A 144179-nucleotide genomic window follows, 5' to 3' on the forward strand; every position below is an offset into this window, starting at 1 on the left:
TGGGTGCTCCTTTCAGCACTTGCAGGGGGCGTGCAAATGGTGGAAAGAGCCACCTCTTCCCGTCCAGTGCTGGGAAGGTCAGGCATCGCAACCACCACCACACTTGGACTCTCCTTGGGGATTTGTGATATCTTCTTAGAAAGCACAGTTCTTCGCTGTGCTTTTGCCAGCTTAACTCTTTTGATTTTTTTAGTGGGAGGAGGGCTTCCATCGTCATGTGAAGCTGAACCACTAGTCATGAACATACTAGGGATCGACCTTAGCCGTTCCTTGCCACTCCGTGTCGTAAGTGGCATATTGGCAAGTTTACGTTTCTCTTCAGCTGATTTAAATGTTTTTTTCAAGGTCATTTTCCGGAACTTTGTCATTTGGGATTGTATGTGCCCTCTATTATGACATTGGGCATCGGCCTTGGCAGACGACGTTGATGGCATGTTATCGTCTATGTCATGACTAGTGGCAGCAGCTTCAGCACTAGGAGGAAGTGGTTCTTGATCTTTCTCTATTTTATTTTTATCGGAGAAAGTTTGGTCCTCCATTTATGTTATATCGATTTGATATATACGTGCGGCTAAACACAGAAAATACTTTGTTGATGCACGTGCGGCTACTGCGCACACAATTCACAAACACACAAAAAATATAATTTTTTTAGCACTTGGGGGGAGCACCCCTGATGGACAGAGCACCCCCTGGACAACACTACAGCACCCCTTTAGGACTGGGACACTGCACAGGACTTTGGAGTGGACACAGCCCCTATGGAGAACTGACTGCACAACACAGTCCAGCCAGCCCCTATGGACTTTGAAGTAGTGGACACAGCCCCTATTAACAACAGCAACACAGCACAACACAGCCAGCCCCTATGAACTTTGAAGTAGTGGACAACAGCAGCACAGCGCAGCACAGCACAGCACAGCACAACACTACTCTGCACTACACTACACTACACAGCCCAGCCAGCCCTAACTCCCACCCTCCCTCTTCACTGTCCACAGCCGAGTGAGAAAATGGCGCCGACGCGGGTACCTTATATAGGTTCCAAAACCCGCGAGACTCAGAAGGCGGGATGATGACGTTTTGCCTCGATTTCAGATCCGAGTCAGGCGGGAAAAGTCGAGCCTGACTCGGATCTGCCTCGGATCGGGGGGGCTCGGGGGGGTTCGGATTTCAGAAATCCGAACCCGCTCACCCCTAGTAAGGATATATCCCTGTTCTCGGACAACTAGTGATTCTGTGTTCTGTGGCTGGCTTTATTCCTACCCGAACTGCAAACTGAAATATGACATTGTGAAGACAAACAGCAAGAAGGCCTTTGTTATTTCGCTGCCAGGTTGCCAACCAATACTTCCCAGTCTACACCCATTGGGGGAGTCAGATCTTGATGATGACCTTCCCCATCTGTTGCTAGGCCACGTTCTTCCAAACCATCCATCCTGGACTTCATGCCCAAAAAGAGTGAGCAGAATACAGAAAGAGGAGATGGATGTCCCTGATTATATTTTTCATCTATACTAGATGATATGGAGGGAGAAGAGCATCAGAAGGTGGACAAGGGGCTCCCCTCCAGATAGCAGAGCTCAGGAGCTTAGGAAGTGGCAATGTCGGAGCTAATAGATGGTCTGTATCTGTTGGTAAACACCCTACAGGAGATGGCAACACAGAATAACAATAATTATAATAATTTACATACTGATAATCAGCCTGATCCCTGGCCCAATATGGCCAACTCATAATATGACACCCAGTTTGCATCCTCTTCTCTCTTTTGACACAATCCAGTTGCCAAGTTTGATCCATCAGCCCTGTGTGGTCTGCCAAGTTTTTACAAAGTAGTGGCCTTTTTTAAAGTAATGTGTGGTAAAGTTAAAAAAATTAACACTAAGGGGCATATCCAATTACAGGCATAACTTTCAAACACCCCGTTTTCAAATTAGGTGCGTGAATTAAATTTTTTCATGCGGTGCTTAATTCATTTAGCACCTCCTGACCAAGTCCAATTTTCCTCAATTAGTTATTTTAAGAAAAATACAGTATCCGGGACTTGCTTCAGGACCATTTGAACACCCCCTTAATTATGAAGTAAGCAATTGGAAGTTTCCAAGTAGCTTAATTAGATAATAATACTCACCTTCTGCAGCGCTGTTCTCATCCTCCACTTTCCCGACTGAAGTCTTCTGCCTCCATCTTCTCCAGCAGCGTGAGTGTGACTCCGTCAGTGTGTGTGTGACCCCTGCCAGTGTGTGTGTCCACTGTGTGTGTGAAGAGTGCTGCTGGTGTCTGTCAGTGTGTGAGGGGTACTGCTGGTGTCAGTGTGCTGCCATGTGTGTGGGCAGAGCCAGCCATAGCCAAATTAGTGCCCTAGGCAAGATTTTGGGAGGTGTCCCATCCCCATGGGATCCTGAAAAGGGGTGTGTCCTCATGGATGGGGCATGGTCCCACTGTGCTGTGGCTCTTTCTCTCATTGTGCTGTGCTCATAGCGCCCATCTCCCAGCACAGCACCCCTCACCCAGCACAGCACTGCACAGATCATGGCACCCCTCACCCAGCACAGCACCCATCTCACAGCACAGCACAGATTACAGCACCCATCGCCCCTCTCCCAGCACAGCGCTGTTCACAGCACCCTTCACCCCTATCCCAGCACAGAGTACACCCCCTCACCCACAGCAACCCCCTCCCAGCACAGTATGGTAGCACCCCTCACCTGACCCAGCACCCCTATCCCAGAACAGCAGCCTCCCTCACCCAGCTCTCACCCCCACGCAGCACCCCGGCCCATTGACAGAAGCTCGTTATGATCACTGTAGCGGGCTCCGTCAGCCTGGTGTTTGCCGCCCCAGATCTGGTGCTAACCACTAGTCGCCATCCAGGTGCCCAACTCCTGCAAGCTACCGTGGGCTGTTCCGCCGCTGCATGCTCAGTTTGCTGCTGCCATGCCCGATCGGAGCTGTCAGCTGAGCTCCAATCATGGACGCTGCACAGCAACATCTGCCAGAGTTTCCACCCAGTCAGCAGAAGGCCACCCAGCCGTGCCTGCCCCAAACCTCCACTCACCCTATGTGGGCTTGGATGCCCCTAGACATTTCAAATGCCCAAGGCATTTGCTTAGTTTGCCTATGCCTAGGGCTGGCTCTGTGTGTGTGAGGGTTCTGCCAGTGTCAGTGTGTGTGTTTGCCCTGTGTGTGAGACCCTCTGTTAGTAGTGTGTGTATCCCCTGTGTGTGTTTTTGTGTGTGAGGGGTGCTACCATTTTGTGTGTGTCCCCTGCGTGTGTGAGGTGTACTGCTGGTGTCTGTTAGTGTTTTAGGAAGCAGCCAATTGTCTGCGTGTGAGGGGTTATGCCATTGTCTGTGTGTGAGAGGTGCTGCCAGTGTCTGTGGGGGGTGTCAGTGTGTGTGTGTGAGGGGTTATGCCAGTGTCTGTGTGTGAGGGGCGCTGCCAGTGTCTGTGAGGGGTGTCAGTGTGTGTGTGTGTCCCCTGTATGTGAGAGACCCTCGGTTAGTAGTGTGTGAGTATCCCCTGCGTGTGTGAGATAGGTGCTACCGTTGTCTGTATGTGTTTGGTGCTGCCGATGTCTATGAGGGTGGTCATATGTGTGTTGTCCTGTGTGTCTGAGACCCGCTTCTCAGTAGTGTGCGTGTGTGAGCGGTGTGTGGTGCATGCGGCAGCCGGGAATGGAGTGCCGGAACACAGGTGAGTGTAGGGTGTAGACAGCTGCATCTCCCTCTGTGGGATTTTGCTTGCAAAAAATTTGTAAACATTTTTTTAAATTAAATACCGCGGGTATCAGGAGTGCGCATAACCACAGTAATTCAAAATTGGATGCGAGGTGCGCTAATTTTTTTGCATATAAAATCTCGCACCCAATTGAATATGCATCTGCAATGAAAGCGCACCAAATTTTGACAGTCATGTATTAAATAAAGCACCACTATGGAATGATCCGTTTGATGAGCAGGTTACAAATTCCTTGATAATTAAAAACTATCAATAACAACGCAATTACTGTACAAACAACAAGAATACTGTGCTGACAAGAGAATGTATAATTAATAAAAGGCTATTTATTGCTTACAAAAATAAAATAAAAATATGAACATTGTTAAAACAATTTTTGCATATGATTCTATAATAATGGTAAAAAATGGGGTATAAAAAAAAACAATAACAAACACTATTATAACCAAAAAGCGCTGGGTGGCTGTGCAATCAACTTTAGAAATGTCTCTGGACTTTTAGAGTTTCTTTGTTAAAGAAATTAGGTTATTTACCAGTTCCACATATACAGTCCATGAAATGGGGATGATAGAAATTCATCAGAAATGGAAAATGTCCCTGCAGCTATGTGCAGTCCCATGCAGGTATTGAAAGATTCCCAGGTAGATGACCATGCACTTGTATTACGGACGTTTATGGAGCCGGAGAAGTTCTTCAAGGATAAAATCAATGGTCTAATATTTTAGCTATGTAGAATATTCAAGCTCAATGGACACAAGCTTGTGACGATGGTCATTTTGGAAACATACCTCCAAGTTTATACAAACAAACACATAAAATGACCAACATGGAGAGGATTTGTCCTTGGGCCCACCAACACATCTGTTGTGACAGGGGATGGAATTTTTTTTCCGATTACAGACAGTATTTTTGTTTTTTTGGGGCCCCCACAAAAGAAACATAAAATAAGTTGACTTTTTGGGATTTTGTTGCAAGGTCGACTGAAATGAAGTTGACCAACATCCTGTAATTGTTTTAAAATTAGAATAAAAATCGCATATATATATATATATATATATTTTTTTTTTTTCAGTTTGGTCTAAGGCTCAGTGGACATCTTCATCACTGTTGAGATTGACAATTTTATTATCATTGCCATAGGCATCATTCTCCTCATTGCTGATGTTAAGGAAATCATCATCTTCTTCCCCCAATATTAGTTCATCCCCATTGGAATCTAGACTTGCATACAAATTTTTTGAATAATGACTATGGTGTTCCTCAAAAAATAGTTTTCATTTTGATGGACACCAATTTCTCTACATTTTTGTGTAGTAGCCTCCTGCATTGATCACTCACAATGTGCCCTGCTGTGCTGAATGCTCTTTTAGAGTCCACACTGGAGGGTGGGCAGCTTAAGTAGTTCATAGTTAGTGTTTACAAGCTGCTCCAAATTCCTTCTTTACCTCCAAAAATTCTCTGTGATTCTAATTTGTGTATTGCCATTAGATTATTCCCCCACCATTCCGCAAATTTACACTGCATCACAATAAGATGTGGTATAGTTGTCAAAATTGGATATTTCAGATGTTATAACAACCTTTTGATTCATCATCTGTGAATCTATGTGCAAAAAAATATTTTTTTTACTGGCATGATTATTATTTTTAATAATAATAATAATAATAATAATAATAATAATAATAAGACTTGGTCTGTCAACTTTCTCAGAGGACTTAAACCTAGGATCAAGTATGGTTGACAAATTATAATAATTTTTGCAAGATTATGCACACCCTTGGGTCACTGCAAAGGGAATGAAGTAATTGATTTCCAGGGCCAACATACTTTGCAGAATTGCTTGCTTTCATGATATCCTCCTTCAGCTGTTCTTAATGCTTTTTGAGTAGTATAATTAGGGGTATGACTTGACTCAGGCTGGCAGAACACCTCTTTCATATGGCTTTAGTAACTTGCATACAACTGAAAGGACTCTCCAGTTTGCTTCAGTAAGGTAACCTGTTCCTTCTCTCTATATATCATGGTGAGATGTGTAGCACTTGATGGCTTGCTATTGTTCCTCCAGTCACTCAAGTATATAAAGTGTGGAAGTCCACCTCGTTAATACTTCTGCTTTAGCTGATGACATGGCAGGTTATTTTTTTTTGCAGAAGATACAATTTTCTACAGGCCCTTGTGGGCAAACCATAGAATGTTTAAATTTACTCATTCAAATTGCATACTGTAGATAATGTTGGCTCCATTATCAGATATGAGAAATCCCGAGAATTAAGGGGTAAATTTACTAAAGTGAGTTTTTAGAAGTGGAGATGTTGCCCATGACAACCAATCAGATTCTAGCTATTATCTTCTAGAAGGTGCTAGTTAAATGTTAAGTAGAATCTGATTGGTTGCTATGGGCAACATCTCAATTTCTAAAAACTCTCACTTTAGTAAATATACCCCTTAGTGTGGTGAGCTATTTGTATATAACATCTCCATTTCTAAAAACTCTCACTTTAGTAAATATACCCCTTAGTGTGGTGAGCCATTTGTATATAACATTACAAAGCTTATGCAACAAGTATGTGTCTTTGTGAAGGCATGAATAAATAACTTGCCTTTAAATAATTCCTATTGTGTGCTAGCACTGCTGTGCTTATAGAATGAGGATGATATTGCTGTTATAGCTGGCACTGCTGCTGATGGCAATACACCTATCCAGTGGGCTGTCAAGGTCATGTAGTCTTTTGTTTGACCAATGCAGCTTATACACATATCTGTATTCGGGTGGATAGTGGGTTCACGGTTGTTTTCAAGTGGAGTAATAACTTTGGCTTTGCTCTCCCTGTATAACTGTGGGAATTGTGTTTGAGAGAAATTGAATCGAGATGGAATTTGGTAGCACAGGTACATGACCTCTACTTATCAGCTGAATCCTTTGCATTTATTGTAGATATTGGATGCAGATTGTCACGGATGGGCTGAATTGTGAATCCGACTAGACTATGCTGTAGGATTAAGGTCTGGAAAACTCAGGCAAAAGAATGGACTGATATACTGTAGTTCTTCCTCGTGCAGTAATTGGTGAGGGAAGAAGCACAGACCGGACAGCTCTGCATGTAGAGCAGATAGCTTATACATTATGTGTCAAGAGAAAAAGAAAGAAAGAACTCTCTTTTTTGGAGGCACTCTTATATAAGTAGAAGGTTGAAAATTAAAAATTAACTTTTATTGGTCTAGTAAAAGGATAGTAATCATTGGGTCTCAAACAGGTGAGCAAACTAATGGTAGTATAAGAACTACCTACACAAAACATCAATCAGACAACATATAATTTAAAAGTAATATTTACCAATATAAAGCAAAGTGAAATATTACACAATAATCATATATATAGGCATGGTAATATGAATTAATGTAAATATATCTGGATATAGATTGCAAAAAACCTGATTATATAGTCCCGTATATAACACGGATGAAAGATGAAATAATGACACAATGGTCAATCATAGGCGTTGCAACAAACCAGATAAAATATTCCCGTGTAGAAACACGGCCTAAATAAGAAATCAATACACAAAATAGGATGGATTGTGCTGTGAATATTTATAAAACATCAATCAGGTAATATGATGCAATGACTGGATGTCAAAAAAATAGTGACACAGTGACCAATCCAAAATTAGAGCAGACACACACAAAAGAACATAATTATGTAAATTTGATTATGCTGTATATGACAGAAATCTCTATATATATACACAGATATTAATAACACAGCATAATAAGCCAACAGTCATAGGTGGGTTACCTCCCCACTGTGTATGAAATCCAGGTAAAGAAGTATAAAGTAAGGGAAGAATTTGATAAATGAAAATACACTACTCCCTTATTGGACAACACAGCCGCAGCTGCTGCATCCCATTATAGTATATCATTGAATGGTACGTGAGCGTACTGCTGCATTGACCCAGGGTAGAGAAGGTAAATAAATTGGCATCTGCTTTTAGGTTAGGTTAATGGGTGGGTCCTGATGTACAAACATATATATGTATATATGGTATATATAGTGCAGGAGCCACTGATGACCTTTACCTAATGAGAGTGCCTATATAAGATGATAGTAGGTTGATAACACAGCACCAAATCGGGGTCTGCGTTGCTGCCACTCACATGCCAATAGGTTTTGGTAAGTGGTGGGAAGCGCAAATCGCGTGTGCAGTGATAGGAAAAAAGAGTAAGTAAGGCAATGTAGTGGCTAATACAGTGTAAGGGAGACTCTGTTACCCGGAGGCATTGCAGGATCACACAATCACCTCTGCAAATGATAGTCACTATACATGCCAGAATCGGAGGAACAGGTACCTGGGAGCTCGTATAGAGCCAGCATACACAGGGAGAGGGTCCACCAACGAGAGGGCTGAGTAGTGTGCTGCTTCTCTAAGTCCCGCTCGTGCACAGCGGGATCAGCGGGTCTGAGACGCGCGTTTCACATGTGCTTCATCAGTCAGATGCCGGCTAGTAGGAGTACACAGGTGCTCTATAACCTATGTAGCAGCCAATCACAGGGCGAGTTCCCTGTTTGATCAAATGTATTGGCCTTGTTCATAGCTGAAGAGAGAGCTCTCTCTCTATTGGCCCTTTGTGAAAGGAAAGATATGAGTCATCGGGAGGTGTGACTGTGTAATTGAAGCAGGGTTACGTACAGGGGATAACAGTGAGGAATGATAAGTTTAATGATGAGGTTGCATCTATCGCTGCATGGAGGCAGACTCAAAGAGGATAAGTAGTTAGTTACTAGTAAACCTAGTAAGATTATCTGGACATTGATTATATAAGATAAGATAGACTAGAACGAAACAAAATTATATATGCTGGATAAACTGACACAGTAAATTAATGCAGTCCTGTAGCCTCAGGGCAAGGTTACTGCATAGGGAAAGAGATCTAATATTGCTTAGATGGAAAAAATTTATTTGTGTTAGTATATTTGATATATTCCATAAGTGGCAAGAATAAAAAATATAAAATAAAATAAATAGTATTAGTGATGGCTAGTGTAGTGAAATCTGAAAATCAGTAAAATATACTGATCAAGTTAAGATAAAAATAAAAGTATGAAGTTTGTGATTAGTACTAAAGTGAACTAGATATATATATATATATATATATATATATAGGGATGTAACCATCCCTATGTGTAGAATACGATGAAAAAAGGATGTAAGGCGTGACATAGTGATAATATGTGACTAAGTGATAATAATAATAAAAAAATTAACAAGTGAAAAATGAAAATAATAATAATAAAAATAAAATAAAAATGTATAAAAAAAATGTAATAAATTAATAAATATAAAAAATAATAATAATATAAAAAAACAATAATAATAATAGTAAAAATTAATTATTAATTAATATAAGTATAAATGATAATAATAATAATAATAATATTGTAAATAATAAGAAGTAAGTATTTAATAATTGATAATAATAATGAATAATAATGTTATAAGTGACAAATATATGAATCGTATGATAATAGGTGAAATGAAATGTGAAGAGAAACAAGACTATTGTATTGAGTATGAAGGCTGTAAGTATGTGTAATAACAGTGAAAATCATTAGAGTTAATAGTAAAGGTCATGATAGAACCAAGTCTAAAGTCTAAACTTCCTAAGGTGTAACAGATTACACACTATACCTGCATCATTGTAATAAAGTTAAGTAAAAAACAAGGAATGAAGACAAGGAGACATATTCATCATGGTAGCTATATTTATAGAAATGCACTGTAGTTGATCATTTCATTGAGTCCATTAGGACTTACAGTGTTAAGTTTGAAAGTCCACTCACTTTCACGTTGCAGTAGTACCTTTGTTAAATTGCCGCCTCGAACACCTAATCTAACGTGTTCTAATCCGAACACTTTAAGGTCCTGGGTTGTCCCATTATGATGTTTCAAAAAATGTCTGGCGACAGAAGTCAATTTCCTCATTTTTACAGTGTCCTGTCTCGCATTTTTTATATTCCTTACATGTTCTAAAATCCTCTGTTTGAGAATGCGGCTCGTCATTCCTATATATTTGAGGTTACAACTGCACTCCAGGCAGTATATAACCCCCATGGCATCACAGTTGATAAACTGTCTTAGATCGATGTTCTGGCCATATCTGTCAGTAACCTTATCTTTTTTAGTGATGTATTTGCAGGCTTTACACCTGCCACAGGGGAAAGTCCCTCTGAGTGTGGTCTGTCTTCTTGGTTTGTTTACAAAATGGCTCTTAACCAATTTGTCCCTGAGATTGTAGGATCTCCGCCAACTGAAGATTGGTTTTTCTTCCAAGGATTTTTTCAAGTCACCATCATTTAGTAGAATGTGCCAGTGTCGTATCATTATTTTCTGGAGTTCTTGCCACTCATTGCAGTAGTTGGTGATGAAGCGTACTTGGCTTTTGGTCTCTTTGGGTTTGTTATCTGAAAAGATCAGGGATTGTCTATTTGTTTTCAATGCCTGATGTTTAGCTTTTTTAATCAATTTGTTACTATAGCCTCTATTGAGCAAGCGTATCGTTAAATCTTCACTTTTGAGTAGGTAAGCCTCATCAGTCATGCAGTTCCTTCTAAGTCTGAGAAACTCACCTTTAGGTAAATTTCTAATAGTAGGTGGAAAATGGGCACTGCTACTGTGAAGAAGACTGTTGGTGGCTGTCTCTTTTCTGAATAGCTCTGTAAATAGATGTCTATCTTTATCCAAGAATAAGTGATGGTCTAAGAAGGTGGCCTCCTCCTTGCTAATGGAGTATGTTAGTTTGAGATTGATTGAGTTTGCATTCAATCTTTCAATGAAGTCCAAGAGATCGTTTAAGTTTCCATGCCATATCATAAAGATATCATCTATATATCTAAGCCAGGTGGTTATATGGCTAGTGAGTTGTTCGTTGTCTTCAGTGAAGACAATTTCCCTTTCCCACCATCCGAGGAACAGGTTGGCATACGTGGGTGCACATGCTGCACCCATCGCTGTTCCTCGGATCTGCAGGAAGAACTTGTCATCGAATGTGAAGAAGTTTTTGTGAAGGATAAACTCCAATAGATCCAGTACAAATTCATTAAAATCATCTATTCCCTCCATTTGTAGCTTATACATTATAGCTGGGATGCAGAACCAGCTACAGTATACAGGATTACTGGGATAAGACCAGCTATGCAGATGCAAAGCAGAACCAGCTACACAGGTTTACTGGGATAAGACCAGCTATACAGGATCTCTGGGATGTAGAGCAGAACCAGCTAAACAGGACTGCTTAGAAGTGGAGCCAGGGAGTGCTATAGATAATTATAGCACAGAATCACACACTAGCAGTTACCTCTGGAGCTCACAGGAGAGTACTCAGCAGATCAGAATACAACAAAGCACTGGCTGCCAGTGAATGTTTAGGAAGCTTCCTTTATACCCCTGGCTGTTCAGGGATAGGCGGAGAGATTCATGTGACCACTGACCGACTCCTGATTAGAGGTCGATCAGTCAGTTGATCCACACTGTCATGGCTGCGCCCATAGCTGGTTTTGGAGGCAACTCCGGTGTTCTGCACACAGATGCCACACAGAGGAGCCACGGTCACCGTAGACAGTGGGTGGCCGTCACTGATAGCAGCATGGATGTCCATACATGAGAAAGCTTAATCTCTGGGCACTCTGGCTACTCGAATTCTACAAAACAGGTGAGACAGCACATGGCTGGGGAGACCTGGATGGGACCGTTTTGTGACACAGATCAAATTCCGACATGGCTGTCATGGCTTTGGTGATCCGCTGTGCAACAGGATAATGGCTGTCATACTTGCTTCATGTTTCAAAAGATTGTTTGACAGACAATTGATGGTAAGTAACTAGTCTTACTCTAGTTCCCCTTTTTAGATTATAATCTACCCCCAACAGCATCTGCCCTAGAGCCCATAGATTTTTTTTGCATTACAGAATTTAGATTGCATTTGATCCAATGATATTGGACTACTTAATTAGTACTGTTCCTGAGGCAGTCAATGATGAGGATGTTGGTGGTGAAGACTGCATGAGTAATTTAACCATGCTGCTAGTAGCTGTTACTGGACTACTTATTAAATGTGATTTCACTTTTAGGGATGAACCACTTGCACCTTTATGCTGCAAATGACGTATTAGTGATGAGGTGCCTAGATGGTTAACATTCCTTCCCCAGCTTATTTTGGTGTCACAAAGGCTACAGATGGCTTGACAAACATTGTGGGATAGAAATATTTCCACACCTGTGAGGTGGATTTTTTGGAGCAGATCTGTGCACTTGCAAGGTCGCTGCCCAGTCATCATCGCAGCTCCTGCTGGTGCCCCATCCCTCCCATCCTGCTCGCCTCAATGCAGTCCGAACTGCTGGGGGGAGCGCACACTGTAAGCTGTAAAATGTGTGTAATTTAGGGGGGGTGAGCTCACTGATCCCCCCCCCCGACCCACCACTGGATCTATCCGCATTGCCGCTCAGAATCAGCTTCTTTATGGTATGACCTGTTTGCAAATGTAGTATAGTCTGCTTTAAACTGCCACATTAGAGTTATCTGTCAGAGACGGGACTAGCATAATAGAGGTGGGATGATGGAGAGATTACCAGCGTGTATTGATGCTTCCAAGTATTGACCAGAACTGTGCATTTTAGATGATGGAGTTGCCCATCTTGCAATGGGATTATGTAGACCGTAATAGCACAGTGAAGGCCAGATTATAGCAAGTATGAGGTTACCTTACATTTACTGGCACAGAAGAAGTTGGCTGGCAGATTTCAGGCAGAGTGAGGTAAATGAGAGAAGTCAGTCAGTGAGGAGAGAGTAGAGGTTGCACAGCCGAGGTTGGGACCAGAGGCTTTCTCTGACTGTGCTACTAGGGTAGACAGATAAACCACTGCTTGAGAATAACCAGGCCAACAAATGTTCTGGGGGCTACAGGTAAAGGCTTAGGGGTATGTTTACCAAAGTAAGAGTCTTTAGATGTCTAGATGTTGCCTATAGAAAGCAATCAGATTCTAATAATTATCTGCTATAAAGTGCTAGTTAAATGTTAAGTAGAATCTGATTGGTTGCTATAGGCAACATCTCCACTTCTAAAAACCCTCACTTTAGTAAATATACCCTTTAGAGAGACTTATGTTGCCCTACAATAGAGCAATCACACAGAAACTCTCCATAGATAGTTCCCTGGTTTGAATAGATCCTAGTGCTGTGACTCAGCAACACTAACCACTGTACCACAATTCCCTGGTTAAGTTATCTTTCTCATTCATTCATTTATATATTTAATTCAGAAATGCATTAAATTATATTTTTGTAAGTTTAAAAATTATATAAACTAGGTGGTAACGTGCGTCCAAGACTGCAGCTCAGTACAACTCCTAGGAACACCAATCCTATACACAGATATAACCAAAAGGAGTACAGTAGTTCACAAGCGCCGTCTAGTCTATGTTCTAAGTCGGATATCTTCTAATCCAAAATGTGGCTCCCTTCACACATTAAATATGAAAATAACGAGAGATATTCATTCGCCTATAGTCTTTCCATCCAACCTGGAGGCATTAATCATGTACCATGGATAGCACTAACCAAAAATCAGTAAGTGCTGTTCCCTGAAAGGTTTCTATGTTATTCCATTCCACACTCTCACATTTCAGAATGGACGGACTCCTCCCACAGGTAACCCGACATATGAACAGGGACTCACCTAGAAGACACTTGTTTCATGCACATAAAGGTTTCTTTGTAATGAGACCATCTGAGGATAATGCCTTCAACCTCACAAACGTAGTACTCCCTTCTTGGTATACATAATGTTCATTCTAGCACCCTGCACCTGTCTCAACCAATGCAGTTCCTTGTTCCTGCCTGGCATGTTGCTCCCTGCTCTGGTGCTTCTAGCACACCCTGGTCTGTAATTCAGCAGTTAGTTGCTTCAGCTGAGTGTGCTAGAAGCACCAGAGCAGAGAGCGACACCCCATGCAGGAAAGAAGAACTGCACAGGTTGTGACAGGTACAGGGTGCTAGAATGAACACTAATATAAAAATACTTTATTTGATAAAAGCATAAAAAGATCCAAAATAAACAGCAGCAATAGATAGACTGGTTGGTGTGGCCCCAAAGGAGAATTCACCTTACACGGTGCCAGGGAAAGTAAGGTAAACTTTGCCAGGTGGAAATAGCAATCAGTCCAGATGGAAATCATAACTCAAACATGTATAGTCCACCACCATCAATACGTTTCAGACCAAACCTTTCTCAGGATGTGGCATGGACCAAACAGGAAATCCCTTTTATACTATTAAACTCCCTATGGTTGATATGTACACTATATCTTACAGACTTAACACAACTAAAGACTTATCTAAAATAAACACACGGACAACAGGAGTTGGATTTAAAATTAAAGGTCAAATTTATTTGACATTAGATTATAATTAATTAATAAAATATTGAATTTGGGCTATCGAATTAGATAATTAGATGCTGCCCATTGAACTTGATTGTGAGCTTAAAGTTAGTATGTTGGCGGACAACAAAGAACGGACACTCCCACAAAACACACGCAGACCAAACACATCACCGTTGGTGTTCAACTCTCCTGCAAAAAGCACGCCCAGATGGGCTGTGTCATTTCCCGGTAGGGACGGATTTGGCCTATCATTGAACCAGAAGAGCGCACCCATCTAATTTGTATAACTAAAAGCACACTACTGTTCTCTCCGCCACAACACACAAAACAAATAAACACACAACAAACAGGGAGGGAAGGTGGGATTTCCAGAAACAAAGAGGCTGAATCTTTGAATAACAGACCTAATATACCAGCAAGGCCCAACCACCAAAGAACCCTATAGGCTAAGACTAATGATTGACAACAACCTTAAAGTCCTTAAAGGTATACTGCTCCCACAACCATGGGGTTTAACTTGGCTCAGTCAGATTGCACCTGCCTAACGCTGTCCTAAACTCCCTATGGTTGATATGCGCACTATACCTTACAGACTTAGCACAATTAAAGACTTATCTAAAATAAACACATGGACAACAGGAGTTGGATTTAAAATTAAAGGTCAAATTTATTTGACATTAGATTAATAATTAATTAATAATTAATAAAATATTGAATTTGGGCTATCAAATTAGATAATTAGATGTTGCCCATTGAACTTGATTGTGAGCTTAAAGATAATATGGTGGCGGACAACAAAGAACGGACACTTCCACAGACACATACAGACCAAACACATCACCGTTGGTGTTCAACTCTCCTGCAAAAAGCACGCCCAGATGGGCTGTGTCATTTCCCGGTAGGGACGGATTTGGCCTATCATTGAACCAGGAGAGCGCACCCATCTAATTAGTATAACTAAAAGCACACTACTGTTCTTTCCACCAAAGCGAGGCAACTCAAGCCACAGCCCGCCACCAAACAAACCAAACCAACTCCACCATCACCTTAGCCAACGCCTCCACAAACATAATCCAACCTGCTTCCGACCAAAGACCACATCAGTCCCAAACGAATGCATGTCATTAAACCTAAGTGCACTATGAACCACAACTCCACCATCATCTCTACCCAAGTGCACGATCAACACCTCCACCATCACAAAACGCCTCCACAAACATAATCCAACCTGCATCCGACAAAGGACCACATCAGTCCTAAACGAATGCATATCATTGAACCTGCGTGCACTATGAACCACAACTCCGCCATCATCTCCACCCAAGTGCACGATCAACACCGTAGGCAGACCAAACATTCGCACCATAGACCTCAGATACCCCAATAAAAGTATTGAAGAACCCACAACTTTCAAACCACACCATGCACACTTGCAAACCGCAGACAGGACAACATAAAACAACAATAACGATGTTAGTGACAAACACAAGCATGCTAACCAGGCTGGAGGTGAAAACAAAACCTACTAGGATCTTTTCTGCTTATATGGGGAAACTATTTGTTGCCTCCGTAGGAAAAATAAAAATCCCTCCAAACCCCTAAAAGTGAGTAGTCTAAACCCCATGCCGAAGAAGCGCTAGCAAGCACCCTGCTCGAACGCACATAAAGATGGAATGCTCCGAATTTCCTCCCACCCAGAGCCTGAATCTCTGACATTGGAAAACCGGAAGCGACAGCACACGTGGCAGTCCCAATTCGGAATGAATGCATGCCATATTCGTGCGAAGGGAGACCGAGAGCTGTAATACATCGTTGCAAAAAGCTGACCAAATTGGTATTTACTAACTGGAACCCCATCCTGATGCACCAACCACGCTTCTCCACAATCTGGGCGCTGTCGTCCTGACATTTCTGCAAAGCTAGACAGCAACCCCGCCTAATCTGGTCAGTGCTAAAGCGACGCATCCTGCGCAACAGAGAATCCTCGCCGCGCAATACGTCCCGATAAAGCAGCGCAGCCGCCGAAACACGAAATGTGCCATGAAACGCCATTGCAAATGACAATTTGAACAAATTAAATTCAAATTGGTCCACCAAGCTAACATTGCCAATTTTAGCAACGCAACCAATCTATTCAGCAAACCACCGCACCGTCAATCTGGTCAGCAGAGGTCATAGCCACAGCAACACCTGCAGAGGAGGGAGAAGGGAGAACAGGCACAAAATCCATAGCCACATTCGCAGACGTAGAAGGAGAAACTATGGGCGCAGCACCAGTACTTAAAACCCCTTGCAAACCAAAAATGTGCAAAAGTTGACCCGTTGGGGAGGGGGGGCGAAAGTGTTCTGCAAGTGTGCAGATGACTGCGCCATCGCTGGGGGGTGGACGTGACCTGCGCTGCCAACAAATTAAATTTTCCATTCGCATGCTTACTGACTGTGATGGAATAGTTATGCCTCATGTTCTGCTGCTTATACCCATGCTAATAAGACCGGTGTTTGATTTTTTATTTTAATACATAACCTTGACATAGATTTTTATACGTATGTTTTTAATGTTTTTGTGTACTTAGAGCCGTATCTGTGCTTTACAGATATATCGTGGCAATAGGTCCTAAGAATTATTCCATCTGTGTATTTTGAGTAAATTAATAGGTCTTAATTGTGAAATGTGCAATAAATTATAATATTACTCAAACCAACAGCCATTTACAAGCGCCCCTATTTTCTATAGTTGTGAGGTAATGAAATCTGTTGCACTACAGGTACAGCATCACCTAGAAAAAGCGGCCGGGGAAGAAACACGTGAATTGCTTAAGCGCGCCCGCTGCACACATTGGGCTAATGACAGGGCGCAGCGTTAAGTTACCCCCACCAGTGGCAAACAAAGGATTTCTAGAGAGGGGGTGGGGGTTCACAATGCTTGATTTTAGAGTGAGTGTGGCCAATCGCTGAAGAAATAATAATTAGCACTTATCCAGCTTTAATATGTATCATACTAAATATATTCAGTGTGCATTAACTCCAGCATATACAGGACCAGCAATCTCAATAAGCCATTAGATTCGGCAGTAGTGCCATCCTGCCTGAGCTAAATGTTTTTATTTCAGATGTGGGCACCATTCCAGATCATTGGAGCAAGTTCAGGGTTCTGGGGGAACAGCATAACTATCTAACACTGCCTTGGACCTATATGTACATATTGAGCTCTATAGCAGCACATCCCCAACATTGCATGGTTTCCAGATCTCCCTGTTGGTGTACAGGTCACCCATCACTGGCTGACACATGTCAAAAGGTGGTGCTATGTAATCCGTGACACTGAGAAGAACATGCGATACTAGCAAACTTCCAGTATTACTATATTCTATTGTATTGGCATCATATCCCCTGTACAGCAGCCACACGCTGCACCTGATCTACAGGGACAGTCAAAGCCCCTCCCCTCCTCTCCCAGGCCTAGGGCCCCTGAGCATCTGCCAGCAATGGCCGTTGGCCGCACCCCCTGGCCGGAACGCCGCTGACCCTCGTCGGGGACAGCAGCGACCATGGACCCAGCATTATGCCCTTCAGCAGCAGCAGGAGGTAGGGGTGACAATACATTGGGGGCCGACGCCTGAACGTCAAGCAGATTCACAGGTGGGGGGGTAAGGGAAACCTACTCCCTCTAACAGGCCTAGCAACCCTGGACGCTGGAGCGGCAGTGCACGGGAGCCCCGCCCCCTGACCAGCAGCGACTACCAGCCCTGTCAGTATCCCCGCACCGTCAGCGGGGGGAAGCGGAGGCACCGCTAACCCCACGGCTGCTGCTATTTCCTATGTGGCTAAAGGACTTCTGTGACATATCCACCACGTGACCGCTGCAGGAGGCTGGACCGCTCCTGTGTTACCATTCACGTGGGCATAGAGGGGGAATAAATATTAGCCGAAGAGTGGCGAGCGCAGCGAGCCCGCGAGGTGACACTTTTGGTCCCCCGTTAGCATCCCCGCTGAGACATAGAGGGCGTCCTTACGCCACACAGTGCGCTCATTTCATTTAAATATCCGGCCCCTTTTTGCCAGCGAGCGGCCGCATCTTGCGAGCGGGTCTGAATGAGCTCCTCTGTGTCCACCACTGCATAAGGAATATTTTCATCACAGTTTATAATATTTCTATGGAACCTTTTTTGTGCTGAATAATTTACTTTTATATATTAGTCTTTTTCTATATGAGATCAATATAAGGTTCTTTTTGGTGTTTTAATTTGTGTCACAATTTGTATGATATGTAACAGATTTGTTATTTATTTCAGAAACTGCATTCTTTGTATTTTATATATTGTTGTTTTTGGATATTGTGATTAAAATAGCTAACAGCTGAACATTTACGGTTGTCACATTTTCTAGTGGTCTCAGGCGCAGACACATATATTTTCTATCTTCTTGTCCTGTTTTGGGGAAATTTAGGCAGCAATCCCCTTGTGTCAGCTGCCAGCGATCTACTAATAATCTCTGTTAGAATTAGCGCACCACTTTTTTGTTTTTTTTCCATAGGATACAATTTAAGCAACTATAGTGCATTGTCTGGTTGTTAAATTTGAAATCCTATTTGACTGGCCACCTCCCCACACTGAAAACACAACCCTCTTTTAATGAACCCCCCTCCCTCCATATTTGGCACATGCACTTCCCACTACTACAGGGCACACTTACCACTATCCCCACTACTGGCCACACTCATCCTTCACTGTGCATGTGTGCCAGGCACACTTGTACTCCATCCAGTGTCAAACGCAGGATTATGAAAGGGGGGTTCCCAAATCCTTGGTTACCGAACTAATGAAAAAACATCTAGCCACAAATAACTTGATAGATAGACAGATAGATAGATAGATAGATAGAAACAGCTTACATAGGATTTAGGAGCACTACAGTAAAATATACCACTCAGCTTATGACGGGGTACACACACACTGACTGACACAGACAGACACACACCCCTATCACATGAATGCAGCAGGCAATAAATACAGCCAGCATGATTTATTAAAGACCCCCCTCCCCCAGTAGTGGACCCCCTTTGCAGTGCCCCCAGTAGTAGTCCCTCTTATGCAATGGTCACAGTTGTGCCCCTTATATAGTGCTCCCAGTAGTAGTCCCCAAAATGCAGTAACCCCAATAGTGCACCTTATATAGTGCTCCCAGTAGTAGTCCCCACTATGCAGTAACCCCAGTAGTGCCCCTTATATAGTGCCCCTAGTAGAAGTAACCCAAGTAGTGCCCTCAGTAGTAGTCCCCCAGTAGTGCCCCTTATATAGTGTCCCAAGTAGTAGTCCCCCTATTCAGTGATCTCAAAATAGGCCCCCCCTATTCAGTGCCCCCAGTAGTGGCCCCCACTATACAGTGCCCCAGCAGTGGGCCCCCTGTATAGAGTGTCCCCTTAGTATCGGCCACCCCCCTATACAGTGCAACCAGTAGTGCTCCCCCATGCAGTGCCAGTGTCAGTGCTCATGCCCCTTACACACACACAATAAAAAAAACAACACAACTTACCTGAATCCCCGCTCCTGCCACTGTCCGCTCCTCCCGGCCCGCTCTGCACTATTGGGCAGTGCTCGAAGTGGGGCGGTATACGGCGGTATGATATACTGCCACTTCCTGCCACCACTTCGTTTTTTGCCACATTAAACAAGGTACCAGCATTGGGATCGTATATGGGATCCCAATGCTGGAATAGCAGCGGCATTGCATGGAGATGTGTCCCGCTGGGGACACATCTCGATGACGGCGCTGGGATGGAGGCAGCCAGGAGCTACACTGACATCAGTTAGCTCCAGCCGCCAGCCAATCCTGGTTCGCGGATTAAAAGAAGGGGCGGCCACAAGCCAATCATGGCTCGCGGCCCGCCAGCCAGTGAGAAGCTGCCAAGTGGCAGCTTCTCATTGGCTGCCAGCCAGCGCCGGCTTTAAAATGGCGCTCTGTCTGCGGAAACATCTCCCTCCACTCGGTTGGGAGTCGCCGAGTGCTGTTCCTTAGACGGCGTCAGCGCGCAGCTCACATAGGTAAGTCTGATTTTCAATCCCCCAGCGTGACATAAGGCTTCAGGGACAGTGCAAGGTGGGGTGAGTACGTGCACTGCTTACCGCTCACTGCCGACACATGGAGGGGGAGGGGGGGCTGAAGATTGAAAGTTCCATACCCCCACCTCCAAATTTCCACTTTGAGCACTGCTATTGGGGAGATGTCATGACACACTCCCATCAACAGTTGTGGGGGGAACCTGAAGGCGGGGCTCATGAGTGAGCTCCAGCCGGCTCCCTCCATGCATGCAGCAGCCAATGAGAGTCTGTCTGACTCTCTTTGGGTGCTAAAATAAACACATTGCTGCCGGGTAGTACGAGCGTACTACCCGATGCCGGTGGCGATGTGTTTGTTAGTGTATAGTGTGGACCGTAGTCACTGCGGTCTGCATTACAATTAGTCATCAGCAGGCAGGAGGGGGGGTTCTGGGTACTCAGAGACCCCCCTATGTGCGCGCCTGCCATCCCCCATGTATGTGCTGCAGCTTACCCTTCCCTCCACTGTGGTATGCCTACTAGACAGGCACCATTCCTTTACTAGGCATACTAACTCCAGTTCTCAACCACTGTGCATGCACTACACCTCCAACCTCCAGCCTCCCGCCAGCCACAGAGAGCATCCTTTCCAGTCACCTGTCCATCCGCTGCCTGTAATTCAAGCAGTGGTGATCCCATAGGGGAATGTCAGGTCAGAGACCTGGCAGGGAGAGGTTGGATGCAGCAGTAGGGAGAGGGACAAAGGCAGGATAGAGCAGAAGGGAGGAGGGACTAGACTGTATGAAGCAAAAGGGAGGAGGGGCAGAGGTGGATAGAGCAGAAGAGAGGAAGGACAGAGTCAGACAGGGAAACGGTCCATGGCGGTGCCCCGGTCCATAGCAGGCAGCTGGAGCATGAGCTCTGACCTCACTATGCCCCTGGTTACACAAGAATGTGTACAGTGGAGTCCTACACCAAAGTCTCCAAAAATAAGAAAATAATATCCATTGGAGTCTTTTTAATGTCTACCATCTAGAACCTCAGCAAATCCTTGGAAATCCTGATTTATTCGATGCTTGCTGCGTTATACTGTAATGGAATATATGTTCTCAGAGAAATAAGTGTCTAATATTGATGCTTTATTTTTATCACATATCTTTGAACAGAGTATTAACACAGAAATAATTTTGGAATATATAGATGGCAAGTCCCTTAGCGCTCCACACCAATTGAGCAGCTGGTAGTCACTTTCTAGGGTATCCCGTTTTACCCCAAACAATAGAAATGTGTACAAGAAATGAAAGTGATCTCAGCGCTAACGGTGTAACATAAAAGATTTAATATAAAACAAGAATTTAATATAAAAACAAATATACTTTCTTCATAAAAACATAGAGTGCATACATTACTTACAAAATGAGTAAGCATAAAGCATGTATAATTAGCTCAAGCAGGGAGCATAAAAAATAAAGATAGTTCCTACCATAAGGTAGCTGTGAGTGTCACTCCAGGTCTAAAAAGCAGGGGCTCCGGACAACACCCTGTTTTTGGACACTCACAGGCAGAGTCCATGTTAAGTCCTTGGCAGGATGAGTAGCTTTACCTCCAAATCGCCATATATTTGTTTTTATATTAAATTCTTGTTTTATATTAAGGGGTCTAGTTACTAAGCAGTGTTAGGAGACAGAGTGATAAGAAAGTGATAAGGTGCCAGCCAATCAGCTCCTAACTGGCTGTGTTTGAAAAATGACAGTTGGGAGCTGATTGGCTGGCACCTTATCACTTTTCACTCTGTCTCCTAACACTGCTTAGTAAATAGACCCCTTAATCTTTTATGTTACACTGTTAGCGCTGAGATCACTTACATTTCTTGTAAATATTAACACAGAAAGTCCACCGTGTACGGCCATCGACAAGGTTTTATATGAACTAAGGGCCTGATTCAGTAGCAAACGCAAGCGTGAATACGAACGCAGATAGAGCGATTGTTTGCCTTCGCACATGCGTATAAGCCACACTGTGCTTGCGCAGCATTCAAAGTGCGATTGCGGATGCACAGAGGAATCCATTACAGAGTGAGTGACGAGGGGGTTTCGAAAAATGCAGGCGTGCCTGTCCGTTAGATCATCGTTTCATGGACACGCATAAATTAGCCACTGCAATTGCATATATAGCATGAGAGCTCTCTGTGTATGACGAGAGGTATTCGAAGAAGTGCGAGGTTGGACGTTTATGAGAAAGCAGCAGTGGGCGTGTTTGTGTCGACTATACTTTGGCAGGCATTAGCATAATTTCGCTGCTGCATTCTGTGAGAAATCGTATCAGCGATCACTACTGAATCAGTTTCTAAAAGTAACATGTGTCCAATTAGTACATTCATAAAAGTGTTAGACAACTGTTGAATGAAATTGAATCATATACTTAAACCAATTCTTGTTAATAAAAAGCAAACACAGCGGAAAGATAATATAAGGGGTACAAGATGACCGTACTACTCTAAAGTTGGGTACACACTGACAGATATATATATTGGCCGATCAATTGATCGGCCAATATATCTGGTGCCCGTTGGCCAGTGTGTGCCCGCTATCACATCGTTCACAGACATATCCTGCTGGCTGTGCTGCAGAGCAGATGGACAGATATATCTGCAGACATATCTGATCATCGGCAAGTGTGTACGGGCGAAAACCTGACCACCCATACACATTCAGTGGCGGGAAGGGGGGCGGACGTGCCCCCACACCACACCCGACCAGCGGGTCCCATGGCTGCCTAGAAGATGATGGTTGTTCAGTGTATATGAACGACCATCATCTACAGATATATATATATATATATATATATATATATATATATATATATGCTAGTTGTGTACCAATCTTTACTAATATGTTGTAATAACCTTATCACAAATGTAACCACAACACCATTGTTGAAAAGAAAATCAAGGTTACGGAAAGCTTGCTGACAAATATATACAGTATATAGAAAAAAAGTTACTATTTAAGTAGATGTAAAAGCAGACATAAACAAATAACACATAATAAACAGATGCATAAAAAAGTGGGTAAAAAACAAAACAAAACAAACAAAGTAGATTATGAATAATACAAGGCATGGATTTTTTCCATTCTAATAATTTCCCATTTGACTTTTAGCCATGACTTTAGTGATTGCCATTTCCCCTAGAAAATAATGAATAATGCCTGGTCTGAGTAGGTGGAATGCCACTGGGGATGCTCCTCAAACAGGCTGAAGCATGTTAAAGTGTAACTGAAAATTGTACTCTGGTTGTAGTATGTGGTTGTAGCTATATATTGTGGTGTAACCCCTTCTGCCCTCCACGCCTGCGTTTTCTGACCACCCCCTGTCACCACCCCCAAACGCTGACTATCTGTCAATCAATGTATTCAGATGTGTGTCAGTAATCGCAATGCTATCTTTACGCATTCACAGTGCTGCTTATACGCATGCACACTGGCAATAAAATATCGCTCGATCTGCGTAAACATCGCATTGCGTCCTTCTCTGAATAAGGCCCAGAGTATGCACTCAGAAGTCAGGTCAGAGTAAGCACTCAGAGGTCACACTGTAAGTCCTTCTCTGACGCTTCACTCCGGTCAGTGGTTAGTAACAGTCTGCGCTGTGACTTTTGTATCTAGGTACACTTCAAAGATATATAAGGCTATTTCTAAAGTATATTGAATCCATATTTGTAATATTTCTATTAAAACACAATATTTTAAGAGACTATTTACAGATGTGTCCTCATACATGTAGCCTCAATACGTCACACAGTGCGACTTGCCTGGCATGAGTCGTGCTGTGTCCCGTGCAACTCTGCTAGCACCAGGTGTCTTTTTTACGTCTATTTTTTGGGCCGAAAATGCGTTTAAGTTGCAATCTGATGCAACTAGGATGCACCAGGAGACTGTAGTGATTAATTTGATATGCAACACTAGTATATCAGTGTGTGACTGATTCTGTATGTGAACCACCATGGAACTTGGAATGAAAAAAGCTGTAGCACTTCGTATACAGATTCAGAGATTCAGGGGCCTATTCATCATCGAAGGCCGTATGGCCTCCGATGATGACATTTAGAACTCGTTGGGAGGGAGACTTTAGTATCCAACTCGCAGCGGGGGAAGCCTGACACCGTAGCAATTCATCATTGCTCCGGTGAGGGGACAACTGCTCCGAAAAGCAGTTGTCCCCATGGAAAGTATCGCAGCTACTTCTGTAGCTGCATTACTTACCTGCTCAATGTCGTCCCGGCAATGCATGCGTGACCTTGGGGTTCCGAGAACAAGCGCCGTCTGAAGATGGCGCTTGTTCTCGGCAGCAAACTCCGAAAACTTTCATTTTTCGGAGCTTGCTGAATACCAGGGGTCCTAATGATGAATGGCCCGGTAACTTGAAAATGCGTTTCCGCATGGTTACCGGGTCATTTATCGTTTGATGAATAGGCCCCTCAGTCACACACAGATTTACAAGTGTTGCCTATCAAATTATTCAGCACAGATTGTTGGTGTGTCTTAGTCACATCACAATGCGATTTAGATACATTTCCAGCAAAAAAAGATGCAAAATAACCCCGCCAGTGGTGTAACTAAGGGGGGGTCGAGCAGGGCACCGTAGCAGGCCCAGCAGAGGGGGGCACCATGACCAGCATATCCTGAAGTTGCTGTTATACAAGAAACGTGCCTCAGCAATGTAGCTCCCTGCTGTGTGAGTCCCAGACCGACATCTCCTCTCAGAATTTGATCACATCTCCTCCCCTAAAGTCATAACTGGGAATCAAACTTGTATACTTAGGCTTTGCAGTCAGACAGCTTACCATTGAGCTATCTGCTGTTACAAGGGAATCCTGTGAATTCTAACTATATCAAGTTTCTTTACATTCTCCTTCATTTAAAATACAGTCATAGCTGGGATTGAACCTGTCACGTCATGCTTTGCAGTCAGTCACCTTACCTTACTTGAGCCACCTGCTACTATATAGAGAGCCTGTGAATTCTAACTATATCAAGATACTACACATTCTGATTAATCTAAAATACAGTCAGGTAGCAACGCCCATTTTTGATGTGCGCTGAAGGGTGGGGGGGTCACAATTTTTCATCTTGCCCTGAGCGCCAAATACCCTCGTTACGCCTCTGCCCGGTGCTTGCAGATTCTCATGGGACCTGATGTGCAAAGATATATAAGGACACATCTGAATTTTCATCACAACCTCAGTCAACTGATTCAACAGTCACACTGCAGTTTATAGGAGCACAACACTTGCTAAGCATTTCACTACTCTCTATACTGTAGCTGCAAGATGACCTTTATTGTGTCTGCAATGGATATAAGTGTCTTTCTATTCAGCCAGAATCACTGATGCTTTTAATTGAAAAGTTGTTTCATACAGTGATATATTTGTGAAACAGGGTCATAATGAAATTCAAAATCAGAGGCCATGAAATTGTATTTCTGTTATAGCAATCACTTGTTATTTACGCACAGTAGAGACAGCAGATTTGGGGCTGAACCATTGTGCATGAGGATGCAGCCAATCAAAACACAAGGATCCAGTGACATCATGGAAGCACTTCATGACCAATATACAGGTGACTGGTTCATAGACAACTGCATTGTCCTAAATATTAGCTCAACCCACATGATAGCCACTGTGATAAACAAAATAACGTAATACAAATATGAAGTAAAGACATTAAATAGCATTGATGTTGCCATATCTGGTAGTATCTGTTGGTAGTAACTGAGATGTTGCTGGGACTGTGGAAGGATTTATGGCTGTCACTCCATCTTTCTGCATCACAAACACCTGCAGTACAGCAAAACATTCTTAGTGAGAATTCTCCTAGTGCTGAGTTATTACAACTTACAAATATGCTACAATGTTTATGCAGCTTAGCGTCACCTACAGTAGTGCTATAACTCATCTGTCTCTTACCTGGGTAACGTTAATTGGTACACGCTGTAGGGAACGACATCCAAAGACGGAGACAGCAATGGAGACAGAAAACACCAGCAGATTTATCACAATGAGGAAGCCAATAAGAACAGTTTCAGCGACCTGCCAACACAAAGTAAAATACTCAGCTGTGGAAGATGTGTTTGGCCCTGGTGGGACTCTTTCTTTTCAGATTTTGAAGAACAAATTTAGACATGTACATAAACATTTTTATAAGTATTAAAATTTGTAATTTCCATAGGAAGGAGCAGGGCTCCGACAACAAGCGCCATCTGAAGATGGTGTTTGATCTCTCATGCAAACTCCGAAAACTTCAAGTTCCTAAAATATACAGTAACTAGTATTTCTGCAGGTGTAGCGGACCATTAAGTAATGATGAATGGATTCCATTGTCCTACATCACCTCATCTGTCTTTAAAACACAATATTTATATAAGGATCTTATCTGCCCATTCCTGGATAAGCTATGGTCTTGGTCTGCAACTACAGTATCTGGCCCAGGAATATTTCAACTGTTACTACCAGGGAAGAAATTTCCATTCAACTAGTGTTAATTACCTCACTCTCCATGGCTGATAACCCCAATTCAGAACTATGGTGTGACATGTTTCGCCAATAACAGTAGCCTTTCACGGAATCACACTGTTCACTAGTACTTAGCTACCACCTGGACTTGATCTCAGCAGTGCATAGTTGTTATCGTCTAAGAGTGAGGATGAGTCTGAGTCTTGCACAGTCTATAATATGCATGAAACAAAGTGCAGTGTATGTCATAATTCTGACATTTACAGGACCAGCAATCACAATAAGCCATTAGATGCGGCAGTAGGGCCACCTGCCTGAGTTGAATGTTTTATTTCAGATGTGGCCACAATTCCAGAGCATTGGAGCAAGTCTGGGAGTCTGGGGGAGCAGCAAAAGAACCTAGCAACATCCCTGGACATACAGTATATGTACACATGGGTCTCATTATGCACTGGATACTGTATGTTATACAGTATTAATAATTAACCCTATAGATGGTCTATAGCAGTTAACTCCTAACAGTGCATGTTTTCCAGACCTCCTAGTTGGTGCACATGTGTATTCATTACCTACTGACATTTTAAAAGATTCACAGGGGGTGCTAGTTATTTAATTTGTGATATTGAGCTCTTTAAAACATACAGTTCTAATAAAACTGTATTATATACTATTACTATTGGGGTCATGGTCTGAGCTGGGGAGGGGGTTTCCAGGCAACCGTAAACCCCCACTGTGTTTGCCTATGGCTTTGGACCCTATACTTTAACAGAAAGTCTACTCTTCCTGATGTGGGAAAACTTGTGATATGGGGCTTGTATATACAGTAGATTCCTTGGATACCCAATGTCAAAAGCGCATTTTTAAGATTGTTCCACTCTCTTGACTGAAAATATGCCCCCCCCACTTTCTCATAGTTAAGGTTATACTCTTATTCCTACTGTATTCCTCTGAATTTTGATATTCAAGAGACTTCTCATCTCCAGTGATAACCATATATATTAAGTTGTAAATATTAGGTGTATGTTGACCTTATAAACCCCATTTACTGGGTCCAAATGTAATTCTTCAGTCCCTTCTCCCATAACTAATGGGTTCCCCCTAGTCTGTGAAAGTCTTGGTTTTATATTTTTATGTTTATTTGCTATTTGTATACTTGTAATTATGTGGATGCTTTGAAGTTCAAGGTTTTCGTACAACTTTATCTTTGTGCTCAGTGCTCCCTATTTACTACAGTCCGCATTTCAAATGTGGATTGTAGAGTGATAATTTTGCTTGAATTCCCATTGGGTATTTAGTAATTATCACGAGAATGCACTAACACTCTCAAGCAGGGACAGAACTTGAGAGAAACCTGTGTCCCTACGAATCCCCCCCGCAGAAAATACAGCGACAATGCATCCGCGCATGCGCTGACACCGGCTAGCATTACCCCCATGGTGACGAATAAAAAGCTTAATTATCCTAATTGACTTCACTTTGAAAACCTAAATTATTCTTGTGATAGAGCACTACGGGATTGAGTTAGGAGACCAGTGGATGGGATGCCGCCTGTCTAAATCCCAACATCGCAAGCCCGACACGGGAATAAAGATAGGCGTCAAAATACCAGCTAGCGGTGTCACTGCGTTGAGTCAGGGTCAGAAGTATGGGAGACAATGGAGGCGCCTGCCGCCGGGTGCCAGCACTGAAGGGACACCTCCTCCATCACACACAATATATTCACCTCACTTATGGCTGTAAATATGGGGGATAGGGGGGTACTAAATGATTACTTGCCTCCGGGTTTCTAGGATTCTGCATTGAGTGCATTCGTATCCTGTTCTGCTGTGCAAATGATGTTGGGATGTGAGTCTATAAAGTGTCAGGTTCCCGGCATCTACGGGTATAAGTGTAGGAAGCCGGCAGACGCAATGGCGACCGCCGGCTTCCAGATTACTTAATCCAGGCGAGGGTTAAATGAGAGGAGTCTAAATCTAGACGCCTATCATTTTACTGACACAGAGAGACCGTCGCCCGGCATCCCAATCGAAGGGATGCCGGTCACCGGGCGCGGACAGCCGCGGGGAGGGAGGGATAGGTTTAGGGCTCCCGGGGGGGATTTAAGGTTAGGCACCCCCCCGGGAGGTTAGGCTAAGGGGAGGGAGGGTTAGGGTAAGGTTGAAGTGTCCCCATAATGAGGGGATCGCTGAATGCGCAACATGACTGTATGGAATCGGAAGCAACAGTGTGTGGAGGCTGTGGGGGTCCCCAGCTGTGGATCATATCTAATGCAGCTGCAATTAAGTGCTGTGCTGGAGAAGATGTCCTACTGTAGTATGATGTCACCAACATGATTAATTAGTACCCAATACCAGAAGGGTTTCACATCCCACATGCCAATATCATCTGCAATATTGGAAAAGTCATCCAGTATCAATATGTGTGTGGCCATGAAAGGAGAGCAATGGCTGTGAAAATTTTAAATGAAAATGGTTGGATGAACATACAGTAGGGTGTGTCCATTAATGAGGTCTGCAGATTACAACTGCCTGCTTGTGTATGTGGTCAGGCAGCCATGTGATCTGGATACCTTGTCCAATCACCTTGCCCTCCCATAAGGGCCGGATTGAGGGCCACATGGGCCTGGAGCTGAAAATGATTAAGGGCCTATTTTGAAAAGCAGATGAGGTGTGACCAGTGATGTGTGGTGTGGCCAGAGCCACATGGGCATATACACCCGCTATAATCTCAACACCAATGTCTCCGTAAATATGTAAAAGAATAAAAATTCTATTTTGTGAGGTATCTAGAAATTACAATTTTACTACTTATGATTTATGGCTGACCTTGTGGACAGCAGATGGTCAGTCAACATCATGCTGTCATGATGATGGGCATATTTTTATTTGGAGGCCTGGAGCTGTAGCTCCATCCGCCCCATTGTTAATCTGGCCCTGCCTCCCATACTGTACCTGTGGCCACATTGGGCATTAATCCTGTAGCTCAATGCTTGGTCTGTGTTTGACTGACTCAAAGATATCCAATTTTGCATGAAATATCCATACAAATACATAAATCGAACTTTCAAGCTACATTTACATCTAAGGAGATGCAAAAGAGGAGTAGCTTGGCCTCTGTCTTGGATTTCTGTGTGTGATGTGCCTGATATTTTGTCTGATGCATTAACTACGTCTTAGCCAAGACTGATAGCTATAATATTCCAGTAATGGAGCTCTTTGGCTTACAAGACCTGTATCTGATTTTACATCTGCCCTTTATATGCATAGAAGCTAAGTATATTGGCTTTTAATAAATTTTTGATACCTTTATTATACATGTCTGACATTTTTAGTTACTATGCAACAAAGGGTGTGTGACAGTACTGGCCTCCCACACAAGTTAATTACTCTGGACTATTATATATTAAAGGCTATAATATATTTTATTATGCAGTCAGTCTGACTGGTCTGGGGGCATGAAAGGCCCACCAGGGGAAGGCAGACATTGGGGCTTATGTAATTGCCAGTGAGATTGAGGCGCAGGTATATTTTTAACTTTCAACTTTGCACTTTTTTGCCCCTAAAATTAAAGTGCTTTTTAGGGTGTTCTAAAGATTTTTTTTTTTTTTTTTTGCAACAGTTTACCTTTGGGGGACTGTTCCAAGGGTGCAGGGGGATTTCCCGAAGTTTGCACCCCAAAACCGCAATTCTGCACTTATTTCCGCCTGCTATTCATAGGCGAAACTTTTCCGCCGATTACATTGCATTGACTTTTCATTCCGGTGAAAAGTCTCCAGAATTGAATACAGCGGAAACTTTCAAAATTACGTCACCCGCAATACTTTTTTGCGGATTCTGACTTTGTCTGGAATTGAATACGGCCCTTAGAGAGTGTTGTTGGTATCATCTGTAATAGTCACGGTTGACATAATATTAATGGGCCTGATTCATAGATGGATATACAGTAATGGTGATATTTACAGTACACAGTTGAGCGATGTTTTGCATGCACAAAAAGTCTCAAAAGCCCTCACTGCCCACTTGCGAACCAATGTGAGTGATGCTCCTCGCAACTGGGTATGGAATCGCTAACACTTGAGCAGTGGTTTGTGATCCCAGGTCGTTTCAGTGTGGAGACTGGGAGTTGACCCAAAGTGATTGCAAAATGGGGTCTTTTCATGGGCATGTTAGTGGATGTCATGGATGGACAAGTTTGGGAATGCTTTTGCGTTCCCAATCACAAATACAATGCTACAGAGACCATGTAAAGTTGGATTAGAGGAGAGTAGCTAGAGTAAGCCCTAGACTACCACAAATGTTTATGGTGCATCTGAAAGTGAATGTCTCACCACTAGTACACTCCATTGCACCATCCCGCACAAAAGGCAGGCTGAGATTAGTATTTGCATATTCCCGCAACCACTATTGTGAAAGTGCCTGCACCCACACAGGGGCGTGTTGAGAGAGGAGGGGGCCCATGTGCAGTCTTCGTCCAGGGTCTCCTCCTCTCTCCGGTGGCCGGCAGTGCCCTGAGCGCAGCGCCGCAGTAGACTTTGGGTGTTAGTCTGCAGCTAGAGTCTAGTGCGTGCCGGGTCACGATTTCCCTACTGTGCATGCGCAAAACACTGCGAAAATGGCCACAGCGCCCATTTTCCAGGTGATTTTTACAGCGCTGATACCGCCGGCGTGGGACTCAGGAGAGGTAGGTATTAAAAATATGGATCCAGAGTGTGTGATGTGGCCCTCCTTGATTAGGGGCCCGTGTACACCACACACCCTGCTCCCATGATAGATATGCCCCTGCACTCATGGTTGCATTGGTAACCATCTCTGAATCAGGTCCAATAAAAAAAATGGCCTATGGTTAAATCAATGCTATAACACTGGCATTTGTACTGATGACGTTCATGTTTGTGGCTACAGTGGACATTGATTCTGTAGTGTAATATATGGTCTGTGTGTGAGTAACTCAAGAATGGAAAATTGTGTACAAAATATTTAAAATGCAGAACTCTATATACTTTAAAGCTATATTTATACATTACTATACGGTAGATTATGCACAATTCTCTTCCATTGAAAATGACTGTGATCTATTATATTTTCAAGCATTTAATATATCATTATACAAAGTAGCAAGACATTGGGATATATTTACTAAGCGATGCCAGTAGTCTGCGGGATGCATTTGCATTTAATGTTATTACCGTTTTAAATCCAGCATGCAACTGTCGGATTTGATAGCTCACCACTTAGTTTATTTATCCCATTTTCTCTTAGTTTACATTACATAAACACTTGAGTACAACTTACTTTGCAGGTGTTAGACCTATAATAATAACAATTAAATGCTAGCTCTAAGCTATTTAGGATCACTGCGATAATGCTGACAGCTATGCTGATGATGTTCATGGAGAGGGAGCCTTTCACCTGTACAGAGGAAAGGGGACAAAACAATCAATATAAGTCATACTGTACAATGTATCAAAATGTTGGGCATTCAGTAGGGGTGTAGTAGGTATCACCGCCGGACGCATGGCTGGCGTCTCAAGACCGAAAGCGGCAGCCCGGCAAGGGTGAAAATCCCAGTCGTCCCTAAGGTAAGTATCGCTAACCTAATTCTACCCCCTAACCCTAACCCTCCCTTGGGGGGGGGGGGGTTAGGGTTAGGCACCCCCTAAGGGAGGGTTAGGTTTAGGCACTTAGAGGGGGGATTAGGGTTAGGCACTGTGCCTAACCCTAATCCCCCCTCTAAGTGCCTAAACCTAACCCCCCCTTCCCTGCTGCCTAAACCTAAATCCCCCGGGGGAGTGCCTAATCCTAATCTCCCCCCGGGGATGCCTAACCCTGACCCCCCCATTCCCCAGGCCTAAACCTAAACCTCCCGGGGGGGTGCCTAACCCTAAATCCCCTCGGGAGCCCTAAACCTAACCCTCCCCCACCGCAGCTGTCCGCACCTGGCGCCTGGCTTACCTTCGTTCGGTATGCCGGGCGTCGGTCTTCCGGCGTATGATTAATGACAGGTGTCGAAAACTCGACACCTGTCATCATTAGTACCACGCCGGGATTAGAGAGTCTGGAAGCCAGTGGTCGGCATTTAGACCATCGGTTTCCAGACTGCATCCCTTTAGTAGGACAGACCTAGTGTTGTCCCATAGTCTCAGATATTCCACAATTGTTCATTGATTGTTAGGATGATGCAGTACATCTAGTAGTAAATTAAACTAGTGAAATTTAGGATAGCCAGCCAGGCAAAGGGCAGATGGCTCTGAGGGGCACACAGATGTGTTCACATACATTTATCCTCCGTTTGCTACAAGTTGCGTTACACATAATGTGTGAGGGACGTGCGACTTGGTAGTACCTAGCATCTTTTCGAGCAACTTTTTTCTTCAAATGCGTCTTATTTGCAATTCGATGCGAATAAGATGCACAGGCAGCTTCTGCTGATTACAATTTATTAAAATGCAGCATGAATATGTTCTGTGTGCGATTGCGGTTTTACAGTATCTGCATGCAAAATACTAGGTTACAGTATGGATGGCTGTGACACTGTAACATAGCATTTTGCATGCAGATACAGCCGCAGTCGCATACAGAATATAGGCATGCCGCCAGGGACTGACTGGGACTGGCAGTCCTCCTAATGTGCAGAAAAGGGGTGTGGCCTTGTTGCAAAAGGGGGCATGTCGTGAGTAAATACTATGATAATATATATATATATATATATATATATATAGTCAATAAATATTGGGTGACACAAATAGTATTAGTCCTGATAAATTCAGGACCACTGATGTGGGTTAGATTGACTGAAGTTAGCTGCACTTATCAAATAACGTTATCACTTGACTAGAATTAATCTCCTCTTTAGGGATAATTAATTATGAGTAAAATATATTACGATATATATCTCTAATATCTCTTTAGAATGAATTTTCAGCCACCACTGCCTAGTTATTGATATCATATTATATGAGCATATTTAGATTCCTATCCCAAACACCAGCTTTTTAGTCTTACACAAGCTGATTAGATTTGATCAACTGCAGTTACATCAATAGAGCTGCATCGTTCAGGAATGTGCTACAAATGTATCAGTGTACAGTATGGCTTCTGTTGTCAAACAAACTTCCAAGCCTTACCATTATAATGCCAAACACAGTGCATTACAATTCAGTACACACTGGACAGAGTGTGCTGCAAAGGACTTGACATACATTTCGCTGTTAGCTTACTCATAGGAACAACCCGACCCCTGGGTTGTGAAGAGACTATGGACCTCATTCAGAGTCAGTCGTAAGCGGCTGCTCGGTCGTACGCCTAACAACCTACGCCTGAAAAAGGAAGCAATCGCACGGCTGGTCGGTCGCAACCAAAGTGACGACCATACATGAACAATACACCTCCTCTAGCTAGCGAGTAATAGCAGCTAGCGATCGAGTCAATCGTTGTCAGTCGTATGTTAATTTTCTTCTGATGGTTGCGGCCGCTTGTGTTGTGTTGATGCCCACAAAAACAGAAATAAAAAACGCATAGAATAAGCCATCCCCATGAAATTTATTTATTCTTATTATTCGCTAATGCAAACGCAGCTGAATCAATTACAAGCCAATTAGCAGTGTTATTAACTTCATCAATCAATTATTAGCAGCTTGTATTGTGTGGTTCAAAATAGAAACATCAATCCTAACATCAATAACATTCGATAGTTTCGATTGTACTGTGTGGCTTGCAGGATCTACTACCCAACCTCAAGCTGTACGATCAGCCAGGCCTCGAACTTGCTCGCAGAGTGACGTTTTACTACTTCCGGCCTTCTATGTCGGCCGTAGCAGGTAATTTATCTACGCTCCTAAAACTCCCTCAAAACGCTGAGGCACGCCTGCATTTTCAGACCACCACCCCGTCAACACCCACAAACGGCCTTTCATGTCAATCAACTCCCGGAAGCCACTTCCTGCTCGTAAGCCGTACGATCTACAGCATTTTGGATCGCAAAGCCTCGTACGCACATGGGCGCAACTAACCGTACGCATGCGTGGTTTGGAAACATCGGATGCGTACGACTGAGCGGCCGCTTACGACCGACTCTGAATGAGGTCCTATATCCTGGTTGGGCTCCAATCAGTAGTAAGATTGGAATTTACTTCACAAAGTCTCTCTAGTCACTATTTAGAGAAGCATAATAAAAATTTGTCTTGTATATAAGAGTTATTGAACATATTGGCCCTAAAATCATGAGGGGAAATGGGTACAGGAGACTGTCTTGGGGGTCTATGTACTAATAATCACGGCACTGACGCGATTATTATGTATCCATCTCGCCGGGAATATTTACATTTTTAATGAAAATATCCTAGCTATGTACCAAGGAGAACTCGCAGGGACAACGGTTGCGGTAACCGCTGTCCACGCGAATTATATCCCCAGCATTTTGGAGAAGTCTTTCACAGTGTCAGCTTCTGGGGTCGGGGGCTGCGGGGGAGAGATCAAAAGATCTCTCTCCTGCCCCTGGAGACCCCATAGACAAACAGTAGTTTACACCATCTGAAGATGGTGTAAACTACTGATACTAAACTCTGAAAACCTTAGCTTTTTGGAGATTAGTACATAGGGGACAGATCGTAGTCCTCATTGATAATAAACTTTGCCGGAGTTTTCTGTAAAATCTCCTGCATTGTGCTGTTAGTACATAGGCACAATACATAAAATTATACAGAAACTACAGTTTCTGTATAATTTTTTGTAAAAATCAGCTTGATACATAGGCCCCTTAGGGCTCTATTTATTAACATTATTTTTACTAAAATAAAGTGAAAAAGGGTGTTTTCACACCCTTTTCACATTATTTTAGTTTCACCTAAAGTTACTGCAGGGCAATTGGAGTAGAATTTGTAAAATTCTACTCCAACCCCTAAGTATCACTTATTTTTAGTAATCAGATCGCATTTCCCATAATTGTAATGGGAAATGTGATCCGACCAAAGTTACTAAAAATAAATTGTAAAAAAATACCAGAGAAAGCCCTGTGATAATAACGCCTGAAGGTGGCGTTATCCAGGGTCTCCCCCGGTTACTGGACTCCTGCCCTGCTCTAACGGGGAGAGCAGAGCCCGAAGCTGGCCCCAGTGATCAGCTGTGTGGTCTAAACAGACCACACGCTGACAGTGTAAAAAAAAAATAAAAAAAAAATTAACTTACCTGACTCCAGGGACCGGCGGCCGGAGCTCCGGTGATGTCTCCCCTCCGGCCAGCTGGTCTCCCATGCTGCACTGCGGCCCGGTCATCAGGTGATCGGGTCCCAGTGTAGTATGGGATATCACCTGACCGGAGGACATGGAAAACATCACCGGAGCCCGGGTCATGCAGGTAAGTGTTATTAAGAGAGAGGGGGGGTCGCAGGGTGATCCGCGATCATGGTGGTGGGGCTTAACAACAGGGACAGGGCTCAGTGCCAGGGAGGGTAGCAGCGGCGGCCAGTTGGCGCATGCGCGGGGCACTAGTCACGCTATTTTTTTGCGAAAATACCGTTACTAGTGTGCGGATGGGATTCGCAGGGGCAGAGCTTTCTCGCAAGCTCTGTCCCTGCAAGGGATTTGTAGTAAATCCCTGTGATATTGCCTGAATTCGCAATTCAGGCAAATTCGCAATTCAGTCAGTAATATCACACTACAATCTGCATTACCAATGCGGATTGTAGTAAATAGAGCCCCTCAGAGACAGTTTTTTGGATACATAAGATGTCTAGAGAGACTTAATAAATATATTGAAATTGAAGCAGATTAAGAAGATTCTCTATATTTATATTATTCTGTATTCATAGACTTTTATATACATAGTTTATTTTCCTTGCATTCATGATTCTCTTCCCCGTTACATTGCCTCTTTGTTCTTCCTCATTCTCTTATATCCTATATTGAATAGATACTGATTATAGGATTCCTAAGAAATGAATTGATATAACTAAGGGCCTGATTCAGGGATTGACAGTCTGCTGCCATTTGGGGGCGACGACAGCCTCTGTTACCCGAAACAGAGGCGTGTCTCTGCCTTTGGGGGGGAGGGTAGACGCCAGGATCTCCGTTGGCTCACAAAGGATTTCCTGGCCCCTTCCTCAAAACTTCGATGGCCGGCTGCGTGACCCTATGGGTCACCTTAGCCGTCCGATGGTCCGCAGAGTATTCGATGCAGCGTTGGACAACGCAGCTCGGATACGTAATGCAGCAGGAGGCGTGATGCTTCCTGCTGCATTAGCATATCTGCACAGACGGAATAGCTAAGCTGCTTGCAAGCAGTTTAGCTATTCCGTCTGAAACTGAATGAGGCCCTAATTCTTTCTTCATTTCCTAGTATATATAATAAGTTATTTTTATTTAGTATGAACCCTATGAAATTAATGGAGATTATTTCTATTGGTTCATAACAGGAGTTTAGCATGTGTAATCAGAATGATTAGGCATTTGTATTTACTGTAGGGCAAGCATTAGAATTCTGGACCCAGACTGTAAGATCAATGGGATTTTGTGTCCCCAGCAGGGGCGTTTCTAGAGAGGAGGGGGCCCGTGTGCAGTCTCCGAAATGGGCCCCCTCCTCTCTGTCCGGTGGCCGACAGCGCACTGAGCCGTGCACAGCCAGCGTCTGAGTTATAGACTCTGGGCACTAGAGTGCACCCAGAGTCTATAGAGTATGCACAGGTCACCGGGAATATGGCCGCGGCGGCCATTTTCCAGTCGTTTTTAGAGCGCCGGACCCCCGCTCCAACGTGGGACTTCGGAGAGGTAAGTATGCTATGGGTGCAGGGCACCCCTGGACCCACTGGCCCGTGTGTCCCGCACTCCCTGCACCCATTATAGATACGCCCCTGGTTCCCAGACTGGATTCTTGTTCTGGAGACAGTGAGGGTACTGAATGCCGGAAACTGGGTGGTCTGTTGAAATTCCTATGCATGGGGTTTAATAGTAATCAGGCACTGATAGGCAGGGATGAGACATAGGACATAAGCAGGATTAAAGCTACTGGACTGGGACCAAGTCATGTTTGGTGTAAGCGAGGGGCGAACCTTGTGCTCTACCTCCGCTATATAGAAAATATAGTGTTTATATGGAGAGGTCGGAGAGAGTTCTAGTTCCTTCTTGGATTCACCAAGGAGGCTGCACAAGCTGATGCACATGCTGGAGTGGCACTTTAAGAGCAAGGGTGCAGCAGTTAGGCCAGGCAAGACACAAACAGCATGATGGTGAGTTGGTGCATTGTTCCAATACGACGATCACTAGAGGTGTTAGGAGACAAATTAAAGATTACAAGGGTCGATATGTGGACTTTTTTACAATTATGGAGTTGGGTAGGAAGGGTTTAGCAACAGCAAAAGCCTCCAGGGGGATTGGCGAGGAAGTGTACCGTTCCTATAATAATCGGTTGAGTGGCATGCTGGTCTTTGCCATTTGTTATCTTGAGACTAGGCCAGCAGAATATATGGACGTGTTCAGGTACAATCATCTTATTCATGGCATGCAGGTTAAGGCCCGCGGTGCCGTCTGGCGTTCCTACGATGAGGATTTTCGCAGGAAGCAATATTGGTAAACATGTTATGGCATTGGGTTTCAAGGATGTCGAGGTATGGCTCGATGTTACACAGCAGCGCAAAGTCCCAGGTGACGGCGTGCCAATATGTAAGGTGGCAGTGCCCGGCAAAGTGCAGCCCATTCCATTTGCGAAAGGAAAGTGCTTTTCTTTCAATAGTGGGCAGTGTGATAGGAAAGCAAAATGTAGTTTTCGCCACTCCTGTGCCAGCTGTAGTGGACAGAGTCGTAACCTGACTTTTTGGTGTCCTGTGCCAGAAAGAGCATTGGCAACCCCCTCCCCTATTTTTCAAATAGGGACATAAGACGCGCATCCAAAAAAGGTCCATAGCCTCATGGGGAAGGACCACGGAAGAGATAGGAGATGCTGGGGATAAAAGAAGAGGAAGCTACAAGTGAGAATGATAGTAAACAGAAAATTAACAAGCCCGAACTGCGCCCCCTGCTCTGCGGTGCCCTGTGCCATGGCACAGGACGCACCACCCTAGTTACGGCCATGGTGGTGGAAGCCACTCCGCCAAGGATTGTGCAAAGACAGCCAGGTCTTCAGGTATGCCCTGCAGTGATGCCCCAAAGTAGTTTTGTTCTAGCCCTTTCCCCGATTTGTTTGCCAGCGTTGTTTAGATGGTTGGTTTATTACCCGGATAGGGCCTCCGACAAATTTTTGTTTCATGGTTTTTTGTGCGGTTTTTGCATCCTGGTCGTCGGGCCAGTTTCAGCAGTAGCTTACCGCAATTTACAATCCGCCAGAATATTTCCCGAGGTGATTAGAGCTAAAGTGGCTGTAGAGCTGCGGTTTAGCCAGATGATCGGTCCGCTTCCCAAACCTCCCATGCCCAATTTGTGCATATCTCCACTAGGCGTAGTCTCCAAAAAGGTCCCGGCTAAGTTCAGGCTCATACAGCACTAGTCATATCCGGCTGGCAGGTCAGTTAATGATGCCATTTTACCTAACGTTTACAGTGTGAGTCATCAGTTTTTTGATGATGCGCTAGGTCTGGTTAGGTGTTTTGGGCAAGGGGCATTAATAACGATGGTTGATACTGAATCATCCTTTTGTTTGTTGCCCTTACACCCTGGACAGGACAACAGCCAGCCAGCCCTTATATGAACAACAGCCAACCCCTATGGACAACAACCAGCCAGCCCCTATGGAGTGGACAGGACAACAGTCAGCCAGCCCCTATACTGTATATGGACAACAGCCAGTCCCTACTGTATATGGACATAATCAGCCTGAGTGACAACAGTAGCCAGCCCCTATGCACAGCGTCAGCAACAGCACAGCACAGCGATCACATTTACACACAGCCCCCCACCTCTTCACTCTCCACAGATGGAATGAAAATGGCGGGATCGCGGGACCTTTTATACAATCCAAAACCCGAGAGAATCAGACAGCGGGATGATGACTTTTGTCTCGTTTTGAGATCCGAGTCAGATGGGAAAACCCGAGCCGGCTTGGATCTGCAAAATTCGGGTGGGTTCGGATCTCTGGAATTCGAACCCGCTCATCTATCATTTTTACATAAAATTATACAGAAATTGCAGTTTTTGCATAATTTTATGTACTAATAGCACAATGTAGATTTCACAGAAATTATTGTCAATGGGGACTACGATTTCACCCCTATGTACTAAACCAAAAAGCTAAGCTCTTCGGAGTTTAGCACCAGTAGTTCACACATTTTCAGATGGAGTAAACAACTGTTTGCCTATGGGGTTCCAGGGGCAGGAGAGAGAGCTTTTGACCCCTCCCCTGCAGCCCCCATCCAGTCCCGAAAGCTGACACTGTGGGCATGTGCAGTGTCAGCTTCCCTGGGGAAATCTTTCACTTCTATGAAAAAATTATCCTAAATGCTGGGGATATAACTCGTGGGGACAGTGGTTACCGCAACCGCAGTCCCTGCGAGTACCCCTTGGTACATAGCTGGGGTATTTTCATAAAAAAGGAAATATTCCTGGCGAGATGGATACATAATCGTGGCAGTGCCATGATTATTAGTCCATAGACCCTTAAATCACACAATTACTAATACTTAAAAAATACAAATAAAAATAATTTTGTTAGTAATTGTGTAAACATAAATGTAAATACAAATTTGCTCAAATAAAGTCTTAAACCAAATGAATTATACTTTAAAAAAAATGATTGAAGCGTTGTAGAAAAGTTGTATTAATTATATTAATAATAGCAGAAATGTTCACTTTCAACCAAATTTTTTATCAGATATCTCACCAGACAGATGTTGGGTTTATTCTGAGCTGCAATTGAGAGAGATCCAGCAATAATATACTGCAAGAACAAAATGAATATCATACATCACATACAATAATTACATTAACAGACATTTTTAAAAGCAGTTAACATTTTTATCTAAATAGCACTGTAACATACTGTACAGGTATCTGTAAACATCATAGAAAAACAAGGAATAATCAAGTTGGAGATAGTCAGTCTCCAAAGAACAATAGAAAATAATATAAGGTAACAACGCTTCTGAGGAACAGATGACTCTTGTGTAACACAGTTTGTTAAAATATATGTATATATATATAATATATATATATATATATATATATACACATATATATTAAAAAGATTCCATAAATGCAATAAAGAATACAAGACGTTTCTAGCAAACTTCAGATACAGGAATAAATACTTAATAACATCACCACTGATCAATCCACTGTAGATTTGGAGAGTGGGCTTAATAAAATACAGTCCTGTTCCTATATTAACCTTCAAAAGATGTAAGATAGCCTTTGTAAAGGATGTCCAGCAAGTAGTGGTTACACTGTAACTACCGCTTGTTTTGCATAGGGTCCTGTATATTAGCAGAGGGCATCACGCATGAAGAAATAAAGGATTCCTTGAAGCCAGCAAACCTTTAGCTGTGGACACCTCATAAAATGTCCAGATTCGCTAGAGAAAGGGAACAGGGTATCCCACTAAGAAATAAATATGAAAGTCTACAAAATTTAGGGTCACCAAGTATAATCTCACACACACCAAAATGGAGAAATGAAAGACAAAAGAAATTATAATAAGAATAAGTGGGACGACATGGAAGATACACATAGGAGATCACAAAATGAGAATCTTTTTTTAGAGGGCAATTACAGAAATCAAAACCATCCCAATCAGAACCAGCTAAGATCAAACTGGTCAGTAAAAAAATTAAGAGATTGAGAACCAGAGAAAGGGAAGAAAATCCTCAAAAAAGTGTCCGATTCAATTAAAAGGTAAAGGAGTTTTTAATCTGTCTTCAAGGAGTTTAAGTGAGGAAGAGAGTAGATTTTTGGGGAGGGGCTTAAATTTTGCTCCATCATGTAAGCCAAATCTTTTTGACCTTTTTATAGATCTTAATAGATTTGTTCGTATTCTAAGTAGGAAGCGATATTTTGCCTTAAAATCTATCATCCTGGACAAAACAGATGATGAGGCATTGTCCATACTGAACTCTTTAGCCATGGAGTCTAGAGAGGAAAATACAACAGAATTGATCTATGACATGAAAGGAATGGAAAGTTAAATCTGACTTTTACCCATTACAATATAGAGGACCTTTCATTGAAAGTTTCTACAAAAGCACCATGGAAGAGTTCAGGAAAATAAGTGACACAGCTGAGAAAAACACACTGCAGAGTAATCTGGACAAAGGGAAAAGAACAGCCCTCCAGAATCTGTCTAATGATCTGAATATCACGATTAAACAAGCAAATAAGGGGGGGGGGCGGTCGTGATTCTGAATATCACTGATTATTTAAAGGAGACATACAGACAATTGGACAACGCAACATTCTATAAGAAATTGTCTGAGAATACAACCAATAGATTTCAAACTGAACTTAGACAGCATCTGGATACTGCGTTGGCAGTGGGCGTGATATCCAGGGAGACTTTTCAATTTTTATTTTCTTTACACCCAGTCTTTCCCACATTTTATTATTTACCGAAGATACATAAATCTTTAATTTATCCACCAGGGAGACCTATTATTTCGGGAGTGGGCTCTATGACAAATAATCTCTCATTCTTTGTTGATAGTTTCCTGCAGAAATATGTGGTAAATCTTAAATCGTATATTAGGAATACGACACATTTTTTAAAATTAATAGAGAATATAAAATGGAAACCAAGTTATCGATTCATAACATGCGACGTAGAATCACTATACTCGAATATTGATCACGAGATAGTATTACAAGCGATAAATTTCATTCTTCGGCACAATTATTTTGTTTTCAATTCACAATTTATTCTACAGACACGAGGGACTGCCATGGGGACCAGATTCACCCCAGCTATGTGATCCTTTTTATGGGCAGGTATGAGGAATTGCATGTGTGGGGAAGCGGGCTGGGGGCGGGTCTGGTCCTCTATGGCAGATATATTGATGATTTGTGTTTTATTTGGGACACTAAGAGTAATTGCATTGAATTTAGAGAGTTTGAATCACAATTCTTTTTGGCATAAGACTCACCAGCACTGTTCATTCTAATGAGATTAATTTCCTGGATATCGTGCTCACTGTCAAGGATGGAGCACTATATAAAAAAGGTCGATCAGAATAGATATATTAACTATGAAAGTAGCCATCATAAACAGTGGAAAGATAATATACTGGAAGGACAATTCCTGAAGCTTAAAAGGAATTGTTCTACTATAGAGGCTTACTCTAGACAAGCAATGCATTTATATCAATCATTTCTAGTACAGGTATTTCCTATGAATGTATTAGATAAAGCCTAGAGGAAGTTAGAGATATAAACAGAACATCTTTATTAACCGATAAAACCATAAAAAAAACCTGTTAGTCAGGATAGCTCCACGGTTTTTAATTTCAATACAGAAGCTTACAAGATCAAGAAAATCATCATAAATAATTTCTCCTTGTTAAAACTAGACAAAGTTTTAAACAATATGACAAGGTAGTGAATAGAGAAGCCGATAATTTGAAACTTAAGCTAGCCTCTAGTCTTTTTAAGCCCAAAGATAATAAGAAAAAGGAGAAAGGAAGCTCTTGGATACCCCAAAAACCGAAAGGTTTCCACAGATGTGGAAAAATGATTGTGACACCTGTAAACACACTAACAGAAAAACGACAGAGTTCGAATCTAAAGTATCCTCTGAAAAATGTCAGATCAACTCCTTTATAAACTGCAGTTCCACATTTGTTATCTACACTCTACAATGTGGATGTGGTAATGCAGTATATTGGTCGAACCACAAGAACCCTGCATGTAAGATATATGGATCATCAACGGAATATTAGAAAAAAGGTGATGAATCTATATAAGCATATTTCAGAGTGTTCAATGGGGAATTTAGAATTGATCAATATTAAAGCAATCGAACAAATCAAAACCACAGTTAGGGGAGGGGATCGTTTTGCAAGACTATGCAAGAGGGAAGCATATTGGATTTTTAGATTACATACTTTAGTACCTTTGGGTTTAAATGACACCATTGAATTTAATGTGATATAACTTCCCCCCCACCTTGTTTTTCCTCATATGAGCATGTGATGACATATACATATATATATATATATATATTCTGTTATAGATTTTTTTCCCCTCCTTCTTCTTTTCCCTCCCCCTCTTCCTTTTCCTATCTATTTAGATATAATTAATTGGATACACCTTCTTATGTAACCTCTTACAAATATTTATCTAAATTTGGAAGAGATAGTATAAACAAACTATCACTATGTAGATTAATGGTAGTAGCTCGGATTTATATATATATATATATATAATCCAAACAGTGATCGGCACTCTCCGTGATTTGATAACAGCTTACCGGGTGCCCTCCGTATGTAATTAGAATAAACCCAGGAATCGGCAGCACTCACGGTTTTTAAATAATGAGGACAACAGTCCAGTCTGATTCAACGTTTCGAAACGTTGAATCAGACTGGACTGTTGTCCTCATTATTTAAAAACCGTGAGTGCCGCCGATTCTTGGGTTTATTATATATATATATATATATATATATATATATATAGCAGCATAGTCCAGATAAGGACAAATCCAGCACACCATTTAAAAATATATTTAATGAAAAAAGCACCATCAGGGGTAAAAAAACAGCCATAGCACAATGAAAATACTTAGCACATTATGTCCAATACAGGTAGCCTCCAAAGGGCTCGGGGAGCCATGCTCATAACCAGATAAGTCCCGACAGCAGCCATTTCGTACCTCCTTCATCAGGGGAATGTACTGGATTTGTCCTTATCTGGACTATGCTGCTATCAATAGATGTTATCCGAGCACCTTGAATTGGGATATCTCAAGTGATGTGTGCGTCCTATATTTCTTTTTGCTATATATATATATATATATATATGCATATGTATGTGCTTATGTAAATATGTTCTTAAAAAGACGTTCACGTATCACCAATGGCAACATAGGAATGACAACTTTTTTAATATATATAGATATTTCACTTGTGACATATATATATATATATATATATATAAATTATCTGTGTATAAGATAGTTATTTATAAGGTAGTATTATTGATCCCCATAGTTTTTTAGAAAAATATAATTGATAGATTAATTACTTAAGGACCACAGTCTTAAATTGTGCTTTTAAAAATACGTGCAGAGATTCAAGTATTAAGCATTCTATTAAGATGTATTCCAATGAACCATTAAAACCCATGATAAAATCCTATACCTATACGAAGAAAGTATAGAGGATGCATAAATGATAAAAATAGTGTTGAACTACAATAAAATTGCTGCCGGAGAAATGTGCCCTTTTAACCCTCCCAAAATGGCCACCGGAACGATCTATTCTAAATGAGGTCACCAAAGGAGGAGGAACAACACGATGACTGTCGGAATGGCCTGCACTAGATCGAGGCTTGGAAGCAATATAAAACGGCTACCCGAAAGCATAAATACAAGCCAGCAAAAAGGAGTCTCAGGGGGACTCAGTTTTAGGTCTGAGGAAGTCGCTGACACCGATTGGAGGTGGAGAAACATGTTACCATAACCCCATAACCTGATCACTTTCCTTCACATGGTATAGCCGCTGAACATCGATCCAGCGTCTGAGAGGAGAAGCAGTATCATCGTCCTCTGGTCAATTCCACTACCAGGCAATATGAATAGGGGGGACTGGCAGCACATCTGACCTATTTCTGTATACCAGCTGATCGGGACTATGTCTAATATATGATTTGAGAAAATCTTAGTTTAATATAAAATTCTGAATGGTTGCTGGACTATCTGTGCTATAACCAATCCAGCAAACAGAAGGACATTTTTGTGACAGGATCTATCCGCCTGAAGGAACACCAGCTATATTAAAAGGGAATTCCCAATACAAAGTATCCAGGTGATGTGAGTGACTACATTTTTTATGCACATTTTATAAATACAGCTTATAAAGAGATACTAATCTCAATAACTCTGCTCATCTAATACGGCATATATAATTAAGCTGGATGAAAGGAGCATACTAACACCATCTATACTAAATCTGAAAGAGACGTATTAGATTCTCATGTCATGTACAATATTTCTTTAATATTTGTTCTTTGTTGTTGGTAATTTCATTTGTGACCATTCATTATCTTTTGTTGGTTACTTGGTTTTATGGGAATACAGGTACCTATTGGGTTAGGGAATATATACCAATGTGATCATTAGGAATACATTAGGTCAAATTATATTTCTCTTAATTTGTTTTTAATTATTGAAGTATAATATAATTATTTGTGTACGTGTACATTTTAATAAACGGATTAATTGTCATTCCTGTTAGCTGTACAGCGCTCTCTTCATATTTTGTAGGTTCTAGACTTCAATATTGATTTATTTTTGACTGAAGGTTGACAATTCCTTTTTGAGTGCAGCAGTACAGATAATTTTTTGTCACTGGGGAGACCAGCGCCCAATCTTCTCTTTGTATTTACTTGTAGGTAGATGACAAGTGCACTTGTAATTAGTAGTATAGATAGTCCGAAGGGTCTAGTTCTGGTTGTAAATAGTTATTTCAATGTCCCAGTCAGTATCAGGATTAAAGGGTGCAGTACACCTAAAGCGTATCACTGTGTTACCCAAAACTTTGTCAAAGGTGATTTGAAGTGTTCCAGGGCTAGATATTTATACCCTGATCAATATGGCTGCTAATTAGCACACCTGAGAAAAAAATGAATTCTCACCATTCTATAGTGCTTAATTATACATATAAACATTCATATAGGAGGCAAATCTATCTTATTAGTTCTAACTTCTAATATAACCAAAGGAAACATATTTCATATATGCACAAATATTTATTATTACCCATTGAAATGGTAATTCCACGATCTCCCCAGTCATGTGATGTAAACAAAGACACTACATGACCGCTGTAAATAGACTGAATAACCATTGCTCTGTTGTTATAAAAAATCAATGTGTCAGTCCATTAATTTTATAGTTCTTAAGTTTAATCTTACTTGTTTCTAAGAAGTGGAGTACACGTCAAGTGCTCCTTCCTATCTCGCAGCTGCATGCTCCTGACAGCGGGCCAGCGTGTCTCTTAGATACATGTGACCAGCGTCAGTGTCCGGGTAATGCGAAGCATAATCCCCTGGGAGAACCTATCATTACAGCATTCCTCCCGGTCACATGGGTACAGCAACCGAGAGGATTGGTTAGTGTAATAACAGTCTAGTATCATGGTAACAATATTTGTAATTTAGATTCCATTCATAAAAACATAGGAAACTTTTCTGTATAAGATGACTTCTTCATACACAGAGATGCATAGTATTACCTATATATATATATATATATATTAGGGGTGAGCGGGTTCGGATTTCTGAAATCCGAACCCCCCCGAGCCCCCCCGATCCGAGTCCGATCCGAGTCAGGCTCGACTTTTCCCGCCTGACTCGGATCTGAAATCGAGGCAAAACGTCATCATCCCGCCTTCCGAGTCTCGCGGGTTTTGGATCCTATATAAGGTACCCGCGTCGGCGCCATTTTCTCACTCGGCTGTGGACAGTGAAGAGGGAGGGTGGGAGTTAGGGCTGTGTAGTGTAGTGTAGTGTAGTGTAGTGTAGTGCTGCTGTTGTCCACTACTTCAAAGTCCATAGGGGCTGGCTGTGTTGTGCTGTGCTGCTGTTGTTAATAGGGGCTGTGTCCACTACTTCAAAGTCCATAGGGGCTGGCTTGACTGTGTTGTGCAGTCAGTTCTCCATAGGGGCTGTGTCCACTCCAAAGTCCTGTGCAGTGTCCCAGTCCTAAAGGAGTGCTGTAGTGTTGTCCAGGGGGTGCTCTGTCCATCAGGGGTGCTCCCCCCAAGTGCTAAAAAAATAATATATTTTCTGTGTTTGTGAATTGTGTGCGCAGTAGCCGCACGTGCATCAACAAAGTAGTGCCAAGCGTGCGCCTGTGTCATAAGTAAAGGGCCGGCTGGCTTGACCGTTAAAGGGTGCTGTAACCCCCAAAGTACACTCCAGTCCAAACCAAAAAAAAAATTATTTTCTGTGTTTGTGAATTGTGTGCGCAGTAGCCGCACGTGCATCAACAAAGTAGTGCCAAGCGTGCGCCTGTGTCATAAGTAAAGGGCCGGCTGGCTTGACCGTTAAGGGTGCTGTAACCCCCGAAAGTACACTCCAGTCCAAACCAAAAAAAAATTATTTTCTGTGTTTGTGAATTGTGTGCGCAGTAGCCGCACGTGCATCAACAAAGTAGTGCCAAGCGTGCGCCTGTGTCATAAGTAAAGGGCCGGCTGGCTTGACCGTTAAGGGTGCTGTAACCCCCGAAAGTACACTCCAGTCCAAACCAAAAAAAAAATTATTTTCTGTGTTTGTGAATTGTATGCGCAGTAGCCGCACGTGCATCAACAAAGTAGTGCCAAGCGTGCACCTGTGTCATAAGTAAAGGGCCGGCTGGCTTGACCGTTAAGGGTGCTGTAACCCCCGAAAGTACACTCCAGTCCAAACCAAAAAAAAATTTATTTTCTGTGTTTGTGAATTGTGTGCGCAGTAGCCGCACGTGCATCAACAAAGTAGTGCCAAGCGTGCGCCTGTGTCATAAGTAAAGGGCCGGCTGGCTTGACCGTTAAAGGGTGCTGTAACCCCCAAAGTACACTCCAGTCCAAACCCCCAAAAAAATTATTTTCTGTGTTTGTGAATTGTGTGCGCAGTAGCCGCACGTGCATCAACAAAGTAGTGCCAAGCGTGCGCCTGTGTCATAAGTAAAGGGCCGGCTGGCTTGACCGTTAAAGGGTGCTGTAACCCCCGAAAGTACACTCCAGTCCAAACCAAAAAAAAATTATTTTCTGTGTTTGTGAATTGTGTGCGCAGTAGCCGCACGTGCATCAAGAAAAAGTAGTGCCAAGCGTGCACCTGTGTCATAAGTAAAGGGCCGGCTGGCTTGACCGTTAAGGGTGCTGTAACCCCCGAAAGTACACTCCAGTCCAAACCAAAAAAAAAATTATTTTCTGTGTTTGTGAATTGTGTGCGCAGTAGCCGCACGTGCATCAACAAAGTAGTGCCAAGCGTGCGCCTGTGTCATAAGTAAAGGGCCGGCTGGCTTGACCGTTAAAGGGTGCTGTAACCCCCGAAAGTACACTCCAGTCCAAACCAAAAAAAAATTATTTTCTGTGTTTGTGAATTGTGTGCGCAGTAGCCGCACGTGCATCAACAAAGTAGTGCCAAGCGTGCGCCTGTGTCATAAGTAAAGGGCCGGCTGGCTTGACCGTTAAGGGTGCTGTAACCCCCGAAAGTACACTCCAGTCCAAACCAAAAAAAAAATTATTTTCTGTGTTTGTGAATTGTGTGCGCAGTAGCCGCACGTGCATCAACAAAGTAGTGCCAAGCGTGCGCCTGTGTCATAAGTAAAGGGCCGGCTGGCTTGACCGTTAAAGGGTGCTGTAACCCCCAAAGTACACTCCAGTCCAAACCAAAAAAAAATTATTTTCTGTGTTTGTGAATTGTGTGCGCAGTAGCCGCACGTGCATCAACAAAGTAGTGCCAAGCGTGCGCCTGTGTCATAAGTAAAGGGCCGGCTGGCTTGACCGTTAAAGGGTGCTGTAACCCCCGAAGTACACTCCAGTCCAAACCAAAAAAAAATTATTTTCTGTGTTTGTGAATTGTGTGCGCAGTAGCCGCACGTGCATCAACAAAGTAGTGCCAAGCGTGCGCCTGTGTCATAAGTAAAGGGCCGGCTGGCTTGACCGTTAAGGGTGCTGTAACCCCCGAAAGTACACTCCAGTCCAAACCAAAAAAAAAATTATTTTCTGTGTTTGTGAATTGTGTGCGCAGTAGCCGCACGTGCATCAACAAAGTAGTGCCAAGCGTGCGCCTGTGTCATAAGTAAAGGGCCGGCTGGCTTGACCGTTAAAGGGTGCTGTAACCCCCGAAAGTACACTCCAGTCCAAACCAAAAAAAAATTATTTTCTGTGTTTGTGAATTGTGTGCGCAGTAGCCGCACGTGCATCAACAAAGTAGTGCCAAGCGTGCGCCTGTGTCATAAGTAAAGGGCCGGCTGGCTTGACCGTTAAAGGGTGCTGTAACCCACAAAGTACACTCCAGTCCAAACCAAAAAAAAAATTATTTTCTGTGTTTAGCCGCACGTATATATCAAATCGATATAACATAAATGGAGGACCAAACTTTCTCCGATAAAAATAAAATAGAGAAAGATCAAGAACCACTTCCTCCTAGTGCTGAAGCTGCTGCCACTAGTCATGACATAGACGATAACATGCCATCAACGTCGTCTGCCAAGGCCGATGCCCAATGTCATAGTAGAGGGCACATACAATCCCAAATGGCAAAGTTCAGGAAAATGACCTTGAAAAAGACATTTAAATCAGCTGAAGAGAAACGTAAACTTGCCAATATGCCATTTACGACACGGAGTGGCAAGGAACGGCTAAGGTCGATCCCTAGTATGTTCATGACTAGTGGTTCAGCTTCACATGACGATGGAAGCCCTCCTCCCACTAAAAAAATCAAAAGAGTTAAGCTGGCAAAAGCACAGCGAAGAACTGTGCTTTCTAAGAAGATATCACAAATCCCCAAGGAGAGTCCAAGTGTGGTGGTGGTTGCGATGCCTGACCTTCCCAGCACTGGACGGGAAGAGGTGGCTCTTTCCACCATTTGCACGCCCCCTGCAAGTGCTGAAAGGAGCACCCACAGTCCACTTGCTGATATGCAAATTGAAGATGTCACTGTTGAAGTACAACAGGATGAGGATACTGGTGTAGCTGGCGCTGAGGAGGAAGTTGGCGAGGAGGATTCTGATGGTGATGTGGTTTGTTTAAATCAGGCTCCGGGGGAGACAGTTGTTGTCCGTGGGATGAAAAAGCCCATCACGGTCATGCCTGGGCAGAAGACCAAACATTCCACCTCTTTGGTCTGGCAATATTTCTATCCAAATCCGGACAACAACTGTCTTGCCATATGTACCATATGTAAAGGTGAAATAAGTAGGGGTAGGGACGTCAACCACCTAGGAACATCCTCCCTTATGCGGCACCTGCAGCGCGTTCATAAAAAGTTACTGTCAAGTTCAGAAACTTTGGCTAAGACCGTAAGCAGTCCAGGGACACCTAAATCCCGTTGTCCTGTTGTATCCAAGCGCCTGCAAACCACACCGTCAACTCCCTCCTCGTCAATTTCCTCCTTAGTTAGGATCGGAAGTAGTCCTGCAGGCCATGTCACTGGCATGACTGACTCTCCTATCCGGGATTCCTCCGGAGGATCCTGCATTGCTACGCCTACTGCTGCCGCTGCTGCTGTTGCTGCTGCTGGGAGTCGTTCATCATCCCAGAGAGGAAGTAGGAACACCACTACTTTTACTAAACAATTGACCCTCCAACAGTCCTTAGCGAGGAGGATGAAGTACGACAGCAGTCATCCTGAAGCAAAACGTATAACTGAGGCCTTGACTGCTATGTTGGTGTTAGACGTGAGTCCGGTATCCGCCATTAGTGCAGTGGGATTTAGACAATTGATGGAGGTAGTGTGTCCCCGGTTCCAAATCCCGTCTAGATTCCACTTCACTAGGCAGGCGATACCGAGACTGTACAGAAACGTCAGAAAAAGTGTCCTCAGTGTCCTGAAAAATGCCGTTGTACACAATGTCCACTTAACCACGGACATGTGGACAAGTGGAACAGGGCAGACTAAGGATTATATGACTGTGACAGCCCACTGGGTAGATGTATCACCTTACGCAGCAACAGCAGCAGCGTCACCAGTAGCAGCATCTCAGAAATGCCAGCTCGTTACAAGGCAGGCTACGCTGTGTATCACCGGTTTCAGTAAGAGGCACACCGCCGACAACCTCTTAGAGAAACTGAGGGAAATCATCGCCCAGTGGCTTACCCCACTTAGACTCTCCTGGGGATTTGTGATATCTGACAACGCCACCAATATTGTGCGGGCATTACATCTGGGCAAATTCCAGCACGTCCCATGTTTTGCTCACACAATAAACTTGGTGGTGCAGAATTTTCTGAAAAGCGACAGGGGCGTGCAGGAGACGCTTTGGGTGGCCCGAAAAATTTCTGGCCACTTTCGCCATTCAGCGACTGCGTGCCGAAGACTGGAGCGCCAGCAAACACTCTTGAACCTGCCCCGCCATCACCTGAAGCAAGAGGTTGTGACGCGGTGGAACTCAACCCTCTATATGCTTCAGAGGATGGAGGAGCAGCAAAAGGCCATACAAGCCTATACATCCACCTATGACATAGGCAAAGGAGGGGGTATGCACCTGACTCAAGCGCAGTGGAGAATGATTTCCGTGTTGTGCAAGGTTCTCCAGCCCTTCGAACTTGCCACACGTGAAGTCAGTTCAGACACTGCCAGCTTGAGTCAGGTCATTCCCCTCATCAGGCTTTTGCAGAAGCAGCTGGAGAAAGTGAAGGAGGAGCTAAGATGGAGCGATTCCGCTCGGCATGTGGGACTTGTGGATGAAGCCCTTCATTCGCTTTGCCAGGATTCCAGGGTGGTCAATCTGTTGAAATCAGACCACTACGTTTTGGCCACCGTGCTCGATCCTAGGTTTAAAGCCTATGTGGTGTCTCTCTTTCCGGCCGACACAAGCCTGCAGAGGTGCAAAGACCTGCTGGTGAACACACTGTCAGCTGAAGCGGAACGTGACACGTCAACAGCTCCTTCTTCATTTTCTCCTGCAACTGGGGCTGCCAGGAAAAAACTTAGGTATCCTAAGCAACCCGCTGGCGGTGATGCAGGGCAGGCAGGACCAAGTTTGGACATCTGGTCCGGACTGAAGGACCTGGCAACAATTTCTGACATGTCTACTGTCACTGCATATGATACTGTCACCATTGACAGAATGGTGGAGGATTACATCGGTGACAGCATCCAAGTAGGCATGGCAGACAGTCCATACCTGTACTGGCAGGAAAAAGAGGCAATTTGGAGGCCCCTGTACAAACTGGCTCTATTTTACCTGAGTTGCCCCCCCTCCAGTGTGTACTCCGAAAGAGTGTTTAGTGCAGCCGGGAACCTTGTCAGCGAAAGGCGTAGGAGGTTGCTTCCACAGAATGTGGAGAAGATGATGTTCATCAAAATGAATTATCAGCTCTTCCAGGGAGACCAGCCTCCAGAAGGTACAGAGGGACCTGTGGTGGTGGATTCAAGTGGGGACGAGTTAATACTTTGTGAGGATGAGGATGTACACACTGAAAAGGGTGAGGAATCGGTGGATGAGGAGGATGAGGATGACATCTTGCCTCCCAGAGCCAGTTTGTGCAGGGACACATTAATTGCCAGCTTGTTTTGTGGGGGCCCAAACGAACCAATCATTTCAGCCACAGTTGTGTGGCAGACCCTGGCGCTGAAATGATTGGTTTGTTAAAGTGTGCATGTCCTGTTTATACAACATAAGGGTGGGTGGGAGGGCCCAAGGACAATTCCATCTTGCACCTCTTTTTTTTCTTTGCATTATGTACAGTTTGGGGCCTAGTTTTTCAAACTGCCATCCTGTCTGCCACTGCAGTTTCACGCCTAGATGGGTCACGTGTTTGTGCCGCCCACTCGTGTCGCTTAGCATAGTCATCCAGCTACCTCGGTGCAACGTTTTGGACATAAAAACACTATTGTGAGGTGTGAGGTGTTCAGAATAGACTGGAAATGAGTGGAAATTAAGGTTATTGAGGTTAATAATAGCATAGGAGCAGAAAAACCTACAAATTCTGTGATTTTAGCTGTTTTTATGCTTTTTTAAAAAAAAATACAGATCCAAAACACAAAACCCAGAACCCAAATATATATATATATATATATATATATTAGGGGTGTGCACCGGCCACTTTTCGTGTTTTGTGTTTTGGTTTTGGATCTGGATCTTTCTTCGTGTTTTGGATCTGGATTGGTTTTGCCAAAACCACCCTTCCGTGTTTTGGGTTCTAGGTTTTGTGTTTTGGATCTGTATTTTTTTGAAAAAAAGCATAAAAACAGCTAAAATCACAGAATTTGTAGGTTTTTCTGCTCCTATGCTATTATTAACCTCAATAACCTTAATTTCCACTCATTTCCAGTCTATTCTGAACACCTCACACCTCACAATAGTGTTTTTATGTCCAAAAGGTTGCACCGAGGTAGCTGGATGACTATGCTAAGTGACACGAGTGGGCGGCACAAACACGTGACCCATCTAGGAGTGACACTGCAGTGGCAGACAGGATGGCAGTTAGAAAAACTAGGCCCCAAACTGTACATAATGCAAAGAAAAAAAAGAGGTGCAAGATGGAATTGTCCTTGGGCCCCCCCCACCCACCCTTATGTTGTATAAACAGGACATGCACACTTTAACAAATCAATCATTTCAGCGCCAGGGTCTGCCACACAACTGTGGCTGAAATGATTGGTTCGTTTGGGCCCCCACAAAACAAGCTGGCAATTAATGTGTCCCTGCACAAACTGGCTCTACGGAGGCAAGATGTCATCCTCATCCTCCTCATCCACCGATTCCTCACCCTCTTCAGTGTGTACATCCTCATCCTCACAAAGTATTAACTCGTCCCCACTTGAATCCACCACCACAGGTCCCTCTGTACCTTCTGGAGGCTGGTCTCCCTGGAAGAGCTGATAATTCATTTTGATGAACATCATCTTCTCCACATTCTGTGGAAGCAACCTCCTACGCCTTTCGCTGACAAGGTTCCCGGCTGCACTAAACACTCTTTCGGAGTACACACTGGAGGGGGGGCAACTCAGGTAAAATAGAGCCAGTTTGTACAGGGGCCTCCAAATTGCCTCTTTTTCCTGCCAGTACAGGTATGGACTGTCTGACATGCCTACTTGGAGCTGTCACCGATGTAATCCTCCACCATTCTGTCAATGGTGACAGTATCATATGCAGTGACAGTAGATATGTCAGAAATTGTTGCCAGGTCCTTCAGTCCGGACCAGATGTCCAAACTTGGTCCTGCCTGCCCTGCATCACCGCCAGCGGGTTGCTTAGGATACCTAAGTTTTTTCCTGGCAGCCCCAGTTGCGGGAGAAAATGAAGAAGGAGCCGTTGACGTGTCACGTTCCGCTTCAGCTGACAGTGTGTTCACCAGCAGGTCTTTGCACCTCTGCAGGCTTGTGTCGGCCGGAAAGAGAGACACCACATAGGCTTTAAACCTAGGATCGAGCACGGTGGCCAAAATGTAGTGGTCTGATTTCAACAGATTGACCACCCTGGAATCCTGGCAAAGCGAATGAAGGGCTTCATCCACAAGTCCCACATGCCGAGCGGAATCGCTCTGTCTTAGCTCCTCCTTCACTTTCTCCAGCTGCTTCTGCAAAAGCCTGATGAGGGGAATGACCTTACTCAAGCTGGCAGTGTCTGAACTGACTTCACGTGTGGCAAGTTCGAAGGGCTGGAGAACCTTGCACAACACGGAAATCATTCTCCACTGCGCTTGAGTCAGGTGCATACCCCCTCCTTTGCCTATGTCATAGGTGGATGTATAGGCTTGTATGGCCTTTTGCTGCTCCTCCATCCTCTGAAGCATATAGAGGGTTGAGTTCCACCGCGTCACAACCTCTTGCTTCAGGTGATGGCGGGGCAGGTTCAAGAGTGTTTGCTGGCGCTCCAGTCTTCGGCACGCAGTCGCTGAATGGCGAAAGTGGCCAGAAATTTTTCGGGCCACCCAAAGCGTCTCCTGCACGCCCCTGTCGCTTTTCAGAAAATTCTGCACCACCAAGTTTATTGTGTGAGCAAAACATGGGATGTGCTGGAATTTGCCCACATGTAATGCCCGCACAATATTGGTGGCGTTGTCAGATATCACAAATCCCCAGGAGAGTCTAAGTGGGGTAAGCCACTGGGCGATGATTTCCCTCAGTTTCTCTAAGAGGTTGTCGGCGGTGTGCCTCTTACTGAAACCGGTGATACACAGCGTAGCCTGCCTTGGAACGAGCTGGCGTTTCTGAGATGCTGCTACTGGTGACGCTGCTGCTGTTGCTGCATAAGGTGATACATCTACCCAGTGGGCTGTCACAGTCATATAGTCCTTAGTCTGCCCTGTTCCACTTGTCCACATGTCCGTGGTTAAGTGGACATTGTGTACAACGGCATTTTTCAGGACACTGAGGACACTTTTTCTGACGTTTCTGTACAGTCTCGGTATCGCCTGCCTAGTGAAGTGGAATCTAGACGGGATTTGGAACCGGGGACACACTACCTCCATCAATTGTCTAAATCCCACTGCACTAATGGCAGATACCGGACGCACGTCTAACACCAACATAGCAGTCAAGGCCTCAGTTATACGTTTTGCTTCAGGATGACTGCTGTCGTACTTCATCCTCATCGCTAGGGACTGTTGGAGGGTCAATTGTTTAGTAAAAGTAGTGATGTTCCTACTTCCTCTCTGGGATGATGAACAACTCCCAGCAGCAGCAACAGCACTAGGAGGAAGTGGTTCTTGATCTTTCCCTATTTTATTTTTATCGGAGAAAGTTTGGTCCTCCATTTATGTTATATTGATATATACGTGCGGCTAAAGCGCACACATACACAGAAAATATTTTTTTATTTTTGCTGGAGAGTAGTGCACTTTGTGGGTTACACCACCCTTTAAGAAATGAGCCAGCCGGCTCTTTACTTATGGGACACAGGCGCACGCTTGGCGCTGCTCTTTTGTTGATGCACGTGCAGCCACAGTGCACACAAGTCACAAATACAGAAAATATAATTTTTTTTTGGTTTGGACTGGAGTGTACTTTGGGGGTTACAGCACCCTTTAACGGTCAAGCCAGCCGGCCCTTTACTTATGACACAGGCGCACGCTTGGCACTACTTTGTTGATGCACGTCCGGCTACTGCGCACACAATTCACAAACACAGAAAATAATTTTATTTTTGGTTTGGACTGGAGTGTACTTTCGGGGGTTACAGCACCCTTAACGGTCAAGCCAGCCGGCCCTTTACTTATGACACAGGCGCACGCTTGGCACTACTTTGTTGATGCACGTGCGGCTACTGCGCACACAATTCACAAACACAGAAAATAATTTTTTTTTGGTTTGGACTGGAGTGTACTTTCGGGGGTTACAGCACCCTTTAACGGTCAAGCCAGCCGGCCCTTTACTTATGACACAGGCGCACGCTTGGCACTACTTTGTTGATGCACGTGCGGCTACTGCGCACACAATTCACAAACACAGAAAATAATTTTTTTTTGGTTTGGACTGGAGTGTACTTTCGGGGGTTACAGCACCCTTTAACGGTCAAGCCAGTCGGCCCTTTACTTATGACACAGGCGCACGCTTGGCACTACTTTGTTGATGCACGTGCGGCTACTGCGCACACAATTCACAAACACAGAAAATAATTTTTTTTTTGGTTTGGACTGGAGTGTACTTTGGGGGTTACAGCACCCTTTAACGGTCAAGCCAGCCGGCCCTTTACTTATGACACAGGCGCACGCTTGGCACTACTTTGTTGATGCACGTGCGGCTACTGCGCACACAATTCACAAACACAGAAAATATTTTTTTTTTGGTTTGGACTGGAGTGTACTTTCGGGGGTTACAGCACCCTTAACGGTCAAGCCAGCCGGCCCTTTACTTATGACACAGGCGCACGCTTGGCACTACTTTGTTGATGCACGTGCGGCTACTGCGCACACAATTCACAAACACAGAAAATAATTTTTTTTTTGGTTTGGACTGGAGTGTACTTTCGGGGGTTACAGCACCCTTTAACGGTCAAGCCAGCCGGCCCTTTACTTATGACACAGGCGCACGCTTGGCACTACTTTGTTGATGCACGTGCGGCTACTGCGCACACAATTCACAAACACAGAAAATAATTTTTTTTTTGGTTTGGACTGGAGTGTACTTTCGGGGGTTACAGCACCCTTTAACGGTCAAGCAAGCCGGCCCTTTACTTATGACACAGGCGCACGCTTGGCACTACTTTGTTGATGCACGTGCGGCTACTGCGCACACAATTCACAAACACAGAAAATAATTTTTTTTTTGGTTTGGACTGGAGTGTACTTTGGGGGTTACAGCACCCTTTAACGGTCAAGCCAGCCGGCCCTTTACTTATGACACAGGCGCACGCTTGGCACTACTTTGTTGATGCACGTGCGGCTACTGCGCACACAATTCACAAACACAGAAAATAATTTTTTTTTTGGTTTGGACTGGAGTGTACTTTCGGGGGTTACAGCACCCTTAACGGTCAAGCCAGCCGGCCCTTTACTTATGACACAGGCGCACGCTTGGCACTACTTTGTTGATGCACGTGCGGCTACTGCGCACACAATTCACAAACACAGAAAATAATTTTTTTTTGGTTTGGACTGGAGTGTACTTTCGGGGGTTACAGCACCCTTAACGGTCAAGCCAGCCGGCCCTTTACTTATGACACAGGCGCACGCTTGGCACTACTTTGTTGATGCACGTGCGGCTACTGCGCACACAATTCACAAACACAGAAAATAATTTTTTTTTTGGTTTGGACTGGAGTGTACTTTCGGGGGTTACAGCACCCTTAAGCGGTCAAGCCAGCCGGCCCTTTACTTATGACACAGGCGCACGCTTGGCACTACTTTGTTGATGCACGTGCGGCTACTGCGCACACAATTCACATACACAGAAAATAATTTTTTTTTGGTTTGGATTGGAGTGTACTTTCGGGGGTTACAGCACCCTTAACGGTCAAGCCAGCCGGCCCTTTACTTATGACACAGGCGCACGCTTGGCACTACTTTGTTGATGCACGTGCGGCTACTGCGCACACAATTCACAAACACAGAAAATAATTTTTTTTTTGGTTTGGACTGGAGTGTACTTTCGGGGGTTACAGCACCCTTAACGGTCAAGCCAGCCGGCCCTTTACTTATGACACAGGCGCACGCTTGGCACTACTTTGTTGATGCACGTGCGGCTACTGCGCACACAATTCACAAACACAGAAAATAATTTTTTTTTGGTTTGGACTGGAGTGTACTTTCGGGGGTTACAGCACCCTTTAACGGTCAAGCCAGTCGGCCCTTTACTTATGACACAGGCGCACGCTTGGCACTACTTTGTTGATGCACGTGCGGCTACTGCGCACACAATTCACAAACACAGAAAATAATTTTTTTTTTGGTTTGGACTGGAGTGTACTTTGGGGGTTACAGCACCCTTTAACGGTCAAGCCAGCCGGCCCTTTACTTATGACACAGGCGCACGCTTGGCACTACTTTGTTGATGCACGTGCGGCTACTGCGCACACAATTCACAAACACAGAAAATATTTTTTTTTTGGTTTGGACTGGAGTGTACTTTCGGGGGTTACAGCACCCTTAACGGTCAAGCCAGCCGGCCCTTTACTTATGACACAGGCGCACGCTTGGCACTACTTTGTTGATGCACGTGCGGCTACTGCGCACACAATTCACAAACACAGAAAATAATTTTTTTTTTGGTTTGGACTGGAGTGTACTTTCGGGGGTTACAGCACCCTTTAACGGTCAAGCCAGCCGGCCCTTTACTTATGACACAGGCGCACGCTTGGCACTACTTTGTTGATGCACGTGCGGCTACTGCGCACACAATTCACAAACACAGAAAATAATTTTTTTTTTGGTTTGGACTGGAGTGTACTTTCGGGGGTTACAGCACCCTTTAACGGTCAAGCCAGCCGGCCCTTTACTTATGACACAGGCGCACGCTTGGCACTACTTTGTTGATGCACGTGCGGCTACTGCGCACACAATTCACAAACACAGAAAATAATTTTTTTTTTGGTTTGGACTGGAGTGTACTTTGGGGGTTACAGCACCCTTTAACGGTCAAGCCAGCCGGCCCTTTACTTATGACACAGGCGCACGCTTGGCACTACTTTGTTGATGCACGTGCGGCTACTGCGCACACAATTCACAAACACAGAAAATAATTTTTTTTTGGTTTGGACTGGAGTGTACTTTCGGGGGTTACAGCACCCTTAACGGTCAAGCCAGCCGGCCCTTTACTTATGACACAGGCGCACGCTTGGCACTACTTTGTTGATGCACGTGCGGCTACTGCGCACACAATTCACAAACACAGAAAATAATTTTTTTTTGGTTTGGACTGGAGTGTACTTTCGGGGGTTACAGCACCCTTAACGGTCAAGCCAGCCGGCCCTTTACTTATGACACAGGCGCACGCTTGGCACTACTTTGTTGATGCACGTGCGGCTACTGCGCACACAATTCACAAACACAGAAAATAATTTTTTTTTGGTTTGGACTGGAGTGTACTTTCGGGGGTTACAGCACCCTTAAGCGGTCAAGCCAGCCGGCCCTTTACTTATGACACAGGCGCACGCTTGGCACTACTTTGTTGATGCACGTGCGGCTACTGCGCACACAATTCACATACACAGAAAATAATTTTTTTTTGGTTTGGATTGGAGTGTACTTTCGGGGGTTACAGCACCCTTAACGGTCAAGCCAGCCGGCCCTTTACTTATGACACAGGCGCACGCTTGGCACTACTTTGTTGATGCACGTGCGGCTACTGCGCACACAATTCACAAACACAGAAAATAATTTTTTTTTTGGTTTGGACTGGAGTGTACTTTCGGGGGTTACAGCACCCTTAACGGTCAAGCCAGCCGGCCCTTTACTTATGACACAGGCGCACGCTTGGCACTACTTTGTTGATGCACGTGCGGCTACTGCGCACACAATTCACAAACACAGAAATTAATTTTTTTTTTGGTTTGGATTGGAGTGTACTTTCGGGGGTTACAGCACCCTTAACGGTCAAGCCAGCCGGCCCTTTACTTATGACACAGGCGCACGCTTGGCACTACTTTGTTGATGCACGTGCGGCTACTGCGCACACAATTCACAAACACAGAAAATATATTATTTTTTTAGCACTTGGGGGGAGCACCCCTGATGGACAGAGCACCCCCTGGACAACACTACAGCACCCCTTTAGGACTGGGACACTGCACAGGACTTTGGAGTGGACACAGCCCCTATGGAGAACTGACTGCACAACACAGTCCAGCCAGCCCCTATGGACTTTGAAGTAGTGGACACAGCCCCTATTAACAACAGCAGCACAGCACAACACAGCCAGCCCCTATGGACTTTGAAGTAGTGGACAACAGCAGCACTACACTACACTACACTACACAGCCCTAACTCCCACCCTCCCTCTTCACTGTCCACAGCCGAGTGAGAAAATGGCGCCGAGGCGGGTACCTTATATAGGATCCAAAACCCGCGAGACTCGGAAGGCGGGATGATGACGTTTTGCCTCGATTTCAGATCCGAGTCAGGCGGGAAAAGTCGAGCCTGACTCGGATCGGACTCGGATCGGGGGAGCTCGGGGGGGTTCGGATTTCAGAAATCCGAACCCGCTCACCCCTAATATACACATATATATATACTGTATATTTTTAGGTTAACAGTGGTTGGCTAGTCACATGAAATCTTTTGTCTGTGTAAACTAGTATAGTAAACAAAGATCATTATCATACATATTGATCCACGCTGATTCATTGGAATGTTTTCACTCTTGGGGGTCATTGCGAGTAGCGAGTTTGTTTCTTGATACTCGCATACTTTGCAGCAAAGCGCGCTCCCAAGAATTCTCCAATCCAATTAAAAATGTCTATTTGCACTACTCGCAGCTGAGGGGTGCGAATTGACTGCCAAATGAGATTTGCGAGAAATGCATGAAAATGTGGGGAGACCATCCTGGACCACCCAAAATGGATAATTTTGTTAGCAGGAATGTATAGACGGCTGTTTGTGGCTATTAGGAAGTTACTGTAGGTTTTGAAATGGTGTCAAATGGCAGATTTGTGCTTTTTTAAGAAAATTATAAAAGATAAACTTTTTTCATTTATACGCATACAAATGAAATGAAAAATGCAAAAAAACAAATGTAGGAAAAATGGTGATTTTATGGTACTTTGAGGGCACTTTGAAAAATTAGAAAAAAATGATAAAAACAATTATTTTTCAACTAAAAAATTATTGAAATTAATATGGGATGCCTAAACTAACAAAAAAGTTGATTTTGGGGTGATTTGAGGACTATTTTTTTTACCCCCCAAAATGACATGTTATTATTTTACTAATTAAGCTAATTGGAAACTTCCAAATGCATAATTGGTCATTAGGAGGGGGTGTCCAAGGGGTTCAGCACAGTGTCCCGACATTTTAACCTTAAAATAAAGATTTTCCTTTCCTCCCTCAGGGAGGTGCGAGTGGAAAGTTGTGAATTCAGTCTGATTGATTCAGTGCGAGTTGAATTCGCTATGCAAATTCGAAGTGAAAATAGCAACTCGCACCACGTAATTCGCACCTAATTGTATTGACCCCTTGGAGTACCATATTTATACACACAAAGAAGGGTAAGGCTGTATAAATTAATATCATCTTATTCTTTAAGGCAGAACATTATATTGTTTCATGCAATGTGTTTTGCATAATTAAATGGGATACGAATACAATTTAATATTATAGTAAAATAAAAACATATTAAGAAATATAAATAATAATAATAATAATAATAATAATAATATATATGTAAAAATAATGAAATATTAATAAAATAATATATTAATATAGTAAAAATAAAGTACTAAAAAATAATAACATTAAATTAAACAAAATAAACATATGGAGCTTCATAGAATGTATTGTCGTCTGCTCCAATACGGTGTTGGTTGTCATAAATATTGAACCAATAGTGCACTACATGTATCTCTATTCCTTGTGGATACCAGGGTGATTTTGGAGGATATGTGTAATTCACCTCACTCCATTTCATATACTTCTAGATATAAATCGCTTTATAGAAAGTATCTAACTGCATCCTATTTTATATTTTATAGGGCTACATTTAATTCCACGATTTCAATCCAATCGTTTGGGTGGGGTAAATTTAGCTTAAACATACAAACCCATTCACTTGCCCCCAATTCATATGCTCCTAGATGTCAATAACTTTATAAAAATAATCTGATTACATCATATTTTGTAGAGCCACGTTGAATTCCACGGATTCATTCACGCCATTTTGGTGGAGTGAATTGAACTTGAGCATATGCTAAATATCTTGTTTACATAATGTCTTAAATCGATCCCCACCTCTTTTTGTGGCGGGGATATGTTCCAAACCTATCATAAGGGTGAGATGTACTAAGCTCTGGAAAGTGATAAAATGGAGAGTGATAAGCTACCAGCCACTCAGCTTTTAACTGTCATGTTACGGGCTGTGTTTGAAAAATGAGTTTGGAGCTGATTGGCTGGTAGCTCATAGGCAAACGCAGAGCGGGTTTCTGGGTGCCTGGAAACCCCCCTTCCCCAGCCCACACCATGATGACCACAATAGAAATAGCATATAAAACTAATGTTGCATGTTTTTAAGAGCCCTTCAGTGTCACAAATTAAATAATTAGCACCACCTATTGATCTTTTAAAATGTGTGAGCCAGTAATGAATACATTTGTGCACCAACTGGAAGATCTGGAAAACATGCACTGTTAGTGGGTGCGCTGATATAGACCACCTATTGGGTTAATTAGTAATACTGTATAATAATAAACTAGACAGTACATAAATAGACCAATCTGTACATATATGTCCAGGGCAGGGCAAGGTTCTTTTTCTGCCCCCCGGATACCTGAACTTGCTGAAATGATCTGGAATGGAGCCCACATCTAAAATAAAAACATTCATCTCAGGCAGGATGGCCCTAGTGCCACATATTATGGAATACTGTGATTGTTGGTCCTATATATGTTAGAATTATTACATACACTATACTTCGTATGATTTATATTATAGCTGGGTAATTGCTTATTATGCTCTTTTCATGGATTGGCCACACTTGCTTTAAAATCAAGCATTTGGAAACCCCCTCTAGAAATCCTGCGTTTGCCATTGTAGCTTATCACTCTCCATTTTATCACTTTCCAGAGCTTAGTATGTCTGGCCCTAAGTGAACTTGGGTCACCTCTGTGGTAATCGTTAAAGTGTTTAGAAACACTAAGGGTATATTTACAAAAGTAAGTGTTTTTAGAAGTGGAGATGTTGCCCATAGCAACCAATCAGATTCTACTTAAAATTTATCTAGCACCTTTTAGAAGATAATAGCTAGAATCTGATTGGTTGCTATGGGCAACATCTCCACTTCTAAAAACTCTCACTTTAGTAAATATACCCCTATGTGTTTGTATTTTTTTAAGGATATTTCTCCTATACTCCATAAAACGTGTTTTGACCATTCGAGTCGTCCTTCCCACAGAAGGTGGTATTACAAGTAATACAATATTTTATTTCATATGATTGTCCTTCATTGAATCTAGGAGTAGTGGTTCATTTTAGAACATGATCACAAGTAGTACATCTACTACCGCCACGTTTATAGAAGCCGTTCAAAGTTCATATTTAGAATTCATTGTGGGGGGTAGAAATCTTTAAATAGCTGGGGTTCCAGACTAATATAATATATATATATATATATATATATATATATATATATATGTATAATATTTTAATTTATATAGTGTCAGTTTATTTGGGGTGAGCGTTTGGGCGTGGGTCCCCCGAGCTGTTCTGGCTGGGCCACTTCAGGGCATCACAACTTAATGCAAATAGTCACTTTTTATATCACTCTTTACATTTGCCTATTATTCATGTATTTTTTCACACATTTTTTACTTTAGTAACTATTTCAACACTCGTTAGCTACCTTCACACACCTGATACTTTATAACACTTCACTGTCACCCCTTTTTTTTCGTGTAATGCCCTGGGGTGGTCCTAGGCTGTGGAAGGTCCCAGATGTGAACCTCAGAGTGTTAGGGACCTGCTCGACGAGGTGACCTTAACGTTGGTGGGCAGGCCCGTATCATTGGCCAACGATATGCTAACTGTCTCTGATATGATATATAGCAATGCACGTTTAGATTGAAACAGAAATGATCGCATAGTGCATCTGCAATTTCTTTTCCTGTGCATATTACTTTAAAATCTCAGCATGATAGCACCTTTCATTACCATTTGGGTGAGCAGTCTAGAGCCACTCCCCAGGATCTATTTACAACCTGAACCAGACCTCCGGTCTATCTACTGTATACTACTAATTACAAGTGCACTTGTCATCTGCCTGCAAAATCTGATGTGTCCACAGCTAAAGGTTTGCCGGCTTCAAGGGATCCTTTATTTCTTCATGCGTGATGCCCTCTGCTAATATACAGGACCCTATGCAAAACAAGCGGTAATTATAACCACTACTTGCTGGACATCCTTTACAAAGGCTATCTTACATCTTTTGAAGGTTAATATAGGAACAGGACTGTACTTTATTAAGCCCACTCTCTACAAATCTACAGTGGTTTGATCATCGGTGATGTTATTAAGTATTTATTATTGTATCTGAAGTTTGCTAGAAAAGTCTAGGATTCATTATTGCTTTATGGAATCTTTTTAATAAATATATATATTTTAACAAACTGTGTTTACACAAGATTCATCCTTTCCTCAGAAGCGCTGTTACCTTATACTATTATCTGTAAACATCATGACCTCCTTATTCCATGGGACATATCCAATTGTCTGCAAGATTTTTGCAGAGGAAATGAACACTTCGATTTACGATTACCACGGCTATGCATACTCCCGATTCTCACGCTATCCAATTAAAAAAAATAATAAATTGGCGCTATAATTTGTTTCTCTAAAAACCTGCATTATATGTAAGAAAAAAACAGGGAAATCAGCCTGTGCCCTAAAAATCTGGTAATTTAATATTAGTTAACCTTATGGATATCTATTGCTCCCAAATGCTTTGAAATGGCTGATTTTCCCATTTTTTTTTATCAGTTAAAAATAGTAGAAAGCAAAATAATTTTTAACTAATAAATGCTCTAGCTATTTTAGGGGTGGACAAAAATACCTGTTAGCATTTTTTTTTAGAAATTTTAAGCAACTTTAAAAAAACAAAAATACCTGGCACTCCCACCTGCAAGGTTAAAAACAAATGCCCCTTCCTTGCAACAGTTAAGGGGAGGTGAGTTCTCCACAACTGAGATTGCATTGTGGTCAGGGCCGTAGAGAGCCCGGCCGGGCCCAGGTACAGGGGGCGTGGCCTAATCGCGGGAGGTGTGGCCACGCTCCCCTTGACATTTTTCTTTTAAATAAATCGCGCACTCGGGAGGGAGGCACTGTAACCCCCCCAGCCCGGCGCTAAGCGGGGGGTGGTGGTGCGATCAGTGTGATCGCTCCCCCCTACAGCCATAGGAGACTGCTCCGGCTGCTGCAGCAGCCACGAGCAGTCTCGCACTGCAGCCCAGCACAAGCTGTGTGCTGAGCTGCTGTGAGGGAGGGGGGGGGCGACGCCAGACCCGCCGGGCTGGACCCGCTGGGCCCCTCTAGCAAGCCTGGGTCTGGGTAAACTGTACCCGCTCCTCCCCCTCTTGGCGGCCATGATTGTGGCTGCACCTATGCTCTCAATTGTTATATACTGTAGTGTTTGGACTGTAGCTGATTGTCTGCAGCGCTTTCTGCACATACTGTATCTTTTTATTATTATTTTAAATTGTTAAAAGCTTTGACATTTTACTGCCAATCGTATGTCTGTGTTTTTATTGTAGTGAGTTTAAGTTGTTTTTTAGGTTATTTAGTGGGTAGTTTCATTATGCCTTTTTAAAGCCATCAACAGCTGATGGTCTAATTCCTAGTCGCATGCAATGGCGATGTTCATGTAAATTGTACATTTTTTGCTACTGCGCATGAGTAAAAATCGCTAAATCCTCACACGGTGCATGCATTTCATGCTGTGTAAACACAAAGGGCCTGATTTTCATTTGTACACAAACCCAATGGTTCATGAACAAATCCGATGTTTGTGGATCTGCGCCGAATCACAATACCGATTGAGATGCATGGTCTCTGACATATATTGGAAATGAATTTGGCGTTCCTGGGTGGTGACTGAGATGTGGGTATTTAGATGTATGGAGAAGCACTGTCTGGTGGTTGCGAACACAGACACGTATTCACATATATTGGAGGCTACTCTCTGATGAATATTCTACACACAGCATCGAGCTTGTGCACATTTTGATGGTGCATCCGAAGGTTGCAACTAAAAACGTCCCAAGCCCAATTATTGCCTCTAAAGATTCCCAATCCTTGCATATTGAGACACACAGTTGTATACCATTACCCACATGACTGACATTGTCATATGGCATACCTGCCTACTCTCCTGCTTCGGCCGGGAGACTCCCAAAAATTGGGTAGTGCTCCCGGCCCCTTGGAAAAGCAGGCAAGCCCAGGGCCGACGAGAGCCGCGCCGACCCAAGTGACAGGAGGCGTGGCCTAATTGCGGGAGGCGTGGTCACGCCACCTTAGAAAAAAAAATAATAATAATTTTTTCAGCTCGCGGCGCTGCGAGCTGGGGAGGAGGGTGATCATAGGCATTGGAGACTACTTTGGCTGCTGCTTTAGCAGCCACGAGCAGTCTCCCAGTGCAGCCCAGCACACAGCAGCGAGTGCTGGGCTGCTGTGACTTAAGAGGGAGGGGGAGCGGTGCCGGACCCAGGCCTCCATCCGGGCCACTGCAGCAAGCCCGGGGTCGGGTAATTTGTACCTGCTCGCCCCCTCTCGGCGCCTCTGGGCAAGCCTCCTGGCTGCCCCCCAGACCCCCTTGAAATAACAACACAAACTGAATTGCGTCATCATGACCCCACCCCCTGCTTCACAGTGCCAGTAATCTCAGCATTGTGTAGTGGGGGTGGGCCCAAAATGATGTAATTGCCTGGCCATGACCCTGTTTTGCCCCTAATGCTGGGTGATATTCCCAGCCATGCCCCCCTATTCCGGCCATGATCCCCCGCTTTGCCGACCGGGCTCCTCCCTCCTGGAGGGGGCAGCCATGATATTGGAAAGCATGTCGTATGGGATGTAATTTCTGACCGGTTTTGCTGGGAAAATCATCAGTTAAGTGATTACCATAATTCACCTCAACCTAACTTCATTGTTCTTCTGTATTCATAATGTGAAGTAAACGCTGTCAAAAACTGTGTATGCACAGGTCCAGATACTAAATTATTTTCTAGATCAGGGTCAAAGCTGTTAGAGGAGAGTGCTCAGCGTTGTCTCCTGTCTTCCATTGCTACTGGGACCTCATAGTGCCAGAGACGCATCACAGAGTGAACTCCGACCTCAATACGCTAATGCACATGACTGCTCATTCTTAGCTCCGTTTCCATAGAGGAAGGACGTGCTCCTCAGAGCCTCCAGGCAGAGACGGCTGAACCCTGCAAATTCAACTGTGTTACCACCACTGTATGTAAGTGGGTACATACTGCACTATCACCACACTTTCTGTATGTACAGGTGTGTACTTCCTGTTTCCCGCACACCATCTATTGTATGCCTGCATTGTGTGCCTGTTATAAATATCAGCATTAACCCTGCGGAAACCGAGATGTGGGGGCCCCTGCCAATTAAATTGAGAACCCATCTGCCACCATTATTAGATGCCCTTGGGCCTTTACTTTGACTGCAGCTGCGCTGATTGGCAGCGCTGCAGCTTATTACATCATGTCTTTGACGCTGCCAGTCACCTGCCACCACTACTGCTCCTTGCCTTGACTGCACTGCCTGGCAGAGTTGCATCATATTACATCATGTCTATGATGTTGTCGGTCAGCGGAACTAGCTCCCGGCAGCAGACATAATGCATGTCTTTGCCGGGAGCCGGCCAGGTTAGGACAAAATTTGCGGCAGTGTGGGGGCCCAGTTCATCTCCCCCATATTCCAGACCTGTGTTCTGCCTGGTTAATAAACCAAAACCTGGTTAACTTGTTCATCGTGTGGCATCGCTGGCACTTATAGCATCATCAATTTAAGTTAACACATGCGTGTATGAGATGTTAGAGCCAGGCAAAGCAATGTTGCAAAATGTTACTGAACTATTTTGAAATACAGTATCTACAGTAACTAAAACATCATTTTAACATTTAGCTCTACTTTAAAATAATTATAGTATCAGTGATTCACAGTCAAAGCATTCAGGAACAATAATTGTAAATGATTTTAGTACTTACAAACACTGAACCCCAAAATGGTACGCCAGATACAACAGGTATCCTTGGGTAAAACATGATGACAGCCATTACAATTCCCAGAATGATCTGCAAGCTGCCAGCAACGATCTGCACAATCTAAGGAAAAACAAGATAAATGTCACAGTTTCTTTATAGTAGGCGAAGGCTGATTAAGCGTGAGAATATTGTAAGATTACTGGTGTTTTGCTGTATGGCTGTCTATGACAGCCTTGTTGCTGGGCAGATTATAGTGCTGGCTGGTCAGATGTCTGGTAGAGCCAATGACACTGCTTGAGGGAGTGGTCGGTCTATCAGTATATATTGGCTCGTTTGCATGATGACAGCCTCATTGGTGAGGGATCTGTGAAACCCACCATCCCACCCGTTAATGAATTTTGTTGTGTCACACTAACCTTTTCTTTCCCAAATAGGGGAGGCGCAGCATGGCGGGAGTACACTGCAGTTCAGTGGCTTTATGTGGCGTAAGATAACTTTGTGGGGGCACTTGCCCTCGATGAACCTGGCAAATTTGTCCTTCTCTGTGCGGGGGGACCCGGGCGCTTTTCAGTGCGTAAGCGCCTCGGATTGGCCCAGAGTGGAAGTGAGACCCTCACATCGTTAGTGCGTCTTGAGGGGGGTGTGTCAGTCGTTCCCCGAGTATTTGAGTGAGGTGAAAGCTGGAACTGAGTCTGCAGCGTCTCTTGCCACCCTGGTTAGGTTAATTAATTAATTATAAATAAAAGCTGTGACCTTTTAGCCAAGCTCTTGTTGTCTGTGTCGTTATATATTAGTTTAATTAAGTAAGCTATACAAGGTTGTTAAGGGTTTGAAGCAATAAACCAATGTATTATCTTATTGAAATTCTATAATCAGTGTCATGTGTCCACTTTTTACAGTAGTACAAGTCTACAAGCATGGGAATCAGGGGAGTATCATATATTGACATGGGACGCTGCTTGGACCTGTAGATTGGGTGCAATACATTGCCTGATGGCATCACAGTGGAAGAAGTATGTTATACTGGGTATCAGTGAGTGACTGTGGTTGGTATAATGGGCACCAGTGGTGGACTGTGAATTGTATAATAGACATGGGAGGAGACTTTACACTGTAAAAAAGGGGCTATTACCAGGCATTAGTCATCAGCAGATGAAAGGGCACTAGGTGCATATACATAAAATAGGTGATTATTATTTATTCAGAGAGAGAGTACTACATCGGACTTCAGGTAAACTGCTGTGTGCTTTGCAATGGATTTCATAGGGGCAGGGGTGGATTGGGACAGAAAACTAGCCCGGGAAATTTATGGAAGCAGCCATAATGGAGGCAGAGTCTGTTGAGGAGGTGAGGTCTGTCAATGGGGGTGGGATCCCTTCTCTTAGGGCCTGATTCTGAGTTGGACACAGTTGCAGCCATCTTTGTGTCTTCTGCTGCTGTCTGTGACTTTAGGCTAATGAGCCTACAATGCCCTTCCCTGGTGTACAGCCCTGCGCCCGAATATGCAAGGACTGAGACCCCCACTGTCAGTGTCTAAAGATGCTGCAATCGTGCTTTGTGCGTCTTTAGACATCACAATCAGTCGCACCATTGGAACTATGGAATATGGCCTCCAATGCGGGTAATTCAGCATCTCTATAGCCAACCTTGAACACCCAACACATTTCTAATACACTTCTTGGTGCATGCGACTGAATCCGCACTGCAACTCAGACACATGCGCAGATGAAAAACAATACATAAGAAAAAAATAAAAACACATTTCTCCTCACAGGAATAAACACATAATTTGGCCCCTACAGAAAAAACAAACACATTGAACCCCAACAGGGAAAAAAAATAAAACAATTGCCCCCACAGGACACAATAAAATACACTGGATCCTACCGGAAAAAAATCAAAACACATTATCCTCAACAAAAAATAAAATAAAACACACACTGGCCCCCACAAAAAAAACCAGAAAAACACATTGGCCCCTACATAAAATAAAACACATTGACCCCTAAAGGAAAAGAAAACAAAGCACATTGGCCCCCACAAAAAAAATAAAACACATTGATCCCCACAGGAAAAAAAAAGTACATTGACACCTGACAGAAAAAAAAAAACACATTTGCCTTCACAAGGAAAAAATAAAACACACTCTGGCCCCCCAAAAAACACATTGGCCCACACAGAAAAAAATTAAACACATTGGTCCCCACTGGAAAAATAAACACAATGGGCTAGATTAAATTAAACGCGAAGTGATTAGCGCTGAGAATGAGCTCCCGGAGCTATTCAATTTTGCGTGCTGTTAGGTCGGGGAATGCCTGTTCTCCCGCCCCTTGCGCCTTAAACAGGGTGTTTAGTCGCAAGAATAGGCATTCTCCGACTAAATTTCCCGGCGTGATGCTGTTTCTGCCGCGCTAAGGGCAGAAAACAGCATCACGCCTAGACTTTTGTCAGATTTCTGCTCGCATCCCATGAGGGATGAGAGAAGAAATCGTTAGTCAGGCTTAACAGCGCAATGAATTGAATAGCTCCGAGAGCTCATTCCCGGCGCTATTCACTTCGCATTTGATAGAATCGAGCCCACTGGCTCCTACAGAAATCAATAAAACACAAGGAGAAAAAAAACACATTTACCTCCGTCAGGTAAAAAAAAACACACTGTTCCCCCACAGGAAAAAAAACACATTGGCCCCTGGAGGAAAAATAATAAAAACACATTGACCTCCACAACAAAAGCAGTGTAAGTCCCTGCAGGGGGCAGAGTGGGAGTAGTAGTCAGAAGTGGGGCAAGATGGGAGTAGTAGTCAGAAGTGGGAAACAGGGGGTTGGATGGAAGAAGTAGTAGCGCAGATGAGGAGTCAGGATTGGAGTTGTCGTAGCGCAGATCAGGGATCAGGATTGGAGTTGTCGTAGTGCGGATCAGGGGGCAGGATGGTAGCAGTAGTAATGGCAGAGCAGGGGCAAGCTTGGAGTAGTAGTAATGTGGGACAGGCTGGGAGTAGTAGTAGTAATTCAGAGCAAGGGGCAGGATTGGAGTAATAGTGGCAGGGGCAGGATGGGAGTAGTAGCGTGGAGCAGGGTAGCTGCAGTGCTGGGAATAAGGGGGCAGGATGGGAGTGGAAGAAGCTGAACAGGAATTACCTCCACACTCCACTGTCACCTCGGCTCATGGGTCCCGGCTGCCGCCCCTCAGCGCTGAGAGCCAGAGTAAGTATGTTGAGCCCCTACCACCTTGTCCCGCTCCTGCGGCTCCTACTCAGTTCCAGGCACAGCTGCACTGCACACCAGTCTCCACCTCCCTGCATGGTCTACGTCATCTCCCCAGCCCCAGGATAAGGAATGGCCTGACCCGGCTCCGACCATGCGACACAGAGGGGAGCTGACGGTGGGCAGCAGAGGCAGAGTGAGGGGACACTGCAGACTGATGGTGGAGCCGGGAGCTTCCGGTTTGCAATCCATAGCAGAATGCAAATACCAGAAGCGCGGCTGCCGGCAGACAGTGTTTGCCCAGCCCGGCCGGCAGTTGTCAGCCAGCCCAGCAAAGGGGTTAATGGGGCCGGCCCAGCGGGAACTTTCCCGCTTTCCCGGTGGCCCAATCCGCCCCTGCATAGGGGTCAGTGGTGGCTCCAGAGGTGGGGCTGCAGCACAGTCCAAAAATAGGAGCCACACCAACTGCCACCCCAAATGCTGCCAAACATCGCCAGCTGGGACCTTATGGCAGTTGGTGTGGCTTCCCTATTTGAATTTTGGACATCACTGCAGCCGCCACTGATAGTGGTTCCTATGTTGCAGAATGGGAATCAGTTGGAGTTGTGTACTGTACAATAGACAAGAATGTGACGGTATATTTATACATTGGGTTTCAGTTAGGCTGTTTTATTTGAACAATGGAACATTAGAAAAGGCTGTACACGCATTATAAATATAAAAATAAGGGGTCTGGTTTGTATAAAAGATACTACTACTACTACTATTACTACTACTACTACTTTACAACTACTGCTATGCTACTATTACTACTACTACTACTGCAATGTATTCAATAATACACATATACAAATAATTCTGCACAATGTGCCAACAGCGCGTTATTATGCAGACAAAACACAAGGGGTGGAACCATACCTTGATAGCACCAAGGCTAGGAGCAATGGTATGAGCATAAACATGGGAGCTCCGGGTATCTCCCTTTCATTTCCAAGGTGGAAAAATGGGATATGCATCCACTATTCCTAATACTGAACAGCTTTTGGGGTTCCACTGTCACAATGAGTACAGGTAAAGCACATACGCCTGTACACATTGTGAATGGTGGAACCCTTCCGGGGAGGTGCCTAACCCTAATCTCCCCCAGGTGGTGCCTGACCCTAACCCCTCTTCCCCTAGTCTAACCCTAACTCTCCCGGGGGGGTGCCTAACCTTAAGTCCCCCCCGGGGAATCCCTAAACTTAACACCTCCCCCCGCTGCTATCAGCTCCCGATGCCCGGCTTACCTACGTACGGTATGCTGGACGTCAGGATTTTGCCGTGGGGCTAATGATAGACATCAGGATTTAGATGCCTATCATTAGTCCCATGCCGGGCTTTCACTCGGGATGCTGGCGGTCAGCATATCGACCGTCGGCTTCCTGACTACATCCCATGTGTGTGAGTGTGTGTGTGGGGGGGGGGAATGACCATAGGAGTGGGCATGACTACACCCTCTTGTGTCTTAGATCTCTTAAATCTATACCTTGTTTGTGCTCTATAAGCGTGGCCACAGCAGGAGTGTGGCTATGCCTCCCTACAATCCCAGGAACATACAGAGTCCCTTGCCCATGTAACCACTACCTGCTCCCCAACTCTTTCTGCCCCATATATTGTGATTTACCCCACAGCCCAGAGCATACTTTTGACTTTCTGTCTGTCCAAGCTAGAGAGAGTTGCAGCCAGTTTGGGGGTGCATGGGGGATGCACAGATATTTGGGTGGTGCAGGGGCGTGATGGCACAAATGTGTCATTGTGGCACTGCCCCTGCTATACAATGTCTGCATCGAAAAGCAGGGGGCAGGACCAAGATGACACTCTTCAGCACGAATTACGCTGCCAATCCGCCCTGAATGGCCACTTCACTCGCGAAGACACTATTGAGCTTCCTGATGTTCTGGGAGAGTAGTCAATTAAGCCAAGTGTTCTAGACTTCAGCAGTGTGCCGTGCACTATTTGCGCCTGGCTATGTGCGTGACCCAGCTTGTTTCTGACCTACTTCTTTGGCTTTATTCCAGTGAGACCTGTGTTTGACCTCATCTTGTGACTCATACATTCTAGTGCTTATTTCCTTTGTCTTTGAAGGTCTGCTCCATGTACCTAACCCTGCATATTGTCAGTTGGCCACAACTTCCGTCCCAGTTGCAGCTAAGCATCAACCTACTTGCGGGGATCCCAGAGAACACCACCAGAATGTTACACACTGTACTTCTGTTTGTGGTAATGATAGGATGTATTCTCATACAGAAAACCTCCTCCCTTTCTACCTGGTATATTCTCTGCACAAATGCTGTATGCATTCAAATGTATTCGTTAGATCCATTTGATTACATACCATCCTTTTTACGGTTTCATCCTCATTATAATGACAATTTTGGTCTGTGTTTTAGGAACATACTAAGTATATATCGGCAGAGCAATGCGATAAGCACGGAATAATACTGCTGCAAATTACATCGAAAAAAACTAAAATGAGACCTGAATGTATGAAGAAAGATTTGCAGGGACAGAAGTTACAAAAAAGAGTTGTCCCAGAGATAAATACCTTCTTCCACAATATCCATTCTGGGTTGGGTACAGGATACTGGCGCTCGGATTCCCAGCGGTCAAAATCCAGACACTGGCACCCCGACAGGTTTAAGATACAGACATCTGTTGGTAGGTATCCTAACCCTTCCACTACCATTAACTCTCCCTCCCCACAGCCTATACCTACCCTCCCCCTCCCCCAATACTTAACTTGGGGAGACCGGCAGTCAGGATTCCGGCGCTGGTATTCTAAGCACTGGCATCCCTTGGGCTGGTATTGTGACTACATCCCTCCATGCGAGGATCAGAACCAATATATACACCAGACAATATATTACAATACTCCATGAATGCTATAACAAATGAAGCGGTACATATATAGGTATCTCCAGAATCGTTACACATCTGCTATGCCCAAATCACAATGCACAGGATATTTCATGGAGATGAAGGTAACATTTTTGCTTGACAAGACAACCTGACATTGGAATCACTTTACAAACAAACTAACACTGAAGCTACACCCGTGGGGATATAATTGTTACTATGGGCCTATTCAGAGATGTACACTAATGCCATTGCTGCTGCGTCTGTCGCTGTGTGACAATATGCAAACCTGCTGGGATTTGTATTAGATGGCAGCTTTGCAAACCCATGCAACTGTGTATAAAGCAGAGATCATACTGTACTTGCCTACTATGCTGCGCCATCGCCCCCCCACCAGACCGCTTACTTCTGCTCCATATGTGGGTTATATGGGTGGCCACGGGGGGTTATGAGTGGATGGAGGCAGTCTACGGGGGGTTGCAAGCAGGTGAAGAGGGGGCCGCGGGGGGGGAGGGGGTTGCTGGTGATGGAGGGTGGTGCAGGGGTCTTGCCTACTTTTCCGGTGGTTGGGAACACCAATGACGGAATGGTCAGCAATGACCATCCCGGGAGTGTAGGCAAGTATGGTAGAGATGTGCATTGACCCCCCCGTGTTTTGGTTTAGGTAAAACCACCCTCAAGTGTTTTGGTACGGTTTAAGTTTTTTTTTTTTTTATTTCTTTAAAAAATTTATAAAAACAGCTCAAATCATGTAACTTGGACCAGTTTTTATTCCTATAGTATTATTATCATCAATAACATTCATTTCCAGTAAATGGTGGCTAGTTTTGGCACCTGAAAACACGAGGGAGGGACTTACGCATGATCAGAAAAACGGGAGATCCGGTTTTAACATTTGAGATCTGACTTGCGGGAAGACTCGGGGCTGTGTTTGGTCTTCAGCAAGATAGGGAAAGTCTCCTGGACTGGCTGCCCCGCCCCCCCCCTGCACCCGCATCCACCCACTTCCCTCCCCCACTTACCTGGCAAAAGTGGGCGGTCAGGAGGGGCCGAATACCTGCTTCGCGCTGATTCGCATTGTAGCACCGCCCCCTGCATTACAATGCCGAAAATCTACAAATGCTAGAAGCATTGTATAGAGGTGGGCGGGACGATGATGCAGCCATGCACCGCCCACCATTGCCATAATAATAGTTATTATTAGTAGTAGTACTGTAGTATTATTTTTATTGTTTATTTATAAAGCACCACAAGAGTTCTGTAGTGCCGAACAGTGGGGATAATACAACAGATTTATTTGAGCACAAACTTGTATACCCAAGTTGACAGTTTTACATAGATACACTTGAGTCCATGTACTAAGTGGAGATTAGGGGGCTAAACGAAAAAGGCAGAGAAAATCTCTGTACATATCACTTCTCAATATGGTACTAAAGGGTTTTCTCTCCTTTCAGCCTGCTAGCACTAAGAGAAGTCTACAATGTCACCTGCCATAGCACCTATGGCAGTGCTAAGTGACCCAGCTATTACTAACAAGAAATGTCACTTACCATCAACCATCTTCTCCAGCACCGGCTTCGTCACCTCTAGCTGGAGAAGCAGGAAAAGAGCTCTTTGTCATTTTGTGCACTTGTCAATAAAGTAAAAAAAAACCCTCACTGCTGCAGCCTCACGCCAGGAGAGAGGTGAGTGAGAGAGTGCACACAGGGCAGTCAGGAGGAGCCGGAATAGGTCTCTGCTCTCAGGGGGGTGACAAAGCTTTCTCTGCTCGGCAGGATATTTCAAGTGCACATCGCTGTAGCCACCTCTTGCTTGGTAGCAATAAGAGGCAAAGCAGAAGTAGCTTTTTTCCATTGTAAGTGGAGTATTCGCACATGGACCCCATAACTACAGTGTTCATAGTTCTGAACAGAAGGGACAAGGGAGCTTGGGATCCCGGCAGTCAAAATCCATACACCAGCATCCCGACAGGGTTAGGATACCTACTCCTGGCAGTAGGGATCCTAACCCTCTCCCTCTCCCTACCCTAACCCTCCCTGCCTAGTGCCTAAACCTAACCTTTCCCCTAGTGCCTAAACCTTACCTCCCCCTCCCTGCACCCTAAACCTAACCCTCCCCCCTTAGTGCTTAACCCTAACCCTCCCCATAGTGCCTAACCCTAACTCTTAACCCTCCCCCTAATCCTGCTACTTACCTTCAGGATGCCGGTGGTCGGCATGCCGGTGCCGGGATTCTAAGTGCCAGCATCCCCTGTGCCGGGATACTGTACATATCCCGAACAGAAGACAAAGGGGAGAGGTCTTGCACAAGTTTATAATCTGAAGGGCATATGGACTCGTACACAATTGGAAGAAACAAGTAGATTAAAAGAGGGCAGAAACGGCAGAGAAATAGTAGCCTAGAATGAAAAAAAAATGTAAGGCTTCATTTGATGGCTGACCTGGGATGGAAGTCAGACAGGAGGGTTTTCTGAAGCAAGTGAGCAGCCCAGGAAATATCCTGAATGCGGGAGTGGGAAGAACAATCTCGGAGGACGTGATCATTAGCAGACCGAAGAGGGCATGAGGAAGTATGTCAGGAATGTAGGGAGGAGAGATGTAATTGGAGCTTAGCTTAGTAAGTGTGAGAGAAGAGGTGGATTTGATTCAGAGTGGGATAGTGAGCCAGTGGAGTGCATAGGAGAGAGGGGCAGGAGACATTTTGTATTCATACTGTTTCATTAAACACTTACCCCCAGAATTTTTGGTTTGCCTTTCAGAAAAGTTCTGATATAAGCAGTCAGTACGTCCATATTTTGTGGCACAACAGCAGCAACACTCCACTGTGGTACCTCAGGAGGGGCATTACATATATGTGTAGCAGGATAATCCCTGTATGTTGGAGGCCAGGGGCTGACATTCTGGTGAGCCATTGGTACTGATGCATTCATACTGGGAATAGATGAGGGAGCGTCTTGCAGTAATGTGTTACAGGCGCATGTTTTGGTTTCACTGACAGTGTTCATTTGCATGATGGAAACTATAACAGAGAAGAAAGCGTTACATACAATTCTGCAACACACAAACAATAACACCAACATTCATGGAGCAGTCCCTGTGTGACCGGGACACTCTAATGAGAGGTGCCCGTAAAGAATATATTAGTGAATTGACACGGCATATGCCAGGCAACTTCAGACAGCTGACTGCCCAATGCCCGCACTGCCCCCACGACCGGCAACTCTGCCCCCACCACACTGTCACCCTGATTTGGGCTAGGGAGGGGGGTTTCAAGGCAACCAGAACTCCCCTGCGTTTGCCTATGAAATGGCTAAACAACTGTCTTCTAACATCAATAATTCCTTATTTTCAGAGTTTGGTTAAACTGGTGGGCAAGAACTTTAGGCTGGATCTTCGAGCAGTGTAGGTATTCTCTATGTTATTGCAGTCATGTGTCGTGCATTGCGGATAACTCTGTTTCTGGTGGGCAAAAACTTTAGGCAGACTGCCCACCAGTTTAAAGTAGGGGTGTGCACCGGACACTTTTCGTGTTTTGTGTTTTGGTTTTGGATCTGGATCTTTCTTCGTGTTTTGGATCTGGATTGGTTTTGCCAAAACCACCCTTCCGTGTTTTGGGTTCTGGGTTTTGTGTTTTGGATCTGGATTTTTTCTTAAAAAATAAAAAAAAACGCTAAAATCACATAAATGGGCCTTTTTTTGTTCCTACGCTATTAATAACCCCAATAACATTAATTTCCACTCATTTCCACTCTATTCTGAACACCTCACACCTCACAATATTGTTTTTAGGCCAAAAGGTTGTACCGAGGAAGCTGGATGACTATGCTAAGCGACACAAGGGGGCGGCACAAACACGTGGCCCATCTAGGAGTGGCACTGCAGTGGCAGACAGGAAGACAATCAGCGTTATGGTGCCCATTTGCATGTAGCACGAACCCGGGAGATCCGTGCTACATGCATCTGTGTGATTGGCACAGAGCAATGACAGGTCCGTGAGACCCGTCTGTGCTGCTGTGGTAAAAAAAAAAAAAAAAAACCTGTGTAAAAAAAGAAAAAAATGGCGTGCACCCCCCCAAAAAAGAGCAACCAGCCCCGGGCATTAGTAACCCAGTGCTGGGTGTGCTTAAATACAGGGGACAAACGACGTAGGGGTCCCCTGTACTTAAGCACAACCAGCACCGGGCTAGTCAGAACCAGCGCTGGTTGCCAAAATACGGGGGACAAACGACGTAGGGGTCCCCTGTATTCTGCGCAACCAGCTCTGGGCTCTGATCCGGTCCTGGTTCTGGAAATATAGGGGACAAAAAATGAGTAGGGTTCCCCTGTATGTTCCAGAACCAGCACTGGACTTTTTCTAGCGGGGGGCTGATGCCACAGCCAGGGGAGCCCTTTCACCGGGCCCCCCAGCCGCAGCATCAACCCTGACCGCTAGTCAGCCCAGGCCGGGTATCCCTGGAGAGCTGGGGACCCCCCCAATAAAGGGGTCACCCTCTCCAGGGCACCCCAGGCCCAGGCTGATAGCCCGGGGCTATCCCCGCCACCCCTGGTGGTGGTGGGTGGCGGGTTGATTGTGTGGTGTGGTGTAAATAAAGAATATCAAACATTGTCTTTACAAGTAGAACTGCAAGTCCCAGCTAGCCTGCCCCGCATGCTGGTACTTGGAGAACCACAAGTACCAGCATGCAGGGCATTAAGGGCCCACTAGTACCTGTAGTTCACCTGTAAAAAAAATGTTTAAAAAAACACAGGACACACACACCGTGACAGTATAAGTTTATTAAACATACATACACACACACACATGTACACATACTCACCTATGTAACCTGTAGCATCGGTCCACTTGTCCGGTAAAGTATCCCTAGGGGACCTGTGAAAAAAAACATACTCACCATCTCCTATGCGAGGTTCTGTCCTCTTCGTTCCAAAGTAGGCATCCCCGGACTTGGCAAAAAAAAAAACGAAAACGCGATCCACGAACTTAGTACCGTTCTATAGAACGGTACTTCCCGAATGAGAGCTTAGCGGCGGGGTATCACCATGGAAACCCCGCTGCTAAGCGTTCATTGGCTGAGAGAGGTCATCTCCCGTCTCTCAGCCAATGAACGGCTCCCTCCATTGTAGTCAATGGTGGGAACCGCAGGGTAAACTTTAATAACCTTGCGGCTCCCAGCATTGACTACAATGGAGGGAGCCGTTCATTGGCTGAGAGAGACGGGAGATGGCCTCTCTCAGCCAATGAACGCTTAGCAGCGGGGTTTCCATGGTGATACACCGCCGCTAAGCTCTCATTCGGGAAGTACCGTTCTATAGAACGGTACTAAGTTCGTGGATCGCGTTTTCGTTTTTTTTTTTTTGCCAAGTCCGGGGATGCCTACTTTGGAACGAAGAGGACAGAACCTCGCATAGGAGATGGTGAGTATGTTTTTTTTCACAGGTCCCCTATGGATACTTTACCGGACAAGTGGACCGATGCTACAGGGTTACATAGGTGAGTATGTGTACATGTGTGTGTGTGTGTGTGTGTGTATGTATGTTTAATAAACTTATACTGTCACGGTGTGTGTGTCCTGTGTTTTTTTTAAACATTTTTTTACAGGTGAACTACAGGTACTAGTGGGCCCTTAATGCCCTGCATGCTGGTACTTGTGGTTCTCCAAGTACCAGCATGCGGGGCAGGCTTGCTGGGACTTGCAGTTCTACTTGTAAAGACAATGTTTGATATTCTTTATTTACACCACACCACACAATCAACCCGCCACCCACCACCACCAGGGGTGGCGGGGATAGCCCCGGGCTATCAGCATGGGCCTGGGGAGCCCTGGAGAGGGTGACCCCTTTATTGGGGGGGTCCCCAGCTCTCCAGGGATCCCCGGCCTGGGCTGACTAGCGGTCAGGGCTGATGCTGCGGCTGGGGGGCCCGGTGAAAGGGCTCCCCTGGCTGTGGCATCAGCCCCCCGCTAGAAAAAGTCCAGTGCTGGTTCTGGAACATACAGGGGAACCCTACTCATTTTTTTCCCCTGTATTTCCAGAACCAGGACCGGATCAGAGCCCAGAGCTGGTTGCGCAGAATACGGGGGACCCCTACGTCGTTTGTCCCCCGTATTTTGGCAACCAGCTCTGGTTCTGACTAGCCCAGTGCCGGTTGTGTTTAAGTACAGGGGACCCCTATGTCGTTTGTCCCCTGTATTTAAGCACACCCAGCACTGGGTCACTAATGCCCGGGGCTGGTTGCTCTTTTTTTTGGGGGGGGCACGCCATTTTTTTCTCTTTTTACACAGGTTTTTTTTTTTTTTTTTACCACAGCAGCACAGACGGGTCTCACGGACCCGTTAGTGCTCTGTGTCAATGACACAGATGCAAGTAGCACGGATCTCCTGGTCCGTGCGTGCATCTGTGTCATTGAAATACACAGCAGCACAGACGGGTCTCACTGACCCATCTGTGCTCTGTGTCACTGTCAATCACACAGATGCATGTAGCACGGATCTCACGAGTCCGTGCTACATGCAAATGAGCACCATAATGCTGATTGGCTGAGAGCCGTGACAGACGGCTCTGTCAGCCAATCAGCACTTTGCCCATTAAAGGCAAAGGCATTTTTTTTAAAATGGCCGCTCGAGGCAAAACCTCGAGATCCGACAGCAGATCTCGAGGTTTGCCTCGGGAGAGGGATCCGGGGCAGACAGGGAGATCCGAGCTTGGGCTCGGATCGCCCCGGATGCCCGAAGTTCGGGTGGGTTCGGTTCTCAGGGAACCGAACCCGCTCATCCCTAGTTTAAAGTACACACATCATAGGTATTAACCTACAGCCACCAACCCAAAAGACTACATACTACAAGTACCTGCCTATAGTTATTGCCCACATGGACTGATAAATAACAACTACACAAGATCCCTATAACACTTCAGAACCATTCATATAGGAATACAACATTCAAAGGAATAGAATTCCCGTTAAACAACAAGCACACACTAGTAACCACAGAGCGCTTACCCCAAACTTCCCCCTAGCCTAACCCGTCCCTATGCCCCAGACTTCCCCTTCCCCCATTCAAAATAGTTAATAGTTTGAATACCAGGAGTGTGGGATAACTCCTACAATAAATAGCAGCTAATGGTTATAGTCATTAATAATATTCAGTGAGCCCTGACCGACAAACAGCTCCCTAAACTAGTATTATCTAAATAGCTTTTCCAGTTGAGAAGGCTTATGTGTAGAATACAGTATAAGAAAGGTTATATTTATCTTCACACACTGTAGCTAGTAAAACATTAAGGAAAATGTAATAGCCTGCGACTTGAAGGCATTGACATGATTCCAGCGAGTCTGCCCAAAGTTTTAAAGTGGCAATAATTTAAAAGGCAAAACCAACCTGTGACCCAGGATTATACTTTCTATTCCCCCATCCGTTATATTTATTTCAGTATAGATATTATCCTGCTCATGTGTACGTGCTCGTCTGGTTGGACCATGCCCCTGTTTCTGCTGATATCTCTGGTTTGGTTGTCTGTCCCCGCCTATTGACCTGGTGTATCAATCAATTGAGTAGTTGCTTGGATTAAAGACTTCCTCACCAGATATCTCTCCCCTCACCCTCTATGCAGCACACAAAGCAGTCCAGATTAGTTTGGCCTCCATAGAGAAAAAGAAAAAATGGCTAAATGAAACTCCCTTACTATGACTTGCACTTCTTCATAAATAGAAATGTTGATCGACAGCTCGCCCCGTTTTGTAGGCGGGTCGGGGGGGTGGCTGCACAAACGGAGGCATTCCCGAAGGAGCGCTTGCCATTTGTGGGCGGCCTTACTGACATCACATGTGATGTCAGTAGTGAACTTCCTGCTCTATTAGAGCAGGAAGTTCACTGGGGCTTGCGGTGGACGAGACCCTACCACAAGGGTCTCGTCGCAAGCCCGATGGTCGCGATAATCGTGACCATCGCCAGACTGCCCACTAAAGCTGTGGGTGGTCACCCACAGCTTAGCGAGCGGCCTGGAGGCTTGAAAAAAAAAACGGCCCGCCCTGATTCAGAGCGAGTGCTCACAAATAGCGAGCGCCTCTGAATCAGGCCCTCAGACCCTTAAATTCTCAAAGATCTCAATAAGGTTAAAGCTGAACCTACTTGTCTCTAACCAAACTGCCAAAAACGTTAAATGGCTCAGCCAAAAATTATATGAAAAGGGGGATAAAGTGGATCAGTTATTGGCAAGATTACGAGCTGAGAAATCCCAGAGGAATATCATGGCCATTAAACGCCCTAAGAAACAGCTTCATTATGACACAGTGGCCCTCTGATTTGAATTCCAGGCTTTTTAAACTAAGCTCTATAACCTCCCATCCCATTCCTCTATTTCCAATTGTACTGTGGATGCCGTCATTGACAAGTTTTTGTCTGCTGCCCAGTTACCTCAATTGGTTCAGCAGACCGCAGAACATTGGGCCCCACAGGGAAAAACAACCCATACATTGACCCCCACAGGAAAAAAAAAAACATACACATTGGCCTATACAATAAAATGAAAGACACAGATTCAATGTGTTCCCACATGAGAAAAAATAAGACACATTGATTAATTGCCCCCACATTCAGAAAAAAATAAAACAAACATTGATTCCCCCAGTCCCCTACAGAAGACTGAGGGTCTCATTCAGACCCGGTCGTTAGGTGCAAGCGGTCGCTCTGATTGAGGGCGGCCGCTTGCATCTTGAAGTGTGGCTTCCTTGTCGCTAGCTAAGCTGTGGGTTACCACCCACAGCTTAGCGACCGACCCGGCTGATGGCCACGATGGTCCTGACTATCGGGGCTTGCCACAAGACCCTAAGGTTGGGTCTCGGCACTCGCAAGCCCCAGGGATCGAGCAGGAAGCTCCCCACTGACATCATTGCTGATGTCAGTGGGGCTGCCCCTAAATGGCAAGTGCTCCGTTGGGAACACCTCCATATTTCCGGCCACCCCCCCGGCCCACCTTCCAAACGGGGCGAGCTGTCAATCAACATCGACAGCTCGCCCCCTTTGGTGCGAGACCCAGAGCGACGGAGCGACCGTCGCTAGCCAGGTTTCGCACATGCCCACGTCGGAGCCGGCTCCAACGTGCGCATGCCCAGTGGACAAACATTGACCCGGTTGCGAGCACTCAGCGCTTGCGACCGGGTCTGAATCAGGCCCTTTTGTCACCTCACCTGCTGGCTGTCACAGATAGCTGCAGAGCTAAGTGGAGGTGACCAGCTTCCAGTCCCTTCAGAAAGTCCAGACCAGTGAGTGTCTCCTTACAGAGAGTCCAGACCAGGCCAGTGGGTTGGAACTTGGTCCCACTCCCTCCGTCATCTGGGCACTAAGCAGCTCATCATCATTCTCTGGCTCTCATTACCTTCCTCAGCACCTCATTACTGTCCTCACTCCTTATCACCATGCTCAGCCCTCAGCCCCTCATTACTGTCCTCTGCCCTTCATTATCATCTTCAGCACTTGCCACCATCCTCAGGCGCTCATCACCATCCTCTGTCCTTAGCCCCTTCCACAGTCCTTAGCACGTCATCACCATCTACTGCCCTCATCATCTTCCTCAGCAGCTCATCTCTGACCTCAGCTCTCATCACCATGCTCAGCCCTCATGACTGTCTTCAACACCTCATTACCATCCTCAGCCCTCATCACCTACCTCAGCCTTTCATTACTGTCCTCCATGCCTCATTACTGTCCTCAGCCCTCGTCACCATCCTCAGTCCCTCAGCACCTATGGCAGCCCCTCATAACCATCTGCAGCCTTCATTACCTTCCTCAGCACCTCATCACTGTCCTCACTCCTTATCACCATGCTCAGCCCTTAGCCCCTCATTACTGTCCTCTGCCCTTCATTATCATCCTCAGCACTTGTCATACATCACTGTCCTCAGCTCTCATCACCATGCTCAGACCCCAGCCCCTCATGACTGTCTTCAGCACCTTGTCACCATCCTCAGCCCTCATCACCTACCTCAGCCTTTCATTACTGTCCTCAGCCCCTCATTACTGTCCTCAGCCCTCGTCACCATCCTCAGTCCCTCAGCACCATCCTCTGCCCTTATCACCTTCCTCAGATGCTCTTCACTGTCCTCAGCCCTCATCACCATGCTCAGTCCTCAGCCCCTCATCACTGTCCTCAGCGCTCATCACCATGCTCAGCTCTCATCACCAACCGCAGCCCCTCATAACCATCTGCAGCCCTCATTACCTACCTCAGCCCCTCATCACCATGCTCAGCCCTCATCACCATGCTCAGCCCTCAGACCCTCATCACCATCCTCAGCCCTCAGACCCTCATCACCATCCACAGCCCTCATCACCATCCCAAGTTCTCAGCCCCTAATCACCATCCTCAGTCCTCAGCCCCTCATCACCATCCTCAGCACCTCATCACCATCCTCAGCCCAAAAGCCCCTCATCACCTTCCTCATTTCAAGTAGCTCAATTCAAACAATAATATTCAGTTTCACTCGCCAATAAAATCAATTTCAGCCCCACTCCAGGAGTTCATGCCAGTCAGTGGCACTTGCTTGCTGCAGCCTGTAGTACAGTTTCCAGCTACCCTGGTCCAAGTCCTCATGCTGCAGCAGCAGGTCACTCCTCCTCCTTCTCCTCCAGAGTCCTCACACCCGCTGGTCCTGGCTACTGCCTGCCAGCTGCCAGAGTCACTGCAGTGCACCGTGTGACTATGACCTGATCGCGCCCTGGCCCCTGCCCCTGCGTTAGCATTGTGTGTATGTATCCTGTCTTCCTCTCTGGTCTGATTTGCAGGAGTCAGCAGAGCAGACAGTGTAGTGCACTTACGGGGACAGCATATGGTGTCACATGCCAGCAAGTGATCATGCAGCCTCCCAGGCCGCCCAGCGGTGCCAGATCCAGGCTGACTCTGTCACTCAGTAATGATTGCGACAGAATCAGTGGGGTGGGCAGTGGGGAATCAGCATGCCCACCATAGGCGAAACTAGACATTTGGTAATGGGTGGTCCCAGTTCCAAACCCTCACCAGAACTTGTGTTACCTTGGAAGTAATGTTCATTGTAGTTCCAGCGCCGGGCAGGACGCCAGACCAAGAAAGAGGGACTCCTGTGCACGCCCAAGGCGTGCGCTTCCGAACACAGGAAAAGGGGATGTGTTTAAGGCACGTCCCCTTTTTATCGCTCTTGGGGGCGTGTCTGGCACTTATGGACCTGCCAGGCTGCCCCCAAGCGCTGCTGTGCATCCAGCATCCATACACTGGCGGTGACCGCTGCACCGCTATTTTCCCCACCCGAGGGGACACTGCAGAACGCTGGTGGGGACAGCACCCGCAGACTTTTTTAGTGGGGCACTGCTAAGAGGGGCAGAGTGCATTCTGCCCATTAGAAATCGAGCAGGGCGTGGTGCCCTACTAAAACAGCCTACCAGGAACGCTATTGGAAGTATGGCACTTTGTTTTGTGACCATTAGTTAGGCAGCAAAGAGATGTGTCTGTTTAGTGGTGGAGAGGAGTACAGTGTGCCTGTGTAGGGGCAGGGGTGGAAAGAAGTGTCTGTGTAGTGGTGGAGGGGCTACAGTGTGCCTTTGCAGGGGCGGATGGGGAAAGATGTCTGTGTACTGGTGGATAGGGGTACAGTGCCTGTGCAGGGACGGAGGGGGGAGAGATGTTTGTGTAGTGGTGGAGAGGCGTACAGTGTGCCTGTGCAGGGGCGGAGGGGGGAAGCGATGTCTGTGTAGTGGTGGAGAGGGTACAGTGTACCTGTGTAGGGGCAGGGGGGGCATGATGTGTCTGTGTAGTGGTAATGAGGTACAATGTGCCTGCATAGGGTGGAGAGGGTACAGTGTACCTGTGTAGGGATAGAGGGGGGAGAGATGTCTGTGTAGAGGTGGAGAGGGGTACATTGTGCCTGTGTAGGGGCAGGGGGGGAATGATGTGTCTGTGTAGTGGTGGAGAGGGTACAGTGTGCCTGTGGAGGGGCAGGGGGGGTATGATGTGTCTGTGTAGAGGTGGAGAGGGTACAGTGTACCTGTGTAGGGGCAGGGGGGGTATGATGTGTCTGTGTAGTGGTGGAGAGGATACATTGTGCCTGTGGAGGGGCAGGGGGGGTATGATGTGTCTGTGTAGAGGTGGAGAGGGTACAGTGTACCTGTGTAGGGGCAGGGGGGGTATGATGTTTCTGTGTAGTGGTGGAGAGGATACATTGTGCCTGTGTAGGGGCAGGGGGGTATGATGTGTCTGTGTAGTGGTGGAGAGGGTACAGTGTACCTGTGTAGGGGCAGGGGGGGTATGATGTGTCTGTGTAGAGGTGGAGAGGGTACAGTGTGCCTGTGTAGGGGCAGGGGGGGTATGATGTGTCTGTGTAGAGGTGGAGAAGGGTACAGTGTGCCTGTGTAGGGGCAGGGGGGGTATGATGTGTCTGTGTAGAGGTGGAGAAGGGTACAGTGTGCCTGTGTAGGGCAGGGTGGGGGTATGATGTGTCTGTGTAGTGGTGGAGAGGGTACAGTGTGCCTGTGTAGGGGCAGGGGGGGGGAATGATGTGTCTGTGTAGTGGTGGCGAGGGTACAGTGTACCTGTGTAGGGGCAGGGGGGGTATGATGTGTCTGTGTAGTGGTGGAGAGGGTACAGTGTGCCTGTGTAGGGGCAGCGGGGGAATGATGTGTCTGTGTAGTGGTGGAGAGGGTACAGTGTGCCTGTGTAGGGGCAGGGGGGGTATGGTGTGTCTGTGTAGAGGTGGAGAGGGGTACATTGTGCCTGTGTAGGGGCAGGGGGGGAATGATGTGTCTGTGTAGTGGTGGAGAGGGTACAGTGTGCCTGTGGAGGGGCAGGGGGGGTATGATGTGTCTGTGTAGAGGTGGAGAGGGTACAGTGTGCCTGTGTAGGGGCAGCGGGGGAATGATGTGTCTGTGTAGTGGTGGAGAGGGTACAGTGTGCCTGTGTAGGGGCAGGGGGGGTATGGTGTGTCTGTGTAGTGGTGGAGAGGGTACAGTGTGCCTGTGTAGGGCAGGGTGGGGTATGATGTGTCTGTGTAGTGGTGGAGAGGGTACAGTGTGCCTGTGTAGGGGTAGGGGGGGGGAATGATGTGTCTGTGTAGTGGTGGAGAGGGTACAGTGTGCCTGTGTAGGGGCAGGGGGGGAAAGAAGTGTCTGTGTAGTGGTGGAGAGGGTACAGTGTACCTGTGTAGGGGCAGCGGGGGAATGATGTGTCTGTGTAGTGGTGGAGAGGGTACAGTGTGCCTGTGTAGGGGCAGGGGGGGTATGATGTGTCTGTGTAGTGGTGGAGAGGGTACAGTGTACCTGTGTAGAGACAGGGGGGGAATGATGTGTCTGTGTAGTAGTGAAGGGGGTACAGTGTATCTGTGCAGGGGCGGAGGGGGAAGAGTTGTCTATGTGGTGGTGGGGGGGGATTTGTCTGTGTAGTTGTGGAAGGGGGATATGTGATTGTAGTTGTGGAAGGGGTACAGTGTACCTGTGTGTGTGTGTGTGTGTGGGGAAGGGATGTGTATGTGTAGCAGTATTGGGGTGAGTATAATGTGCCTGGGGAGAGGAGGGTATAATGTGTGTATGGGGATGTAGAATCTATGGGTGGAATAATGTGTGTATGGTTGGGGGGAGGAGGTGTATAAGGCGTGTAACTATATAATGTGTGTATGGGTGGGGGAAAGGAGGTGTATAATGTGTGTATGAATGGAGGAGTTGTATAATGTGTGTATGGGTGGAGGGAGGGGGGTATAATGTGTGTATGGATGGAGGGAGGGGTTGTATAATGTGTGTATGGGTGGAGGGAGGGGGGTATAATGTGTGTATGGGTGGAGGGAGGGGGGTATAATGTGTGTATGGATGGAGGGGTTGTATAATGTGTGTATGGGTAGGGGTATAATGTGTGTATGGATGGAGGGAGGGGTTGTATAATGTGTGTATGGGGGGAGAAAGGAGGTATATAATGTGTATGGTTGGGGGGAGGGGGTATAATGTGTGTATGGATGGGGGAAAGGAGGTGTATAACGTGTGTTTGGGTGGTTGGAGGTGGTATAATGTGTGTATGGGTGTGGGGAGGGGGTATAATGTATGTATGGGTGGGGGGAGGGGGTATAATGTGTGTATGGAATGAGGGAGGGGTTGTAAAATGTGTGTATGGATGGAGGGAGGGGTTGTATAATGTGTGTATATGGGGAGAAAGGAGGTGTATAATGTGTATGGGTGGGGGGAGGGGGGTATAATGTGTGTATGGGTGGGGGGAGGGGGGTATAATGTGTGTATGGGTGGGGGAAAAGAGGGGAGGTGGAGCTTCAGAAAATGTCCTCCCAGTCAGTGCTGTGTGTAGAGCAGACTGAGCGGCGTTAACGCCTTCCTGACTGATGGCCTGATTCAGAGCCTCTCGTAAACGGCAGTACGCTCGTTCCGAGCGATGTTCGCTCTTCAGCGCATGCGTACGGTTTATAATACGCATGCGCGAACCAGTCAGTGCTGCCAAAAATCGTTTGTTCGCTATATAGCGAATGCCTGCTACTTTGAGTGACAGGATGAGGCGTATGTGGGTGGTAACAGGGGAAGGTGCTTGAAAACGGGGAGTGGAATTAAGGACGCAGGCGTGCTTAAAGGTCAAAACGGGCGTTTTATGGGTGTGCATAATTACAACAGCAGCGTCATTGACCACGTCACCTGGTTGTTTTATAGTCAAAACTGCTCGCAATATAGTAGTAGGAAAAACCAACCACAAGAATAGCGAGCAGTTCATACGCTGTTCGATGTACTCGATTAATCTAATAAATAGCGGACATGACGTATGATGCGAGCGGCCAGGGGGCGTATTTTTCAAATAAACGTCTGCAAGTTTTGTTCGCTCGTTCAGATATGGAGGCGTCAACAGACCGCAAAGAGCGAACGGATCATTTGAATAGCCAGCCCCTTTTTCTGAACGAGCGAGCGCTAATTGCGTCCGGCTCTGAATCAGGCCCTGAGAGCGGACTAATTTCATGAAAAAAAATAGCGACTTGGCAGCAGAGGCTAATGTGTGGTACTGTGCACCATCGGAGCACCCCCCAGTTTCGCCTATGATGCCCACAAACAGTGGCGTCCTTGCATGGCGGCTCAGATGTATGGAGCCAGCCCTGCCCCAAACCTCCACCCTTACTACTGTAAATTTTTGGTTATGGCCTGTTTTTTCTCGGCTGTGTCCTTCCTTTTTTTTTCACTCTCTTTTTTGTGTTAAATGTGTTATGTGCATATTTCTACAAAATCCAGGGTCTACTGTATTTTATGTCTATGTTGTACTGTATTGACTACAGGTTGAGTCTCCCATACCCAAATATTCCGAAATATGGAATATTCCGAAATACGGAATTTTTTTGGCTTCACTGAGATAATAAAACCTATGATTTTTGATGGTTCAATGTACACAAACTTTGTCTAAGGCACAAATTATTAAAAATATTGTATAAATGACCTTCAGGCTGTGTGTGTAAGGTGCTTATGTAACATAACTGAATTTCATGTATGTACACAAACTTTGTTGAGCCACACAATTATTGAAAATATTGTATAAAATTACCTGCAGGCTGTGTGTATAAGGTGTATATAACACATAAATGCATTCTGTGTGTGTATATTTGGGTCCCATTCCCAAGATATTTCATTATGATATGCAATTATGCCAAAATACGGAATATTCCGTTATCCAAAATACCCCTGGTCCCAAGCATTTTGGATATCGGAGACTCAACCTGTACCATAAAACCTATCAAAATAAAGTTGTTGCTTTTTTATTTTAAAAAAGGCAAAACCAACCTGGTTTTACCTATTAAATAATTGCTATTTTAAAACATTGGGCAGACTCGCTTGGAACTTGCTGCCTTAGAGAGCTGGCCTGGGCACAAGGGGCGTGCCCTAACAGAGGGAGGCATAGTCACACCCCCTTATGGAAAAAACAATTTTTTTTGCAGGCCAGGGAGGGGGGCATTGTGAGCCCCTCAGCTAGGTGTAAATCCAGGGTAGGGGGCGTGATCAGTGTGATTGCTCCCCCACACAGGCAGGGGAGACTGTGGGCCTGATTCAGACCCGCTCGCAAGTGCACAGCGAGCGGCTCTGAATCAGGCCCTATGTGCCGTGTGAAAGAAAGCCCAGGCTCGGGTAATTAGTACCCGCTTCCCCCTTGGCACCTCTGGTCGCAGGATATTACTTTTCCCCCATCGTGGCTTAGAACTCATACAAGGTTGAGGCTTTATTCATCTCCATAGGCTAACAGGTTTATTTTACTACTGTAAGCTGTAATTCTGGAGAAATTAAACCTTGGCAGGTGAGGTTGCAGAGGCCTTTTTTCCACTGCCATGGTGGTTATGTATTTACGTAAATCACTCTACTCCAAACCCTGCAGTTTGTCAGCTGCAATACCTCGTACATTAAATCCTTTCCACAGGAAACTTGTGAGCTTTTTCTGTGGTGAGCTTTAATCAGCCTGCAGGAAATACTGTAACTTGTGTCACCTTTTTTTCAACCTTGTGGTTGGGACAGCTCAATCTGTCTGGAGAACTAAAAAAGTCATATGCGTCAGGGGTCTATTTACTAAGCAGTGTTAGGAGACAGAGTGATAGAAGGTGCTAGATAAATGACAGACAAAATCAAAGACTGAGGGGTCTATTTACTAAGCAATGTTAGGAGACAGAGTGAAAAGTGATAAGGTGCTAGCCAATCAGCTCCCAACTGCCATCTCTTTGAAAAATGACAGTTGGGAGCTGATTGGCTGGCACCTTATCACTTTCTTATCACTTTTCACTCTGTTGTCGAACACCGCTTAGTAAATAGTGCTTAGTGAGCAGTTACTATCTGTGTTGTCATTGATACCTGTAGTATTAATATGTTTTGTGGGATCAGTCCTAATCCTATGGATCATGTGTACCTCATATTTTAGCAAATTTGAAACATTAATGTACAATTATATATAATCTATATACTTTACATTACTTTTGGAGTAATACAGTGGTTGTGTGTTTTATAGGTAAAACTTCACAAACCGATCTCATTACTTTCTAATACTCCTCATCTGATCACTTTCCACAACCAACTGCTGTACACTTATTCAGTCAGTTGAACATAATAATTTGTAAACAGGATGAGGTTTAGCTGCACAACGTTCCCAGGGGGTGATTCAGTAGTAGACGGAATTACAAAGCTACATGCAAGCAGCTTTGCAATTCCGTCCTTGCAAATATGCAAATGCAGCAGGAGGTGTCTGACACCCCCTGCTACATTTGTGATCCCAGCACTGGGACCGAGGTCATTGGCTGGGATAACCATCGGTGGACGGTGCCGGCCAGCTGAGTAAGCCTCAGCTTACGCAGGCTGGCCGGCTTGCTAAATCAGGAAACTGCGTCCGTGGATGCATATCCTGGCCTTCCTAATCCTGGAAAATGGGACTGACACACCTGCGTTTCCGGGAACGCTGGCCATCACCGCCTCGCACCGCCCCTTAAATATCTCTGCCTGTCAATCATGCAGAGGCATAGTAGGTGCTGTGTGCGATCATGCAGGACCCGTTCTGCACATGAACAGAATGGGTTCTGTGCAAATAACCACCAGAAACAAGCTGACCCACTACTGTAACTTTCAGGAAGGATACTGAAATACTGAGAACTGTTCTAATACCGACACCAGCAACAATGTATTTACAGTAGCAGCAGTGCCAATGGGAATACTTATTGCATTGATCTGGAAATCAAGTTATCCAACAGGGTACATGGTACAGTAAGTCTGATGTCATAACATCTGATGGACCTCAGCTTTGAGAAGTGGAATAGAGCCAGGGAAAGGTGGGACTGAGCAGAAGAGAGGAGAGTTGAAGCCACAGGCAATAACAAAGATGAAAGAGAAGGCTGCTGAGGGGAGGCATGAGCCGAGTGCTGCTGCTGAGAGTCTGGGTTGTGGCGCCCATGACTGGGAGGAGCCTGAGAGATGAATCACATGTGTATAAGGGCACTACTGTGGCATGTTTATAAGGGGCACTACTGTGGCATACTGTAATAGGAGGCACTTCTATGAGGCATAACATGAATAAAGGGCACTACTGTGTAGCGTAATGTGAATAAGTGGTACTACAGTGTGGTTTCACGTGATTAATGGGCACTACTGTATGGTGTAATGTGAATAAGAGGCACAAAAGTGTAGTGTAATGTGAATATGGGGCACTACTGTGTAGCATAATGTGTAAGGGGCACTACTTTGTGGCGTAATGTGAATTGTGACTGGTGCGGTCAACTAGGGATGCATTTTATATCTCATGTTCTAATGTATGTGCTAGCTCCCATATGCAATACCATTTAATATTGCTTTCCATACTTTGATGGTGTAACATGATACAGGCTGCTTATTTTACGCGCACTAGAGGCACTTTTATCAGTTTGATTCCTGGAGCAGTGGTCCCACCAGACCATTACCCTTGTAGACCTGTAGAATAGGTTTGCATATACCTAAGAAGCTTTGGTCAATTTTCCTTTACACAATATGTAAAAATGGTGAAAAATAAATAAGGGTAGTAGTTATTTGTGTATATATATATTTGAATGCGTATTTATCTAATATGATTAGTTATGGATTTACTTTCTTTGTGTATTATACAGAATGTATGTTATGTATTATATTATTATGCATTGTTATGTAATGTATATTTATTTGTTTATATCAATGATAATATATGTTTTAATAAATGGAAATATTCCCTTGTAGACCTGTGGACCAGTCCAAGCTGGAGTCTGTCTATTGGGCCTCCAGTTTTTGGCAGTTTTGAATGCGGGATTTAAAACAGCAATAATATGAAATGGTTTTGCATTCAATATTATTGCTGTTTTAAATCCCAATGGCAAAACCAGAACTCAGAAAATCAGCAACTTTGAAAGCCCGCCACTAAGTAAGTATAAGCCTTAGAGTAAATTGTTTAACTGAGTTTTTACCACATAAGATAACATTTCCTATTTATTTTTGTTTTCTCTTGTAATATAACTTAAACTAACTTAATTTTTTGAGATCAAGAGATCTTTGGATGTGTAACTATTTTTATGCATTTTTCATCTCTAAGGGAAATGATCACCCCTGGTAACCTAATGAAATGACTATTGATACATTTTCACTATGTCTATCATATTAATGTTACACTTTCTCCTGGTGGAAACCTGGAAGAGGATGGTTCGCGCCCACTCACTGGAGGAACAGTTCAATCAATTGTTAGTGTTTGCTGCCCAAAAGGAAGAGGAATCCAAAAACATCTTTAAGAAAGTTCTTATGTAATGAATCTTTAAGGCTCAGGTTCTAACAATTGAAAATTATTTGGGGTATATTTACTAAAGTGAGAGTAGAGATGTTGCACATAGCAACCAATCAGATTCTAGCTATTATATTCTAGAAATTGCTAGTTAAATGTTAAGTAGAATCTGATTGGTTGCTATGGGAAACATCTCTACTTCTAAAAAGCCTAACTTTAGTAAATACACCCCTTTGTTCTGTTTTAACACTTGACTTTATAGCATTTTCATCATACAGTAACACAGAAAGGCGGTCATCAAATCACAGACAACTTGTCAGGCTAGGATAAGAATAAACTCTAGCAACGTGTTTTACGGGCACACCGCTCGCTTCCTCAGACTGTTTATGTCAATCTACTTGTGAAATTAGTATATTTTCAGTCAGGCTCTGTTACTGTTTCTCATTCACTATTATTCTGTTTGTGCTTGTACACAGAGCAGATTTACCGGCATCACAAATCCTGACTTAAAAAATATACTCATTTCACAAATACATTGGTATAAACAGTCTGAGAAAGTGGGCAGGGTGCCCGTGAAACGAGTTACTAGAGTTTAAGCGTATCCTATCCTGACAAGCCGTATGTGATTTGATGACCGCATTTCTGTGTTAGTGTGTAAGGAAAATTCAATAAATTCAAGTGTTAAAATAGGAGAACAAACTTATCAGCTGTTAGAACCTGCGCCTTAAAGACTTTTTACATATGTGTGGTCAGTGGTGGTTCCTCTGCAGAAATTGGTGCACCAAGTTGGTTTACCCTGGCCATTACCCATTGTCACACACCAAGCTCTTAAAACAATAATTATTCAGGCACTATGAAGTATATTTAAAATAAAAGGGAGGAAATAAAGTAATTAAGCAAAGTAATTAGCAGAAGATTAGTATGTACCATATGCAAATACTGTACCAGAGCCTTATATTCTGCCCAATACCACACAGAGAAGAAATATAAAGAAATTAACCTCTGGTTGGCATGAGGTAGAAAACCCTAAATACACTGGCCTAGGTACAGTAATGCAAAATATATCCTTTATAGGACCAAATTCAATTATCTGCGAAAAGTGCAGTTTTTTCATCGATTTGCACTTTTCGTCTGTTTTCAACTTTTGTCCGTATTCAATTCCAGGACGTTTTCGTCTACGCAAAAACTTTACATGGAAAAATAGGCAAAAAAGTTTCTCCACATATAGGCAGGCAAATTGGAAGTGCAAAATCGCTATTTTGGGGTACAAATGTGGAGATTTGATCCACAACCCTTTGGACACCCCCCGTAAAGACTAATCAGTAAAAAAAAAAACAATTTTTTTAGAACACCCCATAAATTACATGTCATTTTTGGGCAAAAATTTTAAAAGTGTTGGAAAATGGGTAATAAGTGGGGGGCCTGGTACTTAGGGGGGCTATATGAATGGGAGAGGTGTTTTTGGGATTGCACGAGGCTGCAGCAGGTGTATTTTTAAGATTTTTGAAATCTTCACTTTAGAGACATCAAAATATGCTAGTACCCATTTTCTGTGCCCCAAATTTAACCTCGGTACTTATCTTTCCCAAAAGAAATAGCTTTCTATCATTTTCCAGCACTTCTGCATATATGCATGTAACAGCCAATTCTGACACTTTAAGAACACAAAACACTTCAATGAGGGCTATTAGTACACTGCTATATTGATTTCTAGTGTTAGTGCAGCTTTTTATGTGGTACAGACTATTTTCCCCCAAATCTTAGGTACTTTTCGGCAGTTTCGCTATTCGTCGATTTCGCCTGTTTGCGTTTTCACGTCTTTTGGAATTGAATACGGAGATAAGCAGGAGCGCCCAGGGAAAAACTATCACATAAAAACAGGCAAAGGCTGTGAAAACATCGCGGCTAAACTTTTCGCTGCTAATTGAATTCAACCCATATTTTTTATTAAAATGTTATTAGGTGAAGAAATTCTTACATTGAAATTAACACGTTCGGTTTTCTCTCTTAAGGAACATTGGTTAATAAAAGCTAAATTACCTTGCAAATAATAAGTAAATATGGAATAATCATAAATCCTAGAGAAACTAGTTATTCTCATATACAGTATGTAAGTTTAGACTTTTGACTGTAACGTACAACCTTATGCTGCAAAAGTACAGTGTATTTACTAAGGGTGACCTACAGTACTGTACATAAGTATTACAGGAAATGATGCAAAGAATACACCTGTTTTGTAAGATTCATATATTAATATGTTGGTTTATGCAAAAATGTTTAAAAGTACAAATGCTAAATAGTCAGGCAGATAGAGAAATAGGTAGGGAGATTTTATGTATGTTCCCAATACATAGTTCAATGATTTAAGAGTTACTAAAAGTCTGCACAGAGCAGTAAAAATTAGCACTTAAATTAATTTCGGTCAGTAATTATAAATCATAATGGGACTTGTCATTAAACAGCTGAAGGCTTTAGTGGGGGGAATTCAAATACCCTCAGGACTTATCGTTGGCTTTTAGTTCCAGGGTAAAGTGCCCGGACATATTCAATTATATCCCGTGGTAAAACATTGATTTAGGGTTAAGTGCCTGGGGCTATGTAATTACTGTGCGCAGTAAGCCCAAGGTAAGCCCCTGGGGTTCATTTAGTGCAATTTCTTTCCACACTCTCCTGAGGTGCGAACAGAAATCTGTTATAAGTGCACCTTTGCGGCTTACCACGGGCAGTAATTGAGTAGCTCCTGGCTCCTAACCCCGTAGCTGAAAGCCATGGTAAGTCCGCTTGCCCAGTGTCCTAATATGCCGAGGTGGTTAATAAAATGAAGTATATGCAGCAATGAAATACTCACCAGAGCAGTGTATTCCACTAGAGTGTCACAGACAAGAAACAAAATCAAATGCTATAAAAAAAAAACACTTACACTTACTGATATTGCTGAAACCCTCCCCCTTCCTGTGGCTGAGACATAACATTGGATAACAGCATTTCTCAGAATTCACTCACATCACACAAAATTAATTTTGTTTCCTGTCACATGAAAGACCCCACATCTTCAAATGTTTCAGATGCTAGAAGAAGAAGGCTTCATCATTACTCCATAAATATATTGGATATGGTTCAATTTAACTAAACAAGGAGATTGAGGGGTCTATTCATCATCACTTCATTTCTACAAAAGCAAGTGATAATGAACATTTTCACCTGCAATCGTAGAAATTAAGTGTTCAGGCCATTCATCAAGAAGTTAACGCAGGAGATATCACAGATCTGCTACTTACCTTCCTCTTACGGAATGGCGCGTTGTCCTCATACACTAGTCTGGGGACAGAATTCATCAAGCTCCGAAAGTACAATATTTTCGGAGCTTGACTGCAGGTGCATTCGCCATCTTATCTTATGGAAAGGAGTCCCGGGTTACGAAGAGGGATCTTTTTGGATCTTTTTGGATCTCTCTGTGCCTGTCTGGCTCCTTCTGCTGAACGTCCGGGCTCTTGTGCACATGTGTGACCTGTAGGCAGGAGCTGGCTGGTAACTATTAGCCTGGGGGGTAAGCACAAGTAAGTGGCTAAGGCTTTTCTACCAGCACATTGTGGAGCTTGGCCCCAATTGGGTTATGCCATCTCCAAATGGCGATATCCTATAGTAGCCTATGGGCTACTATTTTGAAAATTCTTCCGGAGAGGGGTGCTCCGAATCCTTCTCTGTTGGCCCCTGAGAGCCGTGCATGCACAGTGTGCACTGAGGACCCGAACCAGAAAGCAGTGTGATAGCTGTGATAGCATAGGTCTTCCCCAGGGTAGCCTCTTATCGGCGCCTGTCTCCTGGCAAGAGGATTTTAGTAAATTTGCATAAAAATATTAATTTACACATTGCAAATTTGGGCATAAAATATGTATCACATCCACATTTAAAATGCGTATTGTGATAAATAAGCCCGTTAGTAACAAACAATTGTGATTACCTGCCATCCTTAGGTTTAGTTTTGTGGCACGAATGCGATTGGTCCTCTGTCCAGCCACCAGCCATGCTGTAATGGGGCAGAGGCAAACATGTTGGGAGGGGACATAGGCACAGATGGGGAGGAGGCAGAAGTACAGATGGGAAGGGGCAGAGGTGCAGATGGGAAGGGGCAGAGGTGCAGATGGGAAGGGAGTACAGGCATATATGGAGAGGGGGATGAAGCTCAAACTTTTCAGACAGTAAAAAAGACTGCAGGGGAAAGGTGACAGTGGAGGAGACTGCAGGAGAAAAGGAAATAGTGGGAGAGACTGCAAGAGAGAAGGAAATAGTGGGAGAGATAGAGACAGTGAGGGAGTCTACAGTGCAGGGGATAAGGGGACCGTGGGAGAGACTGCAGGGTAAAGTGGACAGTGGGAGAGACTGCAGGGCACAATGGACAGTGAGAGAGACTGCAGGGTATAAGGTGACAGGGATTGCAGAGAAAAGTGGTCCTTGGGAGAGACTGCAGTGGAGAAGGGGACAGTGGGAGAGACTGCAGGGGAGAAGGGGACAGTGGGAGAGACTTCTGTGGTGTGCACTGCAGCTGCAGTAATGTCAGCCTTCTTCTCTGCAGTGCCAATAGAAGCAGGGAGGAAAGAGAAGAGAGGAAGTGAAGAGAGCTGGGGGCGGGGCTACTGCAGAGCCAAGGAAGGGAAGCTGTTCTAGTGGGGGGGCCTGAGGGGGGAAACTGTGTGAGTATGCCAGCCCCTTCTCATGCTAGCTGCACTGTGCCGCAGCTTGACACTGACAGATAGGAGGCAGGGTGTGGAACCTTCCCGGCTGTCACTGCTGACAGCCTGGAAGGTATGACCACCAATACTACTACTACCGAGTGCAGTGGTGGCCATATTGTTTTCTTTGGAAACCTAGTTTCAGGGAGATTATAGTTGGTAGTAGAATGCGCCGCACAGGCATGTCTAGCTTAACCATTGAGCATGTTGCCACTCAGAGGTGTGTCCTGTAGTGGCAGGTGAAAACTAAAGTACTAAGGGCCTGATTTAGTACGAATCACTATTGTGATGACATTATTCAGGTTAGCACTGGTTCACAGTGTTTCCTTGTCTGTCTGGAATTGCAATCATTTTTGGACATCTATGACCCAATTAAGTTATTTCTAACAGCAACATTATTTTCTAAACTACGGACATTACTCATATATTAACATTGCCACTGTGCAACTATTCATTTGCACGAGAATCAGTCTTCATTTCGACAATTGTACAATTATCTTATGTTTTTTACTATGTGAATTGAATCGTATTTTATTTACTTTTCTTATCTATGCATTTCAATTAAATGGTGTATGATCTTTATCAGCGCTCCCTTCTTTTCCATATTTTCTTTCTTAGGGGCTAGCCACCCCTCAGGTGTAGCTGCTCTTAGATTTCATTTTTTCCAGACCACAGCGCCCGGTCTCTTGTATTCAACTCCAGGTAGGAGCTTATGGCCTCTGGCCCTAGTGCCGCACAACTGTACCGGGTACCTGCCACCCTACCCCCCAGGCCTGGCCTGCCCCTGCCTGTAGGACATGCATGAGCACTTGTCTTACTGCTCCGAAAGGAGCAGTGAAGCCACTCGTGGAGACAGCTGATTTTTGGGTCAGGTGTCTCCGCGCTGGACAAATGATGAATTGTTCCAGCACTTGCGGCGAGTTAGTATGTTAGTTATCGTGGTCCCTGATAATTAACATAATGAATAGACCACTTAAAGAGTTTGGGAATAATTACAATATAATGGTCTGGCCTTCCTACAACGGGATTGTTGCTGGTCATTGTAGATAGCAGTGACTATGTAAAGACTACCAAAATGCTGCTCAGGAACACTGCCTCATGTTCCTTCCTAATTAAATGACTACAGAAAAAAAAACCTTGCACTAATTCATAAATAAACTAGTACAGAAAGTATAAAACATTTCAATCTAAATAAACACATTTATTATCACAAATACATTCGAATAAATTTCATTGACCGGTCAATAATCTAAAATGGCACATATTCATCAATCTTCCGAATAATATGGATAACAATATAGTTGTTATTATTAATATAGTTGTAGGAGGTGGATAATAAAGGCCTTTATTGCCACCCCTCTCCTCACCAATTCCAGATCACGGTTCTGTTGCAATATGTGCAATATGTCCGGCATCTCTCCTGTCTCTCTCCAGCTGCTGCTGCTGATGTCATCACCATGCAGCAGGCAGCCGTGGCCGGCCAATCAGGAGCTGTTTGGTGAAGCCCGGGAGTAGATTCCCGGGTAGCACCATTCAGACATGAGCAGGGTAATTTCCCGAGACTTAGGTCCTGGGAAATTCCCTGGTCGATTGGAGGGTTGACTACCCAGAAATATGTTCCCGGGTAGGTACCTTTCAGACATACGCGACATCCCGGGAATTTGACCGAGGCAGGCCAAATCCCGGGAATCTCGGTATGTCTGAAAGCATTCGGTATGGAATCCTGGCTGCCGCATGACTGGCAGTTCGATTCCCGGCAGCGGCAGCCCGACAAAACAGCAGAGCCCGGTAGTGGAAGCCCGACAGCGCTGGAAATCCTGATCGTCCCTAAGGTACGTATAAACTATACTAACTAATCCCCCTAACCCTCCTTAGGGGTGCCTAACCCTAACCTCCCCCCCAAGTGCCTAACGCTAACCTCCCCCCTCTAAGTGCCTAACCCTAACCCCCCCTCCTCGCTGCCTAAACCTAAGTCCCCCGGGGAGTGCCTAACCCTAACCCTCCCTCCCCCTAGCCTAACCCTAACCTTCCCGGGGGTTGCCCTCCCCCCCGCGGCTGTCCGCTCGTGGCGCCCGGCATCCCGATCGTGTGCCAAAAGCACTCCAGGGCTTGCGGCAACGAGACCCTACCGTAAGGGTCTCGTCGCAAGCCAGATGGTCACGATGGTCTTGACCATCACGACCATCATCATGGACGCTCGCATAAGCTGTGGGTGGTAAGAGGCCGCACTATTAAAAAAAAAAACGCCCTGATTTAGAGCGGGCGCTCGTTCAGAGCGTCCGGCTCTGAATCAGGCCCTCAGGCCCATAAAAAGCTCCTGGCTGCTCTCAGCTGCCAATGCATTGTACACTAGCAATCATTGGGTTATGTGCCGTCCAGCCAATGTGAGTGACAGGGTGAGAGAGACATGGGGGTATTTTTACTAAAGATGTTTGGTTGATTTTGCATTTCAGAGTCTAAATCATACATTTACTAACATGACTTTTGACATCATTTTTTAAAACAATGTCAAAAATCATCTGTTAGTAAATGTGTGATTTAGGGGTATAGTTACTGAAAGTCGATTTTGGTCGATGTTTGGTTGATTTTGTGTTTGGGTCTAAATCCAGGGGCGTTGAGAGCCGCGGTGGGCCCGGGGAAGTGGCCCAATTGTGTAAAGCCTGGCCACGCCCCCTTAGGATAATTTTATTTTTTGCAGCTCCCCCTCCAGGCACAGGAAACTGCTACGGCTGTTTCTCAGCATCCGCGAGCAGTCTCCAACTGCAGGTAAGAGGGAAGAGGGGGGATCCGGACCCCTCCAGCAAGCCCGGGCCCAGATACAGTAAGTAGTACCCCCCTCCCCTTGGGGCCCCTCTCTAAATCACTCATTTTTTTACATTGTTTAAAAAGATGTCAAAAATCATGTTAGTAAAGTGCGCTTGCAAGTGTCTAAAGATGTCCCCTTGCCTCTCGCAACAGATGTCATCTCCGGGAAAAGAAGGATTAATCGGGACCATCGAGAGCCATCGGAGCTGCTCGCAGCCCTTGTGGTTGCCTTAGCCTCCCCTAAGCACTGCGATCAGTGCTGGCTGAAATACATTCAGGTGACGTGTACCATGACGCTACTTTGCTAATTATGCACGCCCTTTAAACGACGTTTGGGCTGCCTGACACGCCTGCGTTCGCACATCCACTCCCCCGTTCACAAGCACCTTCCCCTGTTACCACCCACAAACGGCACTATCTGTCACTCAAAGCAGCGACCTGATAGTGGCTTACGAGCTACCAAAATCAGATTGCAACGAATGACTTGCGCACGCACACTGTGAATTATACGCATGTGCAGATGTGCGAAAATCACTCCCAGCGAGCCTTAGCGAGCGGGTCTGAATGTGCTCCCTTGTTCAAAAGGTGGGAATCTTTGTTTCACAGCATCAGCAACATTTAATTCTCGTACTGCTGTGTTAGGTGCAGCATAATCTCATCTCTTGTTGCAAAAATCTGCTGTGGAAGTGCGACAGTGAATTTACACCCCCTAAAAAATGAAAATCCAATCTTTTCCTGTTTCTATTGTGTGTTGTTTAGTATCACTTTTAACAAAGCAAGTTGTGTTAAGGTGCCTACACACATGGCGATATTTTACCCGAGCTGGCCAATTCCAATGCATCGGAATGACAGATCGTGTAAAATATACCCAAATCGTGAGTCCCCACTCACGATCACGATGCCGATGCGCGTCCCCGCAGGTCACACATCGCATTACAAATCTGCCGTGCTATAGGGCAGATCTGACAATCTCAAGTCACGATGCACTGGATAGTTTAGGAGGCACGATAGATCGTGTGTCTCAAATTGGCAGCTTTTTCAGACCAAATCGTGCCCACGACTGCCGGGGTAATTCAGGGTAGTTTGGCCTATTACACTCGCTCTGAATCAGGGCCCTCCTACCTCTTATTGGAGCGGCCTCCTGGCCGCTCGTATAGCTGTGGGTGACCACCCACAGCTTATGCGAGCGGCCAAAAAGATGGTTGCGATGGTCTTGACCATCGCGACCATCGGGCTTGCGACGAGACCCTGCGGTAGGGTCTTGCTGCCGCAAGCCCAGGAGTGCTTTTGGCTCTATCAGAGCCAAAAGCACTCCCACTGACATCACTAGTGATGTCAGTGGGGCCGGCCCCAGACGGTAGGCGTTCCCATGGGAACGCCTCCGTCTGGGCAGCAACGCCCCGGCATGCCCACCAAAGGGGGCGTGCTGTCAATCAACATCGACAGCATGCCCTCCTTGGTGCGAGACCCATAACGACGGCTTGGCCGTCGCTATTCGGGTCTCGCGCATGCGCACGACGGAGCTCCCTCTGTCGTGCGCATGCGCACTAGGGCACCATCGACCCGCTTGCGAGCGCTCAGCGCTCGCGAGCGGGTCAGAATCAGGCCCAAAGATCGGTTTGAGAGTACTCGCGGGTCCTATTTTCGCATTAGATCTTGGCTACAGCTGCATTGGCTCAAGTTTTCAAATAAATTAAAAATTATAAAAATCTAATATTTTCTCCATTTGAAGTACCTTACTAGTCTAGGCCTGCTTTACTTAACAGAATCAACTTATGGTGCGTACACGCATAGCGATGAAAATGAACGATTTGAACGATAACAATAACGTTATTGCTCAAATTGTTAATTTTTTCATTCCTACCAACCCACCAAAGACCAGTGATATGTACGGGCACGTATGGACAATAGCGATATAATCCATTGGCTGTGCATGCAGGCCAACCTGCTCGATATCCAACAAGTTACTATAGGGACCCGTGATCATTGATCGAGGGTCGCCATAGTCGTTGGCGAGTTGGTGGTATGCTGGATGATCGATATCGATCATCCAACACACCAGGGAGGGTGCAGGACGCTCCGCCAGCGATATCGTATCGCTGGCTGATCGCTCCCTGTGTATGCACCATCAGTTCATCAGTTGTGCTTTTTTAACAACTACTCTCTTTCAACAATAAGAAGAATTTGTTTTATTTGTGATAACGTAGCTGGTAGTCACGTTTGAGACACATAAAACATTCAAATCTCCTCACCAACGCTGGGAGGAGGCGTGGCAATGCACAGCTGAGCCTGCTGGGACATCTTCAGACTACAGCCACGCCTCCTCCCAGCATACAGAGAGGAGCAACGGAGAGGACTGAGTGACGCAGTTAGCACACCTCCTGTTCCTTTGTTCGGCCCTCTCTCTGTCCCACCATTACCAATTTTCCGCCGGCTGGACTTGACTTGTTCAGTACGTCCTTGGCTTTTGTTGGGAGTTAGCACTGAATGTGTGAAACAAAAAGTTTTCGCTGTAAAAATGATATACCATCATCCAGTTCTTTGTGCGAAGTTGAATGTGATGATGTGGAAATTTTAATTTCATCCAGTGCAAGTGACAACACAGATGAAAATGAGTTTGAAGAAAGTTTCTCTACTCCAAACAAATTTTCTCAAAAGGAACTAAACGATTTAATTTGTGATTTGAATTTATCAAAAAAAGGAGCTGAGCTTTTAGCATCCAGACTTCAAGAAAAGCACGGTCTTGAGACGGATGTTACTATAATGTTGTATCGAAAGAGAGCAAGCCATACTGCCGTTCTGTAGCCAAGATAACAATCTTGTGTATTGCAATAATATTCCGGAACTTCTCCAGATGATGGTCTTACCAGAATATTGAGCAGAAGACTGGTGGCTGTTTTTGGATAGTTCTAAAAGGAGCTTAAAATGCGTATTACTGCACAATGGGAATAAATTTGCTTCAATTCCTATTGGTCATTCAACAAAACTTAAAGAACAGTATGAAAATATCAACTTATTCTTAGAAAAAATAGCTTATTCTCAGTATCAGTGGTCTGTTTGTGTCGATTTAAAAATGGTAAACTTTCTTCTTGGGCAGCAAAGTGGATATACTAAGGTGTAAATTTACTAAAATTAGATTTTTTTAGTATCAATCAATCAACCAATCAGATTCTAGCTATTATCTTCAAGAAGGTGCTAGTTAAATGTTAAGTAGAATCTGATTGGTTGCTATGGGCAACATCACTTTTCAAACTCACTTCTAAAAACTCTCACTTTAGTAAAATTACCAATAAGTATCCTTGTCACATATGCTTATGGGATAGTCGTGCAAAACAAAAGCACTGGCAGCAAACCGTATGGCCTCCAAGAGAAGTTATAACTGTAGGAGTAGCCAATACTGTATCATTCATGAGCCCTTAATTGACAGGAAAAAAATCATGCTTTTGCCTCTCTATATCAAACTGGGTTTAATGAAACAATTTGTAAAAGCATTGGGTAAGTCAGGCGATTGTTTCACGTATATTTGTCGAACATTTCTATCTCTTAGTATAGAGAAATTAAAGACAGGAGTTTTTGATGGCCCACAGATACGGAAACTGGTGAAGAATCCAAATTTTACCACATCTATGACTGAAACCGAATATGAAACATGGCTGAGTTATGTGTCTGTCATTCAAAAATTTTTAGGCAATCACAAGGCAGACAACTATCATGAACTAGTCCACAACATGCTAAAATGTTTCGAGAAAGTAGGTGCCAACAGGAGTATTAAAGTACATTTTTTATACAGCCATTTAGATCACTTCCCGTCCAATCTAGGAAATTTAAGCAAAGAACAAGGTGAATAGTCCCACCGGGATATTCAAGTAATGGAAGAATGATATCAAGGGAAGGTGGGATCGTCACATGATGGCCGATTAATGTTGGAGTCTGCAGAGGGACTTCCTGCAACAAGAATACAAAAGAAAATCCTATAAAAAATGGTTCTCATAGCATCCTAACACTTATGTATGTAATTATCCTGTGTGTTTTTATAACATTTTACGAATCAAATTTAATCAGAATGACAAAAAATATCTTTTTAACTATTTTTAACATTGTTTAAAATAATTTTGCATAAATATTAAAGACATATGTATTTCTCAAAAACTAGAGCCAATTGAAAAATAAGCATGGTATATTCATGATCACGAGCACAAACTTAATCAACATCGACTCTTAAATCCCTGGCAACAGATTGACTGTTCCCCAGTGTTATCTAACACCATACCAAAACAAAGATGTTGGAATTTAGGAAAATGTGTAAGTGATGCTTTGGCAGAGTGGAGGAACGTGACAGGCATACAGGAGAGGTGTGAGAAATAAAAATGTGCAATACTAAAAGCAACAGGCCTTTGCATCAAAAGGTTTCGGTAAAACACAAGGGAAAGGAAGCCAGTGTGGTTGCAAAATAAGTAGCAAGTATTGTGAAAGAAGTAAAGATGGCTTTTAGGGAATATAAATCGACTCAGAATAATACAGACAGATGTATCCTGAATCCTGTCAGACGGAAGAAGGTAACAGATGTGCGAAGCCACAAGCTGAAGAGAAAATGGCCCAGCCAGTCAGAAAGAGAGAGGAAGGGGCCACAGTTAAGTTGCAAGGACATTCGTACAAACGAGGTACATACAAGAAAATTTACAGAGGAGAAGGTCCTAACAGAACTCTTAAAACTGAAATAAGATAAATCAACGGGGCCAGATGGGATGCATCCAAGGATACTTGATCTTGATCCCCACATGAAAATGCATCTCTGTCTCTGGGTCATACCAGGATCGGACTGCAACTGAGCCACCTGGAAAAGTCCAGTGCTGCCAGCCTACAAAGATGCAGCATGGTGGGTGCAGGCAGGTTTGCATTAGAATTTGTGGGGCCCAGTATAAATAAAACAAGTAGTGCTCCCCAATCAGAGGCACACAGATGAGGGGAAGTGAATAGATGCTCATAATGGCTGAGTGGGCAGAGGCATATATGGGAAGGGTGGGCAGAGGGGAAGAGATAGATCCCCTTCCCTAGATGTACGATGACATCATCTGCCAGTATCTAATGTCATTCCCTACCATCCAAGTGGGCATAGAGGGGGATTTGTTTTGCCAAGTTCGTGGATTACTGTGGAGACCAGCGCCAGGATATAGGTGAGTATGAATTTTTCTTTTCAGAGCCATTCATTAAGGATATTCTACTGGACAAGGGGACAGACACATCTGGTATAGGTAAGTATATGTGAATGAGTAGGGGTGTGTAATAAAGTTATACTGTTACGGTGTGTGTGTTTTGTCTTTTTTTAACTATTTATTTTACAGTAAAGTTACAGGTGCCGCATGTCTGCTGGCACTTGTTGTTCCACAAGTGCAAGTTCCACTGTAAAACACAATAGTTTGACATAATTTGGCCCCCCCATTACCCCCATACCCACTGAACCAGGGGTATGGGGAAGAGCCCCGGGCTTCAGCGTAAGCCTGTGCTGCTCGGTAGGGGGGGACCCTGCTTTGGGGGGTCCCGACTCCTCTTAGATCACCGGATAGCGCTGACCGATTTGGGGTGCTAATGCTTTGGACCTGGAGCCCCGGTGATTGGGTCTCCGGGCTGTGGCATTAGACCCCAGTCGGTTGGGTCTGGTGCTGGTCTTAAATATAGGGGGATCCCCACGTTTTTTTTCCACCTATATTTAAAACCAGAACTGGTCCCTGCAGCGTTGGGTTGGTTTCTAAAATACGGTGGAACCCTACACATTTTGTTCCCCATATTTTTAGAAACCACCACTGGCTGGCAAGCCTGGGGCTGGTTTGGCTTTTGGGGGGGACCTTATGTCATATTTTTTGTAAATTTTTACCCCGTTTTTTACAGGTTAAACAAAACAGGAAGTTCAAGTCAAGTCAAGTTCGCTAGCTTTTAAGTTTGTACCCCAACATTTATTTTTTTGCCCCCTTTTTCAAAGTCAATTTTTGGGGTGTCCTTAAGTTTTTTTTAAGTTTTTTGACACATTACCTTTGGGGGACTGTCTGAAGGCTGCACGGGGGTTCCCGCAATGTTGCACCCCAAAAACCCAATTATGCACTTTTTTTCGCCTGCCATTCATAGGCGATACTTTACCGCCTATTACATTGCATTGACTTTCCGCCTAGATGGAAAGTCTTTCAAATTGAATACGGGTTAAAACTAAAACAGGTGATAATGACGTAATCGGCGGTAAATTACCGCGAAACTGGACTTAACGCCTCAAATTGAATACGGCCCACAGTAGTACCTATATTTTTGCAGCGTACTATTAAAAGGGTGATACTAGACTGCACACAGAGCAAATATAAATTGGAGGATACAAATGGATTTTAGACTGAGAAAAGCTGCTTATGTTTTTGGAGTGTTGCATCGCAGACTCAAACACCCACAGTTGCACCCCTCATTGGTACAATTTGCTATTAAAAAGGTGATACCAGACCACACACAATACAAATATGACTAATCTATTGGAGGAAATAGTTAAATTTTTTGCTGGATATTAACCCATTCAAGTGCTGCGGTTGAGGCTAATGTTCGTGCAGGAGCCTGACGTCAACTACGATTCCTGTGTGAGAAGCCTGGTGTTCTTTCCATTGGTATTCGTATGGAATCAGTATGATTTAACCGCCGGACGCATGCTCGGCGGTTCAAATCCCGACAGCGGCTGGCCGGCAGTGGAGGAAATCCCGATCGTCCCCCAGTTAAGTATAGAGTAACCTATTCCCCCCCTAACCCTCCTTAGGGGTGCCTTACCCTAACCCCTCCCCCTGTGCCTAACCCTAATCTCCCCTCAAAGTGCCTAAACCTAACCCCCCCCTTGCCCGCCGCCTCAACCTATGTCCCCCGGGGGGGTGCCTAACCCTAACCTCCCTCCAGGGGTGCCTAACCCTCCCTCCCCCCAGCCTAACCCTAACCTCCCGGGGGAGTGCCTAACCCTAAGTCACCCCCGGGAGCCCTAAACCTAACCCCTCCCCCCCACGGCTGTCCGCAGTGGCGCCCGGCATCCCTTCGATCGGGATGCTGGGTGCCGGTCTCCCGGCGTCGGTAAAATGACCGGCGTCTAGATGTAGACGCCGGTCATTTAACCCTCGCCGGGATTAAGTCCGCCGGCTTCTCGACAGCTTACCATTTGTATAAGCCTGTATACTTGCGGTGGTTAATGACAGCCAACCATAGTACACATGCCATTGTCTGTTTTTATTCTGACTGCTTAATAAATATTTCGATAGTTTATGCACTATGTGGCACATGCAGAAATGGTCAGTCACCAAAAATAAAGAAATGTTATCCTGGTGCCAGAATGTAGAAGTATTATAGTCCAAGCAGAAGAAGGAACTTGCAATAAACATATGGCTGCATTAAATGCAAAGAGCAACGTTTCAGAGACAAACATTCTCCTACCTCAAGCTACTCCAGCTAAACATGTTTAGCCTGAGAAAGGAGCACAGTTGTCTTGGAAATGTTGGTTTTTGCATTCAATAAACCCATATGTTTATTGCAAGTTTCTGAGAGCCTTCTTCTACTTGGACTAATATATATATATATATATATATATATATATATATATATATAATTTTGCCAATGCCGTGGATGTGAGTGCGGCTAGTTTTTGGATACTCTCTCTCTCTCTCTCTCTCTCTCTCTCTATATATATATACACACACACTGTATATATATATATATATATATATATGTCAATAAAAAGCAAGAGGAGGCACTCAGAGTCTTCTTAGTCAAACAGTGAACCCCTCTCAGGGTGTTTAATGGGTCAATGTTTCGGGGACCATATCCCCTTCCTCAGGACAACATCAACGTCTCCATCGCGCCGGAAGTGACGTCATCAGACACAGCCCCGAGACTCTGGTTACTGTAACCAAAACAAACAACAATGTGATCAAAGTGTAGCAATGCTAGGACGCTAAGCAGCGGTATAAAGTGCAAGTGCATTGTAGCAGTTATATAATATATACAGTGCATAAATATCGACATAAAAATATATAATAAAATACGAGAATGCAATAAGAACCAATGTTGATAAAACTAAAATGATGACCTTCAAAGTGCATGATATAGAGAAAAATTCTTAATAATAATGAAATAAAATGATTACTTAAACAGACTCGCAGAATCTGATGTGAACAAGCAAAGTACTCAGACATGTGCCAAGATCACCATCTTGTGTTCAAAAAGCAGAATAACACCACCAACTCAAAGAAATGGCTCTAAATTAGGGGTGTGCACCGGCCACTTTTCGTGTTTTGGTTTTGGATCTGGATCTTTCTTCGTGTTTTGGATCTGGATTGGTTTTGCCAAAACCACCCTTCCGTGTTTTGGGTTCTGGGTTTTGTGTTTTGGATCTGTATTTTTTTGAAAAAAAGCATAAAAACAGCTAAAATCACAGAATTTGTGGGTTTTTCTGCTCCTATGCTATTATTAACCTCAATAACCTTAATTTCCACTCATTTCCAGTCTATTCTGAACACCTCACACCTCACAATAGTGTTTTTATGTCCAAAAGGTTGCACCGAGGTAGCTGGATGACTATGCTAAGCGACACGAGTGGGCGGCACAAACACGTGACCCATCTAGGAGTGAAACTGCAGTGGCAGACAGGATGGCAGTTTGAAAAACTAGGCCCCAAACTGTACATAATGCAAAGAAAAAAAAGAAGTGCAAGATGGAATTGTCCTTGGGCCCTCCCACCCACCCTTATGTTGTATAAACAGGACATGCACACTTTAACAAACCAATCATTTCAGCGCCAGGGTTTGCCACACAACTGTGGCTGAAATGATTGGTTCGTTTGGGCCCCCACAAAACAAGCTGGCAATTAATGTGTCCCTGCACAAACTGGCTCTACGGAGGCAAGATGTCATCCTCATCCTCCTCATCCACCGATTCCTCACCCTCTTCAGTGTGTACATCCTCATCCTCACAAAGTATTAACTCGTCCCCACTTGAATCCACCACCACAGGTCCCTCTGTACCTTCTGGAGGCTGGTCTCCCTGGAAGAGCTGATAATTCATTTTGATGAACATCATCTTCTCCACATTCTGTGGAAGCAACCTCCTACGCCTTTCGCTGACAAGGTTCCCGGCTGCACTAAACACTCTTTCGGAGTACACACTGGAGGGGGGGCAACTCAGGTAAAATAGAGCCAGTTTGTACAGGGGCCTCCAAATTGCCTCTTTTTCCTGCCAGTACAGGTATGGACTGTCTGACATGCCTACTTGGATGCTGTCACCGATGTAATCCTCCACCATTCTGTCAATGGTGACAGTATCATATGCAGTGACAGTAGACATGTCAGAAATTGTTGCCAGGTCCTTCGGTCCAGACCAGATGTCCAAACTTGGTCCTGCCTGCCCTGCATCACCGCCAGCGGGTTGCTTAGGATACCTAAGTTTTTTCCTGGCAGCCCCAGTTGCGGGAGAAAATGAAGAAGGAGCCGTTGACGTGTCACGTTCCGCTTTAGCTGACAGTGTGTTCACCAGCAGGTCTTTGCACCTCTGCAGGCTTGTGTCGGCCGGAAAGAGAGACACCAAATAGGCTTTAAACCTAGGATCGAGCACGGTGGCCAAAACGTAGTGGTCTGATTTCAACAGATTGACCACCCTGGAATCCTGGCAAAGCGAATGAAGGGCTTCATCCACAAGTCCCACATGCCGAGCGGAATCGCTCCGTCTTAGCTCCTCCTTCACTTTCTCCAGCTGCTTCTGCAAAAGCCTGATGAGGGGAATGACCTGACTCAAGCTGGCAGTGTCTGAACTGACTTCACGTGTGGCAAGTTCGAAGGGCTGGAGAACCTTGCACAACACGGAAATCATTCTCCACTGCGCTTGAGTCAGGTGCATACCCCCTCCTTTGCCAATGTCATAGGTGGATGTATAGGCTTGTATGGCCTTTTGCTGCTCCTCCATCCTCTGAAGCATATAGAGGGTTGAGTTCCACCGCGTCACAACCTCTTGCTTCAGGTGATGGCGGGGCAGGTTCAAGAGTGTTTGCTGGCGCTCCAGTCTTCGGCACGCAGTCGCTGAATGGCGAAAGTGGCCAGAAATTTTTCGGGCCACCCAAAGCGTCTCCTGCACGCCCCTGTCGCTTTTCAGAAAATTCTGCACCACCAAGTTTATTGTGTGAGCAAAACATGGGACGTGCTGGAATTTGCCCAGATGTAATGCCCGCACAATATTGGTGGCGTTGTCAGATATCACAAATCCCCAGGAGAGTCTAAGTGGGGTAAGCCACTGGGCGATGATTTCCCTCAGTTTCTCTAAGAGGTTGTCGGCGGTGTGCCTCTTACTGAAACCGGTGATACACAGCGTAGCCTGCCTTGTAACGAGCTGGCGTTTCTGAGATGCTGCTACTGGTGACGCTGCTGCTGTTGCTGCGTAAGGTGATACATCTACCCAGTGGGCTGTCACAGTCATATAGTCCTTAGTCTGCCCTGTTCCACTTGTCCACATGTCCGTGGTTAAGTGGACATTGTGTACAACGGCATTTTTCAGGACACTGAGGACACTTTTTCTGACGTTTCTGTACAGTCTCGGTATCGCCTGCCTAGTGAAGTGGAATCTAGACGGGATTTGGAACCGGGGACACACTACCTCCATCAATTGTCTAAATCCCACTGCACTAATGGCGGATACCGGACGCACGTCTAACACCAACATAGCAGTCAAGGCCTCAGTTATACGTTTTGCTTCAGGATGACTGCTGTCGTACTTCATCCTCCTCGCTAAGGACTGTTGGAGGGTCAATTGTTTAGTAAAAGTAGTGGTGTTCCTACTTCCTCTCTGGGATGATGAACGACTCCCAGCAGCAGCAACAGCAGCAGCGGCAGCAGTAGGCGTAGCAATGCAGGATCCTCCAGAGGAATCCCGGATAGGAGAGTCAGTCATGCCAGTGACATGGCCTGCAGGACTACTTCCGATCCTGACTAAGGAGGAAATTGACGAGGAGGGAGTTGACGGTGTGGTTTGCAGGCGCTTGGATACAACAGGACAATGGGATTTAGGTGTCCCTGGACTGCTTACGGTCTTAGCCAAAGTTTCTGAACTTGACAGTAACTTTTTATGAACGCGCTGCAGGTGCCGTATAAGGGAGGATGTTCCTAGGTGGTTGACGTCCCTACCCCTACTTATTTCACCTTTACATATGGTACATATGGCAAGACAGTTGTTGTCCGGATTTGGATAGAAATATTGCCAGACCAAAGAGGTGGAATGTTTGGTCTTCTGCCCAGGCATGACCGTGATGGGCTTTTTCATCCCACGGACAACAACTGTCTCCCCCGGAGCCTGATTTAAACAAACCACATCACCATCAGAATCCTCCTCGCCAACTTCCTCCTCAGCGCCAGCTACACCAGTATCCTCATCCTGTTGTACTTCAACAGTGACATCTTCAATTTGCATATCAGCAAGTGGACTGTGGGTGCTCCTTTCAGCACTTGCAGGGGGCGTGCAAATGGTGGAAAGAGCCACCTCTTCCCGTCCAGTGCTGGGAAGGTCAGGCATCGCAACCACCACCACACTTGGACTCTCCTTGGGGATTTGTGATATCTTCTTAGAAAGCACAGTTCTTCGCTGTGCTTTTGCCAGCTTAACTCTTTTGATTTTTTTAGTGGGAGGAGGGCTTCCATCGTCATGTGAAGCTGAACCACTAGTCATGAACATACTAGGGATCGACCTTAGCCGTTCCTTGCCACTCCGTGTCGTAAATGGCATATTGGCAAGTTTACGTTTCTCTTCAGCTGATTTAAATGTCTTTTTCAAGGTCATTTTCCTGAACTTTGCCATTTGGGATTGTATGTGCCCTCTACTATGACATTGGGCATCGGCCTTGGCAGACGACGTTGATGGCATGTTATCGTCTATGTCATGACTAGTGGCAGCAGCTTCAGCACTAGGAGGAAGTGGTTCTTGATCTTTCTCTATTTTATTTTTATCGGAGAAAGTTTGGTCCTCCATTTATGTTATATCGATTTGATATATACGTGCGGCTAAACACAGAAAATAATTTTTTTTTTGGTTTGGACTGGAGTGTACTTTGTGGGTTACAGCACCCTTTAACGGTCAAGCCAGCCGGCCCTTTACTTATGACACAGGCGCACGCTTGGCACTACTTTGTTGATGCACGTGCGGCTACTGCGCACACAATTCACAAACACAGAAAATAATTTTTTTTTGGTTTGGACTGGAGTGTACTTTCGGGGGTTACAGCACCCTTTAACGGTCAAGCCTGCCGGCCCTTTACTTATGACACAGGCGCACGCTTGGCACTACTTTGTTGATGCACGTGCGGCTACTGCGCACACAATTCACAAACACAGAAAATAATTTTTTTTTGGTTTGGACTGGAGTGTACTTTCGGGGGTTACAGCACCCTTTAACGGTCAAGCCAGCCGGCCCTTTACTTATGACACAGGCGCACGCTTGGCACTACTTTGTTGATGCACGTGCGGCTACTGCGCACACAATTCACAAACACAGAAAATAATTTTTTTTTTGGTTTGGACTGGAGTGTACTTTGGGGGTTACAGCACCCTTTAACGGTCAAGCCAGCCGGCCCTTTACTTATGACACAGGCGCACGCTTGGCACTACTTTGTTGATGCACGTGCGGCTACTGCGCACACAATTCACAAACACAGAAAATAATTTTTTTTTTGGTTTGGACTGGAGTGTACTTTCTGGGGTTACAGCACCCTTAACGGTCAAGCCAGCCGGCCCTTTACTTATGACACAGGTGCACGCTTGGCACTACTTTGTTGATGCACGTGCGGCTACTGCGCACACAATTCACAAACACAGAAAATTATTTTTTTTTGGTTTGGACTGGAGTGTACTTTCGGGGGTTACAGCACCCTTTAACGGTCAAGCCAGCCGGCCCTTTACTTATGACACAGGCGCACGCTTGGCACTACTTTGTTGATGCACGTGCGGCTACTGCGCACACAATTCACAAACACAGAAAATAATTTTTTTTTTGGTTTGGACTGGAGTGTACTTTGGGGGTTACAGCACCCTTTAACGGTCAAGCCAGCCGGCCCTTTACTTATGACACAGGCGCACGCTTGGCACTACTTTGTTGATGCACGTGCGGCTACTGCGCACACAATTCACAAACACAGAAAATAATTTTTTTTTTGGTTTGGACTGGAGTGTACTTTCGGGGGTTACAGCACCCTTAACGGTCAAGCCAGCCGGCCCTTTACTTATGACACAGGTGCACGCTTGGCACTACTTTGTTGATGCACGTGCGGCTACTGCGCACACAATTCACAAACACAGAAAATAATTTTTTTTTTGGTTTGGACTGGAGTGTACTTTCGGGGGTTACAGCACCCTTAACGGTCAAGCCAGCCGGCCCTTTACTTATGACACAGGCGCACGCTTGGCACTACTTTGTTGATGCACGTGCGGCTACTGCGCACACAATTCACAAACACAGAAAATAATTTTTTTTTTGGTTTGGACTGGAGTGTACTTTCGGGGGTTACAGCACCCTTAACGGTCAAGCCAGCCGGCCCTTTACTTATGACACAGGCGCACGCTTGGCACTACTTTGTTGATGCACGTGCGGCTACTGCGCACACAATTCACAAACACAGAAAATATATTATTTTTTTAGCACTTGGGGGGAGCACCCCTGATGGACAGAGCACCCCCTGGACAACACTACAGCACTCCTTTAGGACTGGGACACTGCACAGGACTTTGGAGTGGACACAGCCCCTATGGAGAACTGACTGCACAACACAGTCCAGCCAGCCCCTATGGACTTTGAAGTAGTGGACACAGCCCCTATTAACAACAGCAGCACAGCACAACACAGCCAGCCCCTATGGACTTTGAAGTAGTGGACAACAGCAGCACTACACTACACTACACTACACTACACAGCCCTAACTCCCACCCTCCCTCTTCACTGTCCACAGCCGAGTGAGAAAATGGCGCCGACGCGGGTACCTTATATAGGATCCAAAACCCGCGAGACTCGGAAGGCGGGATGATGACGTTTTGCCTCGATTTCAGATCCGAGTCAGGCGGGAAAAGTCGAGCCTGACTCGGATCGGACTCGGATCGGGGGGGCTCGGGGGGGTTCGGATTTCAGAAATCCGAACCCGCTCACCCCTACTCTAAATCTGGGGAAAGGACAAGATCAAATCACATTTGTAATAAAGGGCATAAAAGTATTGTTTCCTTTATAAGAAATTAATAAGTCCCAAAGATTCATTGAGACCACAGAGGGGGGGGGCAGAGAATCTAGACGATGAATCCATCTAGATTCTAACTGTAACAGTTTTTTTGCCCTGTCACCTCCCCTTAATGCTGCTGGTACATGATCAATGACCCTATATCTTAAAGTCAGCAGAGTATGCTGACAGGCTAAAAAATGGTGAGCGACTGGCTGTTCACTAACCCCCGTTTCTATGGCTGAACGAATGGCAGACCGATGTTGGGCCATGCGGATTTTGAACTGAAATGCAGTTTTACCGATTTTGTAAATATCCCGACAGGAATAAAGTCTCCCCTCTTGTTGTTATCAGGAGATCACAGTTCAGATCCAGTCCTCCTACACTCCTCCACAGGTCATCTGAAAAGGCGTGAACCCCTTTCCTCATATACTTTGCAGTAATATAAGTCAGGGTTAACACATAAAAAGAAGAAAAAATATAGTGCAAATAACGTATTTAAAAACAGATTTTTAATAGTACATTGCACTTACATTCTTTAAGAAGGTATAAAGGCGTGTTAAAACAACTCCACATTGGCACACAGAATGAGACAGGGTGATCCTCCATGTTGGTTCATGTGCAGCCCCGATGTTTGCAAACGCATTCATGTGCCAAGTTGAAAAAGAATTGTTCTTCAGCTCCATAGAAGTTAGTCAATATATTTTCAAATACTTACGTTATATAGACGATCTTCTAATTCTATGGACGGGACCCAGTAATGCTTTAGAACAGTTAATTGATAAACACAACTTGACCTGCAGCCCAGCTAAACTTACATTGAAGTTTAGCCATGATAACATTCATTTTTTAGACGTCAATCTGAATGGTCAGAGCTAATAAACTTAATACTAAGTTATTTTCTAAGGAAAGAGATAGAAACACTTTATTAAAATATGAGAGCTGTCATCCGAGATCAACAGTGGCTAGTCTGCCTTTTTCTGAATTTGTCAGAGTATGCCGTTTCAATAGCGATTCCATTGTAAAAGAGGGACAACTAAACGAAATGGCAAAAAAAATTCTAGATAGAGGCTATCCAAAAAGACTGATTGAGGACGTTAAAAAGAAGGCTGCTGAGATAGACAGATCTTTGTTGCTGCAAGAAAAAAGCAGCAATCGATCTAAAGAGAACAGCATACCATGGGTTAATCACTTTACCCATAAATGCAAGGAAATCACTAAACGGTCAAAACATCTTTGGCCCATAGTGACAACGGATCCCCAACTTGGACTGTTAAAAGACAGCCATTTATTGCCTAGTTACACCCGGGGACCTAATTTAAAGGATCTACTGGTATGCACAGATATAGCCAAAATGAATCCAACAAGCACCAATTTTCTGGCTAGAAAAGCGGGTTGCCACAAATGTATGGGGTGTGTAACATGCAGTTTTTCAATTCCGGGTGATAAGTTTCAACACCCATACACAGGTAAAACATTTCATTAAACATTCCCTAACGTGTACATCTAAATTTGTGGTCTATCTCCTGTCTTGCCCATGTGGGTTGAACTACGTGGGCAAGACAGAGAGACAATTTAAAGAAAGGATGGCCCAGCACAGAGCAGCCATTAAGGCTGCTCTAACACAAGGTAATAGTGAGCAGACAGTAGCCCGACATTTCATGGAAGCCAATCATTCTATGGCTACCTTAAGGCATCACATGATAGACCATGTCCCTTGGACAATCAGGGGCGGTGATAGGGCTAAAAGACTACTTCAGATTGAAAGCCATTGGATATTCACGTTGAATACAGTGAGTCCATATGGCTTAAATGAAGCGCTTAATCTTAACGGTTTCTTCTAAAATTTAATTGGGAGATCACAAAAATGTATCCGCTTCATGAGAGAGATTAATGTCACTGATATATTATTTGGAATGTAAAAATTGATATGCAATAGCAATATGTAGGTAACAATGCATGATTATTTGATATATTGTATTCATTAAATATAGAATGATATTATAAGGTACAGTAGAACTGATAACTGATTCTCTATTTTCAATATATAAAATTTTAGTCTACATTTTTACCACTAGATGGTGATCTTGTAATAATAACAGATCACGACTTTTTGAGAATATTCTTTCAAAAGAATGTTTAAGATATATACATATTTATTATTAAATTGGTATAATAAGGTATTGCTGTGATTAGGCCGTTTTATATGTATTTATATTTTTATTGTGTTGTCCGTTTTTCTAGGACATCTGACACTGTTTTAATGTATAAGCACTGTTATTCCTACCAGCTGAGCCAGTCCGTGGACCCGGCTAGCGCCACTTCCGGTGTGATGTCATCGCAATAACTGGAAGATAGACGCCAAACAAAGGGGACCTGGTCGGCATGCTGCAGGAAATGTCCACTCACCTGTAAGTATAAATTGCTTTATTTGTTATTCACTATTTGTGTCCTGAAGACGGGGGTTGGACACCGAAACGTTGATGCACTGATACAGTAAAGTATGAATTTTTTTCACTGAAAACAGACTGAGAGTGCCACTTAGTTATTTGGTATTATGTGGAGGGGTTCATAGCCCCAGGGTGAGCACCTCAGCAGGATATATGTTGCTCGTTTATTTATGAGTGCCGGTATTTTGAAAGATTATATAATAGTCCCAATAGTCCGCACTCACATACCAACAAAATTCAGCAAAGGGGTGCTCCACTAAGGTAAAAGGCAGTCCCCGTACCAATAATAGAAAAAGTTATGGTCACTTGGGCCAAAAGAGGGCACTCACCTGTATAAGTAAAATCAGGGCCGGCTCTAGGGTTGTTCGACCTGAGCAGTCACACAGGGGCGCCACCCATAGAGGGCGCACCCCTCCCCAACATCCCGATTTCAGCGTGACAGTACTGTCCCGCTGTTCCACCCGTGGGCCAAAGTGGCCCGCAGGTGGTCAAATCAGGAGGTTGGGGACCCCCACTGCCGCAGAAGTGTGGCGGTGCCGGACCCCGAGGACTCTGAATGGATGCTGCGCGCATGCGTGCGCATCCATTCAGTGACGGGAGAGGGCTGGGTGAAGCACAGCTAGTGAGGCTCCCCCCAGGCTGATGTTATTTGGAGGCAGACACGCCTCCTGATAATGTCACATAGGGGGCATGGCCTATGGTAATTAGGCCACACCCCCATTTTCAGACGCACGTGAAGATAGGGCGCAATGGAGAAGATCACCCGGCACAGGGTGCTCCGACCCCTGGAGCCGGCCCTGAGTAAAATGAAGGTTTTATTGATTCAACAGGTGTATCATAAGTCGACGTTTCGACCCCTGACAGTTATTGTCAAGACAGTCCAAAAAAGGCATCAGCACAGCATGCAGTCAATAGGTACACTGACTTAGCCTCCCAGGCTCCCTTATAAGTAGTAGCTACTATAATTGAATAATAAGCAATTGAGTACTAAACAGGAAGGAAATGCCATAGAAGGGCAAAGCATATGGACCCTAATATGTAGTATCTAATTGAATAATAAGCAATAGAATACTAGACAGGAAGGAACTGCCAAATAAGGGCTATGCATATAAACCCTAATAGGTGGTAGCTAATAGAATAATAGACAATTAAATACTAGACAGGAAGGAAATGCCATATATGTGCAATGCACATAAACCATGATAGGTAGTACCTCTTTGAATAATAGACAATTAAATACTAAACAGGAAATGCATATAAGGGCAGTGCATATAAACCAGTAAATGTAAACTTTTAATAATTGTGCATGAAAATCTACAGGTCACACTCAAACACTATTCCAAAGTGTAGGCCGACAAAGTTAACAGAAAAAAAGAAAATATATACTCTGCTATGGACACAAATGGTATATTGGAGCATAAATACAAGTGATGGTACAGTCGGACGGCAACACTAAATGTATAATAACCTTAGTGTTATCTAAGGTTACCTATCATGGTTTATGTGCATCGCCCATATATGGCATTTCCTTCCTGTCTAGGAATTTAGTGGCTCAACAATAAGCTCTGTTTTTTTAAAATGTGTTCATCATTTTGTGCACCACCAAATTACTGTTTCATGTTTTACCTTTATTCATTTTACGTCAGAATACATGGCGCATCTATACTCAACATTGGGAACTGACGCACTCTCTGCAACTTGTGTTATTTTTATCTTTTCACGCCCTGGGTGCAGCGATCCCTTTCTTCCCTTATAAATACTCACATACATACTGTACATTAGTCTACAGGGTAGTGTTCACTCTAGCTCCAGCGGCAGGCAGGGCGCCGGAGCTAGAGAGGGCAACTTTGCGCGCGTGCCCCAAAAAAGGGGGCATGGCCATAAAAGGGGGTGTGTCTATAAGACGCGTCCCCTTTTTCGTCATACTTGGGGCTGTGCCTGGCACGCCGGGCAGCCCCAAGCGCTGCAGACAGGGAGAATAGATGCCGGGCGCATGTGCCCGGCGTCTATTTTATGACGGTGACCGGGTCACCGCACATTTCTCAACCCGCGGGACACTGCGTCCCGCGGGTGAAGACGGCACCCGCAGGCTGTGAGGGCAGGGTACTTTTTGCCCTCCAGAAGGAGGGCAGGGCGCCGCTCCCCGCTAAAACAGCCTAGCGGGAACGCTACAGGGGGGAAGGGACAGAGGTCACATTATCATCTGCACCATTGCTTATTTGTAAAATTCTCCAGAACTTACAATTGAACTGGGATCACTAAAATGTGCAATTACCACTACACGGTCCTAATTTGTAACTACAGTAGTACCCACTATAGCTTGTGCCAAATAGGCTGATGCTGGGTCACATTAGAGTATGACAGGGGGATATACATAATAAATCAACAAATCAAACAGTAATTTAACTGATTCACGACAATAGATAACATAACTTATTGAAAATGAGCTAAGAGGAATTAAAATACTGTAGTTCCACAGTTGAAAGCCCTAAGTTACTTAAGAGTGCATCTTAATTAGGGCAGAATCATAACTTTCCTGTGTGGTATCCTAACCTTAATGATGATGAGATACTGTACTGTGTACTAAGTTAACTACAGTATACTAGTAAAGAAAATGAAACAAACTACTGACAAAACTTTGATAATAAAAGCCCACTTAAAAGTACTAGAAAAAAAATACAAGAAAGTATAAAAGAGAAGAGAAATTGACAATCAAATATTCTCTGTAAAGCACAATAGAGAAGATTCCTCTACACCAGGGGTCCTCAAGGCACACTAACAGTCCATGTATTAAGGATAGCCTACTTGAGCATAGGTAACTTAATCAGTACCTCAGTTATTTTGATTTAACAACCTGTGCTGAAACATGGATATCACAAAAACCAGGACTGTTAGTATGCCTTGAGGACCGAGGCTGGGAATCACTGCTCTACACAATGGATGTGTGTTTTGGCCGCAGCCAGAAGACACACATTAATTAAAAAATTAACCAAATATTTATTACACATAAAAAGTTAAAAACAGGCAAAAAGCCTATCAATTAGTAATAAGACATAAGGCCAAATTTCAATCACCTACCAAAAAATTAAGGACATGTACATATATGGTCACCTGTGCCCTTCCCTTCAAATTCAAGGTTCTCACACTCACTTACAAAGCCCTCACCCATTCCTCTCCCATTTACATCTCTGGCCTCATCTCCCTTCAATCTCCTGTCCGCCCTCTTCGTTCACTTAATACACGCCGCCTTTCATGCCAATTGATTACTTCCTCCCACTCCCGCCTCCAAGACTTTGCCTGCGCTGCTCCCCACCTTTGGAACTTCCTCCCTCTCCCCATCAGACTCTCCACCTCTCTACAATATTACAAACGAGCTCTTAAGACCCACTACTTCATTATAGCCTTCCTGCTCTCATCCTAACTTGCTGCTACATCTTCCTTCCTCCCCGCCTACCCCATCTGTGTCACTCCTGTTCATCTGCCCCTCCCTTAAAGAATGTAAGCTCTATCGAGCAGGGCCCTCTACCCTCTTGTGCTTCTCCCTACTGTAATTTAATTTATCTCTTACTCCCCACTAGGGCAACCAACACTCGGCTGCTTATGTGGGCGTAAAGGTCGCTAATATAGCAATGTTTATTATTCATGTCCATGTCCTGCTTTGTATTGTACTGTAAGTCACTGGTTACTTATTTGTTCATGTACTTTGTAAGGCGCTGCGGAACACTTGTGGCACGATATAAATAAATGATGATAATAATAATAATAATAATAATAATATATAGTTTATAAATCAAAGTCCAGAGCAAAAAAATATATACAAATCAATTATAAACACACAGGAGTAGATTTACTAACTCTTCTAAAAATTAAAAGTAGTGGTGGTGTTGTCCATAGCAACCAATCAGATTATAGCTATCATTTCTCTAATGTATTCTAGAAAATGATAGTCAGAATCTTATTGGTTTCTATGGGCAACACCACCACTTTTCATTTTTAGAGGACTTCTCTGCAGGGAGCTAAAGACCTTCTCCCAATATTCCCGAGTACCACAGATATTGTTCAAGGCCCATTACATCTTACAGTATACAGTATCTGTTAGAAGTCAATTTTAAGCTTTCCCTTTTGTTTTATACCTGCTTTTTAATTCCATTTATTTTTTGGTAATGAAATGTGTTAAAAACAGATTGAAACTATTGGGTGTTCCTGTTCTTTTTGGTTACACCCCGCCTCATGTTTTGTCTATTGGCAACACACAGACCAGGGGATGGTAAGTGATAAGATACCTTTATATGCCTCTTTAAAATATTTCCTATACGTGCATCACTGATGGGCAGGGCTGTAGAGAGCTGGTCCGGGCCCTGTTAGATTCTGGGACATGGCCTAATCATGGGAGGCATGATCACACCCCTCTTAGAAAAAAAACAGGTTTGCAGCGCTGTGCACCAACGAGAAGGGATGCTGTGAGTCCCTCAGCCAGGGGCAAATCCAGGGGGGGTGCGATCAGTGTGATCAAAGCCTCCAGGAACGGAAGAGAAACGCGTCAGTAGTTTTTTATACCTTGCCGGATACTTATCTGATCACCTACATGTCTTCATTTGTTCTCCGGGAGCCGTCTGCTGTACATAAGTGGAGCTCTATTTGTTATGCTGTACTTGGATCGATGCAGCAGGTAAAGGCGGTCACGAGCTGACTTGATTATCCCCTGAGGAGCCACAAAAGTCAGGATCATTCGGCTATCTGCCTCGAACACTGGGTACTTCCCCATCAACAGCCCTTCAGAGTACCGCATTTTCCCTAGGTGGACTATCGCTACAGACCTGGAGGTCTGAAAATTTGAGGATCAAAGATCACAATTATACCTATACAAAGGTCTGGTGAGAGCTGAGCAGGTTTTGGACAGACTGTTTTAAACAAATATGCCGGTGTTCCTAATGGGGCCTTTTTATAACAATCAGTCCTTATAACACATTAACAGTTAAGGATTTTTATATGAGTATATGCATTTTTATTAAATTTATACATAGTTGTTTAGTTTAATCTATTGGCTCCTGGACTGATTACTAATGTCTTTCGGAATGCCAGTTAGTGTTTGGAAATAAATGTGAATTTCGCCCTTTTATTTAGAGTCAGCAGCATTTATGAGGCCGCAGCGGCTGCAGGCATTCGCTGGTGAAAAGAGCCATCATCAGCATGTATTTGCACCAGCCCTATCCTTGATGCAAGAGACCTGCCTAAAGTCAGATGGATCCCTGCACAAGCCATTCTTTCTATCCCTCCCACAGCAAACATATCAGACCTGTGAACGCAAGTTGCCGCCTATCAACGCTCACTCTGCTGCAAGTGGAGATGTAGCAGATGCATAAGACTCTGAATCACCTATAATTGCTCTAAGTTGCTTATACAGGCCCGACACGTGTGGTGTGATATAAATTGTGGTATCCATACGCAGACGGAATTGTATCTACCTCTGGTTCAGGCACTCTGCTGTGTTTGCAGCACATGGGCCTTGTTTTGGCATATACTGTAATATACAGGCTGGAGCTGGTTTAAGGTGGATGGATCTCTGTCCATGGATGTGAGTGGCAGGTTTTTGCATAAGTCCATCCTACAGATGTGTCCACATACATCTAGCCTCTGTGCACTACAAGTCGCACTACACAATGCGGGAGCTCCGTATGACTCAGTAGCACCAAGTGTCTTTTCTTGCAACTTTTTACATTGAAATGCATCTTATTCGCACAGTGATGTGAATAGATAGCACAAACAGCTTCTGCTGATTATAATGATATGCAGCATGCCTATGTTCTGTGTGAGTCTGCAGATGCGTCTATGGGTGTATCTGCATATGAAATGATACGTTACAGTGTTACAGCTGCTGACACTGTAATATAGCATTTTGCAAGCAGACACTGTACACCCACACACAACATAGATATGCTGCATATCATTTTAATCAGCAGAAGCTGCTTGTGCTACCTTTTCGCATAGCTGTGCCAATAAAACACATTTGAAGATAAAAAGTTGCACAAAAAGACCATCAGTGTTACCGAGTCACGCCACAGCCTGGCGCGCCATGGTGGACTGTTTAACGCGCAAGGAGGACACATCTGTATTCTGAGTCAGACAACTTGGCTGGATCATTCTTTCCATGAAATTTAGCATTTTGAGGCAGGAACTGGGCAGCGACAAAGCAATTGTAAGGAACTGCCATGACTTGCAGGAGTATTATGGGCGTGTATCTAAAGCTCCATGTAATTCTAAGTCCTGTGTACTAGGAAGGGAAGACATTTTATGACATTTCGTTATAGGCGAAACACGTTGGGTATCTTGCACCCAGGGATGGGGCTGTCATACAGTAAGTGCTGATGATGGTCGAGACGGTTGGCATAAAATCAATGGGCATTCTGCATGCAGACGCTTGGCCTCGCGCTAGCTGTATGGAATCTCACATAGTAAATCAGGCTTCCGCAGCTGCTCACAAATACAGCTACTTTTCATGTGACTCGGCCCGTGTGTGAGCTGATGCAGAGAGTTATATCGCTATGATGGGATGCATGTGGCATTTGCCTACATTACTGTACATTTGTGCTTATTTTACATTGGATTGTATGTGATAAAAATGAGCCTAATGTCTACAACTAGAAAGGGGTAAATTGTCTGTAGAATGTGTTTGGAGGACCATGAGGCTGATTCTGAGTTGGGAGTATAGCCAAAAAGAGCAAGTAACTGTGCATCTTGGAAAACCATGTTACCATACAGGTGGGGCAGATGTAAAATGTGCAGAGAGACTTATGCTGTGTATGCAGATTGATTGGCCAATATATCGTATGCCCATTGGCCAGTGTGTACCAACGATATGTCTGAACGATGTCGTTCACAGACATACCACGTCAGCTGTGCTGCACAGCCAATGGCAAATATATCTGCAGATATATCTGTCCATCATGCTATGTGTACAGGTGATCAGTCCACCGCCCATATATTTGCAGCGGCAGCCACGGGGGGGGTTGCATTGCGACCGCAGGTCAGCGGGACCCACGGCTAGCTGGAAGATGATGGTTGTTCAGTGTGCATTAACAACCATCATCTACAGATATGTCTGCAGATCACTCAATGTGCAGATATATCTGTCGTGTATACCCAGCTTTAGACTTGGGAGCATTGGCCCTCATTCAGAGCCACTCGCTAGCGGCAGTACGCTCGTTCCGAGCGATGTTCGCACATCTGCGCATGCGTACGGATCGTTATACGCATGCGCGAATCAGTCAGTGCGGCCGAAATTCATGTGCTCGCAATATAGCGAATGCCTGCTATTTTGAGTGACAGATTGAGGCGTATGTGGGTGGTAACAGGGGAAGGTGCTTGAAAACGGGGAGTGGAGATCAGAACGCAGGCGTGCTTAAAGGTCAAAACGGGCGTTTTATGGGTGTGCATAATTAATACTGCAGCGTCATTGACCACGTCACTGGGTTATTTTATAGCCAGAACTGCTCGCAAGATTGTGGTAGCAAAAACCAACCACAAGAATAGCGAGCAGTTCATACGCTGGTCGATGTACTCGATTAATCTAATAAATAGCGGACATGACGTATGGTGCGAGCGGCCAGGGGGCGTTTTTAACAAATAAACGAGCGTATGTTTTGCTCGCTCGTTCAGACTTAGAGGTGTGAAAGACTGCAATTTGCGAACGGATCATTTGAATAGCCACCCCTTGTTTTTGAACGAACGACCGCAAATAGCGAACGGCTCTGAATCAGGCCCATTGTGTCCAAACTCATATCTAAATTGCAGTGTAAGAATAAAGCTGTCCAGCATTTGTGGGCTACATGCAACAGCAGCCGCTATTTACCTTGCATGCAAAATGATAAATGTATATGCACCCCTTGCATTGCAACATGGTTTATCCCAGATACAAAGTTACACAACTTGCATTCTTTGCTTTGCTCCTATCTTAGAATCAACCCCTTGTATATATGTTTTTTAATGGAGAACTGATTTATATACAGGAACATCACTGGTATTTGTAAGCTGAACACTGCTGTGGTTGTTAGAATTTAGTGACTATTATGACCTTGTTTATGTCTGTGGAATAATGCAACACGGAGACCTGCACTGTGAATTACATTTGTCCCTGTGCTTATATTAAGTATGCTTATCAAGGATTAAGGCTATATATTGGGACACTGCACAGGGAGCACATTGACTGTGTATGCTGCACAGATATGCTGTGTCCACTGGCTATATAGTGTTATAATGGTTAATGGTGAAAACAATGTAGGATGTAATTAGTCATAGTGCCGTATAGAATGGGGGAGTATAGGTTAAAGAGGAATTATACTGTATTACAGATATGATTGTGAGATCCCTGCAGATTATAAAAGCATTAGGCATTGCCTTGAATAAATCCACCCGTTTCACTCACACACACAATAAGCAGCAGTGAAACACACAGATTTGAGTCATGACTCTGTACCCCTAAATTCGGCTCAGGCAGATTTCTCCAAACTGCTCATCTCTATTGTATTATACATTTTATGTTGTATGAGCAAGTAATACTTGCAAATGCTTGGAATATATAGTTTAAAAAAAGGAACATACTGTCACAAGCCGCCGTGCTGCCAATGCTGTGCGGGGTGAACGCCGGGCAAGCGTTGGTTGAAGTCTCCTCCTTCCTCCTGTTAGGATCTGTGGTTGCAGCATATTGTTTGCAGTTCCAGCCTTAGTTGCTACTGAGGCTCTGCACTAATTACTGCCTGTGTGTATTATTACAGCAGTATTAGGTGCACACTAATTGATTCTCCTGTCTGTGCACAGCCCAGCTGCACACTAGTCTGTCATTTAGGGAAGTTTGCTCTGGTTGGGCCCTGTTTCTGTTAAATTCCAGCCAGCCCTTCACTCCATGCCGGTGATAGCGTTTCTCGAGTTTCCAGTTGTGCCCAGTCTCTTGTTCGTAAGTTGAGTTCCAGAATCCTGTTTTGCTGTGTTTACCCGCTGCTGTTTGTTCCATCCAGGCAGTCCAGCTCGCACGCTATCTAGTGCTGATTTGTCATCTAGGTGGCATGGCGTGCATTCTCATCCTTGGGCGTATGCCAGCATCCGGCGGCTAATGTCAACCTGGCGAAATTGGCCACACCTCAGCATCCAAAGAGCACAGTCCAGCACACCATTGCTAGTGTCAACACGGCAAAATTGGCCGCACCTCAGCATCAAAAGTGCGCAGTCCGGAGCTCCATCGCCAGTATCAACCCGGCAACATTGGCCGCACCTCAGCATACAAAGTGCACAATCCGGCGCACCGTTACCAGTGTTAACCCAGCGGCATTGGGCGCACCTTAGCATCTAAATTCCGCAATTTGGCGCACCTCCACCAGTGTCAACCCGGTGACACTGATCGCACCTCCACACCCTTGTGCATATTACACCAGAGACTTACAAGCCCTCAAGGCTGCCTCCACAGCCCATTGGCTGTATCCAGCCCTCAAGGCTGCCTCCACAGCCCAAAGGCTGCATCCACCCCTCAAGGCTGCTCCCACAGCCCAAAGGCTGCATCACACCAATGGCCCTCAGGCCACAACTAGCCAAGGAATATCAGCCCTCAAGGCTGTTCCCACAGCCCAAACGCTGCATCTCACCCTTGGCCCTCGGGCCACGACTAGTCAAGTCATACCCAGCCCTCAAGGCTGCTGCACGGCCGCATCCAGCCAAGGTATACCAGCCCTCAAGGCTGTTGCAGAACTAATTCCCTATGCTCATGCCCAAGCCTTAACACATACAGTATGTACTATTAGCACAGGTTATATATGTAAGCAATATTTTCTTCAAGGCCAACAGGCTAACACCAACAGAGTCACAGTAACTGTATACACAGTGGGCTATGGACCAATGAGTCATGTTGCTTGTATACACAGTGGGGTACAGGTAGAAAAAAAAAACTGTTTTATTTTTTTTTACTTATTTAAACTTTTAAAAAATATATTATTTTACTTTTTTTTACACTGGAGCAGATGGGCATGAGTACAACACTACACACATCAGCATGCCTTGTACACACAGCCACTTGTGAGTCTGGATTTTAATCAGCAGAGTTTAGCGCAGCAAACACCAGCGTGCAGTGTGCCCCCTATACACAGTAATTTTATCAGCACAGCCACTTGTGCATCTGGACACAGTCACTTTAATCAGCAGAGTATAGCGCAGCATACATCAGCGTGCAGTGTGCCCATGGTCGGATTGGCCATTGATTTCATTGGGAAGATTGCCAGTGGGCCGACACACTTGTGGGTCCGCCTGACAGCCCAGATGAGACCCCGCCCCTAGTAGTGCACGCCAGCCAGGAAGCTAACTTGGACTGCATTTGCCTGTGGCCCGCGATCGCTGATCTCTCACTGCACTGCAGCACAGCAGGGGCGCACCCATTACTGCTGTAGTGCATCCAGCCACATCCTGGGAAACCCGCCTGTCAGCATCTGTGTAGAGAGCTCTGATGGCTCCCGCAGCCCGCTGATAACCACTGACCTTTACTACAGAGAGTGGCCAAGCACCCGCCACTGCTGCAGTATAAGTAGCTGAGCCCCAGGAAGCCCGCAACCCGCCTGACCCCTAGCCACCGCTCAGTTGGAGCCCAACCAGCCAACCCACATTGGCTGCCAGTTGAACAGCCGGGAGTGCAGCAGTGCTGAAGGTTCCTACTGCAGTGCCTTAAGGTAGGGTGACCATTTAACAAAGTCTGAAGACTATACATAGCATCACATGGTAAGTACCTGGAGAAACTCTTACCAGCTGTATCTTGGACTCACCTAATTTCTCCCACACCTGACTGTGTGTTTTTCCAGGTACAGACAGCAATGACATATTTGCTCCTGTAATGTGTTGTTTTCTAACTTCCCCGTTTGTGTATGTGTTAACTTGTTGCTGCTCTGTGTGTGGGAAGATTTGAGTGAGGAGAGGAGAGCAGGTGGTTATAGGGGATGTAGTTATGTGACCGGCGGCCCCAAGGCTGCCGGTCACAATCCCGGCGGCAGAATGCTGGCTAGGGATTCATGACAGGCGTCGAGATACCAACCCCTGTCAGAATCCTGATGCCGAAACCCCGACCCCTGCCATCCCGATCGGCGCTGATAGGGTAAGTATTCGCTTAGCCTGTGGTTGGGGGGGTTAAATTTAGGGCACCCCGGGAGAACTTAGTGTTAGGAACCCCCCAGGCAGGGTTAGGCTAGGAGAAGGGGGGGTTGGGGTTAGGCACCCCTGTGGGGAAGGTTACGTTTAGGCACCCCCCCCCGGGGAGGGTTAGGTTTAGGGTGCGGGAGGGAGGGTCAGGTTTAGGCACTAACGGGGGGAGGTTAGGGTTAGGCACTAGGGGAGAGGTTAGGGTTAGGCACCCCTAAGGGATGGTTAGGGTGGAGGGTCAAGGGTTAGGGTTACTTACCTCCACTGTCGGGATTCTGTCCTGCCGGGCTAGCCTTGTTGGGATTTGAATCGGCGGCTAAACAATCCCATTCCGGTTATAGTGCTCTCTTGCTGTGATGTGTAATGTGTGACAGTCTGCGATTATGTGTCATGCTGTACAGAGGACTCACACTATACATTGGCCATGGAGTTGTTTGGGTGGTAGTAGACATACATTATATTACATAAAGTATCTGTTGGCTGTGGGAGCATTAAGCCAGGTCTGTAGATGCTGAATGCGAGTTACAATACAAAAGGCTTATCTACTTATAATGCATGAAATATTGAAAATATATATCTGAAGCAAGGAGTTAGGTATGATATCCCGGTGGCTGATAAGTACCCTAACCTTCCCCTCTCCCCCCCTAACTCTCCCTTGGTGATGCCTAACCCTAACCCCCCTGCACCCTAAACCTAACCCTCCCGAGGTGATGCCTAACCCTGACCTCCCCCCGGGGTGTTTAACCCTAACACCCCCTCCCCGAAGCCTGCCCTTAACCCTCCCAGGGGGTGCCCAACCCTAATCTCCCCCCGGGGGATGCCAAAACCTAAACCCTAACAATAAAGGTAAGCCGGATAACTTTACATAATGTATACACAAGCAGTGCTTTTGTTAAAAAACTAAACTGCTTTTTCATTAACATTTTGAATAGTACTTGGCGATGCACATAAGCCTGGTTTTACAACACACTAATAGTAACATAAAATTAAGCACTTTGTGAACACTGTCTTCCAAAGCTAGAAACCTTCTGCGTGCACCTCATTGTGAATTTGTCAAGCAGTTGTAGTTAGTGGGATTTTTAGTTTTGTTTTCTTGCATTTAGCAACTGGAGAGTCCTGTTTTTTAGGGCCTATGTATCAAGCTGTTTTTTACATAAATTTATATAGACACTGCAGTTTCTGCATAATTTTATGTATTGTACCTACGTACTATTGGCACAATGCTGGAGATTTCACTGAAATCTCCATCAAAATACCAATTAGCACTACAAATCTAAGGCCCTCATTCAGAGCCGTACGCTCTGAATGAGGGCCGCCCTCCATGAAAATGGAGCGTCCTCCTGGACGCTCGTATAGCTGTGGGTCACCACCCACAGGCTATACGAGCGTGCAGTTTGATGGCCGCGGTGGTCTTGACCATCGCGACCATCGAAACTGCGTACAAAAGCCTGTGGTTGAGTTTTTCAACCACAAGGCTCGGAGTGATTTTGGCTCTATCAGAGCCAAAATCACTCCCACTGACATCACTAGTGATGTCAGTGGGCCGGCTTCTGACGGGAGGCGTTCCCGTGGGAACGCCCCCATCAGGGAGGCACGCCCCCGGCACGCCCACCAAAGGGGGCGTTCTGTCAGTCAACATCGACAGCACGCCCCCTTTGAAGAGACACTACGAGCGAAGGAAAATCCTTCGCTCGTCGCGTCTGGCGCATGCGCACGATGGAGCTCCCTCCGTCGTGCGCATGCTCAGTGCAGAACATCGACCCACTTGCGAGCGGACAGCCGCTCGCGAGTGGGTCTGAATCAGGCCCTAAGTCCCCATTACTATCAATGGTGACTACGATCTGACCCCTACAGTATGTACCAAACTCCAAAACGCAAAGCTTTTTAGAGTTTAGTCCTGGTAGTTTGGGGGAGGTGTTATTTCGAAGTGGTGGTTTGGGTTTGTCACAGCAGCTTTAAGGTCTATGGCCCTCATTCAGAGGCGCTCACAAAATGCGAGCGGTCGCTCTGAATGTGGGCGGCCGCTTGGGTTTTGAAGTGCGGCCTCCTGGTCGCTAGCTAAGCTGTGGGTTACCACCCACAGCTTTAGCAACCGACCAGGCTGATGGTCGTGATGGTCAAGACCATAGCGACCATCGGGGCTTGCGACGAGACCCTAAGGTTGGGTCTCGGCAACCGCAAGCCCCAGGGAGCTTCCTGCTCTGAACGAGCAGGAAGCTCCCCACTGATATCACTGTTGATGTCAGTGCGGCCGCCCACAAAATGGCAGGCGTTCCTTAAGGAACGCCTCCGTTTGTGAAACCACCCCCCGCCACGCCTACAAAATGGGGCAAGCCGCCCCTTTTGTAGTGAGCTCTGGAGCGAGAGAATTTCTCTCTCGCTCCGGGGCTTGCGCACGCTACGCGTGCGCAGGGCCTAAACATCGGCCCGCTTGCGAGCGGGTCTCAATGAGGTCCTGAGAGTGTTGGGCCCAGTAGACTACCAAGCATATTGAAGCCAACAGCTTCCACACAGGTATAGTGATGTACTAATCCCGCCTACTTTGGTGATGGCCCCGCCTACATTTGATTTGGTGCTACCCATATGAGGCCACTTTTAGAAATGTTTCCAGGGCCACCTTTGGTTCCCAATCCGCCCCTGAGTGTGCCCCCTATACACAGTCACTTTACCAGCACAGCCACTTGTGAGTCTGGACACAGCCAGTTTAATGAGCAGAGCAGTGTGCAGCGTGCAAGTGAAATGGCGCCGAGTCTCAGTCACAGCACCTGATATAGAAACCAATTCTCACGAGAATCCGATGTCCGGAGGATGATGTTCGGCCTTGGTCCCATGACCATCACCATTTTTATGGTTTTCATTCAGTGACACTTATGTAATATAGAATACTTAAAGCCACAATCTGAATAATTAACATTTGGCCACAGAGTTATATAAAATAGATTTTTTGGTATACATATCAAATTGCACATACTGTATCATGAAGATAAGGGACAACATCTTAATGGATATCATATTTATGATACTGTATACCTGCTTGCGATCTCCTCCATTTTGTTGGCTATCAACATAACAGTTTTTCTTTAAACCAACTAGTTTAGGACTTCCGGTGGGCGGAGCATCGTGATGGCCGCGTTTTACTGAAGCTCCGTCACCCTCCTGCCTAATCTAACTGCATCTAAAGCTTCCCTCGGTCCCTTCAACACGTGAAGGAGATTTGCTGGCAGTGGAGGGTCAGATAAATCTGACAATATAAATCTTTTATTATACGGAGGCATATTACCACCGGAGTTCACCCTGAAAGTATTAGGGCCCAGAGGCATGCGAATGCTGTGAGCCGTTGGCGCCACGAGGCAAACATCCTTCCCAACATTGATCCCTTCATCCACAGCTGCGGCGTTCTATCGTGGCCTGCCTACACTACATCGCAGACTTAATAGACCTACTGTGAAAACCCGGCTGCAGGTCCCTCTATCTGTTGTCTCACCCCGGCGCCGGGCTGGGACGGCAGGTGCCACTGAAGACCGGCTGGACGGAGGTTCCGCCTGTGAGTGGAATACAGCATTTGCCTGCTGCCGTGGAAACGGCTGAAATGGATGTCGGAGTGTGACTTCAGCCCTCTGTGAACGCCGCAGACTGCCTCCTGGTGAGCATCCACTTATTGTACTTACCTGCTGTTGCTGTCTGTGGGTAAACCTGCGGTGTCTACGGGCTGCTGTTGGGATGGACTGCTGAGTGTGGACACACGAATGACCTCTGTGGGATCTTGCTTGTCTGCTGTCCGGCTGCCTGTGAGTGGATCTGCGGAGCTCGCCAGCTAACTCTTCCTTGCATATTCGCGGGAGTACATCTGCTGACTCTCCGGGTCGTAAGGGGCACCCTTCATACTCTGCGGGTGCATCAGTTTCAGGAGATAGTGCCGGTAACACGGGAGGCCGGTGGGGTTTGCCGGGGCTGTTGCATATCGAGCAACTGATAGGATCTGACACGGCAGTAAATCGGATCTCCTTTAGCGGCTCTCTCTCTCACCCCCTGGCTCCCGTCTGCCGGTTGCTGCAATCTGAGGGCTGGGGTCGCGTTGAGCCTGCCATTCATCTAGGCAGTTAATATTACCTGGTAGTGCTGCGAGAGTGGACTTAACCCCTACCATACCTGAACACAGGACATCGCCTAATTGAGGAGCTTTCTGGAAACTGACAGACCGTGTCCCCACAGTGTCTTAACCTCTGCAGTGAAACAGTTAACCAGAAACAGATGAACTCCTACGGTACATGTCTGTTGCACTGCTGATGTACGAGAAGTGATTTAAGAGACGGCTGCTCTGTGGGAATTACTGCTAGACGGGGACTCTTCACTCCCGGCAGTCTGGTACTATAAATCACGCTGATTTTTTCCATTTGCTTCACCTTTGCCTCTCCTTTGATAAAACATACCCCTCCCTCCCCCTCCCGTCCCATTCTAATACATTTTACATTTGTGACAATGGTGATTTCACTTCACAGAAGACAAGGCTTCTAATTGTATGCTAATTTTTGTTGGCTTCTAATTATATGCTAATTCTTGTTGGTTTTAATTACATGCTGATTTATGTTTAACTCACATAGCTTTGCTGGGTTACATTTTCACAGAATACTGATTATCTTGATACCATTACCTTCGTTCTGAAAGTTACCTTGTGCAGGACCGCCACCTAGTGGCAAACTATTATTAATACAGTTATATTCAGTATCATTCTGACAAATATTTGTTAAACAAAACAAGGTAATTTGTTTCATAACATTCTATTGTTCTAGTATAAATATGTAATCGTTGTGTATCATCTGGGGGGGATAATATCATCTTTCTGGCCTGCATTTCTCTCCATGGTATGGACAGATACTTCACTAAGATTCAAACACCTAAAATGGGGAAACCACAAAAGCAACTCAGTAAATCTGCTCCTACCAGGGTTTCACCAGTATCTAATTCATCAATTCCAGGGTCTGTGTCCCCTACAACTACGCCCCCTGAAAGCCCACCTTTACATGATATCCCTGAATCCTCTCAGGTACTCTCCTCAACACAGGCTTCACAAATTGATAAAAAATTGGATGCTATTCAATCATCCATTAATGCAATCCTAACCCACCTTGAGTCTAATACCAAACGGCTTGTTGAGGTTGAACAACGTACAAGTGATAATGAAGACGCCATTTTGGCACTTCAAAACACTGTTGAGGAACAGGCCCAATACATAGCGACTATGGAATCCAAGTTAGATGACTTAGAAAATCGTCACAGACGAAATAACCTGAGGTTCATTGGTATTCCGGAACAAATTAAAGGATCTGACCTGTTTGACCTCCTCTGTACAGATGTTGTCAATACACTTAATGTTCCTACCACTTCTGGTGCGGTGATTATAGAAAGAGCACATCGCATTGGGCCAGAACGGGAAACTCGTAATGCAAATTTTAGACCAGTCATTGCAAAATTTTTGAATTATCGAGATAAAGAGAACATCCTGACAGCATACAGGAAACAGCGCACACCCATGATACGTGACTTTAAGGTCTTGATATTTCAGGACTTTTCGGTCTCTGTCACCCAGAAGCGTAGAGAATTCATCCCTATCTGCAAACATTTGTTTGAAAATAACATTCGCTTTGCTCTGCTATACCCAGCAAAGCTTAGGGTCATGGCTGATGGTAAACCCATTCTTTTTGAGGACCCTCTTTTGGCCAGAAATCGCTTTAAAATCTCACAGAACACATCTTCCACCAATCCACCCCCTAATGGATGAATACTTTATCTTAGCGCTAACACACAACAAATTCCATATTGAGTAAGCGTGAATAGCACGCGATTGCAATTTGATATTTTTTATGTATGGTATGTCTATTAATGATTACCTCCACACCGTGGAGCGATCATTGCTATTACTGTTCTTGATATACTACATGTTTTTGTTCCTCTTTGTTTTTCTCCTTTCCTTTTTGTTTTCCCCTCTTTTCCTCCTCCCTTTCCTTCTTGGGATGTGCACTCCTGGGGTCTGGTCGTTTGACTTTCCTAGAATACTCTTTCGTCTTGCTCGCTGGGATGAGACGGAGGACACTCCATCGCAGTTTCTTGGCTGGTCTCACTGTAGAACTGGGGTAGGTTAATGTCATTGCAATCCTCCTCACCAACTAATATACAACTCAACTCTACTTCCTTCAGATGTATGTCATGGAATGTTGCAGGGCTAAATTCAATTATTAAAAGACGTAAGGTCTTATGTCACCTCAAACGTTTTCGCCCTGACATCATAATGCTTCAGGAAACCCATTGGTTAAAAAATGCTAACTCTACTTTAAAAAGCCCTTGGATACAGGAATGTGTATCTGCCTCATATTGTAAGAAAAAACGTGGGGTAGCTATATTATTTAACAGGAATTTAGTTTATTCTATTTCGGAGACGCTGGCGGACCCTGAGGGCAGATTCCTTTTGATTCATGTCACAATCCAAGGTGAGCGTTTCACATTGCTCAACATATATGCTCCAAATTTCCCTAATTTCTCCTTCTATAGGACTATTTCTAAAATACTTATGAAACACGATACACCTAACCTTATAATTGGCGGAGATTTTAATTCGCTTCATGACAGTACTCTGGACCATTCCAATCCACTGAATAGATCTTCTGTCAATCCACGGGAAGGCATTTCCCTCCTTTGTTCTCACCATGCTCTGATCGATGCTTGGAGACTCCAGAGTGCTTCTAGTCGTGAATTCACATTTCACTCTCGAGTACATGACTCTTTCACCAGAATCGACTACTTTCTAATTGCAGAAACACTATTCTCCCGCATTGCCCAAACTTATATTGATAACATCATTATTTCTGACCACGCCCCTATTGTTTTGGATTTAACGCGACGTACTCCTCTGAATACTTCCTGCCTTTGGCGCTTCCCTTCCTTCCTCTCTCAAAATGAAGATTTTCAAATATACCTAAAAGCTAAGTGGCATGAATACTTGGATGATAACATTGAACACTGGGATGACCCAGTACTATTCTGGGAAGCGTCAAAGGCAGTTATGAGGGGTCATGTCATATCTTACTTGGCAAAACGTAATAGAGACCACAAGGAAAAGTTACGCCTTTTAAATAGCAGATTACAAACCTCTTATAAACGTTATTTGTCTTTTACAACAGCTGAAAATAAATCCCTCTACCTTCAAAATAAACAAGTATTGGAGGCTTTTCTATTGCAAGAGGCTAAACTTAAAACAGATTACACAAAAAATCAATATTTTCGTTGGGGGGGCAAAACAGGTCGACTTCTAGCATTTATGGCCAATCGACAAAAGAAAAGACATTACATCACTAGTCTTTGCGATCCTATAACGGGAGAGACCATTACATCTCAATCTGATATAACAAAACTTTTGGAAGTATATTTCCAAAATTTATATGCAGCTGAAACGTCTAACTTAGCAAATGCAAGCACTTTTCTTAATGAGACAATTCTACCAAAACTATCCACCCAGCAGAGGGAATGTTTAGAAGATAATATCACAGAGGAGGAAGTTCTCATGGCTATTAAATTGCTCAAATTGAATAAATCACCTGGCCCTGACGGCTTTACAGCAAATTACTATAATATCCTAAAAGACGACATTACACCTACACTTACCAATTTACTGCAACAAATCTACTCGAATAACATTGCATATCCCTCATTTAACGAGGCAACAACAATCCTGATTCCCAAACCAGATAGGGATACCTCCTTGCTGTCTTCATATAGACCCATTACTTTGCTTAACCAGGATTATAAAATCTTGGCAAAGATCTTATCGATTAGATTACATAATATGATGCCGACAATCCTTACCCCACATCAACTAGGATTCACCGCCAATCGGTGTTGGGCATTCGCTCGGCAGTTGCAGTTCTGGCCTCCTCCCCAGCGGATCAGAGATCTTCCACTATTCTGTTGAGTTTGGACGCTGAGAAGGCCTTTGACAAAATTCTATGGGAATATTTGTTCCTAGTTCTCGATGCCAGGGAATTTGGTACGCCTTTTATTAATATGATCAAATATCTTTATTTGAATCCATGTACTAAGTTACTTGTCAATGGCCTTCTCGGCAACACATTACATATGTTTAGAGGTACGAGACAGGGGTGTCCGCTCTCACCCCTTTTATTCAATTTAGCACTTGACCCGCTAATCCGTTCTCTTCAAGATTGGTCGCTGTTGCGCGGTGCTTCCATTGGAGATTACGAATTAAAGCTTATAGCTTTTGCGGATGATCTCATGCTTTTCATATCTAATCCAGAGGTTAGTTTGACCCCCTTGTTCGAAAAATTGGAACGATTTGGTCACATTTCTGGATTTACTATTAACTTTACTAAATCTACGGCACTAGCTTTGGGTAATAGACCTTTTAGACCTAGAGACAATTTAGGAGGCTTAAAATGGGCATCTTCCAGCATACCTTACCTGGGTATACAATTACCCAAGAATATTAACAACCTATATTCTTTAAATGTTACCTCAATAATAAATAAAATTTGTGCGGAAATGGACAGCTGGCAACATTTTCAGCTTTCTTACCTAGGAAGGGCCAATCTAATAAAAATGATAATTTTCCCTAAACTGCTATACCCTCTACAAGTCCTCCCGATACTTCTCACTTTAACTGATATTAAAAAGATAGATGCCGCTTTTCGGAAATTTATCTGGAATAACAAAAAACCAAAACTTAGTTTGAAAATTCTTCAACGCACTAAGGAAGAGGGGGGAATTAACTTTCCCCATACTCTCCTTTATAACCAAGCTGCAATATGTAGATACATTCATGACTGGATTCTACATAGAAATCATTTCGCCCACTATGAATTAGAGAGACAGTTCCTATCTGGTTTGGACTTGGTTTACTTCTTACATATGCCTAAACACGATATACCACCGCACTTGCTTGATAACCCACTCCTGATGTCAACATGGTCAACATGGCACTCGATACGTAACAAATTTAAAATTCATGCTTCATACTCACTACATCTCCTTCTGCTGGGAAACAATGACTTTCAGAATGGGTCTGCAACACACCCTTTCCGAAGGTGGGATTCACTGGGCCTTCGTACAGTTAGACATTTCACTAATTCTTCACTTAAACGCCCATTAACGTTTGAACAGGCACATACACAATACGATTTTCTTCATTCTTGTAACTTGGCCTTCCTACAGGCACAACACTACACCAGTAAAATATTATCTTTTTTATCTCCCTTGGATTGGGATAATAGGTTAGACACTGCCTTCTTGTCGGCTGGCTATCCATATAGGGCTATATCCCTGTTTTACCACCTACTAAGAATTCCTTACTTTACGGGAACATTCTCCACTGGTATCACTAAGTGGCAGACTTGGTTTCCAAATCTAACAGAAACTAATATTTTGCGCACGCTACAGTATTCCCTCCAAACATTGACAGCTACAACTTACAGAGAAATGTTCTACAGATTATTCTATAGGAGCTATCTTTCTCCCAAACGTTGTCACTTGATTGGTATTGCAACCTCCTCTGCGTGTCCAAAATGCGCCCATTTAGAGGCATCTTTATACCACTGCCTATGGGACTGTAGGGTCATCAAAAATTTTTGGATGGAAGGGAAACAATATGTGCTAGCTGACCTAATCAATTATCTTCCATTAACACCAGAATGGGCAATATTGGGTTATATTCCAGGAATAACTAGAGTTTCCAAGGGTTGTAAAAAATTATTATTAATTATTTCGGCTGTAGCTAAAAAATGTATCCTGCAACAATGGATTGCTCCTACCCCTCCTTCATTAACCATGTTCAAAGAGAAATTATTTTATATTTTCAAAATGGATTGGGTCAACTCTTCTATCAACAAGGAAAAGAAAGCAGAACAATTATTCTTCTTATTTTGGGAAAGCTTTATTGAGGCTTTAAATCCTGAGATTAAAAGACAAATACAACAGTGTTTCAAATCAACACAATGGTATGAAACTAGAATACTGCTACAAGACCCCCCAATAACTTACGCTTAAGAGAAAAAAAAAAAAAAAAAAACCTACATAAATAAAAGAAGAGTAGTAGGGGATTGACCCTGGGAGTGCATGGTTCATAACCCCCTTCCCACTTTATTTCCTCTTCTTCTCTGTTTTTTTTTTTTTTTTAAATTTATTTATTATTTATTTATTTATTTTCTCCCTTTTTTTTTTTTTTTCATCTCTCTCTTCTTATACTTATCCACCCCCCCACCCCCCCATCACCCATCTACTTTCTTCCCCCTTCATTTCTTCTATTATGGTTGAAGTCATTATAATATATTACTGTTTAATTTTCAATTGATCGGTAAAAAAGAGAAAATTGTGGCAAGTCTATTACCTCAAACCACAAGTAAACTGTATGCTATAAATTGTAATTATGTCATTGTTTCTTGTCATATTTACTTGTGTACCAGAGTGTATTTGTTGACTTCAATAAAAACATTTTTGAAAAAAAAAAAAAAACCAACTAGTTTACTATTGGCAAATCATTGTATCATGCTGTTGTTTTTGCATCTGTCTTCGTGGGTTTTAAAACCGACCATTAGTAAATCTCCGGTTTCTATTGTCGCATATGTGAAAGTATGAATTGTTTGTCCGATATTGTTGAAAACTGTTCTAAAGTCGCATTTTCGGTCAGTTTTAACTTTAGTAAAATTCTGATAAAACTAGGGGGTCTATTTACTAAGCCTTGGATGAAGTTAAAGTACCAACCAACCAGCTCCTAACTCATTTTTCAAACAGCCTGTGACATGGCAGTTACGAACTGATTGGCTGGTACTTTATCTCCATCCAAGGCTTAGTAAATAGACCCTTATATGGCAAATTACACAAAAATACAAAATCAACTAAAACCGACCTTAAGTAAATTTACCCCAAAGTGCCTCATATAGATCAAATGCTGATTTAAACAGCAGACAATTATAGTAAACTTACTATATGCACTTACAGTTAGCAGATGGATTACAGTTTAGGACACTTTTATGACTTAACATTTTATGATTTATTTTATTAATTTTCAATAACTAAGGGTCTGATTCAGAGACAGATGCAATGGATATTTTTATGCAAATCGACCGATTGTTTGTTAATGCGCATTTGCGAATGCTGCACTGCGCACGTACAGCAATTGCATTGCCATCACGCTCCCACAGAGGACCCACTCGCAAAGTGAGTGACAGGTTGTCAGCATTTGGGGGTGCTTAAAAAAACACAGGTTGACTGTTTAAACGCTGTTTTGTGAGCGTGCATACATTAGTCATTGTGATCTCCTGCGCAGCATGAGAGCTCTCTGCGTGTCAGGAGAGCTGCAGTGTTTGCGGCAGGTCAGACTTGACTTACTAGCTATATGGCTGCCTGATGTGTGTCGATGGTACAAATGTTTACTCTGTTGCACATCGTCGTACGGACATGAGAAGGCAACATGGGCGTCCCTATGCTCTGTATGCTTTGGAAGGCATTAGCATATTTTAGCAACTGCGATCCATGACACAATGCAGTTGTGATGACATAACCATTTGTCTCTGAGTCAGGCCCTAAGACCAGGGGCAATGTAGGGATGGACTCAGTTTATTCTAGATTAAAAGTATTAAACCTAGTAAATGCTAATCAAACAAATTTAAATGTAGTTGCAGACAGCTGCCAGCTGAAAATACAACTGAGGGCACAATTGGTGAATGATAGGTTTCTATAGTGACCAAACATGCAACAGGTAGTGCAAACAATTACATAAGAGACTGAAATATCTGTTTATATGGTCATAATTTGATCATCTGCACAGCTACAAGCAAATCTGTTTTTTGTTGGACAGTTGTAGAATTGTTTTAAACTGGAATCCATCTACTAACTGTAAGTGCATACATATACTAAAATTGTCTGCTATAGAACAATGCATTTCACTAATTAGAGGCATTCAGTATTTTATCTACTGCTCTCCATTTCAGTGTACAGTAGAGATGGAAATAAAAATAATTCAAAAAGTAAAATCAGGTTGGTTTTACCTTTTAAATTATTGATGCTTTAAAAATCTACCTAACTCACTGGAATTGTGCCCGTGCCTGTATCTTGCAGGCTGTGACATACGGACCAATGGGGATGTAGTTATGAGTTATCAATACTGACATCCGCATCCTGGCAAGAGACTTAAGATAGGCGTGGAAATACCAGCACCTATTTTCATTCCGACGCCTGAACACCAAAGGACATCAGACCGAATGAGGCAAGTCCAAGACGCCCTTAGCATTAGGGGGGGGGGGATTAGATTTATGGAGTGTAGCGGCGTTAGGCTTAGGTTTTGGGGAGGAGGTTAGTGTTAGCCCCCCCTAGTATCTATCGTGTATTATATTATTGAAGAATACACACACAACCTAATTTATATTGGTTAATTATTGGACAATTAAATCCACCAATCACTCCTCCCTTGATGGAGATTAATTGGACCGAATATGCACATGTTTTTTTTAGAAATAATTGGATTGTATACTTGACTATTTTATTACTTCCATAAAATTGGATTCGCTTTGAAAAAACACAAGCAGCGAAACGCGTGTTGGGGTTTTCACTCGCGATGCCACTATCTGTTACCTATATGAATGCTGTGTGTGAGATCATGGACTAGCAATTACTGTAGATACCGTAGTCAGAATGTAGGCAGCTCCTGTGTACCATAATGAAGCTTAATGTGTTTAAGTTAGAGATGAGCGGTTTGGTTCTCATCACCAACTTATCACAGGTTCAGATCTGACGTATTGACTATCCAAAACATGTGAGATCTAGATAGCCAATAAGATTACATTTTCAAATTAAAGCATAGCCAGGTCCAAATCAACCCGCTAATATCCGAGCATAGCCAAGTCAAAATCGAACTGCAAACCATCAAAACCCGATTTGCTTACTACTCCAATGTTAGAAGATCGGCACTAGGGGCGTATTTATAATAGGTACAGGATGTGTGAGGCACAGGGGCCCCTGGGGGGTCCGCATCTCACACCCTGGACCCATAAAACTTGCCTCTCCAGAGTTCCACGCCGGCTCCTATGTCTGCGCCCGCAAAAATGGCTGAAAAATGGCCACCGCAGCCATTTTCCCGTCGTTTGCACATGCACAGTACAGGGAGAGTGGGCGCAGCGGCCATTTACCCGATGACCTGTGCATGCAAATTCTAGTGCCCAGAGTCTATAAGTGTGGCGCTGGCTGTGCACCACTCAGTGCACAGCCAGATCCCGGATGGAGAGGAGGGGGCCCGTGTTGGAGACTGCACACTGATTGGCACAAGCGTGTTACTCCTGTTTTCTGGGAGTGCCGAGGCCAGGGTTTGCTGCTTCCGATGCAGATGTCCTTCCCTGAAATACAGAGCTGCAAAGGGCAATCTAAGTAGCCTCAGGGTTACTCATATTGCCGATGGTTTCACAGAAGATGTTAGGAGGTAGTACTCCGATCTGCAATGCTATGTAGAGGCATCTATTTACACCAGACTCCCCCTGCTGCATTTGCATATTAGTTTTAGGGTATCGCAGATCCCTGCCAACCTACACTCTGAATCATGCCCTACCTAACACATCTGAGACTACTACAGGTAGTTACTGTTTGTAACACAACACTTACCTGCTAAACCTGATCGATGCCACATGTTGTTGAAGACACTATTATTGATAATAAGAATAGTAGCAGCCATTATTGCAGCGTCCATGTGTGCATCTTTTGCTCATCACATGTCTGTAACTTCATACTAATACCACTACAAGTCCATCTCTGGTGTACATCAGTGCAAGGACTGACACGCCCACTTTGAGGATCTGTAGAAATGGTAATACTGACTGGTGTATCTACAGACACCTTGGAAACTTGTACCAGCCTCATACTAGGTGCAGATTGTCTGTCTGAGTGCGGCTTCAGATGTCACCCCACGACACTCCCATGACATGCCCATAAGACATAAAATCTCCATGTGTCCACTTAGCCACCTCCCTGTCACCAAACAGGAACACACAATACATTTCCAATACAGTTCTGTGTCCATGCATCTGACATCAGTGCTGCGACTGTACAAACCTAATAGGTGATGCAGGAGTGGTGTGAATTGGACGCATACGCAGGAAAAAATAAATTGCTTAACTGAGAATCAGGCTGTCACGGTCACACTGCGCATGTGCCAAGGTACCTTAGTGATGTCGCTAGCAATGAGGATGTCTTTGGAAACTCATTTACACCTCAGGGACCTTTGGGGGCGGTTACGGGGAGTGGTGGCAAAAATGCTTCTGAGTCTCAGCCTTTTTTGGGGCATGTTTCAGCATACTACTGCGAGTTTCTTCGCAGAAATCTTGGAACCATAGTCTGAGTTCCCCCGGCCACTCTGCGCGACCATAGAATTACCCAAATGGTGAATTATTGAAGGATCTGTGACCATAGTGTTTGTAGGCACTTGCTGAGATCTGCGAAGCCGCCAGTGGGCACCTCAATACATTTAGAGGTGGCATCAGGCATTACCATATTTTTGCAAAGCAGCTGCGTGAGGGATAGCAGCTGCGATTGCATTAGCGTACATTCTCTAAATTAGGCCCCAAG

The 144179-nt window shown here is 44.6% G+C and overlaps 1 protein-coding gene across 1 annotated transcript; it reads right to left on the reverse strand.

The window, feature by feature from the left end:
- Positions 1–25608: 25608 nt before the first annotated feature.
- LOC148522926 (membrane-spanning 4-domains subfamily A member 4A-like) lies at positions 25609–97063 on the reverse strand. Its single transcript, XM_088473565.1, has 7 exons — positions 97028–97063; positions 77682–77968; positions 68855–68971; positions 40529–40585; positions 32021–32137; positions 26184–26306; positions 25609–26054 (listed from the first exon to the last, which is right to left on the reverse strand). The coding sequence occupies exons 2-7, from the start codon at positions 77958–77960 to the stop codon at positions 25941–25943; spliced, it is 807 nt and encodes a 268-aa protein (XP_088329691.1). The 5' UTR covers positions 77961–77968; positions 97028–97063; the 3' UTR covers positions 25609–25940.
- Between the last annotated feature and the right edge of the window lie 47116 nt (positions 97064–144179).

This window comes from Taudactylus pleione, unplaced genomic scaffold, assembly GCF_031769625.1.
Source record: "Taudactylus pleione unplaced genomic scaffold, aTauple2 ptg000136l, whole genome shotgun sequence".
Taxonomy (NCBI): domain Eukaryota; kingdom Metazoa; phylum Chordata; class Amphibia; order Anura; family Myobatrachidae; genus Taudactylus; species Taudactylus pleione.

What these genes read in the sequence shown, in the direction of transcription:
- LOC148522926 (XM_088473565.1), bottom strand. Translation starts at nt 77,960, where the DNA reads ATGCAAATGAACACTGTCAGTGAAACCAAAACATGCGCCTGTAACACA. An exon ending in CATTTTGGGGTTCAGTGTTT is followed by an intron (nt 40,586 to 68,854) that starts GTAAGTACTAAA and finishes TTGTTCTTGCAG; the next exon opens with TATATTATTGCTGGATCTCT. An exon ending in ATAGGTCTAACACCTGCAAA is followed by an intron (nt 26,307 to 32,020) that starts GTAAGTTGTACT and finishes TTGTGTTGGCAG; the next exon opens with GTCGCTGAAACTGTTCTTAT.